The sequence below is a fragment of the Oncorhynchus kisutch genome, linkage group LG5 (assembly GCF_002021735.2).
Source record: "Oncorhynchus kisutch isolate 150728-3 linkage group LG5, Okis_V2, whole genome shotgun sequence".
NCBI lineage: Eukaryota > Metazoa > Chordata > Actinopteri > Salmoniformes > Salmonidae > Oncorhynchus > Oncorhynchus kisutch.
The window spans coordinates 39,777,832-39,918,500 of NC_034178.2; the positions used below are offsets into that span (position 1 = coordinate 39,777,832).

Consider the following 140,669-nt stretch of genomic DNA (forward strand, 5'->3'; position numbering starts at 1 on the left):
AAGACGAGACCACAGTTTCTAAACCCAACATATCGAGAATTCCGGAAACATTTGCGAAACAGACCAAGCAGACCTGGCTGGGTTTAAAAAAAAAGTTTGGGGGTTGTTAATTTTCTTAATCTAAAAGCACAACCTAGATTCGAGCCAATGTCTTAAGTAGTTGAACATGTTATTACTCCAACCTCGTGAAAGTGACAAACTGACACATTTTCATTTTCGTCAAAAACAACTTTATGTCGAAGTAGTGCCTTTGATCTGATGGCCTACACATTTGCATGCAGTTTGGCACGAGACGACCGTTAGACATGATGACGTGTTTCTGCGCATGCACTCAGCTAGCCAACGTCGCCATGACAAGTGTGATCTGGGATTTCTATTGGAGAACAGTTTCTGCCTATCTTCATACTGTACTGTTATTGATGAGACTCTCATGAACTCAATGGTGTTCTCTGTTTTGCGCTACAACCCCCAAGTGTCACAGGACTCGTCTGGAGGTAACCCGGTACCTAAAATGTATGGAAGTGAATGGGGCATTTCCACATCAAGGGTATATGGATAATTCCACGTTTTTTCTATCCACTGCTTCGCAAATGTCCTGCAAAATGATTCTCTTGTCCACATTTGGACTTTTAAGATGTGGTCACCCTAATTCCACCAGTGGCAACATTGGTACTGCAACATCTTAACACCATATTTTCACGTGCGGAAAATAACATTATTTCAACCCCACTTTGACATACTCTTGCAATTACACATGTGAAAGCCATATTTTCACATGTGGAGATTTCTTGCATGTGATCCTGCAAATTTGATTTTAACATGTGAAACTGCAATTCTCCTCACATGTGAAATGGTGGTGTTAACATGTTTCACTTGTGAAATGTAAGCTCAGCATGTAAAACAGCAAATTTAACATGTGTTTTTTGTAAGGGCACACTTCCTTGGAATCTAAGGGTGACGTTCAGAATGTGGCTATATATAGTTTATTTTCCCCAACTACTGTTGGGACATGGCTGCTTGAGGGGGAACATGATCAGCCTATTTCAGGATGATATAATTCATACAGGGCTTCAAACACATCTGTGGGGAGGTGAGAGGAAGAAGGGTTCACATGCTGATCTCTGTTTCTCAGCCCAGTGTCAGCCAACTGTCATTCATCCTGGCCAGGCTGGTGAGGTAATGGCAATCAGATCTCCCTGTCTGCTGGACTGTGGACTGTGGACCCGGAAGCCAGAGCAGCTTCATCCAAAGAGTCAGAGAGGAGACATGGGACTCCTGACCATGTGCTCATTCCCAACCCTCCCTCACCCCCATTCCTCCTACTCTCTCCCTTCCTCCCTCCCTCTCTCCCAAACCAGGTCAGCAGGTTCAGATACATAGAGAGAAAGAGACAGAAAGAGACAGAAAAGAGAAAGCGAGAGAGCAACACAGCAAGCAAGGGAAAGAAGAGAAAGGGAGAGAAACATTGACAGAAAGAGAGAGTGTATGATGGATGGCAGGAAGAGATGGCCAGCACATTTGACACACTGCTCTCTGACCAGACCTTTGGGAGGAACAGACATTACCAGAACTTTGAATCCTTGTAACTGTCTCCTTGTAACAGACATGGAGAGAAAGCAATCCTTAAAAAGGTGTTGTTGTCTGCCATGAAGCATCAATGTGTACAGACCAAACGTGTTATCCCGCTGTTGCTACTAGGATAAGCATGAGTCATTCTGGATGGGACCCTGGAAAAGGATTCTGGGCGGAGCATGCTCGAGCTTGTATGTTGACATCAGCATCAGCACCTGATCTTGTAAAATGTGGTCATGTCCAGTGTGAACTATAGTTACCTCTTCTGTCCTGTTCAGGGACATTATGCCATATGAATTATTTCCCATTTGTATTGGTCCATCACTGAAATCTATTCATCTACAATGCCTATTCAACTTTATCTTCAGACTGTTACAGATTTGTAATTTGTGATAAATACCCGGCCAACTGGCACATTGAAACACAGGAAGCATGGTAGAATGATTAAAACAACCACTTCAACACGGATCTATTTAGATCACAGAATTTAGAAAAGTCCTAGAGAAACACTGAGAAACCTTCTGCGTATTCTAAACACACACACACACACACATACACTATTTGCTCGTTCATGCACCTCCTCCTCTGTAGCTCTCCCAAAATGTCTGTGTATTTATGAGACCTGAACGCCACATAAATTCTCCTTCACAGGATGGTTGGCAGCAGCACCACTTTTCCCATCCCAGGCCTTAAACCCAGAGCACCTCACACACACACTCACTCACTCACTCACGCACGTGCTCTCACACACACAATGCACGCTCTCACAAACAGTGGGTCGTCTGTCTGGCCTGCCTTTGTGAGCGCTGATCGGTTCGGTTCTGGGAAACTCTCCCTTTCCTCTCTCTACATCACCAGTAAAAGCTCCCCATGAAAAAAGGTCTGAATGGCCTGTAGACACAGAACAATGTGAAGACAAGGTAATGGAAGGATTCTGTGTGGGCTAGGGTTATTTAAACACAGATATCGTAAATTAAGATGGATGTGACTGTAAACGACAGATAATGTTTTTTACTGTCTAACGTGTTTGTCACAGAGGAAACATCATGTCAAGATTAAAGTATTATAACTAATTACATTTGGCATTTGCTGTTGATTTACACTATACTAAATGTGCACATTTTAAAAGGTATTTGCATGACAGCTAAATGTGTGTGTGTGCATATTGTATGTATATGTGTGTATAACCCAGCTTGTCCAATCAATGAGAAGGTGTTCCTGTCTGTGTACACATTGCCCCGAGGAACTCAAACGACCCATGGCCCTGAAATTCCATTCTCTCTCTGGTCCTTTCATCCATTGTTCCAATGCAAGCATTCTGAGAAGAATCGCATTCTAAAGACTACGGGTACGGAAAAAAACACTCATTCATAATTCTCTTTCTAACCCTCTCTTTCCATGCTCTCTTCATAACCTCAATTTTTCCCCTCTATTTCTGACACTCACTTGGGAGCTCTGGGCTGTCTGTTTGCCTGTGTATGTGAGAGTTTTGTAATAATTCCAGTTTTCATAAAGAGTAGGGTTTCAAACCTGTCAGTAATACAAATAGCATGTGTCAAGTGTCTGGCAGGGTTTGATCCACTCTGATGGGACATAGACCCCTGAAAGTGGAAAAATAACCCATTCTCCTGCGCTCACTCTCTCTCTCATCCATCTGTTTTGACTGCAACAAGTAGTTTGATAGATGGTTTCTGTTAGATTTACCAGCAAACATCAGCCTGCAGACAGATAGACTAGAATGTAAGCAGGTTGAAAGATAAATGTGTAGACTGACAGACATACTCATCATAACAGACAGGCAGGCAGATAGGCAGACAGAGAGACAGTTCACACATTTTCCCAACTCCCTATTCTCCTTTCAGAAACCTACTTGTAAAGGTTCTGGATTTATTTTGGATCCAACATCGGACAGCTGACAGTATCTAGGCCAATTTAATATTTTATTTCTATAGAAAAATGAAGAGGCGCATTTATTAATGAGAAATGTTTTCCGTTCACAAGCCAGCCTTTTTCACTGTTGCTCTGGCACCTTGCGGAGCATAACGTTCCAGGTTTCGGACCAGGAACCCATCTCATCTGTATATACTGTTTTCTATACTATTCTACTGTATCTTAGTCCGTTCTGCTCTGACATTGCTCGTCCATATGTATATAGTCTTAATTCATTCCTACTTAGATTTGTGTGTATTGGGTATACAGTATGTTGTGATATTTGTTAGATATTACTTGTTAGATATTAATGCACTGTAGGAGCTAGAAGCACAAGCATTTCACTAGACACACAATAACATCTGCTAAGCACGTGTATGTGACCAATACAATTTGATTGGACTTGATTTGAAAACATGACCTTGTCCTGTTCGACGGCCCTGTGAACACACACTGGACACACCCCGTGGTGACTTCATAGTACCCTCTGGGGAACTGAGGAGGCGTGACTGCGCTCTAACCAACCTCTATAAAATAAGCATAAGATATTTGATTGATGGGTCAGTGAAGTAACTACACATTTGCATATTTAGTGTCATTTAGGATTACAGTTATGGTGGTAGAGATAGAACCAGTGCCCAGGCACTTTCAGTCCCCAAGTGTAGATTGACACAGGGGGCATATGTAACTCCCGGCACCGCTGGCAGACACGGACCCAATGTGGTGCTGACGACAGGCGTATGGGCAGTTAGAAGGACAGGCCTTTGACATACTCTGAGCAAGATTGTCACATTCTGACCATAGTTCTGTTATTTTATTCTTTGTTTTAGTATGGTCAGGGCGTGAGTTGGGGTGGGCAGTCTATGATTGTTTTTCTATGTTTAGTTTCTGTGTTCGGTATGGTTCTCAATCAGAGGCAGGTGTCGTTAGTTGTCTCTGATTGAGAATCATACTTAGGTAGCCTGGGTTTCACTTTTGGTTTGTGGGTGTTTGTTTTCCGAGTCAGTGTTTGTCGCCACACGGAACTGGTTCGTTGATGCACGTTATTTTGTTTTGTTCTAGTGTTGTTTTTCGTATTAAACATAATGGACACTGCGTTTTGGTCCGATCCTTACTCCTTCTCAGACGAAGAGGACGATACCCGTTGCAAAGATAACCTTGGATATTGAATAGTAACAGTTAAATATAGAAGCAATAAAGGCCTAGTGAGCAAATTCTGTGAGAGAAAAATAACATTATTTATCAGCAACACTACTTCCCATGGCTATGAATGAGTGGTCATTGGTCAGAGTTTATATGAGGTCCAAGGTCAAATTCTCAGGTCAAATCTTCAGTCCATCAGGTCAGCAGGTGAAACCAAACACATTTCCCATGGGCTTACACTATGGTGATAAAGTATTCCCTGTTAGAAAAGGTTTTAGGACTCTACTAATGAAAGAACAAGGGAGGGAGCTGAGGGCTTTCAAATAGATTGTGTCACTCCAAACCCCATCCGTGAGATCCTGTCTGAACAGTAGAAGATTCAAGAGGAAGTCTTAACTGGATATATCCACATGTTAAATGGGGAACTGGGAGGTGGGGCAGCCCTATTGTGGGGGTTAGGGTTAGGATGTGGACATGAAGCTAGGGTAAGAGTTAGGTTTATGGCCAGGTGCTTCTACACCTGCATTGCTTGCTGTTTGGGGTTTTAGGCTGGGTTTCTGTACAGCACTTTGAGATATCAGCTGATGTACGAAGGGCTATATAAATAAATTTGATTTGGTTAATGCTGAGGGTACAATGTATTAAAGACCAATGGAGGGATCGGAGAGAGTCCTAGCAAGGGCTTAGGAGCTTTACTTTTATTGTCCCTATTGGTCAGGTTGGAACTAGAGCAGGTGAGGTGGCCTCTGTTTCTCTCTTCCTCTCAGTCTCTCTTGTTGTCAATCTCTCTCTCTCTCTCTCTCACTCTCTCTCTCTCTCTCTCTCTCTCACTCTCACTCTCACTCTCACTCTCAGGAGGAATGCTGGGTAAATGAGGCTGTAGTGAGATGAGGCAGGGGAAGACTACTGCAGATAGACAGAAGGAGTCTGGCAGTCTCAGAAGATAACTCACAGGGAAGGAATTATGGTGCTATTGCCAGGAAAATTTGACTGATTGAAAATAGAGAGTGGGACGATGTGGATTTGTATTAATTTTTTAACCTTTTATTTAACTAGGCAAGTGAGTTAAGAACAAATTCTTATTTTCAATGACTGCCTAGGAACAGTGGGTTAACTGCCTTGTTCAGGGGCAGAACGATGATGAAGGTGAGAGAGTGAAAAGATGCAGAGAGGTAATGATTGTTACGCAGAGATGTAGGGTTAGGGTGAGACCAAGGTTCTACCCAAGGTTCTCCCTTCCCTAGGGGGCCATTGAGCAGTTTGCATTATCTGAAATTAAATTGATTTGTTGAATTATCACTTGATTTTGCTGAGTCAACCCACTCCCCCTAACTCTCCTTCCTTCTTCTCTCCTTACTCTCATCATCCCTCTGTACTTCGGGTTCAGCTTCCCAGCTGACATTAATCTAGGGTTTTAATCCAAGCCACCAAGTCTCCCCATCCCTTTAAAGGGGAAGAGAGATGTGTTTCAGAAGGCTGAGGTTAGTGGGGTATAAACCACTAACATCTGAGGGAAAGTTACATGGCTGGTAGTTATGCAGGAAACCTGAACATCCAAACAGCAAAGAAAAAATATATAATAACCGAGTGCGTGCTGGCAGAGAAGTCAGGCGCAGGAGAGCGAAAACTGATTTACAACGGTGTCGTTCCATAAACATAAAAACCACCATAAACAGAATAATCAATGAATGGGTCAAACAAAACCCAGTATCCACCAGCATAACGTACACAAGCACTACAATAAACAATTCCGGACAAGGACATGGGGGAAACAGAGGGTTAAATACACAACATGTAACTGATGGAATTGAAACCAGGTGTGAGGGAAGACGAGACGAAACCAATGGAAAATGAAAGGTGGATCAGCGATGGCTAGAAGGCCGGTGACGTCAACCGCCGAACGCCGCCCGAACCAGGAGAGGGACCGATTTCGGCGGAAGTCGTGACAGTGAGTGAAACTTGAATGAATTCACTATCCTGGTGCACTTTGTCTGCAACGACAGGATCATATCAGACTTTTAGGACACAGCCTGAGTATCAAGTTGGACTTCAAGGACCAATAAGCTGTAAAGCAGGACACAGTTAGACAGACAATGCGTAGACAGAGTAGTTTTAATATACCATCAGTTTACAAATCAGTTCAAAGTACAGTACAAATAATTCGCTTTGATACTTAACAATACTCCGCAGTTAATATTCAATAGCTCACGATGCATTGCATCCATGCATTAGTATAGTAGCTTTTACAAAAAAATACTATATTATATACTTCACTATGCATACACATTTTCATTTATATAATTTACTTTACTTCCAATAAAAAACAGAAAGAACAGAAAATATAACTAAATACACTTTTCTTATCAAAGGACTTGTTCAGATTGTTAATTTGGAGTAAGCAAATGTCAATGTGTAAACTCATCAAATAAACATCAGCTATCAAATAACCATCACCTATTTAGATACAGTGAAGCCCTTCATATACATTTTGAAATCAGAACGTTTACCACTTAAGGTAAGGCTAGAATGCCTTCTTGTGATGTGCAAATGTGACAATAGCGTCCTCTCTAAAATACCTCTAGTCTTCATCTACTATTCGGCTACAAGAAACTACTAAACTATGCCTAACTCTATCCTCTAGAACTGTCTGTTTCTTTTCCTTCATCTCTCTCTACCCCTCCTTCTCCTCTCTCAGTCTCCCTCTCTCTTTATTTATCTCTAATCAGAATGAATGGGTTAAAGCCCTGGGCAGTGAACATAGAGGGTTTACCTGCCTCCTCCAATCTGCCCACCCTTGTTCGGACACTCTACCCTCACACACTCTAGGGACATTTTCACTCTACCACAAACAACTTCACTATCCAAACAAATTAGTGGAGCTCAAATAGAAGATAAAGCCAATAATAATTTAAAAGAATTACTCACAATTCTTACTGTTAGTCACACTTGAAGGTATGACAACTTGCACTGCCCTTGTCTGTGTCCACATGTCAAGCATACAATTTAACATATCTAAAATAAAACATCTGTTGGTATGAAGATTCCTAATTTCACTATACTGTATACAGAAAAAAAAGAAGTATTTTAATGTGTGTAGCTTGTGCAGTGTTTGCACAATACAAGTTTTATTCTCTCTCACACATTTTGATCACATCACGCAGCAATTGAACAGGCTACAGTTAAAATTGTTAAACGTCTTTGACAAATGGCACTCACTATTACCGTAGTTTAACAAAGGAAACAATCATAGAATCAAACGATACATTCCGGGGGAAAGCTAGGGTTGGAGAAGTTAGCCTCTCTTTTAATGTTCCGAACATCACTGAGCAGAAAGAGATCAGTCCCTGTCCTCCACTGTATCTGGAAGACCTCAACATGTAGTCAGTCTCATTGGTTTCCAACATGTCAATCTCAGCTCATGAAACCAAATGTTGGCACCTTTTTAGTGATTAGCAATTAACACTGTACTAATTTGACTTGAAAGTCATTCCTTAATGAAAATGGCACTACTCTTAGTTTAACGAATGTCTCTTTAAAAGAATAACTGACGGGGCATTGTGCAGAGTAGACCATTGGGTACACAACATTGAGAGCAAGACTCAATCAAAACGTCTATGTTGTGACAGCTCAATATCAACAAGCGGAACAGCACAGCCATTGATCAGAATTTAGAACCAACACACTACACAAAAGCCACTGAAACAGTAAACGTCAAGGCAAATTTGTGTCAGTCATTTAGCTTTGAATGCAATGCAGGCTATGGCAAGTAGGTCTGTAGAGTCAATGCCTGTGTGTTGGACTAGATAGAGTGAGGACAGAGAGGATGTCCCTCTACCCTCTAGTCTCATGTCGCCACACATCCAAGTCTTGTTCACTTGGCTATTGAAATGAATGTGAAAAAGTCTTTAAACACATTGTACCCTTCTCATCAGAGAATTCAATCAAGTCAGTATGTGTTTATTAAAAGTGCGAGCATTATATGGCAGCTAATTTGAGTACAGTAAATGTATGAAGATGATGGATTGAATGTAAACTGAACTGTTGAAAAAACAAAGGAACTATAACAAATGAGTAAAGTGAAATTCTTTGATATAAAATCCTGCATTCTCTTTTAGGTAACCAAAAGTATGTTCTAAATGACCTTATAAACTGGGTGGTTCAAGCCCTGAATGCTGATTGGCTGACAGCTATGGTATATCAGACAGTATATCATGTGTATGACAAAAAGTTATTTTTTACTACTCTAATTACCTTGGTAAGCAATAAGGCACCTTGGGGGTTTGTGGTATACTGTATGGCCAATATACCACGGCTAAGGGCTGTATCCAGGCACTCCGCGTTGCGTCGTGCACAAGAACAGCCCATAGCCGCGGTATATTGGCCATATACCACACCCCCTTGTGCCTTATTGCTTATTTATGATGAGTGAGAGAGAAGAAATGATGAGGTGAGACAATGAGATGTATATTTACATTCTTTAATTCAAGTTCTCTCTGTACAGATACAAAGGCTTGAAAAAATTAAGTATTAACTAGTACTAAGAGGAATGGCTATGTATGTAAGTCTATCTCCAGGGTATTACACTTCTCAACTGGAAAAGCGATCAGGACAGATCTGGACCGAGGTGAAAGTCTGTATTTAACGATAGAATTGCCACATTGAAATATATACAAACATACAACGATAGAAATTAAATAGCCCCTAATGCTCCTTCAACTGTGCAGAGATATAGAGACGTATCTTCAGATTTCTAAAAGCCACCAGAAAATAAACATTTGATACTGTTCTAAAGGCAAGAAGAAGAAGTCCCTGTGCTGAATTTGTTAAAATCAGAAAGCCTTATTCTGTTACAAGCCTGTGGTGGGAGCACAACCACAAACTTACAGTTGTGAAACACAACCATGCTGAGAAAAAAAAAGAAGAAAGAACAGATCTAGCTAAATGCTGGGTCAACTGTATACTAGCCCAATGGATGGAGTATTCTCACATTGATTATCCAGATGTGGTATTAGGTGAATGCTTCTAGGGCTACATTTATATATAAAAAGAATATTAAGATACAACAAAGCCATACAAATGTAATGCTGAAGGGCTAAATTCATTAAGGTCATAAAGATGTGTATCTGCAGTACAGGAACTATAACATAATGATTACCACCATACTTGATTTTGCAATAGACTCTTCACGCTATAAAACACCTGCCGCCAACATGCAAGGGGACCTGTCACCTCATCATGCAGAAATCATCCATGGATTCTGTCAAAGTGGAAAGACAATGAAGATAGAAAACACCATGCACATAAATGCAGAGATATAAAAAGCAGACGCACATTTTAAAAGGATGAGTAAAACCCTGTCCAAGCTCTGTCCCGCTTCCAAAATATATGAGCCAGGATTATTCTGGGCACCATACCTTTCTTTCTCAATGTTCTCCTCCTTTCCTTTCCTCTACCCTCTCATCTCATCCCCCGCTCTCACCCAATCCGTTCAAATGACCTCCTCTGTTGACATCGAGTCCCTCCTCCCCACCCTGGATTCATAACCTGCCTGCCCCTCCTGGTGGCAGGTTGCTGGAACAACTCTGTATTTCTGGCCAGACAAGGGAGTTCTCTGGTCTCCAGAGGTAAATGGGAAAGTCATTGGTTGGCCTCGCTTGGCCTCGGTGTGCAGGGATCAGACCCGGCTGGTTGGATGGCAGCGGTAGGTGCAGTTGGAGAGGTGGTCGCGCTCTGCCCCCCCATCAGCACTCTGGGAGCAGCCCCCCTCACACGGAGACTCTGGAACACAGAGAGAGAGAGAGAGAGAGAGAGAGAGAGAGAGAGAGAGAGAGAGAGAGAGAGAGAGAGAGAGAGAGAGAGAGAGAGAGAGAGGGTCACCACACATAGATCTGAAAACTCTTCTCCACTATAAATCTGCCTCTTATTAGCCTTTTTCAGCCTGGACACTAGGCAAGGATTACATATCAAAGTGTTACTGAGTGAGACAGTGTTTTGAGACGTGCGTAATCCTGAGCCTAATACACTGTGAAAGGGACTGGTTATTTTCTGGAAACATACTGTACCTAGCAACAAGACCCACTGGGGATGAATGAACAAAACAGAACAGCAAAATTAAGTATTTTTCACAATATCAAGTCGTGTCTCCACAGATTTGAATAAGTTTTGCTACACTTGAATAGTCCTAACTTGTGTGGTGTGGCGGTGCTTTGACCCACTGACCAGTGGTGTCCTCTGTTTCTGTGGCCTCAGACAGCAGCAGGTGGGCTCTGAGAGGGCTGGGCAGGGTGGTCTGACTGGTGGCCTCCTGACTGGTGCCCAGCTGCAGACGCCTCATATGACGCACCACCGCCGTGGCATTAAACGCTTGCTGCGGGGCAGAACATTTAAATTAAGATCAGAATTTTGAAAAGTGATACATGATAAACGCCATAACAACTTTATTTGACTTAATAATAGTCTGCTGAATACTGCAGGATCTTTAGTATTCTACTAATATACTAAACACAGCACACCAGCAAAAATGTATTTGCATTTTGACGAGGACCAAAAAAAGTAACTCACCCTCCACTTGCTCTTGGCAAAGTTCTTCCTGATCTGAGCACTGACAGACTCATGGATGTTCTTATCTAGAGCAGTGTCACCAGCGATCCTGAGGGACAGAGAAAGACATGAGGGGACAACTTCTGCTGGTTGTCACAAGAACAGGTGAACACTTGGCAAAAGTACACATTTAGTCGATTATTCTCGACATGATAAAGTCGCGTTGTGTGTGTTTGTATTGTGACGGAGAAGATGGTGTTCACTACCAGGGGTGCTGCAGAGCCTGGTCACATGTGTAGCGTATCCTGGGGTCCTTCTCCATCAAATGGACTATGAAGTCTTTGGCTGAAAACACGGAATGAAAAGTCATATATTTAACTCAAAGGCAATGTCTTTTTTAAAACATACATTAGATATATCTAATGATGCTACTTACACAGAATCAAAAGGTAGCTGATGCAGAAAAAGACTCCTAGGCTACTACAGTAAAAGGAGCTTCACTGCAGCAGAAACACTGTCCAGACTGACTTGACAGTAAAATACATAAACTGGCCATGTGCCTTTGGCCTGACTTCAGAAACTCCCCACAGGACTATGTACTGTACCATGACCCCCAGAGCTCTATGTAATGGTGATCTCACAGGGCCTCAGTGATTGTTCTATGGCCAGTGAGTGTATTATGGTTAATCCCATCACACACACACTGACAGCTTGGCAGGAACACTCAAATCATAACAAACCCCAGACCAAGGTAAGTCATTTACAATAATATGAAACTGCTGACAAAGAGAACGAATAATGACAACATAGGTCTACTGGACCTGAGTCAGAGATATCGTCCCAGTAAGGAGAGTCAAACTCATATTCAGCCTTCAGAATCTGCTCAAAAAGCTTGGCGTCGTTCTCGTCATAGAACGGAGGGTATCCACACAAACTGCGTCAGAATAAGAGCACAAAGGCATCATGTGAAAGTTAGGGAATGAGTTGATTGTTGAAAATAATGAAGTGGAAACTAGGGTAACACAGTAAGACTGGTAGGAGAAAGACTAAAGTGAAAGAGCCAGTCCAACCCCATAACTCACAGGATGTAGGCGATGACACCGATTGACCAACAGTCCACCGCCTTGCTGTAGGGTTTCTGGGCCAACACTTCAGGGGCTGCCAACGATAAGAGAGCAGTGTTTTCATCAGCATCATTACACATCTAGCCTGACATGATCACTGGGTGTGCGCTTGCTCTCAAAACAGAGGGCTCTTTTCAATCTGTATTGCTGAAGCGATTGTAGCGCTATAAATGTAAAGGTCATTTCCTATTGAACTGTTTACAGTGAGTGCAGTCTCCGCTAACGCGGGAACAATGCCTTTTCATTTAAACCATGCTAAAATGCTGGATTTCCGCAATACGGATAGAAAAGAGTCCTAAATCATAGAAATCATGCTCTTGAAACGTAGACAGACACACAAAGGCATGTACTGATCAGTACCAGTCCTCCTTACCCACGTATCCTGGTGTTCCGCAGGCTGTGGACATGACACTTCCAGATCCCTCTATCTTCGACAGGCCAAAGTCACTGATCATGATCTTAGAGTCCTCTTCCATACTATAGTACAGAAGGTTCTCCGGCTGGAAAAGAAGACTGAGCATTCAATCAACTTTATTGTTCACTAACATTTTATAAACAGACACACACAAACTGGGGAAATAATTTGTTATTCAAACTAATGATCAATCAGTTTACACGCTGCTGAACTGCCTGTAAACAAATGATCTCATTAGAGGAGTAAAGATAATTAATCTAATTTAAAAGGCACTAAAGAATGATTGGGACAAAGGCATCATGTGCATAGGCAACAAACATGTTCCATACTATAAGGTCACCCTTAAACCTCTAGTAATTTGTAATACACTAATCGCAAAATAGTAAAATGGTTGAAATTCAAAGTTGCAATTTTCATAGCACACCTGGTGTCCTCATCTTATAGAGTGGCTATCATACATCCAGTATTGTGACTATTCAGTCATTGGACAGAAATAAGTAGGTAAATGACTCCAGTGTTAAACACTGAAATCTCCTCTTTCACTGTCATACACACCACCTGAACCTTGACCCCTAATCCAGGCTCACCTTCAGGTCGCGGTGTACGATGCCCATGTCATGGAGGTATTTGACAGCGTCCAGAATCTGCTGGATGAGCTTGCTGGCATCTTTCTCTGTGTAAAAGCCCTTCTCCACTATCCTGTCAAACAGCTCCCCACCAGACACCCTGGAAAGAGAGGAGGAAGGCGTCTGACGTACACCTGCTAAGTATGTCCATTTAACTTCCTGCTATATGCCTACATCACCACTAGGTGGAGGCATTGCTTCTTCCTAGATGAACCCACCACTGCTCTCTGTGTAAGCCATGTCATGCTGCCTCACAGAGAGAGAGAGAGAGAGAGAGAGAGAGAGAAGGACAGAGAAAAAGAGTGAGAGAAAGAGGAGGGAAGGAAGGGGGGGAAGAAAGAGAGGGATAAAGGGGATTTTTATTTGTGCGAACCCCCAACTGTTCTTTGGTTAAATCTGAATGCCCTTACAGCAGTGTTGCTAAAGTGAACACAACCCCCCCCCCCTTCATCTCACTACCCACTGTTTTCAACAGTAAAAGCAATCTCTATCTCTCTCACATACCACTCCTTCTCTTCTCTGTGTGTGTGTGTGTGTGTGTGTGTGTGTGTGTGTGTGTCAAATCAAATCAAATCAAATTTTATTTGTCACATACACATGGTTAGCAGATGTTAATGCGAGTGTAGCGAAATGCTTGTGCTTCTAGTTCCGACAATGCAGTAATAACCAACAAGTAATCTAACTAACAATTCCAAAACTACTGTCTTATACACAGTGTAAGGGGATAAAGAATATGTACATAAGGATATATGAATGAGTGATGGTACAGAGCAGCATAGGCAAGATACAGTAGATGGTATCGAGTACAGTATATACATATGAGATGAGTATGTAAACAAAGTGGCATAGTTAAAGTGGCTAGTAATACATGTATTACATAAGGATGCAGTCGATGATATAGAGTACAGTATATATGTATGCATATGAGATGAATAATGTAGAGTAAGTAACATTATATAAGGTAGCATTGTTTAAAGTGGCTAGTGATATATTTACATCATTTCCCATCAATTCCCATTATTAAAGTGGCTGGAGTTGAGTCAGTGTCAGTGTGTTGGCAGCATCCACTCAATGTTAGTGGTGGCTGTTTAACAGTCTGATGGCCTTGAGATAGAAGCTGTTTTTCAGTCTCTCGGTCCCAGCTTTGATGCACCTGTACTGACCTCGCCTTCTGGATGATAGCGGGGTGAACAGGCAGTGGCTCGGGTGGTTGATATCCTTGATGATCTTTATGGCCTTCCTGTAACATCGGGTGGTGTAGGTGTCCTGGAGGGCAGGTAGTTTGCCCCCGGTGATGCGTTGTGCAGACCTCACTACCCTCTGGAGAGCCTTACGGTTGTGGGCGGAGCAGTTGCCGTACCAGGCGGTGATACAGCCCGCCAGGATGCTCTCGATTGTGCATCTGTAGAAGTTTGTGAGTGCTTTTGGTGACAAGCCGAATTTCTTCAGCCTCCTGAGGTTGAAGAGGCGCTGCTGCGCCTTCTTCACGATGCTGTCTGTGTGAGTGGACCAATTCAGTTTGTCTGTGATGTGTATGCCGAGGAACTTAAAACTTGCTACCCTCTCCACTACTGTTCCATCGATGTGGATAGGGGGGTGTTCCCTCTGCTGTTTCCTGAAGTCCAAGTGTATGTGTGTGTGTGTGTGTGTGGGGGGGGGGGGCAGTCTGTGACTTGTGGTAACATGGGTAGAAGGAGAACAGAGAGAGAGAAAAAGATAGAGGCATAAAGCCAGCAGGATGATCACTCACAGCTGCATAACCAGGTAGAGGTGAGATTTACTCTCAAAGATGTCCTCCAGGGAGACAATGTTGGCATGTTTTAACCTAGAGAGAGATAGAGAGAGAAAGAGAGAAAAAGAGAGTCAAAGTCACAAACATTGTACATTACCATTAGAAATACAGAACTGTCTGACAACGTATGATCGTTAAACATAGCATTCTGTGATTTTCTCTGAAATCATTCTCATTAATTCTGTATCTAAATAAACATCATAGGGAGCACTTCATATGAACAAGTATTATTTTATATTAAAAAGGTACTTTATATATAATCTTGGTTATATATAATCTTGGTTAACCCAGAGCTAAAGTCCCATGTAATTGGTCAGATGGTTGATTAAGTTCTGGGTCCATGTTATGACAAATCTGTAGGCCAAATGTCCCCTCACCTTCGGAAATTCGAAAGATGCTAACACCTGCGAAATCATGATTTGTCCAAAGCACCGGAACTAATGCTGCCCGTTATCTCACATCTTCCATTGTATCATGACAGCTCTACGGTACCATTTCTGGTTACACAGTCTGTCGACGAGAGATTACAATATGTATGATACTAATTATCACTAATATTAGTTTAAGCTGGAGCTAGAGTTGTGTTGCCAGTGTTGACTGTGTGGTGGCAGGCGTCTCTCTAATTGGTTGAGCAGTGTATTCTGACGCCCCCCTGAGAGTCATTGGCGTGGAGACAGAACAGAACACTGAGCAGGTGAGTCACGGCTCTGGAGGTGGCTTTCTTCCATCATCCCCATGCTGCCCACCTACAACACTTCACCTTACACTCAAAGACTGAGAAAGACTGTTTACATACACGCACACCCCAGACACGCACACACACATACACACTCACTCACTCACTCACTCACTCACTCTCTCTCACTCAGACACTCCTCACAATCTTCTTTACTGTCATTTTACAATCTTTGGTTTGAGCTCAGCTTGAGTGTAGGAGCCATGAATTGGGGTAGAAAGCTAACAATGCTCCAACACAAGGCCAAATCCTCCTATGACTACAACAGAGTAGCTCCTCTATCAATAGGTGTCTCTCTCTCTACACCAAAGTATCATGGCACAGCGCAGGTAGAATACATTACTTTCCCCTTAAGCTACTGATAGTCCATCCATCTGTGTCACTACATTTTGAGATGGCAGGCACCCCAGTGATGACAGACACTTGTCACACTGGCACGGCTCGGAGAGAGGCCAAAACAAAAATGGAACCGCACCGCAGTATCAATTTTGTATCACGTGTGTTCCTATGCCCTGTCTGAAACATTGCTGCCTGGGGAAAATCACAACACATTATCATTGGCAGGAATCCAACTGAGACAAGAGGGAGATTATAAAAGCCTTTCAATTTCATTATGGTCTCTGTAAAGTGTTTCATTGAGTTGAGAGAGTGATCAGAGGTAATGAATTGCTCCATGCAGGGGCTGACTAATGGTTTTGTGCAGGACTCTGGGGGGGATACATGCAGTACAGTACAGTAGGCTAAACTATAGGAGTAAGGGAAGTTAGCGGCACAGCCCCTTCAACAGCTATAAAGGGTTATCCGTATCTCTCTCTCTCTCTCTCAGTAAGAAGTAAGAAACTGTCCCTCTTATTTGTATAAACTTGATTAACACTTTGCCATGTGATGTTACAGATCTATGCGGGACCATGAAGAGGTTTGTAGGGGCTTGGGGTTGATTACAGACTGTTAACAGATGACTATCCACAACCCTTCCCACTGATACCAACTACCCACTATATTCTACACTGTTTTTTACTTCGTGCTGTCTGATGCAACTCTGGGTGACTCAGCAGCTTTGTCTTGTTTCATTGCCTTACTACCCAAAATCCTCACTCCAGCCAAACGCTATGCCACGCCCACAGACTTTAGTTTCTTCTCCGCTATGAGTCTGGATCTGAGTACCTCCCCAACGATTTCTAGAACGCAAACACATTCTAACCATTCTGATTGGTCCCAGAAACTGATGGATGGGCCAGAGCCAGAACACAAAGCGGCATTTTGAAAATTGGTCAATGGCTTTGATACTCTGATTGGTTAGAGATGATCCGATCGCTGAAGACTTTGTTTTGTATAACACTCCTAATTTTGACGTCACCACAAACGACTTCAACGATGGCAGCCTCGGACTGAAGTATGTAGCGAACATAGAGCAGAGGAAGAATTCATTTTGAGTTGTCAGACAAGTTGTTTCATGGGTGCAGTAGTGATGTCCTCGAACAGATGTTTTACACCGTCATTAAGAGGCAGCCATCTTGCCTTGAGTAATTGGGTAAACAGACAGACAGAGTTCAGAATCTCACTTCAGGTTTCTCTGACAGTTCATGACCTCATGGGAATACACTAATGGGAAGAGTAGGAGGCTGTGTCACTACTAGAAGAATGAGGTGATCTGCAATGAAAATGTTACAATTCTGGCTTAATTTGGCTTTTAGGAGTTTAAGGTCTCTCTGTATCTCTCTCTCTCTTTCTGTCTATCTCTTTCTTTCTTTCTCTTTCTGTCTCTCCCTCGCAATCTCTCTCTCATTCCCACATTCTCAGCTCTAGAAATATACCTCTATATTCACTAGGCCTCTGTGTCTCATGTAACCCAGGTAACAAGAGCACTATAAATAGCTTAAGCCCCTCTAGTTTCATAGTTTCCGGCTTAGTCCGTAATTCCGCAGTTTTAAAGGGAGGTATTTTAACCAGACTGTCATTACTGCAACTGTAGTCACTATCTGTCTCAGAGTTAAATCACTTGCTCCCCTAACATCAATAAGCAACCTTGGTGTGTAAATGTGTGTGTGTTCATCACTCACTTGTGCAGGACAGCGATCTCATTTTCTATGCTGTTCTCTTTGCCTTCCAGGGCTTTCTTAGGGATGCATTTGATGGCCACCAGTTTCTGTGTCCTCTTCTCTTCCGCTAGGACCACCTCAGAGAAAGCCCCCCTGAAACACAAAGACAGGTCAGCCAAAGACATCACAAACCGCCAATCACATCTTATTCACATCATTTTTCTCAGCAACCATTTTAATGAGTAATCCAGGCCATCCCTCCAAGAGAAAACAGAGGAAAACGTCATTGTAAAAGGTTATGAACCAGAAAGAACCCAGCTCTACAGTTGGAGTCCATTGTCCAATTTCTCCTCTAAATGAATACTGAGGAAACTAGACATTTGCCTGGGAGGATATTGGTTGGCATTGCTATGTACAGGTATATTATCAGTGCTCCAGTACCCATTCTGAAGTCAGTGGAGCAAGATCTGGAAAACCTCGCAATCTTGTCTCAACAAGCAGGGGTTACAAAATCGTTTTTTGCAATTTTACCCAAATAAAACAATTTTCTAGTCTCACTAGATAAAATATACTTTATTTCTGGCCAGATTCTAAAGCCACAGTTGGCTGTGACCCAGGAGGCTTTTGCCATGATGCTGATGCATCATCTGGGAAACACCATAGGTCAACTCATGAGAGATAGACACAATGAAGAATGACAGGGAGAGTGGCAGAGTGAAAGAGAAAGAGAGAAAGTGAGAGAGAGAAAGTGAGAGAGAGAGAAAGTGAGAAAGAGAGAGTGAGGATGTTCCCCAATGATGGAAAAAGTTTGGGAACCACTGATCTAACTACTGTGGAAACGGAACCCAGCTGCAACCCAAGGGGACTGGCCACAGCCCACCACTTAGGAAGCACTGTTCTAAACGGATCATTATGATTCTGGGCCCAAATCTAGCCCTGCATCAGGGGGTGGGAGGTTACCAGTTCAAATTCCTCTCTAGAATCTGGGGCAGTTGCCATTCTGAACTATGAAGCCACCAGGAGGGACCAGACTAGAAATGGCAGAGGGCAAAAAAAAGACCAGTGATAATGACGATAATGATAATGATGATCTCATAAGCTTGCCAGACTGTTTCAGGATTAGCCAGCTCTATTGACAGTACCACACCCTCTCATGTGTCAATGTGTTCTGTTTACTCAGAAGATACGTAATTACAGACAGTAAACATGATCTAGTCTAAACAGTACATTTAGATGTATGACTGATAACGATGCCTTAGAAAAAAACATCTAGAAAGATTTAATCATCTATAAGTATTTCATAACCAAACAACATTGATCGCTCTGATTAAAGCAGAAAATCCTGAGGGATGTTAAGAAAACAAGCCTATGCAGTATGATGACTAATTCATAAGAACAGAGCAAGTGGTTTTGGTTCAGTGACGTGCTGTGGGCCTTGGCTGAGATGGAGCAGAGCAGAGTTGTGGGTGTGTTTACTGAGCTGATCCTAACAGGATGTTCTTATCATCACCAAGAGACACAAGTCCGGGAAGACGCCTGGCCCTGATGCTATTCAACACTAAACTGTCTCAGCATACTACTAATACCAGCAGACAGAGCCTCCTCTGAGATACACTCACATATACACTATCCAAACACACACCTATCACAACAGTTCACAGCTGTGCTCTTCTATACAGACTACGGTACTAGTCAAACAGTCAACTAAACTAACATTTAGTCAACAGTATTTCAGTCAGTCAACAGTTAAAACAGCCAAATGTTCACATAGTCAAGCATCCTAGAAGAAATGTATTTTAACAGCCAACTGTCCCTTCACAGTCAGTCTCTAAAATCAACATTTTGCTTCTGAGCTTCTAAAGACAGTCTGTCACTATGCTGACAGTCTAGTGTCCCAACGGAGCCTTAAGATCATCACTGTTTGAAACAAACACTTTTACATAAGAATAGCCAGGCAGGGTCCCTAGGGGAGGGAGTAAAAAGTACACTCAAAGCCAATTTTATTGAAGCTTTAGTCCCAGTGAAAAAGTATTGTCCTCTAACACTGTCACGCCCTGATCTGTTTCACATGTTCCTGTGATTATCTCCACCCCCTCCAGGTGTCACTTATTTTCCCCAGTGTATTTATCCCTGTGTATCCTGTCTCTCTGTGCCAGTTCGTCTTGTATGTTAGTCAAGTCAACCAGCATATTTTTCCCGTACTCCTTTTGCTATTCTCTTTTTGTTAGTCTTCCAAGTCTTGACTCCAGCCTGACTCTGGACTACTTTCCCGCCTGCCTGCACTGACCTTGATTCTGCCTGCCATTTGGTACCTTCCAGACTCTTAATTGGTTTTGTCCCTTTTGCTTGTCCACAACCATTCTCTTGCCTTTCCATATTGGATTAATAAATATTAATATATTGTAAGACTCCAACCATCTGCCTCCTGTGTCTGCGTCTGGGTCTAGCCTTGTGTCGTGATAGTACGAACTGGCCATGACAGACTGAGCAGACTTGGACCATCACCACCACGCTGTCTCCCTGAAGGGAGCCACCATTGGGAGACATCAGGAGTTGCTACAGGGCCTTTTGGAAGGGCTCAGTTCCTTGACGGAATGCCACGACCATGGGTTAAAGGCTATTATGGAGAAAATCAGGGAGTTAGCTCAGAGACTGTCAGCCACCTCTGGAAAAACCCAGTAATTTTTCCCTATTTGTGGTGAGTTGGTACAGCCTATCCCGTCTCCCCGTGAACCCCGCTTACCTCCTCCAGAGCGATATTCATGGAATTCTGGTACCTGCCAGGGTTTTATTTCTAAGTGCTCGCTTATTTTTGAGCCACAGCCATCTTAGTTTTCTTCAGACCGATCAAAGATAGCGTATATAATTACGCTAATGTCAGGAAGGGCGCTCTCCTGGGCTACGGCAGTTTGGGAACACCAATCTGCCATTTGCCATCATTTGGAGGAATTTATGGCAGAAGTGAGAGATGTTTTTGAGTCTCCGGTATCTGGGAGAAAGGCGGCCAGCAAACTGCTTGTATATTACGTCAAAACTCCCGTAGTGTGTCAGACGACGCGGCGGACTTTCGCACGTTGGCCCCCTGAGATATGCCTGGAATCCGGTGTCTCTTTTCGATACTTTTCTGCACAGATTATCTGAGGAGGTTAAGGATGAGCTAGCTGCTCGGGAACTGCCGGTGGACCTCGACTCCCTTATCGCCTTAACCATTATAATTGATGGACGCCTAAGGGAACGCAAGAGTGAGAGGAGTTCTGGTCTCGGGCACACTCGTGCTCCCGATATGGCGCATTCACCTCCAATGGAATCCGGAAGTTTCCAAAGGCAGCTCTTCCGAGAGGAGTTGAAGCCACCTGAGCTCTCTCTCGTCAATCTACGATGGGTGAGTTGGATACTCCTGAGTCTAATCAGTTGGGAAGGACTAGGCTATCAGTTTGGGAGCACTCACAGAGGATGAATAATAACTGTTGTCTGTACTGTGGAGGGGCAGGACATTTTATAGCTACCTGCCCTATTAGGAAATCCTTGTCTCTAGTGGGTACCAGTTCTACAGTGAGTCAGACTGGGAGTTCTCTAATTCGCACACCCTTTTTTTGTGCTTGTGCTGTGGGGAGACCAATCTAAGTCTCTCCGAGTGCTCATTGATTCTGGGGCTGATGAAAGTTTGATGGATGCCACTATTGCTTCGGAGCTTGGTATTCCCTCTCAGCCTCTCTCTGTCCCCATGGATGCTAGGGCACTGGATGGCTGCTCTATAGGGGCATTCACCCGTAGTACTCTTCCCATTCAATTACGGGTTTCTTGTAACCACAGTGAGACCATACATCTCCCCATGTTCCGGTTGTTTTGGGATTTTCCTGTCTCCAAAAGCACAATCCTGTGATTGACTGGACCACAAGCTCCATCCTGGGTTGGAGCCCATTTTGCCATTCCCGCTGCCTTCCCCTAGTCGTCTTCATCAGGAGGTTAGCAAGACTGTGGATGTCTCTGTTATCCCCACGGAATACCATGACCTCCTGGAAGTGTTTAGCAAGGCACGTGCTACTTCCCTTCCCCCGCACCATCCTTATGATTGTGCCATTGATCTTCTCCCAGGTACTACACCACCTCGGGGTCGGTTGTATTCTCTGTCCAGACCAGAGACCATTACTATGGAGAAGTACATAGAGGAGACTCTGGCCACTGGGGCCGTCCGTCCGTCTGCATCTCCTGCCGGCGCAGGGTTTTTCTTTGTGGAGAAGAAGGACAAGACCCTGCGCTAGTGTATTGACTACCGGAGACTTAACGATATCACTGTCAAAAAAACCCTACCTTTTCTCTGCTCTGCGTTTGAACCTCTCCAGGGGGCTACCATGTTTTCCAAGTTGGACCTTTGGAATGCATACCACCTGGTTTGGATACGCGAGGTGGACATTATGAGTACCAGGTCATGCCATTTGAACTCACCAACGTCCCTACTGCCTTCCAGGCTTTGGTCAGTGATGTGCTTCGAGACATGCTAAACCGGTTTGTGTTTGTCTACCTGGACGGCATCCTGTTTCTTTCCCCGATCTGCCCAAGAACATGTACTCCATGTCAGACAGGTCCTTCAGGGTCTCCTGGAGAACCAATTGTTTGTGAATGCCGAGAAGTGAGTTCCACTGCTCTTCTACCACCTTTCTGGGATATGTCATTGCTGAGGGCAATATTCAGATGGATCCTGGAAAGGTAGATGGATCCTGGAAAGGTGAAAGCAGTGGTGGATTGGCCTCAACGAACGTCCAGGGTGCAGCTGCAACAGTTTCTTGGTTTTGCAAACATCTACCGCCATTTCATTTGGGATTACAGCAGTTAGCCGGTGGTAACTTGTGGAATAGACACCGGCTGGAATGCGGTTTTAACCAATCAGCATTCGGGACTAGACCCACCCAGTGTATAATGAGTCATAATTCATTTAAATGTTTATTTTTTTCTTGTTTTGTCTTACCATGTTAAATTATGTAACATCATTGGCAGATAATTAGATAATTTTGCATATTGTAAACTAAAAAAGCCTTTATACATGCAATTTATCTTATTTCAAGATAGTTTTCAGGATATTGTATATTAATAAGATGATTAAGGTAAAATATCTTAAAATAAGAAATTACTTAAGCCTATGCTAGGTTATGCCAATGACATTAGAAAATGTAGCTTCGTAAGAAAAACTGGAAAAACACACATTTTAAGGAAATTATCACTTAATATAAGATATTCAGGCATGCTTAGATTTCACTTTTTGCAGTGTAGAGCTAGCACCCCTTCACTACTGTAGGTATGCAGAACATACACATCAGCTCTAATGCACACAGTATACTATATACAGCCATGGTACAGTGCGTGTATAAGTAAACGCTTCACAGCCATTATGCAAACAACTGTATCTGTATTCATGTCCATACCTATACGCTACATGCAAGCTATAGCCTACTATTTGTAAAGGCTATAATCTATATGCAAACTACAGGTTCAGAACTAAGAGAGTTGCATAGTATCTTTCCAAGTCATCACACAGTCATCATGTCATACAATACCTTATTACCAACCAATAGAAAGGTTATTATGTACCAATAAAACAGTCACTGAATCAAGCAAACAATACAAAGAAGCAAAATACACTAAAACAGGACGTACTAGACAGAATGTGCACAGAGCATTGTCTTTATCAAAACGGGGGAAGTTGAAACACTTCTCCTATCTGTTCTTATGACACAGTAACACTGACAAGCAAAGGGTATTTGATTTACATGGAACAAAACTAACATTATAATAATTAAGCCATTTAATCTCTACGTGGCTGGCAGCAGAGTAGTGTTAGAGAACCTTTTCTCTGTCTGCTAATAGAGCTTAAAATAAAGACTTGGTGTTGCTTAGCTTCCGTCGCTAACAGCAACCCCCCTGTGAGTGTGGTTTGGTCTCTCTCCCTTCTCTCCCTCTATGATTTTAATGACTTTGCTGTGCATCAAAGGAATTCAAAGCTTAACACACTCTCTTACACACACGCACATAGAAAAAGTGTACACGGATATAAAACAAACACACACAGGCAAACACCCATCCACACACACACTAACGAGTGTGGTCTTGGGGCAGAAATAAAGGTCAAATGAAGTAGTACCAGGCTAAGATAAGAGCAGTCTCTGCTCGTGTTTAAGATTCTGGGAAGCAGACACAGAGCTCCCCATTAGTAAGGGGAACTGTGATAGGAATTCACTATCTTGGGCATTTGCTCTTATTTCCTTTCTGCTGAACATGGGCCTGGTGTTGTCTGCACCATTCACCAACTGAGCCATCTGTACAACTAAGACTCTTGGCCACGCAGGTTGGAAACAAGAATATATGAGCCAAATGAAGCAAGGCAAAGGAAAGGTCAGCCAGGCCGACAGAGAGCCATCTGGTTCAGAGGTATCACACAGGGAGAGGACTACTCAGGACCTCCATGTCCAAGACAACACCACCTGGCTGACCACACCCTCTCCACCATGCCATTCGTAGCAATCGTTTCTTACAACAACAAAAAATCACCACGTTATGTTTCATAATTCAGCAGCCGGGAGCTTGTGTCCTCAGCTCTACTTTGAGAAAATGAGATATGAAGAAATGACAGCCGTGACTACAAAAGATAGGATAAGAGAGCCTCGATAGAGCTGTGTTTATCAGTATGAGTGACAGCCTGTTACATATAGCGAGCATGACAGTTCTCTGTGTGCTACTAATCCCCCTCAGGGTTAGCTCTCAGCTAGCCTGGGGCGCCAGTCTGTTCCTGCATAAGCCAGTGACGACAGACCAGAAACCCACTGTCTGGCACCAATGCTATAGCCCTACTGAGGTGGACATGCCAAACCTCCCTCAGCACCTCAGCACCTCAGCACCTCAGATAACATGTACACCTGCCTGACAGAAACAATGGTCCTGATTAGCTCATTAAAGAGACCACACTCATTCCCCTGCTTTCTCTCCTTCCTCCGCTCTTCTCCTCATCCCTCGATCCTATCCTCCACCCCTCCGCCAGACTGATCAAAGTGGCTTCTTCTCTTCCCCTTCTCTTCCCCTGGGATACTGACCGGGAGGTCCTCGGGGAGACGCACAATTGGGCTAGCATCGTCCGAGTTAGGGAGGGCTTGGCCGGTAGGGATGTCCTTGTCTATCCTGTGGTGGGCCGGGCGCAGTGCGCGCTAACCAAGGTTGCCAGGAGCACGATGTTTCCTCCGACACATTGGTGCGGCTGGCTTCCGGGTTGGATGCGCGCTGTGTTAAGAAGCAGTGTGGCTTGGTTGGGTTGTGTATCGGAGGACGCATGACTTTCAACCTTCGTCTCTCCCGAGCCCGTACGGGAGTTGTAGCGATGAGACAAGATAGTAGCTACTAAAAACAAAATTGGATACCATGAAATTGGGGACAAAAAATTGGTAAAATTCTAAAAAGAAAAAATAGAAAAAAGATAGGCACAGCTAGGAAGACTTGCTAGCTTAAGAATAGACCTCTCAAAGATATAAGATACTCAGAGACATGGACCACGCACGACAACAGGTAAGATTTCCAAACTCACAGTTCAATCTCTGTACTTATTGATTACAGTTGTAGGCGCACTCTAGCTCAGACAGAGCAGGAATATCTTGACCAGCCTGACAAGCCAACTTGAATGTACACCATACAAAACTATAACAAAGTGGATATTAAGCAATACATCCTTACATCGTTTTGGCTAACAGGAAACAGTTACCAGTAATTACAGTAACACAAACTGTAGTAACCCTCGTTACAATATGTTTTAGTTTCCGTTATGTATCACTTCTTACATTGTTATCCCAGGAAATCTTACGTTTTATTACATACAGCCAGGAGGAACTATTGGATATAAGAGCAATGTCAACTCACCAACATTACGACCAGGAATACGACTTTCCCGAAGCGTTTCCTCTGTTTGGTCCACCACCCAGGACAATGGATCAGATCCAAGCCGGCGACCCAAAACAACGGTGCCACAGAAGGGGCAAACGGAGGGGTCTTCTGGTCAGGCTCCGTAGACGGGCACATCGCGCACCGCTCCAGAGTACACTACTCGCCAATGTCCAGTCTCTTGACAACAAGGTAGACAAATCCGAGCAAGAATTTCCTTCCAGAGAGACATCAGAGATTGTAACGTTCTTTGTTTCACGGAAACATGGCTCACTTGGGATACGTTATCAGAGTCGGTAGAGCAACCTGGTTTCTTCACGAATTGCGCCGACAGAAACAAACATGTCTCTGGTAAGAAGAAGGGCAGGGGTGTATGCCTTATGACATGGTGTGATCATAACAACATACAGGAACTCAAATCCTTTTGTTCCTTACAATCCTTACAATCAAATGCTGACCGCATTATCTACCAAGAGAATTCTCTTCGATTATAATCACAGTCGTGTATATCCCCCCAAGGAGACACATCAATGGTCCAGAAAGAACTTCATTGGACTCTATGTAAACTAGAAACCACATATCCTGAGGCTGCATTTATTGTAACTGGGGATTTTAACAAGGCTCCCTAAATTTGATCAGTATATCGAATGCGCGACCCGGGCTGGCAAAACCCTGGATAGCTGTTATTCTAACTTCCGCGAATCATACAAAGCCCTCCCCCGCCCTCCTTTCGGAAAATCTGACCACGCCTCCATTTTGTTGCTCCCAGCCTATAGACAGAAACTAAAACAGGAAACGCCTGTGCTCAGGTCTGTTCAATGCTGGTCCGACCAATCGGATTCCACGCTTCAAGATTGCTTCGATCACGTGGACTAGGATATGTTCCGCATAGCGTCGGACAATAACATTGATGAATACGCTGATTCGGTGAGCGAGTTTATTAGCAAGTGCATCGGTGATGTTGTACCCACAGCGACTATTAAAACCTTCCCCAACCAGAAAAAGATTGATGGCTGGATTCGCGCAAACTTCAAAAGCGTGAACCACAGCTTTTAATCAGGGCAAGGCAACCGGAAACATGACCTAATTCAAACAGTGTAGCTATTCTCTCCGCAAGGCAATCGAACAAGCTAAGCGTCAGTATAGAGACAAAGTAGAGTCGCAATTCAATGGCTCAGACACGAGAGGTATGTGGCAGGGTCTACAGTCAATCACGGACTACAAAAAGAAAACCAGCCCCGTCGTGGACCACGATGTCTTGCTCCCAGACAAACTAAACAACTTCTTTGCTCGCTTTGAGGAAAATACAGTGCCACCCACACAGCCCGCTACCAAAACCTGTGGGCTCTCCTTCACTCCAGCCAATGTGAGTAAAACATTTAAACGTGTTAACCTCACAAGGCTACCGGCCCAGACGGCATCCCCAGCCGCATCCTCCGAGCATGCGCAGACCAGCTGGTTGGTGTGTTTACAGACATATTCAATCAATACTTATCCCAGTCTGCTGTTCCCACATGCTTCAAGAGGGCCACCATTTCTCCTGTTCCCAAGAAAGCTAAGGAAACTGAGCTAAACGACTATTGCTCATTGTCTCTCCCTCATCCAACTCTCTCCTACCTTTCAGCACATCCCTCTCTCACCTTCACAAGTGACTATTTATATCACCCTTTTTAGTCTATTTTCTACCCGTCTGTCAAACTCCCTTTTTCTCTATATACAGTATATTGCATATTAGCCACAGTATATAACTTTAAGCATCAGCTGGCAGAGCAGCTTACCAATCGCTGCAGCTGTACACAGGCCATCTGTAAATAGCCCATCCTACCAACTACCTACCTCATCCCCATATTTGTTTTTGTTTTTCTGCTCTTTTGCACACCAGTATTTCTACTTGCACATCCTCATCTGCACATACATCGCTCCAGTGTAAATTTCTAAATTGTAATTACTTCACCACTATTGGCCTATTTATTGCCTTACCTACTTCATCTGCACACACTGTATACAGATTTTTCTATTGTGTTATTGACTGTACGTTTGTTTATTCCATGTGTAACTCTGTGTGGTTTTTGTCACAGTGCTTTGCTTTATCTTGGCCAGGTCGCAGTTGTAAATGAGAACTTGTTCTAAACTGGCCTACCTGGTTAAATAAAGGTGAAATAAATTTTAAAAAATTTAAAAAATCAAATGTTAATCATCTGTAAATCAAATGTGACGCAGTCAACAACAATGAGAAAAAGTCGAAGCTGAAATGTTTAGCAATAAACTCATGGACAATGTTCCCTCTAAACTATGCCCGTGCTGCTGCGCAGAAGAAATACTGTATAAGCCCACAGAGAGAAGCAGGAGATTGAATTTAACTGGGAAAACTCCACAAAGTTGAGTGAACACTATCAACGTTTCCCTTTACTGTGGCAATTGTGATGGAATCAATGCAATATTAGCCACTTTTAATGAAACTTACCGAAACAAAACCAACTATGCAAGAGATTTTGTTGTAGGCAGAAGGCATCGGAGTAGGATTCTATTGCATTGAAACACACAACTCAGCCCATACTCTACACAGGCCAGTGCAGCATAACCAATCAGAGCTGCAGTAGGCCTATATGCAAATAGAACATCGCCATATATGGATCTGTGCCATTTACTTTGATCTGGACTGTGATTACAGCTGTGGTCATGAGTAGATGTGCTTGTTTTGAGATCAAAGCGAGAGCTGCATGTGGCCACATGTAAACATTTTGTTCATATACTTTGCTAGTTAGTGAGTTATTAGCCCAGTTATACTGTAGATAATTTGTAGTCAGCAATATGGGAGGGACTGCATCCTATAAGAGCACAAAATGTGTACATTTCTAGACATCTTTGAAAAGCCAGTCAGGTAAAAGTCTTAAAGGGGTAGTGTTGTATTTTGAGACAGGCTTGACTAAGCTACGTAGCCAATAGGCAAAGGGTAGCATAATTTCTCGGATTCTCTATAACAATGGTATGGGAATAATGGTGCTTGTTATTTCATAAAGTGGTTTCTTGCATCAAACAAAACGATTTTCACTCACCTCCCTGTGGATAGACAGGTGAGTGACATTCCAAATCATATCCAATCAACTGAATTTACCACAGGTGGACTCCAATCAAGTTCGAGAAACATCTCAAGGATGATCAATGGAAACAGGATGCACCTGATCTCAATCTCGTGTCTCATAGCAAAGGGTCTGAATACTTATGTAAATAGTTTTTTATTTTTAATATATTTGCAGATGTTTCTAAAAACCTGTTTTCGCTTTGTCATTATGGGGTATTGTGTGTAGCTTGATGAGGGAAAACATTGATTTAATCCATTTTAGAATAAGCCTGTAACGTAACAAAATGTGGAAAAAGTGAAGGGGTCTGAGCATTTTCTGAATTATACTGTATATAGAGGGAGGCTAACAGAGTATGGACTAGTCTATGTGGAGTTGCAAGAAAACGCTAACATCCATTTTTCAGGGATACAGTAGCTTCCCCTGAAAAACGGAAGTGAAAACTCCGCTCAGGTGTCTTTCTACACCTGCTACATTAGGTTAGTATGGAGGGGTAGAGGGGAGCGAGGGGGAGGCTGAATAATTGATTGAGTGGGACATCTCCCTGTGTTTTCCATGCTGGGAGTGACATCTTCTCCCTTGCATCTCCAGACTCACCTAGACTACCTCCATGGAGATAGAGTACAACTACATATGAAACGTCTATAGTAAATAGAATAGTTTTACGGTAAAAGATAATCTATACAGTACAGCTATAGGAGCCTCTGTCTCCATTCATAAGAGCTTATCAATGAAACAGGAACCTTGTAGTCCATATACAATAACCCTTTTCATTCTCTCTCTCTCTCTCTCTCTCTCTCTCTCTCTCTCTCTCTCTCTCTCTCTCTCTCTCTCTCTGTCTCTCTCTCTCACTCTCAAAGCAGTCCACTCCAGTGAGCAGGCCTCTCATTATGGAGTACTGTTGAAGCAGGTAAAGCACAAGATGCTTAGAGGTTAACTATACTGCATATCATAGGACAACACCAAGTGGGCTCTTCACTCCCCCAAACTGGAGCCCCATTGAATAAGATTAACATGTCTTTTGGAGAGTAAACATCATTGATATCCTCCGGAGAAAATGAGACAGACATATCCAATCATGCGCCCTACATGGAAGAGTCTGACGTTCTAGACAGAACCAGAGGGACACTATGCATTGAAACATCCTCCAAACATCAAAGTTTACGAGAACCTTCAGTACAGCCATCACAAATCAACTGGAGTTGAGGCTAGGATACTTTACAAAGCTTCAACACACCTCATGTTCCAAAGATGAAGAGATAAGAACAATGTAGGACATCTTAGAAAGACAGGTGGTGAGGAACACAGAGTTTCCCTGTTTCAAAGAGGTGGGTGATCCATCATTCTGAAGCCTCCCAGCACTGAAGCGGCCTGCTGAAGTGGTCCAGAGGGCCAGCTGCTCTGGCTCTGACTAAGACCAGATGGATTCTGTCGAGGCAGCATTTTTCTCATTTTTAAATCAAAAATAGGTATGGACATAAACCTCAACCAACTGCAACAAAGCAAAAAAAAACCATTGTATTTTTTAAGGTGCAGACTGCATTGTAAAGGTATTGCGGAGACAATGTCCCCATGTCTCTTCGTATCCATAACAGGCCCACTGCATGTGCTGACCTGGTGTTTTCAGGCTTTTCTCAGAGCCTATCTCACTCTCACACACACACACACACACAAAGCTTACTCTCAAACAATCCCAGCTTTATTGATTTTAAACTATTCCAGTGCTTTCCCTACCTCCCCATCTCTTCTTCGCTTCCCCCTCTCCTCCTCCCACGCTCCGTTTCCTGCTCTCCTTCTCTCCATTTTGCCAGGCATTCTGGTATTGTACAGAATAGCTGTATTGAAGTGCTGTGAAATATTTTCCCTTCATAAGCCTGTAAGCCTGGGTTTACTGCCAGGGCCCGGACTGTCCTTTCTATGTTTTACTAGGCCATTTAGAAGTAAAAATGGCACTGGCAAAGGCAGTTGTACAGTATACAGTTTGTTGAGAAACCCCAGAGTCTACCCAGAGAGGTCACTGAGAGTGTGGGAACAGACACCCAGGATCCGCCTGTTCCCTGAACACAGCTGGGAACGTTTAAAAGAGAACCACTACTACACAATACATTATGGGCGGAGAATGATGCTGGTTAGGGAGTGCTATGTAATTTGTGGGCCATGTCCTGTGTGAACAATATACTGATAAACAGTAAAGCAGCTGACAGGCTATAGGTCACTGTGTCATCAGAAAGTAATAACAATGAAAGATACACAGCTATTAAAATACCATATAATCAACCAAGACATTCTGCCAAAAAATGGCGATCAATTAATCATATTTGCTCATGGATCATTCAAATATTCCTCTTTAGAAATTGCCTGAGGGGTCTAAACATTTTCAGTTATTTTTAGTGTGCATGTCTATTTCAGGATAACACTCACCCAACATAAAGTCAGTCTGTCAGGGCAACATAGCGAATTAATTAGAATTTTTGTTTTTGCACGATATTCCAAATGCCTGTATCACAAGTATCGAGGTTTGGTTATTTTTAATTTTTATGAGCGTCTTTTTCCCGCTTGTTCTCCTTTGCTCCTTCTGTGCTATGTGCAACTTCCCATTTACACCAGATATCAGTATATAATGAAGAGATGCACGTCTCAGCCCTAACAATGGGAGGCGTTGTCCTAAAGGCAAGTAGGCAAGCGACAAGGTCCAAAATAAGCCCATAGAAACGCATGGGGCTTATTTTAGACAGATTTTAACGCTTTGCCTCTTCCTCTATGGTTTAAACACACTAAGCCTCTCTCCCTGCCTCTCACGCCAACATAGTTGAGAGATCGCATCTTGCTCTCTGACAAGCGGTTTCAACTGGCTATTTGCATTTGAGGTTAAGTCCAACATAATCGGTCGATATGGAACACCAAAACACATTGGGACCTTATTTTACTGTAATAGAGGAGAAGTTACTTTTTCAAACGATACACTTTTTATGTCTCAGCTACTCAAATTGCGTGCAGAGCAGACACTACCAAAACGAGAGTATCAATGAACATTGGATCTGGAATATGAATGCTCAGTTTGCCGCTCGTGTCATTGGGGTACCACTAGCAGCATTTTAGCCAAAGACTGTTATGCTAGCGGTCCAGTCTGTGTTTTATAAATGTGCAATAAGCATAAAACACAATTTATATAAGGAATTGGCAACTAAAAGTCTCATTCTGAGAAATAAGGTAAGCCACTTGATTTCCACATCTCAACAAAGTGGACAGGCTAACAAGCTTTTCAAACAATTGGAGACAGACAGAAGGATGTGTTCATAACAATTCAACTGTTCAACCTAGTTAGTTGGCAAAAAGATCCAAGTTGGCTAAACTTCAGATATAAAGATTAGCTGGCTAATTACTAGGACGTGGGCTTGAGAGATTGTTGATGAGACCTGTGTTCATTTTCTATAGCCTAATGCCTGCTACAAGAAGTTAGTCATTAGATGTCCAACAATGCAGAATTTAAGGTAAGAAAATATTTGCAAAACAAATGTATCTAAAATAAATTAAACTACATTAAGAAATAAAGTAACGCCATAAAATAACAATAATGTGTCTATATTAGAGGTCGAACGATTATGATTTTTCACAGCCGATACCGATGCCGATACCGATTAATCGGCCGATTTATTTATTTTATTTTATTTGTAATAATGACAATTACAACACTACTGAATTAACACTTATTTTTACTTAATATAAAACATCAATAAAATCAATTTAGCCTCAAATAAATAATGAAACCTGTTCAATTTGGTTGATATAATGCAAAAACAAAGTATTGGAGAAGAAAGTAATATGTGCCATGTAAAAATGTGTGCCATGTAAAAAAGCTAACGTTTAAGTTCCTTGCTCAGGACATGAGAACATATGAAAGTTGGTGGTTCCTTTTAACATGAGACTTCAATATTTCAAGGTAAGAGGTATTTAGGTTGTAGTTAATATAGTATTTATAGGACTATTTCTCTCTATACCATTTGTATTTTATATACCTTTGACTATTGGATGTTCTTATAGGCACTATAGTATTGCCAGTGTAACAGTGTAGCTTCCGTCCCCCTCCTCGCCCCTACCTGGGCTCGAACCAGGAACACATCGACAACAGCCACACTTGAAGCATCGTTACCCATCGCTCCACAAAAGCCGTGGCCCTTGCAGCGCAAGGGGAATAACTACTTCAAATCTAAAAGCGAGTGACGTTTGAAACAGTATTAGCGTGCACCCAGCTAACTAGCTAGCCATTTCACATTGGTTACACCAGCAATTAGGCTGATAGGCTTGAAGTCATAAACAGCGCTGTGCTTGCGAAGAGCTGCTGGCAAAACGCACTAAAGTGCTGTTTGAATTAATGATTACGGGCCTGCTGCTGCTCAGTCAGACTGCTCTATCAAATCAGACTTAATTATAACATAATAACACACAGAAATACGAGCCTTTGGTCATTAATATGATCGAATCCGGAAACTATCTTTTCGAAAAACAAAATGTTTATTATTTCAGTGAAATACGGAACCGTTCTGTATTTTATCTAACAAGTGGCATCCCTCCGTCTAAATATTCTTGTTACATTGCACAATCTTCAATGTATGTCATAATTACGTCAAATACTGGCAAATTAGTTCGCAATGAGCCAGGCAGCCCAAACTGTTGCATATACCCTGACTCTGCGTGCAATGAACGCAAGAGAAATGACACAATTTCACCTGGTTAATATTGCCTGCTAAACTGGATTAGTAGTTATAACTAGTGATTATGATTGATTGTTTTTTATAAGATAAGTTTAATGCTAGCTAGCAATTTACCTTGGCTTCTACTACATTCGCAGGCTACTCGTGGAGTGCAATGTTTAGAGCGTTGGACTAGTTAACTGTGCGGTTGCAAGATTGGAACCCCTGAGCTGACAAGGTGAAAATCTGTCGTTCTGCCCCTGAACAAGGCAGTTAACCCACAGTTCCTAGGCAGTCATTGAAAATAAGAATGTGTTCTTAACTGATTTGCCTAGTTAAATAAAAGGTATTAAAAATAATAATAATATGTATATATCTTTTTTTATAATTGGAAATCGGCGCCCAATTTTTTTAATGAAAACTTGAAATCGGCCCTAATTAATCGGCCATTCCGATTAATCGGCCGACCTCAAGTCTATATACAGGGGGTACCAGTAACGAGTCAATGTGCGGGGGTACAGGTCAGTCGAGGTGAGGTAATATGTACAGTCATTCCTCCTTTTAAAGTTGTGTCATACTGCGGCACACCTTGCGTGCTGCAGCAGCATTCTGTGGCACATCATTTAATAGTCTGCCATTTTTTCTGTTATTGCTAGTTTGACAACCAGAGGGCATCTTTGAGAAGCATTTGATAGCATTCCAAATGGGCATTACCAGAAAATGTAAAACAGTTTTTGTAATAACATAGTATATGGGATTGATTTTAAGAAATTTGGCTTAATTAATTTGGTTAATATTATGGTGTTTCTATTCAGAGGAAAACGAAACCCTCAGGGTTTCCGTTAGGATGGAATGGAAAATATGGTGCTGTACAACGTGACGGTCGGTAGTAGGCTACATTATTGGAGGATTCTAAATTGTTTGCCTTCATTAGACATCTTTGTTCCAATATTTCTGTAAATCAGTGATATTTATTCCCATAGTAATTCATTATGGATCCATAACTAAATCAACATCTGCATTTTGAAAGAGTATTTTTTTATAATTTATTTTATTAACCTCTTGAGTGTAGGGGGCAGTATTTTGATGTTTGGATGAAAAACATACCCAAATGAAACTGCCTATTTCTCAGGCCCAGAATCTAGAATATGCATATAATTGTCAGATTATGATAGAAAACACTCTAAAGTTTCCAAAACTGTCAAAATATTGTCTGTGAGTATAACAGAACTGATATTGCTGGTGAAAACCTGAGGAAAATCCACCCGGAAGTGTTGTTTTTCCTGAAAGTGCTCTGTTCCATAGCCTGCCTTCGCTCCATTTAAAGGGATATTAACCAGATTCATTTTCCTATGGCTTCCCCATGGTGTGAACAGTCTTTAGACATAGTTTCTGGCTTTTATTTTGAAAAATTAGCGAGAAAGATCACGTTGCGTCATTGTATGGCTGGGTGCCAGCAGCGTTTTGCATGAGATACAGTTTGGAGCGGACATCTCTCTCCTATTGAAGAAGGTACAGTCCCGGTTGAAATATTATTGATTATACAGTGCCTTGCGAAAGTATTCGGCCCCCTTGAACTTTGCGACCTTTTGCCACATTTCAGGCTTCAAACATAAAGATATAAAACTGTATTTTTTTGTGAAGAATCAACAACAAGTGGGACACAATCATGAAGTGGAACGACATTTATTGGATATTTCAAACTTTTTTAACAAATCAAAAACTGAAAAATTGGCCGTGCAAAATTATTCAGCCCCCTTAAGTTAATACTTTGTAGCGCCACCTTTTGCTGCGATTACAGCTGTAAGTCGCTTGGGGTATGTCTCTATCAGTTTTGCACATCGAGAGACTGACATTTTTTCCCATTCCTCCTTGCAAAACAGCTCGAGCTCAGTGAGGTGGGCGTTCTCACTGGGCGTTCTTCCGTCCAACTTTTACATTGCTAGTGGTTAGCTCCTACGATTCAGTGTTGGTTAATAACATTCTACTACATTACATACATACATACCGTGGAATGATAAATCATGCAATTATTATTCTCAAGCTAACCAAAAGCATTCAGCTACGAACGCCTGTTCTCACCATTTTAAGTTAAATTAATCTGACTATCTTGCAGGCCACGTCATATGGGTTGAAAATGTAGATATTGCAGATGTTGATGTTCACTGTCCGAGGAACAGGCCATGGACACTTTATTGCTGGCAAAAGTGTCCATAACCAGAGGTAATTAAACTGTTCTGTGTTTTTCTCTCTTCCTCTCTGCCTGTTTTGTTGTACATGGAACCTGTCTCACATGTATTAATTAAAAAAAACTTAAGATGTCAGCTGCTAATTTTCAGATTTACACCACATGAACACAGCCATTTTCACTGGGCTATCTGTTGCTGCCAAGTCATGATTTCCCTGGGGGTTAGCCTTGCAAAAACCAAGTGGTGAGACACATAGCCCTCTATATTTAAATGTTTCACGTACACTCTGATAGGTGTCTGCGTCACATACAGTATCTTCTATTGACATTATCTTCTATTGTTTGTCCTCGTGTCTGTTTTTCAGCATAAAGTACTCTGTAGCCACTTAGTGTGGACACCAGGTGAGACCACTCACGCACACAATAACCGTTTCTCTCCTTCACTTCATCCCTCTCCCCCTTCTCCCTAAATCCTCTAGGTTATATCAGCTGTGTTGGTGAACCCCTCTCGCATCTGAACTGGCAGATACAGAGGGCACAACATGATCTTAGGTGAAAGGTCACTTGGTCGGGTCAACAGGAAGTATTATTTAAGAGATGCTTTACATTGAAATACAGATAGAGATGTAGTAGTCACAGAGTTAAGGATCCAAGATCAGTTTTGCATTTCACCTCCTGATGATTATGATGACTGACCGTGTTAGAATAAAAAAACAAGGCTTAATCATGCTCTCTCTCTATCCATCTGTCTCTCATCTGCAGGTATGTTTTGATGTGAGAGAAGAAGCCAGTCTCATTTTCATTTTTGGCTAAAAAACATACCCATTTGAAACTGCCTATTTCTCAGGCCCAGAAACTAGAATATGCATATATCTGACATATTGTACAGATTAGGATAGAAAACACTCTAAAGTTTCCAAAACTGTCAAAATATTGTCTGTGAGTATAACAGAACTGATATTGCAGGCGAAAACCTGAGGAAAATCAAACCAGGAAGTGCTGTTTTTCCTGAAAGTGCTCTGTTCCATTGGATGCCTTGCCTCCATTTAAAGGGATATCAACCAGATTCCTTTTCCTATGGCTTCCTCAAGGTGTCAACAGTCTTTAGACATAGTTTCAGGCTTTTATTTTGAAAAATTAGCGAGAAAGATAACATCGCGTCAGTGGATAGCTGGGTGTTCGCAGAGTTTTGCTTGAGCAACAGAGTGGGGCAGCCATAGTCTCTCCCTCTCCTATTGAAAAAGCGACGTAATCAATATATTATTGATTATATATTTTTAAAACAACCTGAGGATTGATTATAAAAAACGTTTGACATGTTTCTGTGGACATTACGGATACTATTTGGAATTTTCCTCTGCGATGTCGTGACCGCTCGAGCCTGTGGATTTCTGAACATAACGCGCCAAACAAATGGAGGTATTTTGGATATAAAAATAATCTTTATGGAACAAAAGGAACATTTATTGTGTAACTGGGAGTCTCATGAGTGCAAACAGCAGAAGATCATCAAAGGTAAACGATTTAATCTATTGCTTTTCTGACTTTCGTGACTAATCTACTTGGCTGCTAGTGTTTGTAATATATTGTCTACTGAGAGAGATGTTTTTACATAAACGCTTGTTATGCTTTTGCCGAAAAGCGAAATCACAAGTGCTATATTGCACTTGTGATTTCATGAAAATGTAATATTTTTTGTCATTTAATTTGAATTTGGAGCACTGCAATTCAGCGGGTGTTGATGAAAATGATCCCGCGAAAGGGATGGGTGCATCAAGAAGTTAAGATAATCTTCAGGCCAACTGGGGGCCCAAGGCTGGTTAGGAGACACTGTAATTGTGATGAACTGAGAGAATATAAGGGTACCACTGTAATTCATTAATCATATGCTGTCTGCCTCTGTTCTTACCTCTTTCTCTTTCTGTCTTCTACACCTTTCTCCCCACCTCGTTTTTCTTCCTCGTTTTGTAATGAACACCATATGTGCATTGACGTACAGATTGAACTTGTATTTATAATATTACAATTATCATAATTATAATGCATGTAATTATAACACCTGGATAATGAACTTCTTTCAATAAAGCGTTTCACATTCTCCACTGGTTGAAATTAAGTATCTCATTGAAATACTATCCTGTGTCCTCAGATTAAAGCAGATGAAGGGAGTTAGATATTTCTCTATATATTAATTACAAATCAGCCTTTACTTAAATCATGTTTCTAGTCTATTGCATAGTTACAATGTGTAATCATTGATGTCCCAGGAGCAGGAGTGGTAAACACTGTTGAAGTGTATAATTGTAATACATACATGCAGACACAGCATCCTTCAAAGAATGTTTGAGTTTGATATGACTGAAAAACAACGTCTCAGAGATTCATACCTGAACCCCACCTTTATTTGCCAAGGAAGAGTACATGATCAGTGAATATATTCAATGTACAGGATACAATGTGGGGGGATCTCATGCGTGGTAATAACTACAGTACATGTATATAGGACTTGCATACATGGCAAAATAAAGTTATTATATTCTACTCTACCCATAGCCTTAATTAATTCCATTCAGACTTGAAGCTGATACAACAACTATGATAGCTGAGGTTCATAGATAGGTTCTGAACTAATATTCATACCAAACGTTTAAGGGTCCATACACAGATCGGCTACATACTGTAGCTAGCCACACATCCATAGGCATACAGTTATTTTATCATCCACTACACTAAGCAAGTAAATAGTTAGCTAGTTATGTTACTTCAGCTGCATTGCAAGGCAAGCTTACACAATTGTACATTCAATTTGCAGTAAATGCATTAGCTAGCTAGATTCTTCGCATTCACTGTTTCACAAGACGACAGCCTGGTATGCTGGTTTTCTAAGGAGTCCCTAAAACATTAAACAACACGAATTACAAATTCCTTCTCATGTCATAATACTAGCTAGCTAGCTGGCTAATGTTAGCTTGTCAGATAACTTGCTAAATAGATCAATAAATAGCGATTTTCGTAAATTAACTTTATGACCAAAATATGCACAAGCGTTTGTCTCTACATTAACTAACATATTCCTCTCAATTGCAAATGTTTTGCTTAACTCAGTATAACTACTTACATTTAGTTTCGCCGTAATGTTTTGTCAGCCATCTTCACCCAGGGATCATTGACTCGCGTCAAATTCGCCATTAGAACAACTCGATATGATTGGTCATATAAAAACCTTGGGACCCAAATGAATAATTAGTGCTCTAACTCCCCTTGTGGTGGTCTGGAGCAATGAAGCCATGACGCTGGGTACCTCTAAGTCCCGCGGTGTAAGCACGCAATTTTTAAAGGAGAAACCACTGTAGGTAGAGATAAAGTTATTTGGGTAGCCATTTGATTAACTATTTAGCAGTCTTATGGCTTGGGGGTAGAAGCTGGTAAGGAGCCTTATGGACCTAGACTTGGTGTTCTGGTACCGCTTGCCATGCTGTAGCAGAGAGAACAGTCTATGACTAGAGTGGCTGTCTTTGACATTTTTAGGGCCTTCCTATGACACTGCCTGGTATAGAGGTCCTGGATGGCAGGAAGCTTGGCCCCAGTGATGTACTGGGCCGTACGCACTACAGATCAGTGATTATTGCAACAAAAACAGTAGGTTAAACTATTTCGATATAAAAATGACATTATTAGTGGGTCTTATACTTTTATTTAGTCTAGGTATAACTTCACAAATCCTGAATTCATTAGATTATTGCTGACCTTTTGAAATGCAGTGTATTTGACCTTTAATTGTATAACAACAACACAGATTAACACACACACACACACACACACACACACACACACACACACAAACACAGTTTATCATTGAAAAGGCATTTTTCAAAGTCACCTTTACGAACTCTCCACATTAAGTCACATTCATTACCTGTACTGACAAATATTCACTTAATGGGACTCAATACATCCTAATAGAGGCACATCAGTACCTGTTTCAATGTGGACCAAGACAGTGAGTAGCAAGGAAGCTGTTCTCCCCAATAAGCCTCATCAGCCTCCCTCTGTGTGACAGAATACATCAGTGGGTAGGTGGTAGACAATGGCCTGAATTAGAATTTCAATTATTTAAATGTTTTGTCATTAGAGTGCTTCATTACTATGAATGAGAAAAATAACAGATACATCCATTCATTGAACTTGTTAAGGGCAGATTGATCAGTCAGCTATTGTGTTGTGGAGTGGGGCTGAATGAGATCAAAACACAGCCGAGGACACAAACTGAGGCCATGATCAGAGAATATCTGCTACAAAGGGATGGCATGAGGGGGTGGAGGGTGGGAGGGGAGTCACGCACACACACATATCCCTTATAAGGCCTATTTGTGAAAGAACGTCAAAGAGGGAGTCTCCAGGAATTCAGCTTTGCTCCTAGCAGAGACATTCAACAGTGTATACAATGAGGGGACTTCACCGCCCCTCACAATGCTCACACAATCACACACCAGGATTATTAATAGCAAATATAAACTTTGTTTCCATAGTGATTCTTAGAGTCCATATGGAAAGTGTCTCCTCCTGTTGCTAAGACAACCAGCCAACAGGGAACTCTTAGCTGACATCCTGGTGAGCTGGTGATCTTTCCATAAACAGGCGGACAACCCCATCGGCAGACCAGGGGATATGGAGGAAAGGAAACCTGAACATACTCGTCACATACACAACTTTATCAAAAAAATGTGTAACAACTGAAGTAAAGAGAAAAGGGGGTTTACCCAAAATGTTTGACCAACATCATGATGATAGGAATGAGACAAGCACTGTGGTAGAAATATCCCAATCAAATACTTATACCGGCACCAACATAGGAGCATCGGGAACACAAGGTATCATTGGGCTACATTAGGTAAACTGTGTTATGGATGATGTTTAAATCCTCACTAACAGGGATCCAAGTGTGTACTTAATGGAAACTTCAAATAATGTATGTCTAATGTCAGTGTGTAAACATTCTGTTTCATTGGAACAGTTCATCGCTCAGTGCTAATGTATCAATAAGGCTTTACCATTCCAGTATGTTTGCACTGTCACCAGACATTTTTTTTTTTTTTTTTCTTCTTTCTTGGGCCTCTATAACTATATCAATTTTTTTTGCGAATTGGATTGATCCCCTCTACCACACGGAACCCCACTAATCCTACCGATGGAAACACACGAGGTGGCTAAAAACAGACCTCTATCCTATGCTAGCTTGCTACCGATGGCCCGGCTAGCTGTCTGAATCGCCATGACCCCAACCAACCTCACTACTCACTGGACCCTTTGATCACTCGACTAAGCATGCCTCTCCTTAATCTCAATATGCCGTGTCCATTGCTGTTCTGGTTAGTGTTTATTGGCTTATTTCACTGTAGAGCCTCTAGTCCTGCTCACTATACCTTATCCAACCTATTAGTTCCACCACCCACACATGCGATGACATCTCCTGGTTTCAATTATTTTTCTAGAGACAATATCTCTCTCATCATCACTCAATACCTAGATTTAGCTCCACTGTATTCACATCCTACCATACCTTTGTCTGTACATTATACCTTGAAGCTATTTTATCGCCCCCAGAAACCTCCTTTTACTCTCTGTTCCAGATGTTCTAGACGACCAATTCTCATTGCTTTTAGCCGTACCCTTATCTTACTCCTCCTATTTTCCTCTGGTGATGTAGAGGTGAATCCAGGCCCTGCAGTGCCTAGCTTCACTCCTATTCCCCAGGCGCTCTCTTTTGATGAATTCTGTAACCGTAATAGCCTTGGTTTCATGCATGTTAACATTAGGTCTCCTTAGGCCTCCAGCCTAAGTTTGTTTTATTCACTGCTTTAGCACACTGTGCCAACCCGGATGTTCTAGCTGTGTCTGAATCCTGGCTAAGGAAGACCACCAAATATTCTGACATTTTCATCCCAAACTATAACATTTTCAGATAAGATAGAACTGCCAAAGGGGGCGGTGTTGCAATCTACTGCAAAGATAGCCTGCAGAGTTCTGTCCTACTATCCAGGTCTGTACCCAAACAATTTGAACTTCTACTTTTAAAAATCCACCTCTCTAAAAACAAGTATCTCACCGTTGCCACCTGCTATAGACCACCCTCTGACCTCAGCTTTGCTCTGGACACCATATGTGAACTGATTGCCCCCCATCTATCTTCAGAGCTCGTGCTGCTAGGCGACCTAAACTGGAACATGCTTAACACCTCAGCCATCCTACAATCTAAGCTTGATGCCCTCAATCTCACACAGATGATCAATGAACCTACCAGGTACCTCCCCAAAGCCGTAAACACGGGCACCCTCATAGATATCATCCTAACCAACTTGCCCTCTAAATACACCTCTGCTGTCTTCAACCAAGACCTCAGCGATCACTGCCTCATTGCCTGCATCCGTAATGGGTCAGCGGTCAAACGACCTCCACTCATCACTGTCAAACGCTCCTTGAAACACTTCAGCGAGCAGGCCTTTCTAATCGACCTGGCAGGGGTATCCTGGAAGGATATTGATCTCATCCCATCAGTAAAGGATGCCTGGTTATTTAAAAAAATGCCTTCCTAACCATCTTAAATTAGCATGCCCCATTCAAGAAATTTAGAACCAGGAACAGATATAGCACTTGGTTCTCCCCAGACCTGACTGCCCTTAACCAACACAAAAACATCCTATGGCGTTCTGCATTAGCATCGAACAGCCCCCGTGATATGCAGCTTTTCAGGGAAGCTAGAAACCATTATACACAGGCAGTTAGAAAAGCCAAGGCTAGCTTTTTCAAGCAGAAATTTGCTTCCTGCAACACTAACTCAAAAAAGTTCTGGGACACTGTAAAGTCCATGGAGAATAAGAACACCTCCTCCCAGCTGCCCACTGCACTGAAGAGGGGAAAAACTGTCACCACTGATAAATCCATTATAATTGAGAATTTCAATAAGCATTTTTCTACGGCTGGCCATGCTTTCAACCTGGCTACCCCTACCCCGGTCAACAGCACTGCACCCCCCACAGCAACTCGCCCAAGCCTTCCCCATTTCCCCTTCTCCCAAATCCAGTCAAATTATGTTCTGAAAGAGCTGCAAAATCTGGACCCCTACAAATCAGCCGGGCTAGACAATCTGGACCCTTTCTTTCTAAAATTATCTGCAGAAATTGTTGCCACCCCTATTACTAGCCTGTTCAAACTCTCTTTCGTGTCGTCTGAGATTCCCAAAGATTGGAAAGCAGCTGCGGTCATCCCCCTCTTCAAAGGCGGGGGGACACTCTTGACCCAAACTGCTACAGACCTATATCTATCCTACGCTGCCTTTCTAAGGTCTTCGAAAGCCAAGTCAACAAACAGATTACCGACCATTTCGAATCTCACCATACCTTCTCTGCTATGCAATCTGGTTTCAGAGCTGGTCATGGGTGCACCTCAGCCACGCTCAAGGTCCTAAACGATATCTTAACCGCCATCGATAAGAAACATTACTGTGCAGCCGTATTCATTGATCTGGCCAAGCCTTTCGACTCTGTCAATCACCACATCCTCATCGGCAGACTCGACAGCCTTGGTTTCTCAAATGATTGCCTCGCCTGGTTCACCAACTACTTCTCTGATAGAGTTCAGTGTGTCAAATCGGAGGGTCTGCTGTCCGGACCTCTGGCAGTCTCTATGGGGGTGCCACAGGGTTCAATTCTTGGACCGACTCTCTTCTCTGTATACATCAATGATGTTGCTCTTGCTGCTGGTGAGTCTCTGATCCACCTCTATGCAGACGACACCATTCTGTATCCTTCTGGCCCTTCTTTGGACACTGTGTTAACAACCCTCCAGGCAAGCTTCAATGCCATACAACTCTCCTTTCGTGGCCTCCAATTGCTCTTAAATACAAGTAAAACTAAATGCATGCTCTTCAACGGATCGCTGCCTGCACCTGCCCGCCTGTCCAACATCACTACTCTGGACGGCTCTGACTTAGAATACATGGACAACTACAAATACCTAGGTGTCTGGTTAGACTGTAAACTGTCCTTCCAGGCCCACATCAAACATCTCCAATCCAAAGTTAAATCTAGAATTGGCTTCCTATTTAGCAACAAAGCATCCTTCACTCATGCTGTCAAACATACCCTTGTAAAACTGACCATCCTACCAATCCTCGACTTCGGCGATGTCATTTACAAAATAGCCTCCAATACCCTACTCAACAAATTGGATGCAGTCTATCACAGTGCCATCCGTTTTGTCACCAAAGCCCCATATACTACCCACCATTGCGACCTGTACGCTCTCGTTGGCTGGCCCTCGCTTCATACTTGTCGCCAAACCCACTGGCTCCATGTCATCTACAAGACCCTGCTAGGTAAAGTCCCCCCTTATCTCAGCTCGCTGGTCACCATAGCATCACCCACCTGTAGCACGCGCTCCAGCAGGTATATCTCTCTGGTCACCCCCAAAACCAATTATTTCTTTGGCCGCCTCTCCTTCTAGTTCTCTGCTGCCAATGACTGGAACGAACTACAAAAATCTCTGAAACTGGAAACAATTATCTCCCTCACTAGGATTAAGCACCAGTTGTCAGAGCAGCTCACAGATTACTGCACCTGTACATAGCCCACCTATAATTCAGCCCAAACAACTACCTCTTTCCCTACTGTATTTATTTTAATTTTATTTATTTATTTTTTGCTCCTTTGCACCCCATTATTTTTATTTCTACTTTGCACATTCTTCCACTGCAAGTCTACCATTCCAGTGTTTTACTTGCTATATTGTATTTACTTTGCCACCATGGCCTTTTTTTTGCCTTTACCTCCCTTATCTCACCTCATTTGCTCACATCGTTTATAGACTTGTTTCTACTCTATTATTGACTGTATGTTTGTTTTACTCCATGTGTAACTCTGTGTCTTGTATGTGTCGAACTGCTTTGCTTTATCTTGGCCAGGTCGCAATTGTAAATGAGAACTTGTACTCAACTTAACTACTTGGTTAAATAAAGGTGAAATAAATAAAATAAAAAAACATACGAGGAAATACTCATATTGTTATCCTTTTATTTGGCAAATATTTACCTGATATTTAGAATAGAAACTGCATGGCAAAGGACATTCTTTAATAATAAAATATAGATAATAACCTCCTGGTTTCTTTGTGATTCACAAAAAACATGACACTTCACATAAAATAGAGTAGGCTCAAGCTAGAACTGACAGAAGCTATGAATGTAAAGGATGCAAATAGTGTCAAATAAGAGACAAGCAGTGTAGAGATAACACAAGGAATTGTTCTGCCATTGTAAACAGAGGAGAGTAAAAAAAAATATACAGCACCAGTCAAAAGTTTGGACACACCTACTCATTCAAGGGTTTTTCTTCATTTTTACTATTTTCTACATTGTGTAATAATAGTGAAGATATCAGAACTATGAAATAACACATATGGAATCATGTAGTAACCAAAAAAGTAATAAACAAATAAAATAATATTTCAGATGTTCAATTCTTCAAAGTAGGTACCCTTTACCTTGATGACAGCTTTGCACACTCTTGGCATTCTCTCAACCAGCTTCACCTGGAATGAAGGAGTTCCCACATATTCTGAGCACTTGTCGGCTGCTTTTCCTTCACTCTGCCGTCCAACTCATCCCAAACCATCTCAATTGGGTTGAGGTCAGGTGATTGTGGAGGCCAGGTTATCTGATGCAGCACTCCATCACTCTCCTTCTTGGTCAAATAGCCCTTACACAGCCTGGAGGTGTGTTGGGTCATTGTCCTGTTGAAAAACAAATTTTAGTCCCACTAAGCGCAAACCAGATGGGATGGTGTATCGCTGCAGAATGCTGTGGTAGCCATGCTTGTTAAGTCTGCCTTGAATTGTAAATAAATCCCAGACAGTGTCACCAGCAAAGCATTCCAACACCATCACACCTCCTCCTCCATGCTTCATGGTGGGAACCACACATGTGGAGATCATCAGACCAAAGGACAGATTCCCACAGGTCTAATGTCTTTTGCTCGTGATTCTTGGCCCAACCAAGTCTCTTATTATTATTGGTGTCCTTTAGTAGTGGTTTCTTTGCAGCAATTTGACCATGAGGGCCTGATTCACACAGTCTCCTCTGAACAGTTAATGATGAGATGTGTCTGTTACTTGAACTCAGTGAAGCATTTATTTGGGTTGCAATTTCTGAGGCTGGTAACTCTAATGAACTTATCCTCTGCAGCAGAGGTAACTCATGAGAGCCAGTTTCATCATAAAGCTTGACTGTACGTGAAGAAACTTTCAAAGTTCTTGACATTTTCAGGATTGACTGGCCTTCATGTCTTATAGTAATGACTGTAATTTCTCTTTGCTTACTGGAGATTTTCTTGCCATAATATGGACTTGGTCTTTTACCAAATAGGGCTATCTTCTGTATACTACCCCTAACTTGTCACAGTACAACTGCTTGGCTCAAACACATTAAGAAGGAAATCAATTCCACAAATGAACTTTTAACAAGGCACACCTGTTAATTGAAATGCATTCCAGGTGACTTCCTCAAGAAGCTGGTTTAGAGAATGCCAAGAGTGTGCAAAGCTGTCACAAGGCAAAGGTTGGCTACATTGAATTTCCAATATCAAATATATTTTGATTTGGTTAACAATTTTTTGGTTACTACATGATTCCATATGTGTTATTTCATAGTTTTGATAAGTAAAAATGAAGAAAAACCCTTGAATGAGTAGGTGTGTCCAAACTATTGATTGTTACTGTAAAGATTATATACACACTACCGTTAAAACATTTTGGGTCACTTAGAAATGTCCTGGTTTTTTAAAGAAAATTGAAATGCATTCCAGGTGACTTCCTCATGAAGCTGGTTTAGAGAATGCCAAGAGTGTGCAAAGCTGTCACAAGGCAAAGGGTGGCTACTTTGAATTTCCAATATCAAAAATATTTTGGCTACTACATAATTCTATATGTGCTATTTCATAGTTTTGATTATTCTACAATGTAGAAAATAGTAAAAATGAAGAAAAACCCTTGAATGAGTAGGTGTGTCCAAACTTTTGATTGGAACTGTAAAGATTATATATACAGTGCCTTGCGAAAGTATTCGGCCCCCTTGAACTTTGCGACCATTTGCCACATTTCAGGCTTCAAACATAAAGATATAAAACTATATTTCTTTGTGAAGAATCAACAACAAGTTGGACACAATCATGAAGTGGAACGACATTTATTGGATATTTCAAACTTTTTAACAAATCAAAAACTGAAAAATGTTGGGCTGAATAATTTTGCATGCCCAATTTTTCAGTTTTTGATTTGTTAAAAAAGTTTGAAATATCCAATAAATGTCGTTCCACTTCATGATTGTGTCCCACTTGTTGTTGATTCTTCACAAAAAAATACAGTTTTATATCTTTATGTTTGAAGCCTGAAATGTGGCAAAAGGTCGCAAAGTTCAAGGGGGCCGAATACTTTCGCAAGGCACTGTACATATGAAATGGGGGATGCAATATGTAAACACAATTTAAAAGCGACTAAAATATCATAGAATAGTGTGGAGTACAGTTTATACATATGAGATGAGTAATGCTAGATACTTAAAGATTATTAAAGTGGCTAGTGATCAATTTCTAAAAGTGGCCAGTGATTTCTAATCTATGTCTATAGGCAGCTGCCTCTGATGTGCTAGTGATGGCTGTTTAGCGGTCTGATGGCCTTGAGATAGAAGCTGTTTTCAGTCTCTCGGTCCAGCTTTGATGCACCTGTACTGACCTCACCTTCTGGATGATAGCGGGGTGAACAGGCAGTGGCTCGGGTGGTTGATGTCTTTGATGATCTGTTTGGCCTTCCTATGGCATCGGGTGCTGTAGGCTTGAAGTTTGACCCCGGTGATGCGTTGGGCAGACCGCACCACCCTCTGGAGAGTTTTGCGGTGCAGTTGCCATACCAGGCGGTGATACAGCCCGACAGGATGCTCTCAAATGTGCATCTGTAAAAGTTTCTGAGGGTTTTAGGTGTTAAGCCAAATTTCTTTATCCTCCTGAGGTTGAAGAGGCGCTGTAGCGCCTTTCTTACCACACTATCTATGTGGGTGGACCATTTCAGTTTGTCAGTGATGTGTACGCCGAGGAACTTGAAGCTTTCTCCTTTTCCACTGCGGTCCCATCAATGTGGATAGGGAGGTGCTTCCTCTGCTGTTTCCTGAAGTCCACGATCATCTCCTTAGTTTTGTTGACGTTGAGTGAGAGGTTATTTTCCTGGCACCACACTCCCAGAGCCCTCACCTCTTCCCTGTATGCTGTCTCATCGTTGTAGGTAATCAAGCCAACTACTGTTGTGTCATCTGCAAAGTTGATGATTGATTTGGAGGCATGCTTGGCCACGCAGCCATGGGTGAACAGGGAGTAGAGGAGGGGGATGAGCACTCACACTTTATTAAACAGCATCGCAATACAGTTCCTCACAAGCGTCTTACTGCCTTTGAATATGTATTTATTAGGAATCCCCATTAGCTGCTACTCTTCCTGGGGTCCAGCAAAATTACAACAGTTTATACAGTTTTAAAAACATTACAATACATTCACAGACCGTGTGCCCTCAGATCCCTAATTCACCACTACCACAGATATAGTTGAAGTCGGAGGTTTACATACACTTAGGTTGGAGTCATTAAAACTCATTTTTCAACCACTCCACGAATTCCTTGTTTACATACTATAGTTTTGGCAAGTCGGTTAGGACATCTACTTTGTGCATGACACAAGCAATTTTTTCAACAATTGTTTACAGACAGATTATTTAACTTAGAATTCACTGTATCACAATTCCAGTGGGTTAAAAGTTTACATTAATTGGAGGTGTACCTGTGGATCTATTTCAAGGCCTACCTTCAAACTCAGTGCCTCTTTGCTTGACATCATGGGAAAATCAAAAGAAATCAGCCAAGACTTCAGAAAAAGAAACTGCAGACCTCTACAAGGCTGGTTCATCCTTGGGAGCAATTTCCAAATGCCTGAAAGTACCACATTCATCTGTACAAACAATAGTATGCAAGTATAAACACCATGGGACCACACAGCCGTCATACCGCTCAGGAAGGATACACGCTCTGTCTCCTAGAGATGAACGTACTTTGGTGTGAAAAGTGCAAATCAATCCCAGAACAACAGCAAAGGATCCTGTGAAGATGCTGGAGGAAACAGGTACAAAATAATCTAGATCCACAGTAAAATGAGTCCTATATCGACATAACCTGAAGGGCAGCTCAGCAGGGAAGAAGCCACGGCTCCAAAACCGCCATAAAAAAGACAGACTATGGTTTGCAACTGCACATGGGGACAAAGATCATACTTTTTGGAGAAGTGTCCTCTGGCCTGATGAGACAAAAATATAACTGTTTGGCCATAATGACCATCGTTATGTTTGGAGGTGTCACGACTTCTACCAAAGTCGTTGCCTCTCCTTGTTCGGGGGGTGCTCGGCAGTCGACGTCACCAGCCTTCTAGCCATCATTGATCCATTTTTCATTTTCCATTGTTTTTGTCTTGTCTTCCCGCATTACCTGTTGTGTATTTAACCCTCTGTTTCCCCTCATGTCTTTGTCAGAGATTGTTTTATGTCAAGTGTTGTTTTATGTTGTATAGGTGCGCAACAGGTCCTCATACCCATGTTCGTTTATGTATGTACGTATTTAGTGTTTGGAGCATGTTAAGTGGACTTATATGAAAAGACTCCATTTACACTCCGTTTGACTCTCCTGCACCTGACTTCCCTGCCACCTATACACACGACTCTGACTGAATCTCTGACCGAAAATATGAAGTCAGCAGGAGAGGACACTTCGCTCATGGAGATGGAGGAACGCGTCTGGAACAAGCGGAGGAGATTGACTGTCTGAGCACACCCATGGATCGCATTGTCCATAATATGGAACGCTGGGAGAGACAGGGAGTTTGTCCAGCGCCTCCACCACCACAACCGGGATCTCCCTTGAACGCTTTCCAACCCTCCTGAACCTAATAAGATCCATTTATCCCTACCGGCTGCCAGGGTTTTCTTCTTAAACTGAACTTGTATCTGGCCATGGTCTCCCCAGTACCATCGGACCGTGAGAAGAGTTGCGTCCTCGTCTCATGCCTCACCGGGAAAGCCCTGGAGTGGGCGAGCGCTGTGTGTAGAGAGGAGGATGCGGCGTTGGACCATTTTGAGGAGTTCACCCGCCATTTTAGGACAGTATTCGACCATCCACCCGAAGACAGAGCGGCGGGTGAGCGCCTCTATCATCTGAGGCAGGAGACGAGGAGTGCACAGGAGTTTGCACTGGAGTTTAGGACCCTGGCTGCCGGCGCTGGATGGAGCGACAGGGCCCTGATCGACCATTACCGTTGTAGTCTACGCGAGGACGTCCGTCGGGAGCTGGCCTGTAGAGACACCACCCTCACCTTTGACCAGCTGGTGTACATGTCCATCAGGCTGGACAACATGCTGGCTACTCGTGGACGTCTAGATCGGGGTCTGGTTGTTCCATCCTCCCGCACCCTCTCTCCCGAACCTATGGAATTGAGCACCATCTATTGTCGCAGAGAGCACATTGCTGGTCGGTGCTGGGTTGGTTCCTCTGGGAATAGAGAAGGCAGGCAGGGCACTCTGTCATCACCCCAGGTGAGTAGGCTCCATTCTCATCCAGAGCTCTCTGTTGCGCTAATGTTTGTCTCTGTCACTTTTCCGGATTTTTCCTTGCATTCCCAGTATAAGGCGCTAGTAGATTCAGGCGCGGCTGGGAATTTCATTAATAAAAATGTAGCTCATAGTTTAGGGATCCCTATTGTTTCTGTGGATATGCCTTTCCCTATTCATGCCTTAGATAGTCGACCATTAGCGTCAGGGTTTATCAGGGAGGTCACCGCACCTTTGTGTATGATAACACAGGAGGGTCACAAGGAGAAGATTAGTCTTTTCCTTATTGATTCTCCTACATATTCTGTGGTGCTAGGCCTACCCTGGTTAGCTTGTCATAGCCCCACTGTTTCTTGGCCACAGAGGGCTCTCACGGGGTGTGTGCGAGAGTGCTCAGGTAGGTGTTTAGGGGTTTCCGTTGGTGCTACTATGGTGGAAAGTCCAGACCAGGTCTCCACGGGTGGGCATTCCCCCCGAATATGCCGATTTGGCTCTCGCCTTCTGTAAAAAGAAGGCGACTCAATTACCACCCCATCGATGGGGGGGATTGTGCGATAGATCTCCTGGTAGACGCTGCATATCCCAGGAGTCACATGTATCCCCTGTCGCAAGTGGAGATGGTGGCTATGGAGACATATGTCTCTGAATCCCTGCGTCAGGGAGGATTTCACATCGAGTTTCTTTTTTGTGAAAAAAAAGATATCGGTTTATCTGGGGTTATCTGGGGTTTTGGTCAGGTTGCTGCTCCCATTACCTCACTGCTAAATGGGGGCCCGGTGCACTTGCAGTGGTCGGCTGAGGCGAACAGGGCTTTTGGACACCTGAAGACTCTGTTTACCTCGGTGCCTGTGTTGGCTCATCCGGATCCCTCTTTGCCATTCATAGTTCCTATGACGGCCGTGGTCGCATCTATCAGTGATTTGTCGGTGGATTTTTTTGACTGATCTTCCACCTTCACAGGGTTACACCACGATCCTGGTCGTTGTGGATCGGTTTTCGAAGTCCTGTCGTCTCCTCCCTTTGCCCGGTCTCCCTACGGCCTTACAAACTACAGAGGCCCTGTCTACACACGTTTTCCGGCACTATGGGGTGCCTGAGGATATAGTATCTGAAAGGGGTTCCCAGTTCACATCAAGGGTCAAGGGCATTCATGGAACGTCTGGGGATCTCGGTTAGTCTTACCTCAGGTTTTTACCCAGAGGATGTGGGTAGGTTTCTGCGGTCTTATTGCCAGGACCGGCCGGGGGAGTGTGTGAAGTTCGTGCCCTGGGCAGAGATGGCCCAGAACTCGCTACGTCACTCCTCCACTAACCTTACTCCTTTTCAATGTGTATTAGGGTATCAGCCCGTTCTGGCTCCTTGGCATCGGAGTTAGACCGAGGCTCCTGCGGTGGACAATTGGTTTTGGCGCGCTGAGGAAACCTGGGACGTAGGCCACGCCCACCTTCAACCCAGAAAATTGGCGCAGACCGTCGCCGAGGTGAGGCCCCGGTGTTTGCACCAGGGGACAGGGTCTGCCTCCCGACCCGAAACCTGCCCCTCCGCCTGCTCTGCCCGGAAGCTGGGTCCGCGGTTTGTGGGGCAGTTTAAAGTCCTGAGGAGAGTGAACAAGGTATGTTATAGATTACAACTGCCCACTAATTACCGTATTAACCCCTCGTTCCATGTGTCTCTCCTCAGGCCGGTGGTGGCTGGCCCGCTACAGGAGGCTGAAGTACGTGATGTTCCTCCGCCTCCTCTAGACATCGAGGGGTCCCGGCGTACTCTGTTCGATCCATTTTTTGATTCGAGATGTCGGGCCTTCAGTACCTCATGGACTGGGAGGGGTACGGGCCGGAGGAGAGATGCTGGGTTCCGGTGGAGGACGTGTTAGATCCTTCCATGTTAAAATAATTCCACCGTCTCCATATGGATCGCCCTGCACCTCGCCCTCCGGGTCGTCCCCGAGGCCAGTGTCGACGCGCTGCTGGAGCCGCGCGTCAGGGGGGAGTACTGTCACGACTTCTACCGAAGTCGTTGCCTCTCCTTGTTCGGGCGGTGCTCGGCGGTCGACGTGCTCGGCGGTCGACGTCACCTGCCTTCTAGTCTTCATTGATCCATTTTTCATTTTCCATTGGTTTTGTCTCGTCTTCCCACACACCTGTTTTCAATCCCATTCATTACCTGTTGTGTATTTAACCCTCTGTTTCCCCTCATGTCTTTGTCAAAGATTGTTTTATGTCAAGTGTTGTTTTATGTTGTATAGGTGCCCGACGGGTCCTCGTACCCATGTTCGTTTATGTATGTACGTATTTAGTGTTTGGAGCATGTTAAGTGGACTTTTATTAAAAGACTCCATTTACACTCCGTTTGACTCTCCTGTGCCTGACATCCCTGCCACCTATACACACGACTCTGACAGGAGAAAAAAGGGGGAGGCTTGCAAGCCGAAGAACACCATCCCAACTGTGAAGCACGGGGGTGGCAGCATCATGTTGTGGGGGTTCTTTGCTGCAGGAGGGACAGCTGCACTTCACAAAATAGATGGCCTCATGTGGGAGGAAAATTTGGTGGATATATTGAAGCAACATCTCAAGACATCAGTCAGGAAGTTAAAGCTTGGTCGCAAATGGGTCTTCCACATGGACAATGACCCCAAGCATACTTCCAAAGTTGTGGCAAAATGGCTTAAGGACAACAAAGTCAAGGTATTGGAGTGGCCATCACAAAGCCCTGACCTCAATCCTATAGAAAATGTGTGGGCAGAACTGAAAAAGTGTGTGCAAGCAAGGGGGCCTACAAACATGACTCAGTTACACCAGCTCTGTCAGGACGAATGGGCCAAAATTCACCCAACTTATTGTGCGAAGCTTGTTGAAGGCTGCCCGAAATGTTTGACCCAAGTTAAACAATTTAAAAGCAATGCTACCAAATACTAATTGAGTGTATGTAAACTCCTGACCCACTGGGAATGCGATGAAAGAAATAAAATATAAAATAAATCATTCTCTCTACTATTATTCTGACATTTCACATTTTTTTTATAAATTGGTGATTGCTGACCTAAAACAGGGAATTTATACTAGGATTAGTCAGGAATTGTGATAAACTGAGTTTAAATGTATTTGGCTAAGGTGTATGTAAACTTCCGACTTCAATTGTATACCGTACAAAATCCATGTGTTCGTGTGTGTATAGTGCATATATTATCGTGTGTGTGTATGCATATGTCTGTGCCTATGTTGCTTCACAGTCCCGCTGTTCCATAAGGTATTTTTTGTATCTGTTTTTTAAATCAAATTTTACTGCTTGCATGAGTTACTTGATGTGGAATAGAGTTCCATGTAGTACTGTGCGCCTTACATAGTCTGTTTTGGACTTGATGAAGTCAATCTCTCCTCCACTTTGAGCCAGGAGAGATTGACATGCATATTATTAATATTAGCTCTCTGTGTACATCCCAAGCGCTTGTTAACCACTCTTTTACATCAATTAGATTTAGAATCAGGAAAAAACATTGCAGGTATTAAACCCTCTTTAGATCAGATACACGCAGACAGACCCACAAACACTCAGGGAACAATATTCTCCATCACTGTTGATGGGAGAAACAGAGCCACCCATCCACCATTCGGGGCTAAATGAAAGGCCCTGTCCACTGGATTAGTCAACACTTTAGTGTAGAAGGCCGACCCCCTCGAACCTAAACACAGAGCTGTTGAAAGGACAGACTTCACGCTACAACTGGCACTGACCAAGCATGGGATGTCTCTCTGAACACCGGATTGTATGGAGCTACAGCTGGTCCCCTGATTGCATGTTTCCTGTCTTTTCTCTGTCTGCTCCTCGTATATGTTAGGCATTCAGTCTCGCTCAACCTCTCATTCCTCTTTAGCAATGGCCTGAGCTAAGCAAGATATTGCTAAAATATTTATTTCCCTTGTAAGGCCTTTTTATGTATTAATGTATGGTTCCTCACGATAAGTGGTCCCAGCATGAATATAGTTTGTCTCTCCTGTAGTTTTTGGTTCCTCTCTCTCTCCAAGTCAGGGAAAGGGCACCAAAGTCTCTCTGCTAACTGCTTCCTGGGTCAAGGGTCAGCTTACACGTCGCCACACACACACACACTGAGCAGGGAAACAACATCACTGAAGAATGTTCTCACCCATCAGGGAACATGTCAAAATAGCACAGCTGATGTCAGCTCTATAAAAATGTAACATCTCTGACAATGTACAGTATTTTAGCTTGCACTTTCATACTTGATGTGGCCCAGAATACCTAGAACGCCAGTGATGTCCTTTCCACTCAAATCACATACAGACATAAAACACAACACACTCTGGAAAATACAACAACAACAAAAAGCTAAATATGAAAAGCAAAAGTGCAAAATCCCCCCGGGCCATTTATAATTCAGTGAAAATACATGGAACACATAACAGTACTGCTCAGAGCAAGGCAGGTTCTGATGTTAGAATACATTATCAACTGGACCAGACCGACTCGTACTCAGGACACGAGAACCTAGACACACACACAAACACCTCAACAGTGTAATCTAAAACCATGGGGGAATTTTCTTCAATAGCCTAGTAGACCTCAGCATTAATAATAACCAATCATGAGCATGTCGTCAAGGTAGAGTCCTGATCTGAGCTCACTGCTCACTGAAGAGAATATCCCCCAATCACTCAAACTTTAATAGACTCTATTAGCAACTTTCTACCCACACGCCTCGTCAGTCAGTGTTAAACATGCAAAAAGGTAGAGGTACAGAAAACACATGCAAATGTCCCTCTGTATTAATAATGTTGTAGCCTGAATCTGAATAACACTGCTAAGCGTTCCGTGTGAACTCTTTATGGTGTTTTAATGAGCAGAGAGATAGCAAAAGGCTCAGACCCATGCATGCTAGTTACACTGTATATTAACTATTAAACTATATCCTCAACAACAGAATGGTCCTTTAGTGAGATATGATTTCAACACTTACGTCCCCAGGATCTCCTTGAAGTCGAAATTCTCCTTAACATCTGACGTTTTCTTCTTCCAAGAATGTCCATCGTCACCCAAAGGCATCTTTCTTTTCTGGTGGTTGGATACAATACTGGAGAAGAGGAGAGAAACCTAAATCACTCTCTGTTCAACATGGGGGAAAAACTGGTCAGACAAACACTCTTTCTGGATAGTTGTGTACCCCAATATTTGTCTAGGTATTAATTGTAATTGAAAGAATAAGGGTTCTTGTTTTTGATGATAACAGAATAGCTTTGTCATTCCACACAACAAAAAAAAATGTAAAAGTCAAAGAGATAATGGATGACTAAAAATGTAACTGGACTGTACATATTTTGGCACCTTTTGATTGACACACAAATGGTTTAGACTTACCTGGAAACTAAGTCTGATAAAGTGAGCTGTCAGACACTTAAAACCATTAGAATGTCACCAAGAATGTAAAAACTTCTCCAAATTGCTTCAGGTGACGAGGGTTTGCGGTCAGTCCTGCTCTTCCTTTACCTCATAATCCTGAATGAACACAATTTAAGCTTCCCTTCAACATCTCTTATTGCTATTCTTACCAGTCTGTGCACCAAAAATGTGTAACTTTTGTAACTATAGTTGACATACTCACTCGCACTCTGTTGCAAGTGGCTTTTTTTAACTAGGAGTGTTAAAGTGTTATGGTGTAACACTTATTATCCGACAGAATAGTTTTGCAGGTCCATAACAGCAGACTTTTAAATGGCAGTAGATGTGGTTATGAATCAACCAATAAAACAACCAGGTCAAACATTATACAATGTGTTTTACTTATAATTAGATCTCACAGACAGAATCCCTCCCCTAGCTGCAAGTGGGCTATTGTTATCACATTCCAAATCCCACCAGACCATTTTGACAAAAATGTTATATCAGAGCTTACTCCACTATTCTCAGATTAACTTCTCTGCTATCACCAAAACACAGACTGCCTGAAGCCTGTTCTGTTGGCACTGTCTAAGAACATTTTCACAATGTATTTTCGAGAGGTATCGATTCTCGAGACAGTACTGTTGGGCAAACTTGCAAAACGATCACGTACCGAGCGCTACCTCTGGGGATCGCGCACAATACTCGCCCGACAGTTGCCCCCCTCCGAGCAGGGCAGTGTAAACAGAATTGTGTCATTGAGCTCAACACTCATACAGTATTAACAGTAAATGCACAGCAAAGTTTTTGAAACAGCTAAAATGTATAGAGATTTTCCTTATACAGTGCCTTCAGAAAGTATTCACAACCCTTGACTGAGATTTTGTATCACTGTCCTACACACAATACCCCATAATGTGAACAAATAAATTACAAATGAAAATCTGAAATGTTTTGAGTCAATAATTATTCAACCCCTTTGTAATGGCAAGCCTAAATAAGTTCAAGAGTAAAAATGTGCTTAAGTCACATAACAAGTTGCATGGAGTAACTCTGTGTACAATAATAGTGTTTAACATTATTTGTTTAAGACCAGCTCATCTCTGTACCCCACACATACAACTTTCTCTAAGGTCCCTCAGTCGAGCATTGACTTTCAAACACAGATTCAACCAAAAAGACCAGGGAGGTTTTCCAAAGCCTCGCAAAAAAGTGCACCTATTGGTAGATGGATTTTTAAAAAATGCAGACATTGAAAATCCCTTTGAGCATGGTGAAGTTATTTATTACACTTTGGATGGTGTATTAATACACCCAGTTACTATAAAGATACAGGCATCCTTCCTACCTCAGTTGCAGGAGAGGAAGGAAGGAAACCGCTCAAGGATTTCACCATTAGGCCAATGGTGACTTTCAAAAAACAGTTAGAGTTTAATGGCTGTGAAAGGAGAAACTGATGATTGATCAACAACATTGTAGTTACTCCACAATACTAACCTTAACAACAGAGTGAAAACAAGGAAGCCTGTACATAATACAAATATTACAAAACATGTATCCTGTTTGCAATAACGCACTTAAGTAAAACTGCAAAAAAATGTGGCAAAGAAATTCACTTTACGTCCTGAATACAAAGTTATGTTTGGGACAAATCCAACACAACACATCACTGAGTAACACTCTTCATATTTTCAAGCATGGTGATGGCTGCATGATGTTATGGGTATGCTTGTCACCGGCAAGGACTAGGGAGTTTTTTAAGATAAAAAGAAACTGAGCACAGACAAAATCCTAGAGGAAAACCTAGTTCAGTCTGCTTTCCAACAGACACTGGGAGACAAATTTAAGCGGGACAATAACCTAAAACACAAGGCCAAATATACACTGGAGTTGCTTACCAAGACTGTAGCTGCCGGCTTCACTGAGCCACGTAAAACAATGGAAGGCCATTTCCGATACTATCTCAAAATGTAGAGATATGTAATTCAACATTTTAGATACGCAAGTCAGACTAGATAATACATAGAATATGTTTTTTAATTTGTAACATTGTGTGGTGATTTCAGACATAGCACCAATGACTATATATGAATGAACAAATCCATTGATCACGCAACACCATTCATTCCAATGTGAAGACTCAATAGTGCATTGGCCAAATGAAGTCGGTTAAGACAGTGTCTCATGGAAACATAACATGCACAGTTTTTGCTACTCCAGGAAGTGAAGTTGTAGGCTAGCCCAGTGCTGCCCCATCTCATTGAGTAACTCAAATTTAAGGTTGACCGGGGTACTGCAGGCTGCCATTTGTATTTGTATTTATTATGGATCCCCATACTCTTCCTGGGGTCCAGCTAAATTAAGGCAGTTATACAATTTTAAAAACATTACAATATATTCACAACAGATTGCACAACACAGATTTCACAACAAATTAAGTGTGTGCCCTCAGGGCCCTACTCTACTACCACATATCTACAACACAAAATCCATGTGTATGTGTGTGTGTATAGTGCGTATTGTGTGTTTGTATGCATGTGCCTGTTGCTGGCATGTCATGCCTACATTTGCTAGTCTTGCCAATGAAAAAATCATTAAAGCAGTTGGCAATATTTCTCGTGAGTAAGGAGCCATCTGATTCAATGAATGATGGAGCGGAGTTTGCCTTCTTGCCCAAAATGTCATTTAATGTGCTCCAAAGTTTTTACTATCATTCTTTATTTTATTTATCTTTGTTTCATAGTGTAGTTTCTTCTTCTTTTTATTCAGTTTAGTCACATGATTTTTCAATTTGCGGTACATTTGCCAATCGGTTGTGCAGTCAGACTTATTTGCCATTTATTTTGCCTCATCCCTCTCAAACATACCATTTTCAATTCCTCATCAATCCAGGGGATTAAACCATTTTTACAGTCAATTTCTTAATGGGTACATGGTTATCAGTAACTGGGATGAGAAATTTCATAAATATGTCAAGTGCAGCATCTGGTTGCTTCTCATTACACACCACAGACCAACAAATATTACTTACATCAATAACATAGGAATCACTACAAAACGTATTGTATGACCTCTTTTACAGTATATTAGGCCCAGCCTTTGGAACTTCGGTTTTCCTAGATATGGCAACTATATTGTGATCACTATATCTGATGGATTTGGATACTGCTTTCAAGCTCATTTCTGCAGCATTAGTAAAGATTTGATCAATACATGTTGATGATTTCATTCATGTGCCTCACCTAAAGCCAGAATGGATTTTAGGTGAGGCAGATGAACCTGTAGCCATATTGATTCAACAATATTTAACATGAGATTCTTGTCACGTTCAATATAAGGATCGGACCAAGGCGCAGCATGGTATGCGTATATTCTTATTTATTTAAAGAATGAAACACTGAACAAACTAACAAAATAACAAAACATGACACTATACAAACGATTGCTGACATGCAACTACACATAGACAAGATCCCACAAACACCAAAGGGAAATGGCTACCTAAATATGATCCCCAATCAGAGACAACGATAAACAGCTGCCTCTGATTGGGAACCATATCAGGCCACCATAAACATACAAATCACCTAGACCTACAAAACCCTAGACAATACAAAAGCCCTAGTCTATACAAAAACTAGCGTACCCTCCCTAGTCACACCCTGACCTAAACAAAATATAAAGAAAACAGAGATATCTCCCGTCAGGGCGTGACAATCCTCTCTAAGCTTTACAGAAATGTGGTTCTGAATATAGAAGGCCACACCTCCACCGTTGGCATTTCTGTATTTTCTGTAGATCTTATAACCATGTATTGCTACCACTGTATTCTCTGGGCTCCTGAGTGGCGCAGCGGTCTAAGACACTGCATCTCAGTAATAGAGGCGTCACTACAGACACCCTGGTTTGAATAAGGCTATATCACAACCGGCCGTGATTGGGAGTCCCATAGGACAGTGCACAATTGGCCCAGCGTCGTCTGGCTATTTTAGCACTTTTCTGGGATGCTTGATTGTTTTTATTGCTTTACTGGGAAACTTAGCAGAGGTAGACATGCTCAGGTTATTTACAGTGAATATATATTTACAGTCTACACACAATACCCAATAATGACAAAGCAACATTTTATTTTTTTATTTCAGCAAATCTATTTAAAAGAAAATACAAATATTGCATTTACATAAATATTCAGACAGTTTACTCAGTACTTTGTAGAAGCACCTTTGTCACCGATTACAGCCTGGAGTCTTCTTGCGTATGATGCTACAAGCTTGGCACACCTGTATTTGGGGAGTTTCTCCCATTCTTCTCTGCAGATCCTCTCAAGCTCCGTCAGGTTGGATGGGGAGCTTCGCTGCACAGCTATTTTCAGGTCTCTACAGAGATGTTCAATAGGGTTAAAGTCCAGGATCTGGCTGGGCCACTCAAGGACATTCAGAGACTTGTCCCGAAGCCACTCCTGCATTGTCTTGGCTGTGTGCTTAGGGTTGTTGTCCTGTTGAAAGGTGAACCTTCGCCCCAGTCTGAGGTCCTTAGAGCTCTGGAGCAGGTTTTCATCAAGAATATCTCTGTACTTTGTTCCGTTCATCTTTCCCTCGATTCTGATTAGTCTCCCAATCCCTGCCGCTGAAAAACATCCCAACAGCATGATGCTGCCACCACCATGCTTCACCATAGGGATGGTGCCAGGTTTCCTCCAGACGTGATGCGTTGTCATTCAAGCAAAAGAGTTCAATCTTGGTATCATCAGACCAGAGAATCTTGTTTCTCATGGTCTGAGAGTCTTTAGGTGCCTTTTGGCAAACTCTAAGTGGGCATTCATGTGCCCTTTACTAAGGAGTGTGGAAAAAGTCAAGGGCTCTCAACACTGTCCGAATGCACTGTATGTTAGTGCAGGGTGAGCTGCAAACAGTGGACTTCCTGCTAGGGCACACCTGCTCAGTGCTAACAGTATAACTCTGGTTCATAGGCACATGATTACTGCATACAATAGCTGTAAGATCAGCAGAGGAATTCAGGGCAGTAAAAGGGATATCAATTAGGTTACGTGCATTGTCTTTTCCAGCGCCCCTGGGATAATGTACATTTGCTGAAGCATTATGACATCTCAGCAACACAATGGTTGGGATTAAATATATTGGGCTTGAGTCATTGATAGGTCATTGTCTCAATGCAGCCTTATAAAGAATGCTGTGAAAGAATCCAGGAACCCAAATGACTTGGGTGGATCCCATCCTCCTTATAATAGCTTTGTTTCCAGAAGGTATCAAAACTGTCAATAAATGTTACACCCACAGAGCTGCAATAGTGTCATAGCCAGTTATGGAGGGCTAAAAGTCTGCTGAACTTCTCAATGCCACAATTTTGGGAGGGCAGAGGGCCAGATATTGTTATTGTTGGTGTCAAGTAGAGACCCAATCAGTTCTTTAAAATCCGTCTTCAGCTGTTCTGAGCTGCCCTTCATAATGTCATTGAATCAAATCAAATGTTATTTGTCACATGCGCCGAATACAACAGTAAAAATGCATCCTTACAAGCCGTTAACCAACAATGCAGTTTTAAGAAGAAAAAAAGGTGTTAAGAAAGTATTTACTAAAATAAACTGAAGTAAAAAAATAAATAATAATAATAATAATTAAGGAGCAACAATAAAATAACAATAGCGAGGCTATGTACAGAGGGTACCGGAACAGAGTCAATGAGCAGTAGGTAGAGATAAAGTGACTATGCCTGGATAATTAAACAGAGTAGCAGTAGCATAAAAATGAGGGTAGGGGGAATATGCAAATAGTCCGGGAAGCCATTTGATTAGCTGTTCAGGAGTCTTATGGCTTGGGGGTAGAAGCTGTTAAGAAGCCTTTTGGATCTAGACTTGGCGCTCCGGTACCGCTTGTCATGTGGCTGGAGTCTTTGACAACTTTTAGGGCATTCCTCTGACCCCGCCTGGTATAGAGTTCCTGGATGGCAGGAAGCTTGGCCCCAGTGATGTACTGGGCATACGCACTACCCTCTGTAGGCCAAGCAATTTTTTGAGGATCTGAGGACCCATGGCAAATCTTTTCATGAACTATGATTTTTATTTTATTGTTTTATATATTTTATATTTTATATATATAACAAGGCAAGTCAGATACACTCAATTTCCTGATGTTGGTTTAAAATGTTTGGGAGCAGCTTATTGATGTCATGTACTCGTGCTCCTGGATAGCACAGTGTTTTTGCTCCAGGTACTGAGACATTTCTCACCATTAAACTGCCCAATACAATGTCCGGAGAAGCAAATTGAGAAATCTGCCAATTCCCACCCCTTACACAATTTGTTGAGCGTTTCACGGGCCCACAAGAAGCAGGATAGCATACGCCCGCTGCTCCCGGCGATAGGCCACCACTGCCACCACAGGCAGTGCCCTGTCAGATCTAGAGAAAGCGAAAGTAGCCAAAGACCAAGCTGCTGCTGGATAACTTAATTATCCTTATAACTTATTTTGTGTATTTTCTTTTAAATAATCAGTTAAAGGAAATATATCTGGTGTATAGGAAACAATGTCATTTCTTCAACAAAAAAATGTTTTATTTACTCGAAGATTGGCCAGGAAGATCGCCATTTTTCCATTCACTATAATGGGGATCCTGCTTTCTGCTAACAATGCCTGCAGTACCACGGTCTGCCTGGATTCTCCCCAGGGTGGCACTTCAGGACCCAGAGTGGTGGGTTTCCTGGGGCCAAGTTTTTCCTGATCTGGTAGGCTAACCTAACCAGGTTAAACTCAGGGTATGACATAGTAAAGAATCTGCTGTAATTATTTTTTGATATGGGCTATCATGGGACCATAAAAAAATATTCTGAAGAAACTCCTGGGCCTAGGTAGGATGAAAACAACAATAAAGTCCTGTCAAGAAAATTATGAATCAAATCATTCTAAACAACAGTACTAATCCCTCTTGAACATTTTTCTGTCAATATTTTTTCGAAGCGGTGGTACAAATGTCAGCTCGCCACATGTTTCCCGGCGGCCCTGCTGTGCTGATCGCTGCAATGTGGATAGACGGAAATCGCCACACAATGCTATAAATGAAGAAACATAACCTATATGTATGATCTACTGTCTATGTATTTTATTTTTGGAATTGGCTTCCATATAGAACAGCTCAACATATCAACTCCTCGTGAATTTAATCCATTTTGAACTCAGGCTGTAGAAACAAAAAGTGGACTAAATCAAGGGGTATGAATACTCTGAAGGCACTATTTAACCGATTATGTAAAATGTCATCCTAATAACTTTATTCAGTGAGAATAAGCCCTGTCAGTCTGATCATGCCATGCAGGATGATATAATACATTGTTTGGTTTTTATCTGCCAATTCAGTAGCCTGGTATGATTACATATCAGGCTCCTGAATATGGTGGTTAAATATTTGTCTAGTGAGTTTTTCCCCTCATCATAGTGGTCTCTGACTTGTGGTCAGACTCGCTGACGTGGAAAAAAACAAACTTAAACTTGTGCCTTTTTTCAATGCTGAATTCAATGTAATTGAGAAAATGTATTTTTTCTGCTAAAATAATTTCAGAATTTAACAGTAACTCAAGTACTAACTGTAATCATCATCATTTTTCAAAAGTATCTATAATCTGATTACAATATTGTTGCTGGTAACGTAACCAATTACAGTTAGTTTCTTGTAATCCGATTACATGTAACTGATTATATGTAATTAGTTACTCCCCAACCCTGTTGCTCGTATAAACAGGGAATCTCACGACATGTGCTAAACCCACGTAGATGTGATGGGGTACAGAAGGTGACTGCTGCATGGCGTTATCAGTGCCACCCCATGAAACCCTTAGGAAACGTAATGTCTGCCTCTTTCTTATCATGACCAGCCCCCACCAGCAGCTAATGACAATGCTGCTAGGTGCACACACGCACGCATGCACACACGCACGCGCACACACGCACGCGCACACACAGACAGACACAGATAGACAGACAGACAGACAGACAGAGGTTCGTTCTGAGGTGCCTTTCCTTCCTCGTCTGAAGTTGGCTTCTTGCATGTCTCCATGGAAACCCCAGAGAGGTATGCTGGTATCTGCAGAACCAAATTGCACCAGGTCTAATGGCTAATGTCAGCTGAAGTAGTGTTTATTTTAGTCACATTGGTGTCGGTGCATGGTGTCAATGCGTGGTGAACGCACACACAGAGGTGGGCACATCAACAGACACCTTAGGGCCGTGCCTTGGCCTTTAGTCACAACTCTGGCCCACGTCACAGCCAGGAAAGTCCCAGTAAAAAAATGGGTGGTTACCAGAGTTATCTGTTCTAAATTCCAACTCATGTTGGTAATGTAATTGGTCCCAACTCTATTGGTTACTTGTGAGACCATGACCAGTGATGGAATTACAGAGGAGCTGTGTGTAATCCTGCAAGTGAGGATGTGAGAGTGGGGAAGGCATCACATCCTCACTGAAAATAGTTTAATATTCCCTTTAACATGACAGGATGAGATTTATAAAAGAGGAACATTGAAGAGGTTTGAATAAGGTTTATCACCCTTTAAATGGTTAATCAACAGATATTTTTGGACGGTTGGACACACCTACTCATCCAGGGTTTTCCCCTATTTTTACTATTTCCCTAAATTGTTCATTAATAGTGAAGACATACAAACTATGAAATGACACATATGGCATCATGTAGTAACCAAAAAAGTGGTAAACAAATCCAAATATATTTTATATTTGAGATTCTTCAAAGTAGCCACCCTTTGCCTTGATGACAGCTTTGCACACTCTTGGCATTCTCTCAACCAGCTTCATGAGGTAGTCACCTGGAATCCATTTCAATGAACAGATGTGACTTCCAATCAATTGTGTTGTAACAAGGTAGGGGTGGTATACAGAAGATAGCCCTATTTGGTCAAATATCAAGTCCATGTTATGGCAAGAACAACTCAAACAAACAAAGAGAAACGACAGTCCAACCGCTGTGTCTTTGTGAGATGCAGATTATCTCCGCATGTGTGGTTCCCACCGTGAAGCATAGAGGAGGAGGTGTGATTGTATGGGGGTGCTTTGCTGGTGACACTGTCAGTGATTTGTTTATAATTCAAGGCACACTTAACCAGCATGGCTACCACAGAATTCTGCAACAATAAGCCATCCCATCTGGTTTGCGCTTAGTGGGACTATTATTTGTTTTTCAACAGGACAATGACCCAACACAATTCCAGGCTGTGTAAGGGCTATTTGACCAAGAAGGAGAGTGATGGAGTGCTGCATCGGATAACCTGCCTCAACAATCAACCGACCTCAACCCAATTGAGATGGTTTAGGATGAGTTGGAAAAGCAGTGAAGGAAAAGCAGCTAACAAGTGCTCAGCATATGTGGGAACTCCTTCAAGAATGTTGGAAACCAGGTGAAGCTGGTTGAGAGAATGCCAAGAGTGTGCAGAGCTGTCATCAAGGCAAAGGGTGGTTACTTTGAAGAATCTAAAATATAACACATATTTTGATTTGTTTAATAACATTTGTGTTATTTCATAGTTTATCTTCACTATAATTCTACAATGTAAAAAACCTTTAAATGTGTAGGTGTGTCCAAACTTTTCACTGGCACTGTATTTGCTTTAAATAATTTTGCCCGCCAGTGAAGGCTATATAAATGAAAGGAACAGAAATAAGAAGTAGGCATCATAGACCAGCATGCAAAGCAATCTGCTTGGGGAAGCAGTAAGAGGAAGTCTAGTCAAATGTGTGACAGAGAGAGAGCCCTGTCAGTTATTCATGTTAGTAACACAGGAAGTCTTCTGGGCCTTTCTGGTCTGGTAGCATGTCCTGCATCTTAATAGTCTAGTACAGGGATGGGCAACTAATTTCCCCACCAAAACATTTTTAGACACATTTTAGGAACTCAGTCAATGTCTCAACTTACTGTTGCGAGTTAGAATAGCAGAATACACACGGTGCAATTTCGAAATGTTGTTGTGCATCAGCAGTCTTTATGTCAGTCCAAATGTGTAGAATTGCAGGAAATTAGCTGTAAGAGAACTCATTTTTCCGCTCCGCCCCATGGTAAAATGAGTAGAATTGCATGAAATGAGTTATAAAATTGCTAAATCTTCTCTCTGCCCCCTGGCAAAATGTGTAGAATTGTAGCAAACTTGCTCTAAAACAGCAACATTTTCTCTACCACCCATGGCAAAATGTGTAGAATTGCACAAAATGAACTATAAAACTGACATTTCTATCCGCTGTCAATAGGGACAACTAAATTGTTTTGCTCATGATGATGACTTCCATTTTTTTGTGGCCCCTATCCCATTTAAAGTTGCCCATCATCCTCTTCTCATGTTCAGTTATTATAGATCAGAGCAGATGAAGGAAAGTAGCTGTTACGGTTTTCTAGTGGTGAAGGAGAGTCGGACCAAACTGCAGCGTGTCGATTGCGATCCATGTTTATTTAAACAAACGTAAACACGATTAAACACGAACACTACAAAAACAATAAACGAAACGAAAACCGAAAACAGCCTATACTTGTGTCAACTAACATCAAACAAGGACATCAAGACACTCAGGACAAATAGGACACTAAGGACAATCACCCACGACAAACTCAAAGAATATGGCTGCCTAAATATGGTTCCCAATCAGAGACAACGATAAACACCTGCCTCTGATTGAAAACCACTCCAGACAGCCATAGACTTAGCTAGATACCCCACTAAGCTACAATCCCAATACCAACACCAAAACCCCAAGACAAAACACACCCCAATACAAAAACCCCATGCCACACCCTGGCCTGACCAAATACATACAGATAAACACAAAATACTTTGACCAGGGCGTGACAGTAGCCATATACAGTATGATCTCTGAGTGCCGGTGTTATGTGCCCTTAATTGACACAGGTGCAGAGGTAGGGCTAGACGATGTGGCCTAAAAATCATATCTACATTTTTTAAAATGTTTTCTCTAAATAAGCTTTTCTGTACAATTCAAGGTAAAATAGACTGCATTTCAAACAGTCAGCAATAATCAAATTAATTCAGGGCTCGTGTGTCACGGCCTTCGAATGAAGTAGACCAAAGCGCAGCGTGGTGAGTGTACATATTCCTTTTATTAGGATGATGCCGACAAAAACAATAAACAATACAAACACAACCGCGAAGTTTAAAGGCTATGTGTCACAGACAAAGTTAACTACCCACAAAGACAGGTGGGAAAAAGGGCTGCCTAGGTATGGTTCTCAATCAGAGAAAACGGTAGACAGCTGTCCCTGATTAAGAACCAAACCCGGCCAAAACAAAGAAATACAAAACATAGAAAATAGAACATAGAATGCCCACCCCACATCACACCCTGACCTAACCAAATAGAGAAATAAAATGGCTCTCTAAGGTCAGGGTGTGACATCGTGAACATCAGAAAAATATAAGTAGGTTTGCACATTTTGGGGAATATTCAGAGGTGGAAATATATACAAATTAATATTAATACCATTTAAATGTAGATGTTTTTTGCATTGGAAATATTTACCATATCATATGGAGACGGAAACAAACATTTTACCTCGTCATAAGTAGACATAATTGCAAATTATTAAATTCTTCCAATATACATTTTTTAAAACTATTTAGTTACGAATTGGACTTTAATTAAATGAGTTGACATGGGATGATTTCACTGAACATCAAAAGAAAGGGAATATTGAATGATCCCCAATGATCCATCGCATCTCTCAAAAACGTTTGCAACAAATGATTGTCAAGAAACTAAAGCTTTGGGTGTCTTCCCCTCGGGCTTCCATGTCTTCTCCCTGGACTTCCTCAATGTCCACGTCTTCAACATCAGAATCTGAGGCCTCATCTTCACTGTAACTTTCCAACCTTGTTAAGGATGGCTCGTTGTCAGGCTCAAAAAGCCTCAAATTTGCCCGGATGGCCACCAATTTTTCAACACTTTTATTGGCCAGCCTGTTGCGTGCTTTGGTGTGTGTGTTCCCGAACAAGGACCAGTTGCGCTCTGAGGTGGCTGATGTTGGTGGGATTTGGAGGATGATGGAGGCAACAGGGGAAAGAGCCTCAAATCCAAAAAGTCCCTTCCACCAGGTGGCTGATGAGATATGTTGGCACAACTGCCATACTTGCTTGAAAGTGTACTTCGCCAGACTGCCAAAAACCTTGCCCTCATCCAGGCCAAGGTGGCGAGACACGATAGTAGTGACACCACATGCCATGTTGATCTTTGCACCAAACAGGATGTTCTTGCCAGCATACTTAGGGTCCAACAACATGTACGCTGTGGCGTGTATGGGCTTCAGGCAGAAGTCTTCACGCTTTTTGATGTATTTCAGAACTGCAGTTTCCTCTGCTTGGAGCAACAGTGAAGTGGGCAGGACAGTACGGATTTCTTCTCTTACATATGCAAGCAGAGTCTGAACATAAGACAGGATGGCATTGTCTCCCTCAATCCGTGTAATGGCTACTGCTATAGGGTTCAGGAGTTTTAGGCTGCTTACCACTCTCTCCCAAAATACATCATCCAGGAGGATCCTCTTGATGGGGCTGTCCATATCGGCAGACTGTGATATGGCCATTTCTTGGAGAGACTCCTTCTCCTCCAGGAGACTGTCAAACATGATGACAACAAAACCCCCACTGGTGTTGCTGGGCAGCTTCAATGTGGTGCTCTTATTCTTCTCACTTTGCTTGGTGCGGTAGATTGCTGATATAACTTGATGACACTTCACATACCTAACCATTTCCTTGGCTATCTTGTAGAGTGTATCCATTGTTTTCAGTGCCATGATGTCCTTGAGGATCAGATTCAATGCATGAGCAGCATAGCCAATGGATGTGATTTGAGGGTAAGACTCCTCCACTTTAGACCAAGCAGCCTTCATGTTCGCAGCATTGTCTGTCACCAGTGCAAATACCTTCTGTGGTCCAAGGTCATTGATGACTGCCTTCAGCTCATCTGCAATGTAGAGACCAGTGTGTATTTTGTCCCTTGTGTCTGTGCTCTTGTAGAATACTGGTTATGGGGTGGAGATTATATAATTCATTATTCCTTGCCCATAAACATTTGACCACTCATCAGAGATGATTGCAATACAGTCTGCTTTCTCTATGATTTGCTTGACCTTCACTTGAACTCTGTTGAAATCTGCATCCAGCAAATTAGGAGATAAAGCATGTCTGGTTGGAAGAGCGTATGCTGGGCGAAGAACATTGAAAAATCTCTTCCAATACACATTGCCTGTGAGCATCAGAGGTGAACCAGTTGCATCCACACCTCAAGCAAGACATTCATCAGCATTTTTCTGACTACGTTCTTCCATTGAGTCAAAAAAACTTCTGATTGCAGGAGGACCATGAGCTGTTGCTATCGATAAGGTGTCTGATTCATAATTTTCACCTCAAATAGAAGATGATTCTGCATCTTTCTTGCATTCTTCGCATATGATTTGGCACAGTATTTGCACATATACACAGCTTTTCCTTCTACATTAGCTGCAGTGAAATGTCTCCACACATCAGATAGTGACGGTGGCATTTTCCTGTCAAGATCAGAAAAGAAATCATTAAGAAAAACAAATACAATTCCATGTACAGATAAATAGTTATGCAGTTAGATTAAACAACTCCTTTGTAAGATATTTATTTTTTTATGAAACATGTATGGAAACAGGTGAAGTAACACTCCTCAGTTAGTAGGCTCAAGCAAGCTAAACCACACATGGTAGCAAAAGCTAACTAGCAGAACTTGTTAACAAGTTAGAAATGATTTAAACACACCTTGCTGTAGGCTACAATTTAAGAGTTAACAAAAAATGCCATATAAAATATATTCACCCCACCTAGTATTGTAATCAAAACTTACCAGAAAGCATGTAGTCCTTGGCTCAGACAGTGTAGTAGTGGGGGCTCAATAGCTCGCAAGATCTTGAGAATCAGATATACATGTGATTGAAGACTGCACTGCACATGTGATGGAAGAATGCACTGTGCATGCAGAGGGCTGCAATTCCATTGAATTGGGGATAGTTTAACCATAATATGCCACAAGACCTAGAATTGCCTTATGTGTATCCCACAAAAAAAGGTTCACTGTTATAAACTACATTTTCGATGAATTTAAGCAAAATTCCTGGGATTAACTTCCCAAGGACAATTTCCAGAAAAATTCCGGAAATTTACCGGAAAGTTTCCGACCCTTTGCAACCCTAAATATCAGCCTTCCACAACCATAGGACCAGTTGAGATTTTAGCATGTTAATCTTGTAAACTAAAAAACTATTTTTTAGATGAATTCCAGCAAAGCCACTACACAACACAACACTAAACAATACATACATTGCACTATAATGGTGACAAACGGTGCCCACAAACTGTTACGGCCTACAGAAAACTGTCCCAACAGCAGAGCTTTCTTTTCAGCACCATGGAGTGGATCCTTACCACCTCTAAACCTGGCTATCAGCGGAGCCTTGTCTGGCAGCGAAACAGTTAATTCATTCTCATTTACTGCATAAAAAAAACATAACTGATTAGGCTGACTTGCTTAAACAAATGTGTTTTTTAACGACAATTAATTAGACAAGCGGCCCTGAATGACGGCTCGCCACTGCATTGGACCCACTAATAATTTAATTATTTTATGAAAATAGTTTAAGCTGCTTCTTTGCAATAATCACCGATCAAGTCAGTCTATGAAAAGGCCCTTTTTGTTACAAAATTTAACCAGAACCATGCATAATGCACATTCACTAATAATGACTAACTTCTTGTTGCATACGTTATAGAAAATGAACACCGGTCTCATGAAACAATCTCTCAAGCGCAAGTCTACGTGCTAGTGAGTAACCAGCTAATCTTTATACTTCAAGTTTAGCCAACTTGGATCTATTTGCTAGCTAACATGGCAGAACAGTTGAATTTGTCATGAACACACCCTTCTGTCCATCTCCAACTGTTTGAACAGCATGCTAGCCTGTCCTCTTTGTCCAGATGTTGAAATCAAGTGGTCTACCTTATTTTTCAGAATGAGAACAAGTTGCCAATTCCTTATACAAATGCATATTTTTATGCTTTTTGCACATTTATAAAACACAGACTAGACAGCTAGTATAACAGTCTTTGGCTAAAACACTGCTAGCAGTACATGGTACTGCAATGACGCACACCACAAACTGAGTATTCATTTTCCAGAACCAATGATCATTGACACTCCAGTTTTAGTAGTTAAGGGTTAACTTCTCCTGTTACAGTAATGTCTCAATGTGTTTCGGTGTCCATATGACCAGTTATGTTGAAACAAACCTCAAATGCAAATAGTGAGTTGAAACCGCTTGTCAGAGAGGAAGAAGGGATCTCTCATCTTTGTTGTTGTGAGTGGCAGAAGGAGGGGATTGGTGTGTGTGGAAGGAAAGAGGAAGAGGCGAAGCAAAAGGTTTCACTCTCACCAAAATCAGGCCAGAAATGATCCAAATGCGTTTCTATGGGCATATTTTGGAACTAAACTTGTCGCCTGTCTTCCCGCCTTTGGGACAATGACTCCCATTGTTAGGGCAGAGACATGAGCATCTCGTCATTATATGCAGATCTCTGGTGTGGAATATCATAGTTGCACACAACACAGAAGGAGTGAAAGAGATAATATCCAAAATACAACATGAGAAAATATAAAAATAACAAAACCTTGAATCTTGTGATAAGACATTTGGAATATCGTGCAAAAACATGAATTTGAATTCATCAAATTAATTCAATATATCGCCCAGCCCAAGAAAGAGGTATGAGCCATGAGCAATGTGGGTCAGAAAGATCAAAGCTACTATAGCTGGCAATGACAACTAGCTGGTTTAGAAAGTACGGTAGGGGATTATACTTTCATGACTTCAATTACGGTATACTTGCCTGACCGAAATTGAGGTTGATGCATTTTGCATGTTTCTATGTCAATATCATGTAATAAGCCCATTATAAAAATGCTCTGTGTAGAAGGATGTCCCTTGGGGTATCCGTAATAGAGGTCGACCGATTAATCGGAATGGGCGATTAATTAGGGCCGATTTGAAGTTTTCATAACAATCGGAAATCTGTATTTTTTGGGCGCCGATTTGCCGATTTTTTTATACCTTTATTTAACTAGGCAAGTCAGTTAAGAACACATTCTTATTTTCAATGATGGCCTAGGAACGGTGGGTTAACTGCTTTGTTCAGGGGCAGAACGACAGAGTTTCACCTTGTCAGCTCGGGGGATCCAATCTTGCAACCGTACAGTTAACTAGTCCAACGCAATAACAACCTGCCTCTTTCTCGTTGCAACTCCACAAGGAGACTGCCTGTTACGCGAATGCAGTAAGCCAAGGTAAGTTGCTAGCTAGCATTAAACTTATCTTATAAAAAACAATCAATCATAATCACTAGTTAACTACACATGGTTGATGATATTACTAGATATTATCTAGTGTGTCCTGCGTTGCATATAATCTGACTGAGAATACAAGTATCTAAGTATCTGACTGAGTGGTGGTAGGCAGAAGCAGGAGCGTAAACATTTATACACACAAGTGTAAAGGGACAAAGAATATGTACATAAAGAAATATGAATGAGTGATGGTACAGAACGGCATAGGCAAGATGCAGTAGATGGTATCGAGTACAGCATATACATATGAGATGAGTAATGTAGGGTATGTATACAAAGTGGCATAGTTTAAAGTGGCTAGTGATACATGTATTACATAAAGATGCAGTAGATGATAAAGAGTATAGTATATACATATGAGATGAGTAATGTAGGGTATGTAAATATAAAAATTAAGTAGCATTGTTTAAAGTGGCTAGTGATATATTTTACATCAATTTCCATCAATTCCCAACATTAAAGTGGCTGGAGTTGAGTCAGTGTGTTGGCAGCAGCCACTCAATGTTAGTGGAGGCTGTTTAACAGTCTGATGGCCTTGAGATAGAAGCTGTTTTTCAGTCTCTCGGTCCCTGCTTTGATGCACCTGTACTGACCTCACCTTCTGGATGATAGCGGGGTGAACAGGCAGTGGCTTGTGTGGTTGTTGTCCTTGATGATCTTTATGGCCTTCCTGTGACATCGGGTGGTGTAGGTGTCCTGGAGGACAGGTAGTTTGCCCCCGGTGATGCGTTGTGCAGACCTCACTACCCTCTGGAGAGCCTTACTGTTGTGGGCGGAGCAGTTGCCGTACCAGGCAGTGATACAGCCCGACAGGATGCTCTCGATTGTGCATCTGTAGAAGTTTGTGAGTGCTTTTGGTGACTAGCCACATTTCTTCAGCCTCCTGAGGTTGAAGAGGCGCTGCTGCGCCTTCTTCACGACGCTGTCTGTGTGGGTGGACCAATTCAGTTTGTCCGTGATGTGTACGCCGAGGAACTTAAAACTTACTACCCTCTCCACTACTGTTCCATCGATGTGGATAGGGGGGTGCTCCCTCTGCTGTTTCCTGAAGTCCACAATCATCTCCTTTGTTTTGTTGAGTGTGAGGTTATTTTCCTGACACCACATTCCGAGGGCCCTCACCTCCTCCCTGTAGGCCGTCTCGTCGTTGTTGGTAATCAAGCCTACCACTGTAGTGTCGTCCACAAACTTGATGATTGAGTTGGAGGCGTGCATGGCCACGCAGTCGTGGGTGAACAGGGAGTACAGGAGAGGGCTCAGAACGCACCCTTGTGGGGCCCCAGTGTTGAGGATCAGCAGGGAGGAGATGTTGTTACCTACCCTCACCACCTGGGGGCGGCCCTTCAGGAAGTCCAGTACTCAGTTGCACAGATCATACTACACTCGGAATAAAAGCATCGACTAAATGACCAAAATGTAAATGTAAAATGAATACTTGCATGCTGGGTGTTATTGTAATGACCTCATCCCCCAAACAAGAAAAACTCTTTGACCAAACAAAATATAGTCAGTTAATTTCTATATGAATGAATCTAGTGCACATCAAGTTCTGCCGAGTTAAGTAAATTCTACAACAGACAATTACATTCCGCCATATAACATGAATGGTTTGTGTAACGTTAACAAATTATGATAAAGCAAAATTTAAGGGAAGCCGAAATAATTTTTTATCAGTGTTAGCAGTTGATGTTATTCTTTAATAACACAGACCTCAAAGCAAATCAGGGGGAGAAAAATATATTTATTCAAAGAAAACAAATCATAGTTGTTATGATGGGAAGTAGATGGTTGAGATTTTCTCTCCCCTGTCCTTAGTGTTTTCTCCACTGAACGAAGAGACAGGATGTAGTTTATACCCGAGCCTAGCCTGTGGTTGACCATTTGTCCTTGCAGTAAAATTGGGCCAATGACCAAATACCAAGTATCCTGTTTCAGGCTCAATGTATAGACCATTTGGACCAATGAGAACTTGCCACATGTAGCTATGAGTCCCCGACTGAAATTCCTACACAAATCCAAAACAGATGTTGAACTGAAAAACACTAGTTCCATTGCTCTTTAGCACTCTTGACCTCAAGTCTTCTGCATTGTGTTTTTATCTTAGAATATTCTTACATCAGTGTACCTCTCCCTTAAACACTGTCAGAGGTGTGACGACCCTCCCATTCTGTCTGCCGTATTCTCTCTTTGTTCTTGTTTCCTTATTAGGATGCCGGTGGGCGGAGTTGGGAGGGTCGTCAGCTACATGGGAAACACCTGGGCCCGGTGTGTCCCAGGATAAATAGACCTCTTCCACATTCATGGAAGAGACTCTCTCCATGCAGACACCTTTCTAGATTTTGTTGTGTTTCTTGGTGGCCTTTTGGTTGTTTGCTTTGGCACCTTTCAACACCCTGCATTATCACATTCATGCATGCAAAACACTCACTTACACTACTGATTACTGATTACACACACCATTTTATATTGTACTTAGTTATTTATTTAATAAATATATATTTTGTTACTCCTTATCTCCACGTTGTCTCCCTTTTGTCACGGGCTTTGAGCCGGTTCGTGACAGAGCCTAAGCGTGTTTGATGTAATGTTCTATTCCACTATACTGGCAAAATATATTTATTTTTATACGGTGCATTCAAAAAGTATTCAGACCCCTTGACCTTCTGGGGTAGGGTATCAAAAAGAGTCTGCAGCATTGAAGTTCCCCAAAAACCAAGTGGCCGCCATCATTCTTAAATGGATGAAGTTTAGAACCACCAAGACTCTTCCTAGAACTGCCTGCCCGACCAAACTGAGCAATTTGGGGAGAAGGGCCTTTGTCAGGGAGGTGACCAAGAATCTAATGGTCACTCTAAGAGAGCTCCAGAGTTCCTTCCAGAAGGACAACCATCTCTGCAGCACACCACCAATCATGCATTTATGGTAGAGTGGCCAGACGGAAGCCATTCCTCAGTAAAAAGGCACATGACAGCTCGCTTGGAGTTTGCCAAAAGGAGCCTAAAGAGTCACAGAACATGAGACACAAGATTCTCTGATCTGATGAAACAGAGATTGAACTCTTTGGCCTGAATGCCAAGAGTTACGAGTAAAAGGTCTGAATACTTATGTAAATGTGATACCAGTTTTTGGATTGCAAACATTTCTAAACACCTGTTTTTGCTTTGTCATTATGGGGTATTGTGTGTAGAATGATGAGGGTAAAAAATTATTTAATCAATTTTAGAATAAAGCTGTAACGTAACAAAATGTGGGAAAAGTCAAGGGTCTGAATACTTTCCGAATGCACTGTATATAATACAGTATACAAGTATACAATACTTATTTTCCACCATAATTTGCAAATAAATTCATTAAAAATCCTACAATGTGATTTTCTGGATTTTGTTTCTCTCATTTTGTCTGTCATAGTTGAAGTGTACCTATGATGAAAATTACAGGCCTCTGTCATCTTTTTAAGTGGGAGAACTTGCACAATTGGTGGCTGACTAAATACTTTTTTGCCCCACTGTACATATGCAGTATATGCAGTATATATGCATTGCTCCAAATTGCTCAAGCAAATTAACACAGACAATTGTAGATTTTACCAAGACCCAGAATATGTACATTTCAACCCATTGAATCTCAGACTCACAAAGCTGACGTTGAGCTCTCAAAAAAGGGACAAATGGCCAAAGGTTCCAAACAAGTAAGTACACTACATGACCAAACGTATGCGGACACCAGCTCGTCGAACATCTCATTCCAAAATCATGGGCATAAATATGATCCCCACTTTTCTGCTTGAACAGCCACCACTCTTCTGGGAAGTCTTTCCACTAGATGTTGGAACATTGCTGCGGGACTTGCTTCCATTCATCCACAGGTCGGGCACTGGCTTTGCAGTCAACGTTCCAATTCATCCCAAAGGTGTTCGATGGGGTTGAGGTCAGGGCTCAGTCAACTTCTTCCACAACGATCTCAACAAACGATTTCTGTATGGACCTCGGTTTGTGCACAGCAGCGTTTTCATGCTGAAACAGTTTTTTTTTTTTACCTTTATTTAACTAGGCAAGTCAGTTAAGAACAAATTCTTATTTACAATGACGGCCTAGGAACAGTGGGTTAACTGCCTTGTTCAGGGGCAGAACGACAGATTTTTACCTTGTCAGCTCTGGGATTCGATCTAGCAACCTTTCGGTTACTGGCCCAACGCTAGGCTACCTGCCGCCCCAAAGGGCCATCCCCAAACTGTTGGAAGCACAGAATCGTCTAGAATGGCATTATATGCTGTAGCGTTAAGATTTCCCTTCACTGGAACTAAGGGGCCTAGCACAAACCATAAAAACAGCCCCAGGTCATTAGTCCTCCTCCACCAAACTTTACAGTTGGCACTATGCATTCGTGCAGGTAGCTTTCTCCTGGAATCTGCCAAACCCAGATTTGTCCGTCGGACTGCCAGATGGTGAAGCATGATTCAGAATGCGTTTCCACTGGCTATGAGCTTTACACCAATCCAGCCGACGCTTGCCATTGTGCATGGTGATCTTAGACTTGTGTGCAGCTGCTCGGCTATGGAACCCCATTTCATGAAGCTCTCGACGAACAGTTATTGTGCTGACATTGCTTCCAGAGGCAGTTTGAAACTTGGTAGTGAATGTAGCAACCGAGGACAGACGATTTTTATGCGCTACGCGCTTAAGCACTCGGTGGTCCCATTCTGTGAGCTTGTGTTGCCTAACACTTCGCGTCTGAGCCGTCGTTGCTCTGGGGCAGCTCAAGCAGGGCAGAAATTTGACAAACTGACTTTTTGGAAAGGCGGCATCCTATGACAGCCACGTTGAAAGTTACTGAGCTCTTCAGTAAGGCTATTATACTGACAATATTTGTCTATGGAGATTACAAGGCTGGGTGCTCAATTTTATAGACTTATCAGCAACGGGTGTGGCTGAAATAGCTGAATCCACTAATTTGAAGGGGTGTCAACATACTTTTGTATATATAGTGTATCTTAAAACAAGCAAGAATTCTTTTCTATCAAAAAAGTAGGGCTTGAGACTTGCATAGGAGGCGACAGGAGCAGATAGGAGCCCAGTAATAGAGGGAAGTTGAAGGAGAGCACATGCAGGTAGAGAGAGGAACAAGCTTTTCTGTTTGATTAGATCGTTTGCGTTTATCAGGAAATTTCAAGAGTCCCAGCGACATATCCGGGAGGTCACAGGATCGAGCAGGCTTTATGGATATAAATATATAACCATAACCTCATTCCTAAGAGCTAGTTGACATGCAGCATTCACCGTTGTTAAGCTTATTGAGAGAAACGCTGTACTCACTGGTTTCCCATTGCCGCGCAGTGGACAGAAGAAACACACACATACAGAGAAGTGCTGTAATGTATGAGGGGGATTGACAAACTGGGACTATCTGAAACCTGTGACCTCACAGGCTTGTAGCAAAAGAGATAAGGAGTGCCATTTTAGATGTACTCAAACTACACACACACACACACACACACAAACACACACACTAGAGGTTGACCGATTAATCGGAATGGCCGATTAATTAGGGCAGATTTCAAGTTTTCATAACAATCGGAAATCGGTCATTTAGGATTTATTTCTTTTTTACACCTTTATTTAATCTTAATTTAACTAGGCAAGTCAGTTAAGAACACATTCTTATTTTCAATGACGGCCTAGGTACGGTGGGTTAACTGCCTTGTTCAGGGGCAGAACGACAGATTTGTACCTTGTCAGCTCAGGGATTCAATCTTGCAACCTTACGGTTAACTAGTCCAATGCTCTAACCACCTGCCTCACGAAGAGCCTGCCTGTTACACGAATGCAGTAAGAAGCCAAGGTAAGTTGCTAGCTAGCATTAAACTTAATCAATCATAATCACTAGTTATAACTACACATGGTTGATGATATTACTAGTTTATCTAGCGTGTCCTGCGTTGCATATAATCGATGCAGTGCGCATTCGCAAAAAAGGACGGTTGTTGCTCCAACGTGTACCTAACCATTAACACCAATGCCTTTCTTAAAATCAATACACAGAAGTATATATTTTTAGACCTGCATATTTAGCTAAAAGAAATCCAGGTTAGCAGGCAATATTAACCAAGTGAAATTGTGTCCCTTCTCTTGCGTTCATTGCACGCAGAGTCAGAGTATATGCAACAGTTTGGGCCGCCTGGCTCATTGCAAACTAATTTGCCAGAATTTTACGTAATTATGACATAACATTGAAGGTTGTGCAATGTAACAGGAATATTTAGACTAATGGATGCCACCCATTAGATAAAATACGGAACGGTTCCGTATTTCACTGAAAGAATAAACATCTTGTTTTCGAGATGATAGTCTCCGGATTCTACCATATTGACTCGCATTTCTGTGTGTTAGGTATAACGATGTGATGTGAAATGGCCAGCTAGTTAGCGGGGTGCGGGCTAATAGTGTTTCAAACGTCACTCGCTCTGAGACTTTGAGTAGTGGGTAACGCTGCTTCGATGGTGGCTGTTGTCGTTGTGTTCCTGGTTCGAGCCCAGGTAGGGGCGAGGAGAGGGACGGAAGCTATACTGTTACACTGGCAATACTAAAGTGCCTATAAGAACATCCAATAGTCAAAGGTATATGAAATACAAATGGTATAGAGAGAAATAGTCCTATAATTCCTATAATAACGACAACCTAACACTTCTTACCTGGGAATATTGAAGACTCATGTTAAAAGGAACCACCAGCTTTCATATGTTCTCATGTTCTGAGCAAGGAACTTAAACATTAGCTTTCTTACATGGCACATATTGCACTTTTACTTTCTTCTCCAATACTTTGTTTTTGCATTATTTAAACCAAATTGAACATGTTTCATTATTTATTTAAGGCTAAATTGATTTTATTGGTGTATTATATTAAGTTAAAGTAAGTGTTCATTCAGTTATGTTGTAATTGTCATTATTATAAAAAAATAAAATAAAAATAATCGCCGATTAATCGGCATCGGCTTTTTTTTTGGTCCTCCAATAATCGGTATCGGTATCGGCGTTGAAAAATCATTATCGGTCGACCTCACACACACACACACACACACACAAAGTAGAAAGGCCCATTGGCTCATCACCCATTGGCTCATCTTCAGCGCACTCATAAGCTCTCTTGCTTAATAAGCCTTCAGTAACATGCAATGCAAACTAATTTATCTGAACCTCATCACTGAGTACAATCTGTGTTTAAAGATTTTCCAGCTTATTGCTCTTTATTGTATAAAGTCATCACTCCACTACTGATCCTTTCCTGATTACACACTTTCCATAAATGATGTGTGTTTAGTTGTCATATCAATAAAGGCTCACTAGTGGATCAGAATGCCAAAGGACATTAGGCACAGACCAGCTCCACCACCCAGCTGTGTGTGTGTGTGTGTGTGTGTGTGTGTGTGTGTGTGTGTGTGTGTGTGTGTGTGTGTGTGTGTGTGTGTGTGTGTGTGTGTGTGTGTGTGTGTGTGTGTGTGAATCCGTGGACCAATCAGAGCAGAGGTCACATGATATTGGCACCCAACAGAGAATAGGGACAGAGGTGCGCAGAGGAACATTGGCAATTGAGGTTACACAAAGTAACAAAAATAAAGCAAATCTGGTGAAAAACATGGTAAATTATAAAAATCCTTCAATTTTTTTACGGCAATAAACATGCTATACGTTTTCACAATCAATCTAGCCTAACATAGCAACACCAGACAAGCCTTGAGAAAATCCATGGTGTATCCCCAGTCGCTTTTATCCACTTTAGTGAAAACACCTTCATATGTTTGGTCTATTGATATAACTTTACACCCAGTGGGGGCTCCTCAGAGGAGGAAGGGGGGGGACCATCCTCCTCAGTGAATTTCATAAAAAATCAAAAATAGTTTATCCTGTTTAGATAAAACTATACTAAATATATTAATGTCACCAAATAATGGATTAAAACACACTGTTTTGCAATGAAGGTCAATAGTAGCCTCAACAGCACACTCTGGGGTCGCACCATGGTGTAGCCAGAGGAAGACAGAAACTCGCTGTCCTACGGCTAAACAATGGTGCTACCCCAGAGTGTGCTGTTGAGGCTACAAAACCTAGGAGGCTAATGGTTCTCACCCCCTTCCATAGACTGACAAAGTATTTTTGACGGCTTCCGGAGGATGTCCTCCAATCTTTCAGAGCTCTTGCGGCATAAACTGACATATTGTCCACCCAATCAAATGATCAGAGAATCACTGAAAGAATAACCTACAGCTAGCTAGCATTGCATAAAATGTGGAGAGTAGTTGACTCAAAGAGAGAGAAAGACAATAGTTGAACAGTTTTTAACAAATGATTTATTAAAAAATTTACGAGAAGCAAGAGAGAGATAGAGACTTCATTATATTTAGTTTTTGTTTTTTTCACTTTCACTTTCACTTACTTAGCTTGTGAATGCAGCTAGCTAGTTAATCCTACTCAAACACCCGGCTCAAACAGAAAGGGATTGTTAGCTAGCTGGAACTCTTCCAAGTCAAGGTAAGATTTAGTTGTATTAATTTATTGCCACCAGGGAATTCCAGTGTAACTACTAAACTGCTTGCTGTACACTGTACTGCATAATTGTAGCAGGTTTACTAATGCATTTAGATCTAGTAGCTATGTTGATATTAGCTAATATGGTGACAATGGTGTAGGCTGTGAGTACCGGTTAGAAGTTATGGTATGAAGGTTTTGCTTAGAATGTTTTTTAGCCTGGTCACAGACAGCTGTTCTTTTTTAAATTTAACTTATATTTAACTAGGCAAGTCGGTTAACAACAAATGTGTATTTACAATGACGGCCTACCCCGGGCCAAACCCTAACCCAGACAACAATGGGCCTAGTTGTATGCTGCCCTATGGGACTCCCAATCACGTCCGCTTGCAGCACTGAAGTCCACAAGCGAAGGGAAAATGTGAGAGGAGGAGAGCACGTAGATGTGAGAAGGAATTATACAACAAACAAAGTAATCATGATGTTTGTATGTGGCTGCTATGAAAGTGAACTGTGTGTGTGGGTGATCAGGGGTGTATTCATTCCGACCTATTCTGTTGAAAAACTTTTCTTACATGGAAGCAAACGAAACGGGGATAAGCATACCTTAATTTGTCCAAAAGAAACTCTCGTTTGCAACTGTTTGGACGACTGATTACACCCTAAATCAGATAGATGGCGGTATTGAATGTGTCACTGGCTTTTTCCTTGATTAATAAAATGCTTATTTTATTTTAGGCTAGGTTGTAGCAACCTCATGATGGGTATAGGTAAAATGTTAGTATCATGTAGTAGCCTAAACCTATTCATTTCACATTGAGCTGGGTGAATGGAATATGAATGACAGTCATCCAATATTCTGTAATAGAAAAAATACCATGCCCCCCCCCCCAAAAAAAAAAAAACGGTTTACACCCTATGACAAAAGGTCAAGAGCATGTAGGCTAGCCTAACTGATACCTCCACATTGAGAGCTGCAACATCACAGTGTCTCTGTGTTACAGTAACATCTCACGGTCCACTCACAAATATAACATTCTCCTTGTCATGATAACATCTTGATCTGAACCACAAGCTCATCAGGGACACCAGAGTCTATGACACTAAGCAAATCCCTTTCTAAATGAGCTTTTTAATTGATAAGCCGCGTTCTCCTTCCGAGCTGGCTCATGGAACGTGAGAGAGGATGTATGTGTGTGTCGTGTGTGTGTGTGTGTAATAGACTGTATAAAAAATTATGAGCGCTCGAAGGAGAGAAAGAGAATGCAAGCAGAAGACAAAAATACCTCAAGCATTCTAGATTAGTAAGACACTAAAATGGGAAAATGGTTACAATAAGTTATAACACCTTTATGAGGACCTACACTCTAAAATGTCAATGATAACTTTGTTGGAAAATTAAACACTACTATCAGTTTATACTCTTTCTATTGGTTTGCACACATTCCATCAGTGGCCTCTGATCTCTACTGAAAAATATGCTTAGTACCATAAACCAATATGCCCGCAACTCTTTAGTATCTGGGCTATGTAAATACTAATGTTAAACACTAGCATGAATATTAATATGAATGAACGTTCCACATGATGGGGCACTGTCTGTCTCGTAGCTTGTTTCAGTCTGAGAGGTCAACCAGCTGCGAAACAATTACTTTCAATACATGATTCATTTAAACTAGTACGAAACTATAGTTATAAAAGCAATAAACTATTTAGGCTATGGTTTAACATTTCAACTAGGTGTTTTATTGTCAATCAGGCAGACCAGAAACGTAAACTATTCTCGCATTCAGGGCATTTTTCCATATAGCGACTACATCTGAATTATACATTTGAATTATGCCAGTCATTATAATAATGTCCACACAATGTTCTAATCAACATAACAGAGATTCTTACCTGTGATTTGTACGATTTCAAAGGTTGTTCCTTTCTTACTGTTTCACCAATGTTGGACTCGCGTCGCTCGCGGAAAAACTGGATTCGACACCTCCAACAGCACTCTCATGACGTCAGGGCAATGGGCGGAGGGAGTGGCAAACACAAGGGGCTCCAACATCAATGAATAACCTGTTTTTGGCACAAAGGTAAGCATGCTGCTTCATTATTGTTTTGTTTTTTAACATTCTGCTTAAGGTAGGTGTCTTCTCTATCCAAGGCCTACGGACAGGGTAAATTGTCCCAGCCTAATCGTTTGGTCAAAGTGTTAGTAATAGGCTATCGAGATAAACAATAAAAACATCAAAGTAAAGCCTACTAAAAACATCCAACAAATAATTGTGTTACAATGATGACAAGTCATACACAAGTAGGCTACTTCATTCCCTCTGGAATTGTATTCAATATGCTCTCTCATTATTGCCACTATAGACTTACACACTGTCAAGGACAGTGTGAGAGGAATAAGCAACATGAATTAGAATTCAATCAAACAAACTCCTTGCACTACCAACTTTGTTAGTATCATCTGCCCTCTAGTGGAGTTACCTTAGCTATCAATTACTCAATATTTTCCATCCCTCTGTCAAATCCCCATTCATTCATGCATGCATCCGTCAATTACATTATAGGGACTAAATGTAGGCTATTGAATACAGGTTGGGATGATTATAAACAACACTATTTGAAATTAAACATTTTCTGGAAATCGATGATAATCGATAATAATCGATAATCCGTGATGTGTGAAAGGCAGACAGACAATAAAAAATGCAATGTCCGGGGAACACCATACAACAACTGCAACAACATTTATAACAAACAGCTCATGCTCTTTTTCTACCCTAGATGGGGCTATGGGATAAATGGGGGCGTTACGGGTTCGTACACCCCTCTAACCAACGTCAACTTTCATGTGCCTGTTGCCTAGTGACGAAAAAGCCAGTGATGATTTCCTGTGTTTTAAAAAGCGTCTTGTAGGTATATTACCCTGCGCTAAATAAGTTCGAAATCTGAATTTATAGTGTGCAGAAAATGGGAGATATTCACAGCCGTGTCTTCAATTAGTTAACTAGATTATACCCTTTGAATTTGGGGTAACAGTTAGACTGTACGATTTGAAGTCATGAATAATTACATGTTTATCAGAGTTGTTGGAAAGGGGAGTTATGGAGAGGTGAATCTGGTGAAACACAAAACCGACCGTAAGCAGGTAAGAATACAACAATCCACTTCAAAACATGGTTTGAAAAACGTTATAATAGGTTTGTTTGACTCGGACACATGTAAGTTATTCCCTTCCCTGAATCCTCGATATCACAACAAGTTAGCAACTAGCAAGCTAACCAACGTTCATATTACTGCCGATGGGATCTACAAATAAGGTAGATACGTTTACCATTTAGAAATAAAGAACTGCGGCAAATGTTGTGAACATTCTGTCTAGACGCATTTGTGACAACGGTCTAGACAGAACGTTGGCCACATGCTTCTAGACAGAACGTTTGCAGAGTGAAATATGTTACGCGAAGTCGAACTCGTTTCTCCTGTTTTCCTTAGTATGTCATAAAGAAGTTGAACTTGACCACGTCCTCGAAACGTGAGCGGCGAGCCGCGGAACAAGAGGCTCAGCTTCTCTCGCAACTACGACACCCAAACATCGTGACATACAGGGAGTCGTGGGAAGGAGAAGACTGCCAGCTCTACATCGTCATGGGCTTCTGCGAGGGAGGCGACCTCTACCATAGACTCAAGCAACAGAAGGGGGAACTCCTACCTGAAAGGCAGGTGGTGGAGTGGTTCGTCCAGATAGCTATGGCCCTTCAGGTACATTGAAGTGCATCAAATCATAGCTGAGATTGTATAACAATTGATTGATATGCTTCAACATCTACTCTGCCTCTTTCCATTCGTTTTGGCAGAGGCTGAGGCTTATGTACAGGAGAGTTAGTGACAACATCTGACTTTTTTCTCTGTTGATTTGTAGTATCTACATGAGAAGTGTATCTTGCACCGGGACCTGAAGACCCAGAATATCTTTCTGACCAAGACTAACATCATCAAAGTGGGGGACCTTGGCATCGCTCGTGTTCTGGAGAATCAGAATGACATGGCCAGCACCCTCATAGGAACACCATACTATATGAGCCCGGAGCTGTTCTCCAACAAACCCTACAACCACAAGGTACGGTATACTTAGTAGATCAATACTTGAGATCATCACTGTTTAGAGCAGCAGTTCTATTGAGCCAGACACAATCTGAGGAGATTGCTGTTGTGTGCACTAGGCCCTTTTATTTGCCAACTTCAAGCCTCCTTTTCTCCCCAGTCTGACGTGTGGGCACTGGGCTGCTGTGTGTATGAGATGTCCACCCTGAAACATGCCTTCAATGCCAAGGACATGAACTCACTGGTGTACTGCATTGTAGAGGGAAAGGTCAGTCCCTTACGTCTTTTCCCAAATGAGTAGTCATGATCAGCGTTCCCTCTAAGTTGTGCGCTCCCCGGGAATGCCATGCTAAAGAAATATCAGCCTGCGCAGGGAAACACAAGATTGAACTTTCTAGTTCCCCCCTTTGGTTAACACTATCAACGCTTCCCTCTACTGTGGGAATTGTGATCTAATCAACGCAATATTAGCCACTTTCAATGCAACATACCGAAACAAAATTATTTATGCAAGAGACTTTCTTGTTGGTAGAATGCATTGGAGTAGGATTCTATTGCATTGACAGGCAGGACTCAGGCCCATACTCTACACAGACCAATTCAGCATAACCAGTCAGAGCTGCAGTAGACCTATATGCAAATAGATCATTGCCATATATGGATCTGTGCCATTCACCTTGAACTGGATTGTGTTTACAGCATGAGTGGTCACGAGTAGTTGCGCTTGTTTTGAGATCAGTGAGAGCTGCATGTGCTCTGCATGTGCTTATGCTTTGCTAGTAAGTGAGTTATTATCCCAGATATAGCACATTTCTAGTCCTCAATGGGGGAGTGGTTGCTTTCTACAAGAGCACAAAATGTGTACACTTCTAGCCATCTTTGAAAAGTGACTCAAGTAAATAGCCTTTTTTGTGTTAAAGGGGTAGTGTTGTATTTTGAGACAGTCTTGAATAAGCTAAGTAGCCAATAGGCAGAGGGTAGCATAATTTGTCTGATTCTCTGTAATAAAGGTATGGGAATAATATATATTTTTTTTTTTGTTGTAAAGTGGTTTCTTGCATCAAACAACACATTTTCAGTCGCCTCCTTGTCTGGAGGACAAGTGGATAAACCAGTTCATATCTTGTTCAATGTAGGCCTACATTCCACACCACACATTGGCTGCTACTGTAGGCTGAATGGTAGAACAGCTATGTTAAAATGTTATGTAATGCATTTTCTCCAGTTTTTTTATGGTGGGCCACTCTGATAGTCCTACATTATGATCAAATAGCCACAGTATCTTACGTGGCCACTGTTATAACTGTAACTTAAAGCTGATACAGACTCAGTGTTCACAGTAAAAGCGCAACAGAAGTTGCACACAATTTTCAAAATGTTAAAAGTTTGCGTTCAGCAGACCTGAAATTTGCTCAGTGCTGAAAATAATTAGAGGGAACATTGGTCATGATGAGATTATTTGTTTGCTACTAGATTCATACTATTTTCCTGTCATCCAGTTGCCTCAGATGCCGAGTAAGTACGACCCTCAGCTGGGAGAGCTGATAAAGAGCATGCTGTGTAAGAGCCCAGAGGACAGACCTGATGTCAAACATATCCTACGTCAGCCCTACATCAAACGACAAATCGCAATGTTTTTAGAGGCCACCAAAGAGTAGGTGGCTTCATTTGTTTTAGTACCTGGCTAACGCTTTCTTTCTCTCTCACTTCTTTGTATGTTGAACAAATATTTAGTAAATGTGTAGGATTGATGTCATCTTGGATATCTTGTTTGTTCAAATCACTCTAGGAAAACTGCCAAGTCCATAAAGAAAGCTGTTGGTGGTAGTAGCAGCAGACCCAGTGCAGCGTCTATGGTTTCGTCTAAGCCCAGGCCTGAGCCCCCCCCTCAATGTCCCCAGCCAGACCTAAACACCAAAGGGAAAAGGGTGAGAGTGAACAGCTAACAGAACACCACTAAAATACTCTGGGAAAACAAATATATATATATATATATATATATATATATATGCACAGTGTGGCATATCAAGAAGTTGATTAGACAGTTATCATTACACAGGTGCACCTTGTGCTGTGGACAAAAAGCCACTCTAAAATGTGCAGTTTTGTCACACAACACAATGCCACAGATGTCTCAAGTTTTGAGGGAGCGTGCAATTGTCATGCTGACTGCAGGAATGTCCACCAGAGCTGTTGCCAGAGAATTTAATGTTAATTTCTCTACCATAAGCCGCCTCCAATGTTGTTTTAGAGAATTTTGTAGTATGTCCAACCGGCCTCACAACCGCAGACCACGGCAGCCCAGGACCTCCACATCCAGCTTCTTCACCTGCAGGATTGACTGAGACTAGCAACACAGACAGCTGATGAAACTGAGGAATATTTCTGTCTGTAATAAAGCCATTTTGTGGGGAAATACTCTTTCTGATTGGCTGGGCCTGGCTCCCCAGTGGATGGGCCTATGCCCTCTTAGGCCCACCCATGGATGCACCCCTGCCCAGTCATGTGAAATCCATCGATTAGGGCCTAATGAATTTATTTCAATTTACTGATTTCCTTATATGAACTGTAACTCATTAAAATTGTTGTATGTTGTGGTTATATTTTTGTTTGAGAGAGAGAGACGGTGAGAGATATACAGGCCATAAAGTAAAAAATATGCTCATCAAGTTGCACAAGTGTCTTAATTGTTTTCATTGTGGTGTGTTTGTTCTATTTCTGTTCTCATTCATAGGAGATGAACTCACAAAGGCGTAATGGATACAATGGAATCATAAAAGACGCCCCACCCAAGACATATCTAACACCCAAATTCCCTGCATCAGAAATTCTCAACACCACTGGTGCATCCTTAGCAACCATCAGTAACATTGACATTGATATCCAGCCACAGGAAGAGGAGAGAAGGGCCCAGAGAGGGGATCCCTCCCACCCTCGCCCCCCCCCTTGCAGGGTGCTATCAGGTGTCAGTAGCAGGGTAGAGGAGAGGAGGACCTCCAATGGACCTCTAATGCAGTGTGCTTTGAATCACAGAGACGGAGTCAGAACCTCTGTAGAGAAAACTGAGAACATGGACGATAAGGATGACACAACGGAGCTACTCAAAGATGTGGTCATTGAGAGCCCTGCGCCTGAACAGACCGTAAGTCTGAATGTTTCCACCAGCTTGCCTGAATCAAGGTCTGCAGGGGAATTCAAAGTGGAATCCACTGGACAGACTTTTGAAGTAAATATTGATAACAAAGATGACACCATGAATCTTCTGAAGGAGGATCCCACACAAAAACATCCTGCAGATGTCAGAGTAAGTATCTGGCTTGTGGATAGGGAATGATACTCATGTACTACACACAGTGCACATACATTAGTAAATTCTGTGAATGAGAGTTGTAGTAGTTGTAAGCCTCTGTGTTATTGTCTTGTCTTTAAAGGAGAGCTTGGAATCCACAGAAAAGCTCTTAGAGACCCTTCCTCCTGTTATAACACTGGTAAGAACCAGTTTGTTCTCATATTGTGGGAATTTGTTTATTCTGTAGGCTACCACACTCCATATAGCACATCCTTTAGAGGTCACTGATGCTAGTTATGTTTTATCTGTGTATGTAGGAACCCTGTCACATGGAGCACCTCTCTCCAGACCCAGAGCAGGACACGCTCCCTCTGTGTACGCCTTCCTCCTCTGAGCCATTTGTCTCCCGGCAACGCAGGCAGAAGGACAGGAGGTGGATACAGAGTGATCCGGACAAGGTGAGGACAGTGACTGGGGGACTTTATCATGGCTTTGAGCTGTCAAAGTGCTTTGGAACCTAAAGGCTCTTCAACCTTTGCTTGTTCTTTCCCAGTGTAAAGTGACAGGTCCTAGACCTCTACCGCCTCCTCCTGTTGATGCAATGGTAGTGGAGGAGAAGAAGAGGAGCAGGGCAAACACAGAGAAGAAGAGGGCTACCACAACAAACTCTTCCACGACCATTAACTCCTCCAAGGACAGCAACATTCCACTGACACAAGTGAGGTCAATGCACTAAACAGCTACTGCTCAAACATAGTGTTGAGGTCTTGGAATATACACTGAGTGTACAGAACATTAAGGACACCTCTTTCCATCACATAAACTGACCCGGTGAAAGCTATGATCCTGTTAAACCCACTTCAATCAGCGTAGGTGAAGGGGAGGAGACAGGTTAAATAAATAAAAATTTAAAGCCTTGAGACCGTTGAGGCATGGATTGTGCATGTGTGCCATTGAGGGTGAATGGGCAAGACAAAATATTTAAGTGCCTTTGAATGGGGTATGGTAGTAGGTTCCAGGCGCACCTGTTTGTTTCAAGAACTGCAAAAATAAAAACGTTTTCACCGTGTATCAAGAATGGTCCACCACCCAGAAGATATCCAGCCAACTTGATACAACTGCCAGCATCATTATGGAACGCTTTTAACACCTTGTAGAGTCCATGCTCCCGACTAATTGAGGCTGTTCTGAGGGTAAAAGGGAGTGGTGCAACTCAATATTATGAAGGTGTTCCTAATGTTTGGTATACTCAGTGTATACTGCTAATTGTATATTGTCAATTATATTTCCTTTTTGTTGAAATAAAGTTGTTTCAACTTTATAATAAGTTTAATGCCCATGTATTTAGATGGTAATTACATAGGCAGGTAAAGTTTAATATCTCTACTGCTTCCAGGAGCGTCCTCTTTCAGCCAGGGAGAGGAGAAGACTGAGGCAGTCCCAGGAGAACCCAAGCCAACCAGGTTATCTCCTCTGCTCTGTGTTGTCAATATATCATATGACCATAGGACCAGACAGAATTGGCAAGGGCCATTTTGTCATATTAAACAATAAAGCGGTAGCTATGCTTTGTATTGCTCACTGTAGTATTCTTCTTTCCTGCGGTTGTCAATACAGTAAGAAGGGCGTCGAATGAGGTTGCCTCGTTACATAATAAGCAGCCAGAGTTCCAGAACCCCACTGTCACTCTCTCTGTATCTGACATGGGCAAGGAAACAAACAAGGTAACTATAGGTTGATCTCCATTGTCTTACTGTTCCAGTAAGTTTAATCGGTGTATAATTGGCTTCAGTCTATGACAGTGGTGTATTCTTCTCTAGCAGGACAGGTTGCTGGTGCGACCGTCTGACGACGATGAATACAGCTCCTCCACCAGCTCAACTGATCACTCTGAGAGGGACTGCAAAGAGGGGTAAAAACAACTTGTTCTGGCTCTTTGAGAGCAGTGCCACCCCCCCCCCCACCCATAGAAGCACAAAGCCCTTTAAGTGTTGCTGGTGACCATTTAAATCTGACGCATTTTTTTTTTTTATTGCAGAAAGAGTGAATTCAGTGATTTGCAGGACCTGGTTCAGAGGATGGCCCATACATTGCGAATGGATGGCAGAGATGTGGTTAGTGAGCTGGATGGTGGTGGTAGATCTGGCTCTACTCCACTGGCTGAGTTTAAGTTGAACAGGAAGTACAGGGACACACTGGTGCTGCATGGGAAAGCTAGAGAGGAGCAGGAGTTCCACTTCAGTGAATTACCCAACGGTCAGTCTTAGCCAAAACAGTCTCCCTGAGCATCCTTAGCAGATTCAATGCATGTTTCAATGCAATATTGCCCTGGTGACTGGTTTATCACTGAGAAATCAATTTATTTCTACATAAGAAATAAGTGGATTCAAAACAAAAATTGTATTGAACTCTCCTCTTAAAAGGCACCACATCTGGACCGGCGAAGGTCCGCAGAGCCATTGAGCACCTGAGAACAGATGTGGTGAAGGGACTGGGGGTGAAGCTGTTGGACAGAGTCCTGGACATAATGGAGGACGATGACGAGGACAAACGAGAGGTTAAGATTCAAAATTACATCCATGATCGTGCTTCCAGCTAGACATGGCTGTAATCTCAGTTTTATTCTTTCTCCACACAGCGGTGTCTTCGGGAGCAGATGGGAGAGGACAAGTACCAGTCATATGCTCTGATGGTGCGGCAGCTAAAGTTCTTTGAGGATGTTTCGTTCAAGGGTTAAGTTCAGCTAATGAACAATGCAATACTTTTGTATAGACAATCGCATCTCCATATCCTATGTATAAGTTCATGTAGACTATTTTTAAACCTCACTTTAAATATAAATACATAATCTAATTTTCCATAAAGGTTACAATATGCAATGAGTCTTCTGTTACCGTTTTTCTACCTGTCAGGTAGATTGATTGTAATGAAATATTTATAATGCAAACTAGTGCAATAATAAATGTACCTATAAACACATAGTAAATTCTTAATTTCCTGATTGTATATAAGTTGCAGGATGTAGAAGTACTGTATTGTAGATATTTCCATCCCCTTTGTTTGACTTTAAATGATTTATAAAGTTCTTTATTTATCCTTACATAGATTCTTATATCCACATTATTAAACAGTTGGGATGATAACATGCGTGCAGTCTACAAAGTATCCACGGTAGCAAATCTGTTTATTGTACATTGACATTCCACCACTGTTTGGCATAATACCCTGTAACAAAGGGTTCCTTTAAACAAGAATTTATTGTACAGACATACGGTTATTTTCAGTCACAAAACATGTCTTGGGCAAACTGGTACAAACATTCATGATCTACTTGTGCTTCTTCTTCTTCAGATTCTCCTGAGGCTTTTGCAGGGTTTCTCCTGTAGTCTCTGGTAGGGCTGGCTGCCAGGAGAGGGGGTTCTGTCTGTACATGGGCCAGGGGGGCAGGGTCAGCTGAGGAGGGGAGAGGCGAGGAGACATGGGATAAGGGCGAGATGTTGAGGAGAAGAGGGTTAGTCCCGTAAAATGTTTTACATTGCAGATGAGAATGTAATGACTACAGAGTATACATTTTGAATAAACCTGAGTCAAGGTTGGTCTGTGGGTGCACTCTTTGCACAGGTGCAACATTTTCTGCTTGGCACAACATCAAATACACATATTCAGGGACAATGGAATGAAACTTAACTCACCAAACAAGACACAGCAAAACCTCCTAACACTATGTACACAGTCCACCCAAACTGTTCAATGATGAGGCCATAAGCAAATCCGATCACCTGGAGGGTAATGCAAGGGGTTAGCCTAATAATAATGGACTAAAGGAGCCTAATGTTACACCTTCCATTCCAAGATATTACATGTTCTGTTTAAAGACTAACTGGCTTTGGAAGCCAAAACAGCCAAATACATATAAACGTGAATCGATTGTCAATTAGGTTCTAGAAACATAAATCCCTCTACTATCAAATCATTTAAAAAAATGGAGGATACACACTTACTCTACACTGTTTTAACACAGCTGCAGCCGACAGTATTTTTTTTGTGACGTTCATCTTCCATTACAAACAGGTGTTCAGAGACAGATGGCTAATTAGTACAGGTAGTTCACTCTGTCTTAGATAAACTAGAATGGAAATGCAACCTGGTCTCAGAGCATTTCGTATTATTCTGTATGTATATCTGAGAACCAATTTAGAATTATGTTACATTTCATATGGTGTGTATTAATTTGTGGATCTCCATCACCCATATGATATGTTATGAATTACAATTCATATTATGTTAAGAATTTGCAAAAAGTACCATGTTACAAATTTGTAAAAACTTGTTACAAATTCTAGCTAGGTGGCTAACGTTTGCTAGGTGTTGGTTTTAAGGTTAAGTTTATGAGTTAGGTTAAAGGGACAGTGTTAGCTAACATGCTAAGTAGTTGGAAATTAGCTAAAAAGTAGTAAGAAAACCAAACAAAAATATTAACGTAACATGTAAAGTGCCGGTGTCATGAGCTGAAATTAAAGATCCCAGAAATGTTCCATACGCACAAAAAGCATCTCTCAAATGTTTTTGTTTACATCCCTGTTAGTGAGCATTTAATCCTTTGCCAAGATAATCCATCCACTTTACAGGTGTAGCATATTGAGAAGCTGATTAAACAGCATGATCATTACACAGGTGCACCTTGTACTGGGGACAATAAAAGGCCATCCTAAAATGTGCAGTTTTGTCACACAACGCCACAGATGCCTCAAGTTGAGGAAGCATGCACTTGGTATTCTGACGGCAGGAATGTCCACCCGACCTGTTGCCATAGAATTTTATGTTAATTTCTTTACCATTATGTTTTAGAGACGTCCAATCGACCTCACAACCACAGACCTTGTGTAACCATGCCAGGCTAGGACCTCCACATCCGGCTTCTTTACCTACGGGATCGTCTTGAGACCAGCTACCCGGACAGCTGATGAAAATGACAACTATTTCTGTCTGCAATAAAGCCCTTTCGTGGGGAAAAACTCATTCTGATTGGCTGGGCCTGGTTCCTAAGTGGGTGGGCCTACATGTCATGTGAAATCTATAGATTAGCGCCTTATTAATTTATTTAAATTGACTGATTTCCTTAAGAAATGTAACTCTGTAAAATCGTTAACTGTTGTGTTTATTTTTCTTCAGTATAGTTGAAAAGTAGCTAATTAGCTAAAATACTAAAGTTGTCTGATGAGATTCAACCTTTTGGTTGCTAGATGTTCATGTTATTTTTCCATAAGTAACCATCTGTCTTGTGTAACCATACCAAATGTAACATATCATACTAATGAGTGTCTCGGATTTACGTTTACTATGTTACGTCTAGTCTATGAGACCAGGCTGGGAAATATGGCCATGTGGGAACCCTAACCAAATGGAACTGGGAGTCATGATCAACTGCTAGGGTTAAACAACACACTGAAAAGTACATTTTAATAGGCATGTTTGTCAGGCCACTCACCGCTGAGGCAAGTATGATTCCTTGGAAGATCTGCTCCGCCAGCTTTTGTCCTTTATAATCCTAAAACATCACCAAGCCATTTGCAAAGTTTATCATTTTTGAGGAAAGACTGGTAGATTGTTACATCACAACTGGAAAACTAATATCTGACGTGTCAATCAATAATCAAGACAGATCAAGAAGGTTCATCAAAAGTGGTGCCTTGAAGAGTAGTATTACTAGGCTTTGTGATTGGGGATGAATTTATACATTTGGTTCGAACTCTAGGGCATGCACAATGGGATCTTTGTGATTGGGGATGAATTTATACATTTGGTTCGAACTCTAGGGCATAACACATGGGATCTATCTTGCGGTTCAATGATGTGCCATATGGGCATCTAGCTGGCTAGCATCCAAACATTGATCAATGTTTGATTCCAACAATATGACATGGATTTATGGTTGGATGAATAGTTAGCTAATTATTATACTCTTAACAATGTTCAATATTATTTTTGCATCGAATTTCGGTTCGAACTAGTTTATACGTTATTGCTCTCTAGCTAGCTTACTGCAACTGCTTGAAATTGTAGCAAACGTTAGCTAGCGTTTGATTAATCGACTCATTATTTTTTTAATTTGCAGCTATTTGCAACAGTCTTTGAATTCAGTAATAGTTCAAATTCTTACCATGTGTGTTGGAATGGAGTTAAATATTGACAACATCTTTCTACGTCAGATAGCTAATCAGCTTAAAGTAAAACTGCATACAATTTGTCTGGTTAGACTTCCGGTTTCAAAAAGCATACGTAGTATTTCGAAGGACCTAAGACTGTTGATGCATTCAAGCCAATGGCCGTATTAGAGAGCATCAACATGACCGCAGGCGACTGCCGATTGACTGATCTAAAAATCAACTTGCATGATAAATAATTACTAATTGTTGTTTGTAGATCAGTCAGTCAGTCACAATTTAACCATGATCCATTGCTGTTTTGAGCCATAGACTGTAAAAGGAAAGGGGAAAGTATTCGATCAAGTGACACCATTCAAATCTAAATCCAATTGTATTTGTCACAGGCGCTGAGTACAACTGGTGAATACTTTACATTAACATGCTTGCTTACTACCCCTTCCCAACAATGCAGAGTTTTAAAATAAAATACTAAGATAAGGAATAAAATAAAATACACAAGAATAGAGCTACAGTGCATTCAGAAAGTATTCAGACCCCTTGACTTTTTCCACATTTTGTTACTTTACAGCCTTATTGTAAAATTGATTAAATTGTTTTTTTTTCTCATCAATCTACACACACAATACCCCATAATGACGAACCAAAAACAGGATTTTAGAAATGTTTGCATATTTATTAAAAATACAAAACCAGAAATATCACATTTACATAAGTATTCAGACCCTTTACTCAGTACTTTGTTAAAACATATTTGGCAGCGATTACAGACTCGAGTCTTCTTGGGTATGATGCTACAAGCTTGGATCACCTGTATTTGGGGAGTTTCTTCCATTCTTCGCTGCAGATCATCTCAAGCTCTGTCAGGTTGGATGGGGAGTGTTGCTGCACAGCTATTGTCAGGTCTTGTCTTGTTTTGCACGCTTTGTACAATTGAATACATGCTCTCAGGGTAAGTAACCATTTATACTGTACCAACTGAATCAACATAAGACTCTGAAACAAGGATTCAGCATACTGTTACTTTTAGAACAAAGGTTTCTCAGAAACTCAACTTTCACTTTAGCAATGACATCTTAACATTTCAAACAAATACAAAACCAAAGCACTTCAAGTCAACTTTTCAATAACAAGTTTACATTCTGGAACTCTTTTAGGGCAGTGATCTGCCTACACCCTTTGACATTTCACAGGTCTAGGACAGCTCTGGGCTTGACCTCTCTTCCTGACCTTGTGTGATATGATGCTGAGCATGCTTCTGTGTCAGTCAACAGTTCTTGTGGTGTTGCAGGTAAGTATGGGGTATGTTGTGCTGTGTGTGTGTTAAAGGCCACATTCTCTTTCAGGGGAACAGTTCATCTCATCAGTGTGTTGTTCTTTTGTGTTCAGTAGGTGATGACGATTGCGGCTGTACACTGCTCCTTCTGCAGTGCGGACGCGATATGAACATTCAGTGTCAGCTGGCTGTATGACGACTGCTAGCTTTCAGTGGCAATGCTTCTGGATTGTAACTGACTCTCCGTCGTTCAGTGGTGGCAGTGGTCTCGCTGACCTGTCGTAGTATCGCTTTTGTTGTTGATGTCTCTGTGCACGTTTTTCATGCATTTCCTTGTAGCTGACGATCTCAGGTTGCAGCTGCTGGTTGGTGCTGGGAAGGATTGAGCGAAGACTGCGGCTCATCAACAGCTGGGCTGGTGATTTTAAGTTGTCAACTGGAGTGTTGTGGTATTCAAGGAGACTGAGGTAGAGGTCTCTCTTGTCTGCTTTTGCTTTGTCCATGAGTGATTTGGCAATCTGCACAGATTTTTCAGCAAAGCCATTACATTCAGGGTAATGTGGGCTTGTGGTGACATGTGAACTCCTATGCTTTTGTGAAGGATTCAAACACATTTGATTTGTAAGAGGGGCCATTGTCAGATATCAAAGTCTCTACAATGCCATTCCTGGCAAAGATTGCTTTCAGCTTGTGTATCACAGCTTCAGATGTGTTGCTGTGAAGCTTGTCGAGTTTGAATTATCTGCTGTAGTAGTCCACTGTTACGTTGTAGTCCTCATTGTTCTGGGTGAACAGATCGGTTGCCATGACCTGCCAGGGATCTGTCTGGGTTACAGTAAGGTAACATTAGCTCTTTGGTGTTTGAGGGGCGTCGTTCAAGACAGGCGAGATTTTACCAGCAATGTCCTCTATTTGTTTGCACATTCTAGGCCAAAATAAAACGTCCAGTGCTCTCTGTTTGCACTTTTCCATGCCCATGTGTCCAGCATGGATCTTTGTCAAAATCACTTCTCTGAAACTGGCAAAAATTATGATTTTCTCTCCTTTGAAAATTATTCAGTTGATATGTGATAGTTCATCACGATGGTTCCAGAACTCTGAGACACTCGAAGGGGATTTTCTCCTCTCCTCAGGCCATCCATCCTGTATGACTTTCCTCAGCTGTGTGAGTTAGGAGTCCTTTTCTGTTTCTGCTCGGCTCTCCTTAACTTTTGTGTCACTAACTGATAAGTTGTTGTACACAGTGTGCACTTGAATGTCTGAGGCTGCTGTCCTTGTAGGTAAGAAACTTCCTGGAGAGTGTGTCTGCGACAGGGATGTCTTTGCCTGGACGGTGAGTGATTGTGAAGTCGTATTTTTGTAGTTGAAGGATCTGTAGCCTTGGAGAGGCTGCGGCTAGTGGTTTCCTCATGATTGACTCGCAGGGCTTGTGGTCGGATTCCACAATGACTTGTCGTCTATATGTAAAGATGGAAACGCTTACATCCAAACAGAATGGCGTACAGCTCCTTTTCGATTTGAGCGTTGTTGATTTCACAGTCTGTGAAAGATTTGGAAGCGTAGCCGATGGGCTTTCCTTCTTGCAGTAGCACTGCACCTAGTCCATACTTCGACGCATCCACTTGGAGTCTGAGCTCTTTGTTGGGGTCATAGTAGGCAAGGATTGGTCCTGATTCTCGCGTGATCAAGTCTTTCAGTCTCTGGAAAGCAATGTTGTGTTGCTTGTCCCAGAGGAACTCACTGGACTGCTTTAGCAGCTGACGCAGAGGTGCATTAGCATTGGAGAGGTTGCGAACTTGGTTAAGTAGTTGACCATGCCAAGCAGTTTCCAGCTCTGCAGGGTTCTTTGGTGGATCCATTTCTTTTATGGCTGAGATCTTCTGTGGATCTGGCTTGATTCCATTCGCTGTGAGAAGATGTCCGAAGTAGCTGACCTCTGTAGTGCCGACTGTGCTCTTCTCGGGGTTGAGCCGAATTCCTCTCTCGCGGGACCTTTGCAGCATCGCACAGAGGTTTCTGACGTGTTCCTCCTTGGTTCGACCATACACAAGGATGTCATCCACAATTGACACAACTCTGTCGAGGCCTTCGTACACTTCGTCGATCTTTCACTGAAACTCGTCTTGGACTGTGGCAATCCCAAAAGGCAGGCAACAAGACCTGTAGCGTCAAAACGGTGTGTTGAACATTGTAAGCTTAGATAACTCTTCTGTGAGCTTGATAGCCCAGTAGCCTGCCCTGGCTTTCATGACACTGAAGTAGCTTGCTCCTGCTAGCTTGTGTGTGATGCCATTTAGCTTTGTTAAAAGGTAAAAGGGGGGTTTGATAGCCTTGTTCAAGTCTCTTGGGTCAAGACATACTCTAAGCTTGCCTGTGCGTGGTTTCTCCACCACCACTAACACGTTTACCCAATCTGTCGGTTCTGTAACCTTGGTGACTATGTCAGATTGCTCCATGGAATCCAACTCTTTCTTCAGACGGGCACGGAGAGCAAGGGGAATCATTCTCGGTGGGTAGACCACAGGGGTTGCGTCTGGGACAAGGTGAATGGTACATTCTCCTGGGAACAATCCTATTCCTGTAAAAACATCAGCAAACTCCTCCATTATATATTCTGTCTCTACTGGTGCTGTCACTGATAAAACTAGCTTGATGAGGTCCATGTCTAAACATGCTTTAAGACCTAGCACTGCAAGTGCTCGAGTGTCAACGATGTAAAAGTCCAACATCATGTCACTTCCCTTATATTTGCATTTGAAAGTGCATGTGTCTTTTACTGCGAGCTGTTTACCATCATAACCAGTCAGTCTGCACGTGGTGGGCTGTAGCTCGCACTCAGATGTCAAGCTGCAGTACTTATTCAGAGGAATAATGTTTACTTGCACACCAGTGTCTAGTTTGAACTTTAGCTCTGTGCCTTGTTTTCCTTTAGCTCTGTGCCTTGTTTTCCTATCTCAATGTCAGCAAAGGGTCTGTCTCTGATATTTGATTTTTCTGTCACTGAATCAATAAACAGTTCATCAGCATTTGATTCTTTGATTGACATTTCATCTTCACTCACGGAGTGTACTGTTTTTTCACTGAGTTCTGTCTCTCGTTCTGAAGCACGCTCTCTGGGCACTAGAGGTTTGCTTTGATGTCTACCTGACTGTGTGGACTGCTTGTTCACGTGATGTGCTCGTGCTTTCGCCCAAAATGGTTTTCATCTAAACCTGTGCTAGCTCGTGAGATATGGCTATGTCGATAGCTTTGCCCAGCGTTAGCTCAGACCCAACATTCAAACGTTTCTCTCTCACTCGCAGTGAGTGTATTCCAAATACAATACGGTCCCTGACCATCTCATCCTTGTTTGCATAATCACAGTCTTTCACAAGCAGATGGAGCTCAGTCACAAACTGTTCAAACGATTCGCTAGCTCCCTGTATTTTCTCATGGAATTTGTACCTAGTGAAATTGCTATTGGTCTTCGGCACAACATATGCTTCAAAACGATCGTAGTATGTTTTCAGTACCTTTGATTCAGCCTCGGTAAGTGTCGATGTGTTGTAAATATCTCTCCCTTTTTCACCGATCCAGAGGAGCAGGTAGTTGCACTTTTCCTCTTCTCCTGTTTCCTTCAGAGGACCCGTGAACATTAGCTCCACATGCTGTTTGAACCTTCACCATGCATCGGGTAGGTTTGTAGACTCTCAGTCCATTCGAGGTGAAGGAACTCCAGCAAAATCCATCTTTTAGTCCTTTTACTCTGACACCATGTCTTGATTTGCACGCTTTGTACAAAATAATAAAATGCAGTACAACAGATTATTTATAAATGTAACTCTTTATTAGCTAGCTATAACTGGCATGTTCACGTGTCTCATACCATGATCAACTGAAGATAACCTCACCACCTGGGTGCTATTAACCAATCATAGCACAATATGATACGAAGGTAAAATGCATCCAATTACAATTCAGTAGGTTTACACATATGAATATTACAGGTCTCTCCAGAGATATTCGATCGGGTTCAAGTCCAGGCTCTGGCTGGGCCATGCAAGGACATTCAGAGACTTGTCCCGAAGCCATTGCTGCGTTTTCTTGGCTGTGTGCTTAGGGTCGTTGTCCTGTTGGAAGGTGAACCTTCACCCCAGTCTGAGGTCCTGAGCACTCTGGAGCAGGTTTTCATCAAGGATCTCTCTGTACTTTGCTCCTTTCATCTTTCCCTTGATCTTGACTAGTCTCGCAGTCCCTGCCACTGAAAAACATCCCCACAGCATGATGCTGCCACCACCATGCTTCCCGTAGGGATGGTGCCAAGTTTCCTGCAGGCGTGACGCTTGTCATTCAGGGAAAGGAGTTCAATCTTGGTTTCATCAGACCAGAAAATCTTGTCTATCGGTGCCTTTTGGCAAACTCCAAGCAGGATGTCATGTGTCTTTTACTGAGGAGTGGCTTCCATCTGGCCACTCTAGCATAAAGGCCTGATTAGTGGAGTGCTGCAGAGATGGTTGTCCTTCTGGAAGGTTCTCCCATCTCTACAGAGGAACTCTGGAACTGTGTGAGAGTGACCATTGGGTTCTTGGTCACCTCCCTGACCAAGGCACTTCTCCCCCGATTGTTCAGTTTGGCCGCGGCCAGCTCTAGGAAGAGTCTTGGTGGTTCCAAACATCTTCTATTTAAGAATGACGCCATGAGGCCACTGTGTTCTTGGGGACCTTCAATGCTGCAGAAATGTTTTGGTACCCTTTTGGTACCCTTCCCCAGATCTGTGCCTCGACCCAATCCTGTATCAAAACTCTACGGACAATTCCTTCGGCCTCATGGCTTGTTTTTTCCCCTGACATGTACTGTCAACTGTCAGACCTTATATAAACAGGTGTGTGCCTTTCCAAATCATGTCCAATCAATTGATTTTACCACAGGTGGACTCTCAAGGATGATCAATGGAAACATGATGCACCTGAGCTCAATTTTGAGTCTCATAGCGAAGGGTCTGAATACTTATTTAAATAAGGTATTTCTGTTTACCGTGAGGTGGCAGAGAGAACAGTCTATGACTTGGGTGTTTGGAGTCTTTGACCATTTTTAGGGACTTCCTCTGACACCGCCTGAATGGCAGGGAGCTCAGCCCCAGTGATATTCTGGGCCGTAAGCACTAACCTCTGAAGCGCCTTGCGGTCGAATGTAAAGCAGGTGCCATACCAAGGGTTGATGCAGCCATTCAAGAGGCTCTCAATGGTGCACCTGTCAACATTTTTTAAGGTATGTGGGCCCATGCCAAATCTTTTCAGCATCCTGGGGGGGAAGAGAATTGAGGTGTGCTCGGCCCTTTGTTGATTGTAGTCCACGATCAGCTCCTTGTCTTGCTGACATTGAGGGAGAGGTTGTTGTCCTTCCACCATACTGTTTAGTCAACAGACTTAATGATGGTATTGGAGTCGTCCGTGGCCACGCTGTCAAAATCAAATCAAATCAAATTTATTTATATAGCCCTTCGTACATCAGCTGATATCTCAAAGTGCTGTACAGAAACCCAGCCTAAAACCCCAAACAGCAAGCAATGCAGGTGGAGAAGCACGAGAACTGTCATGAGTGAACAGGGAGTACAGGAGAGGACTAATCACACACCCCTGAGGCAGCCCATGTTGAGGGTCAGCGTGGTGGATTGGGTCAGTGTGGTGGATACAGACTGGGTCAGGGAGAGGTTGAAAATGTCAGTGAAGACACTTGGCAGCTGGTCAGCGCATGCTCTGAGTACGCGTTCTGGTAATCCATCTGGCCCTGTGAATTTTAACCTGGGTTAGGTTTAGGGTTAGGGTTGCCCACCCCATCATTGATCGTTCTCAGTCGTTCTCCCCTGATTGAAGCCCGATGCTTGTGAAGCTTCACACTGTGCTTCTCGACCGTTTATCAAGCAATCCCACTTCATATACGACATACAAATATCTAGATACTGATCAAATTCAACGTTAAACTGATGTTGTGACAGTGAACTCCTTTGGAATGTATCATTATTCTACGTTAGACTTCGTGATTTAAATACAGGCAAATACGTAGGCAACTATCTTTACCGGCCATTCAATGGAACGGGGTTTTCCACTAGATAGCACATATACAAAGTCAAAATTGCCTATAAAAATTCATAAAACTAAAATGAGCTTTTTGGTGTTAATTTGTGGTTATGGTTAGGCATAAGGTTAGCAGTGTGGTTAAGGTTTGGGTTAGGTTTAAAATATTTTAAGAAGAGAAATTGTAGAAATGGGCGGGGTTTATGACTTTGTGGCTGTGTTAACTAGCGACAACCATTCATGGGCGACAGACTTGTTGATGTTGAGTTGGCACTTTGGCTTTTGATGTGATTTTTTTTTTTTATGTCTGTGAGTAGGAGGCATGTGTTTATATATTATTTTAAAACGAATTTGACTTTAGTCATAGCAGATCCATCCCATTTGTGCATGTGCTTATTTGTGAGACGGTGGTAAATTCTCCGTTATAAATCAAAGTACTTCGTTTTCTGTATGGCTCATTATTACATATTTTGCTTCATTACTTCGTTTACTTTCTGTGCAGGCTAACAAGGAGAGCAGCAGATGACGACGCGATGTCATTACGGAGAGGTCAGTGTTTGTTACATTACATACATTTGCAACAATGTGGGGTACCTAGCCCCCCCACAGTCCATTTACTGAAGAAGAAAAAAAGCCATGTTTGGTCAAATTTGGTGTGTATGTTGGTCATGCTTAGGCAAACAAACTATGAGGGGAAATAAGTGGCTGCAGTTTACACTATTTTAGTTATTTAATTAAATGTCACTTTTAGAAAAGTAAATAAATCAAATGTTGAAACAAAATGGCATTGCACATCTCACTATTAATATCCTCACAGTAACAAGGTTTCCTTCCAATTGGTGACACATTTTCATGTGAATATAAAAAAAAACGCAAAAAGAGAATATGCACGTTTTACCACCATGGTGTTTCCACTGAATTGACTTGTTGCAGATTAAATCAGTGTGGGATGATGCAGTGCACATGTATTTTTTTGCTTACGTTTTCATGTACCGAGGGCCTCTCGAGTAGCACAGCAGTTTAAGGCAGTGCTGGCTGTGTTACTACAGATCCTGGTTTGATACCGGGCTGTGTCGCGACTGGGAGACCCGTGAGGAGATGCAAAATTGGCCCAGCGTCTTCTGGGTTAGGGGAGGGTTTTGCCGGCAGGAATGTTCTTATCCCATCGTGCTCTAGCGACTCTTGTGTTGCGGGCCGGGCGCATGCACGCTGACATGGTCGCCAGGTGTATGGTGTTTCTTCCGACACATTGGTGCGGCTGGCTTCCGGGTTAAGTGTTCATTGTACGGCTTGGCAGGTTTTTTTTGGAGGACTCACAGCTCTGGACTTTCGCCTCTCCCGAGTCCATAAAGGAGTTGCAGTGATGAGACAAGACTGCAACTACCAATTTGGATATGGCAAAATTGGGTAGAAAAAGGGGAGTAAAAAAATAAATAAAATACTTGTCATCCCATTTTCAACTTGTCACAAACTGTTGAATTAAATAGTAATTGTGCCTACTTTGGTCTTGGTACATGCGCTCTAGCCATCAGCTCTCAGATACAGTGCAGGTATGCTGTGCGGGTAAACTAGTATACATGATGAGATTATTATGGATAAGAGCGAGAATATTTTTATTTGTCAAACGGCAGTCAGCATCTAATTTTTTTAATTTATTTCACCTTTATTTAACCAGGAAGGCTAGTTGAGAACAAGTTCTCATTTACAACTGCGACCTGGCAAAGATCAAGCAAAGCAGTTCGACACATACAACAACACAGAGTTACACATGGAATAAACAAACATACAGTCAATAATACAGTAAAAAAAAGTATATATACAGTGTGCAAATGAGGTAGGATAAGGGAGGTAAGGCAATAAATAGATATATTTGCTGGAGCGAGTGCTACGGGTGGGTGCGGCTATGGTGACCAGTGAGCAGAGATAAGGCAGGGCTTTACCTAGAAGAGACTTGTAGATGACTTGGAGCCATTGGGTTTGGTGACGAGTATGACGCGAGGGCCTGCCAATGAGAGCATACAGGTCAAAGTGGTGGGTAGTATATGGGGCTTTGGTGACAAAAACAGATGGCACTGTGATAGACTGCATCCAATTTGTTGAGTAGAGTATTGGAGGCTATTTTGTAAATGACATCACCGAAGTCGAGGATCGGTAGGAGGGTCAGTTTTACGAGGGTATGTTTGGCAGCATGAGTGAAGGATGCTTTGTTGCAAAATATGAAGTCAATTCTAGATTTAATTTTGGACTGGAGATGCTTAATGTGAGTCTGGAAGGAGAGTTCACAGTCTAAGCAGACACCTAGGTATTTGTAGTTGTCCACATATTCTTAGTCTGAACCGTCCAGAGTAGTGATGTTGGACGGGCGGGCAGGTGCATGCAGCGATCGGTTGAGGAGCATGCATTTAGTTTTACTTGCATTTAAGAGCAGTTGGAGGACATGGAAGGAGAGTTGTATGGCATTGAAGCTCGTCTGGAGGTTAGTTAACACAGTCTCCAAAGAAGGGCCAGAGGTATACAGAAGGGTGTCGTCTGCGTAGAGGTGGATCAGAGAATCACCAGCAGCAAGCGCGACGTCATTGATGTATACAGAGAAGAGAGTCGGACCGAGAATTGAACCCTGTGGTACCCCCATAGAGACCCCCCGCAGAGGTCCGGACAACAGGTCCTCCGATTTAACACACCGAACTCTATCAGAGAAGTAGTTGGTGAACCAGGCGAGGCAATCATTTGAGAAACCAAGGCTGTTGAGTCTGCCAATAAGAATGTGGTGATTGACAGAGTCGAAGGCCTTGGTCAGGTCGATGAATACGGCTGCACACTAATGTCTCTTATCAATGGTGGTTATGATATCGTTCAGGACCTTGGAGCGTGGCTGAGGTGCACCCATGACCAGCTCTGAAACCAGATTGTATAGTAGAGAAGGTACGGTGGGATTCGAGATGGTCAGTGATCTGTTTATCTTGGCTTTCGAAGACCTTGGAATGACAGGGTAGGATAGATATAGGTCTGTAGCAGTTTGGGTCTAGAGTGTCTCCCCCTTTGAAGAGCGGGTTGACCGCGGCAGCTTTCCAATCTTTGGGGATTGCAGACGATACGAAAGAGGTTGAACAGGCTAGTAATAGGGGTTGCAACAATTTCGGAAGATAATTTTAGAAAGAGAGGGTCCAGATTGTCTGGCCCGTCTGATTTGTGGGGGTCCAGATTTTGCATTTCTTTCAGAACATCAGTTATCTGGATTTGGGTGAAGAAGAAATGGGGAGGCTTGGATGAGTTTCTGTGGAGGGTGCAGGGCTGTTGACCGGGGTAGGGGTAGCCAGGTGGAAAGCATGGCCAGCCGTAGAAAAATGGTTATTGAAATTCTCAATTATAGTGGATTTATCAGTGGTGACAGTGTTTCCTAGCCTCAGAGCAGTGGGCAGCTGGGAGGACGTGCTCTTATTCTCCATGGACTTTACAGTGTCCTAGAACATTTTGAGTTTGTGCTACAGGATGCAAATTTCTACTTGAAAAAGCTAGCCTTAGCTTTCCTAACTGCCTGTGTGTATTGGTTTCTATCTTCCCTGAAAGTTGCATATCACGGGGGCTTTTCGATGCTAATGCAGAACGCCACAGTTTGGTTTTGTGCTGGTCAAAGGCAGTCAGTTCTGGAGAGAACCCAGGGCTATATCTGTTCCTGGGTCAAAAATTTTTTGAATGGGGCATGCTTATTTAAGACGGTGAGGAAGGCACTTTTTAAAGAATAGCCAGGCATCCTCTACTGACGGGATGAGGTCAATATCCTTCCAGGATACCCGGGCCAGGTCGATTAGAAAGGCCTGCTCGCTGAAGTGTTTTAGGGAGCGTTTGACAGTGATAAGAGTTGGTCGTTTGACCGCAGACCCATTACGGATGCAGGAAATGAGACAGTGATCGTTGAGATCTTGGTTGAAAACAGCAGAGGTGTATTTTGAAGGGCAAGTTGGTTCGGAATATCTATGAAGGTGCCTGTATTTATGAATTTGGGGTTGTACCTGGTGGGTTCATTGATATTTTGTGAGATTGAGGGCATTAAGCTTAGATTGTAGGATGGCCGGGGTGTTAAGCATGTCCCAGTTTAGGACACCTAGCAGCACGAGCTCTGAAGATAGATGAGGGGCATTCAATTCACATTTGGTGTCCAAGGCACAGCTGGGGGCAGAGGGTGGTCTATAGCAAGCAGCAACGGTGAGAGACTTGTTTCTGGAAAGGTGGATTTTTAAAAAAGTAGAAGCTCAAATTGTTTGGGTACAGACCTGGATAGTAAGACAAAACTCTGCAGGCTATCTTTGCAGTAGATTGCAACACCAGCTCATTTGGCAGTTCTATCTTGTTGGAAAATCAGGGTTTCTGGTGGTCTTCCTAAGCCAGGATTCAGACACGGCTAGGACATCCGGGTTGGCAGAGTGTGCTAAAGCAGTGGATAAAACAAACTTAGGGAGTAAGCTTCTAATGCTAACTTGCATGAAACCAAGGCTTTTACGGTTACAGAAGTCAACAAATGAGATCACCTGGGGAGTAGGAGTGGCGCTAGGCACTGCAGGGCCTGGATTAACCTCTACATCACCAGAAGAACAGAGGAGGAGTAGGATAAGGGTACTGCTAAAGGCTATCAGAACTGGTGATCTAGTATGTTCGGAACAGAGAGTAAAAGAAGCAGGTTTCTGGCCACGATAGACTCGATTCAAGGCTAAATGTACAGTTGTGGCCAAAAGTTTTGAGAATGACACAAATATTTATTTTCACAGTCTGAAGAGTGATCAGATGAATTGCAATTAATTGCAAAGTCCGTCTTTGCCATGCAAATGAACTGAATTTCCCAAAAACATTCCCACTGCATATCAGCCCTGCCACAAAAGGACTAGTGGTTCTCTTGTTAACACAGGTGTGAGTTTTGACGAGGACAAGGCTGGAGCTCACTCTGTCATGCTTATTGAGCTCGAATAACAGACTGGAAGCTTCAAAAAGAGGGTGATGCTTGGAATCATTGTTCTCCTCTGTCAACCATGGCTACCTGCAAGGAAACACGTTCCGTCATCATTACTTTGCACAAAAAGGGCTTCACAGGCAAGGATATTGCTGCCAGTAAGATTGCACCTAAATCAACCATTTATCGGATCATCAAGAACTTCAAGGAGAGGGGTTCAATTGTTGTGAAGAAGGCTTCAGGGCGCCCATGAAAGTCCAGCAAGCGCCAGGACCATCTCCTAAAGTTGATTCAGCTGCAGGATCGGGGCACCACCAGTACAGAGCTTGCTCTGGAATGGCAGCAGGCAGGTGTGAGTGCATCTGCGCGCACAATGAGGCAAAGACTTTTGGGGGGTGGCCTGGTGTCAAGAAGGGCAGGAAAGAAGCCACTTCTCTCCAGGAAAAACATCAGGGACAGACTGATATTCTGCAAAAGGTACAGGGATTGGACAGCTGAGGACTGGGGTAAAGTCATTTTCTCTGATGAATCCTCTTTCCGATTGTTTGGGGCATCCGGAAAAAAGCTTGTCCGGAGAAGACAAGGTGAGCGCTACCATCAGTCCTGTGTCATGCCAACAGTAAAGCATCCTGAGACCATGTGTGGGGTTGCTTCTCAGCCAAGGGAGTGGGCTCACGCACAGTTTTGCCTAAGAACACAGCCACGAATAAAGAATGGTACGAACACATCCTCCAAGAGTAACTTCTCCCAACCATCCAGGAACAGTTTGGTGATGAACAATGCCTTTGTTCCAGCATGATGGAGCACCTTGCCATAAGGGGAACAAAACATTGATATTTTGGGTCCATGGTCAGGAAACTCCCCAGACCTTAATCACCTTGAGAACTTGTGGTCAATCCTCAAGAGGCGGGTGGACAAACAAAAACCCACAAATTCTGACAAACTCCAAGAATTGATTATGCAATAATGGGCTGCCATCAGTCAGGATGTGGCCCAGAAGTTAATTGACAGCATGCCAGGGCGGATTGCAGACGTCTTGAAAAAGAAGGGGCAACACTGCAAATATTGACTCTTTGCTTCAACTTCATGTAATTGTCAATAAAAGCCTTTAACACTTATGAAACGATTGTAATTATACTTCAGTATTCCATAGTTACATCTGACAAAAATATCTAAAGACACTAAAGCAGCAAACTTTGGAAATTAATATTTGTGTCATTCTCAACTGTTGGCCATGACTGTACAGACAGGTATGGTAGAATGTGAGTACATTGGAAGTAAACCTAGGCGTTGAGTAATGATGAGCAAGATATTGTCTCTAGAGACGTTTAAACCAGGTGATGTCACCGCATATGTGGGAGGTGGAACTAAATGGTAGGTTAAGGCATATTGAGCAGGGCTAGAGGCTCTACAGTGAAATAAGACTATCACTAACCAGGACAGTAATGGACAAGGCATATTGATATTAGGGAGAGGCATGTGTAGCCGAGTGCTCATAGGGGTCCAGTGAGTGGTTGGGCTGGCTGGAGACATGGCGACTTAGACAGCTAGCAGGCTGGGGCTAGCAGAAGGGCCTTAGAGGGATGTCGCGATGGGGGAAAGTCTCTTTTAGCCTCCGCGTGCGGTGATGTCGATAGACCAGTCGTGGTGGACTAGTAGGGTTCCGAGTAGCAGAGGGGTCCAAGTCCAATTGGGAGACTAGGTATAATGGCCCAAGAAATTGACCGATGGATCTATTCAGCTAACAGCCCAATATGCTCTGGACAGCTAGCAGATGACATTCAGGGAACATCGTGATGGAGGGGCCTGTTGGGGGGGGGGGGGGGGGGGGGGGACTCTGGCAGATTACATCTGTAGTCCAGTTGTGATGGATAAGCAGGGCTTCGTTGAGTAAAAGGGGCCTAGGCCAATTGGAAAAAAAGGTATAGTGGCCCGAGAAATTGGCCAATGGGCCTGTTAGCTAACAGCCCGATATGCTCTAGACAGCTAGCAGGCTAGCATTCAGGGCATATTATGTTGGTTGTCCAGTCGTGAAGGATCGGCGGTGTTTGGTGCCCCGTACCGGTAGAAGAAGGGGTCTGGGTATTGTAGCCCAGGAGTGGCTGATGGGCCTCTTCAGCTAGCCGGGAGATGGGCCTAGCATGGGCTAGCTCCAGGCTAATTGGTGCTCGCTTCGGGACACATGTTAGCCAGGAGTAGTCACTTGGATTGCAGCTAGCTGCGATGATCCAAGTGAAAAGGTTCAGAGCTTGCGGTAGGAATCCAGGGATATGGAGAGAAAATGGGTCCGGTATGAATCGCATTGTACAAACTGACGAGAGGTTTCTGAGCTAAAGGTTAGCTGATGACTGCTAGCGGTGGTTAGCTGACTACTAGCTAGTAGCTAGTGAGCTGGCTAGCTTCTGTTGGGGAATTCCGGTTCCAAGGTAAATAAAAATACTTTAGAAAAAACAGATCCACACCACATTGGGTGAGGCGGGTTGCAGGACAGTATTTTGAAGTTGAGGTTTAGAAAATATATGCAAAGAAAAATATATAAAATTATATATACATGGGACAAGACGAAGGACAGACGTTTGACTGCTACGCCATCTTGGATTCAAGATAATCACGTCACCCAGTGGTTTAAAACTACTTTAAAGTACTACTTAAGTAGTTTTTGGGGGGATTATCTGTACTTTACTATTTATATTTTTGTCAACTTTGACTTTTACCTCACTACATTCCTAAAGAAATTAATGTATTTCTTTACTCCATACTTTTTTCCTGACACACAAAGGTGTGTTATATTTTGAAAGGAAAATTATCCACTGCCATTTCTCGCATAATTAATTTTACAGACACAAAAAGATCCCACTGTCAAACGAACAAATGATCTGTTGGCATTTTTTAAATTGTAAAGAAAATTACTGTTTCCATCACAGCTGTTGTGATTTTTTTTATTATGGTATGATTTTACTCTCTTAACCTGTGGATACAAATGTGATTTGTGAGGACCCTCTTTTCATTTTCATGCCAAATCATGTCCAAGTCATCCTACAGCAGTCAAGGAAAGTGTTGGGATAATTTTTTTGTGACATAAAGTAGCTTCTGTGAGAATTACATGAGGGGACAAACAATTCAAGGAGCTTAAAATATATTTTTGTTTTCATTTCTATGGTGCTATAATTAGTGTTTAGTGTTGTCAGGAAGGGGATCCGTGACTGAACTGTATGGAACACTTTTCTTCAGTAAGGTGAGAACATCTAAAGAGTAAGTCCAAAGGCCAGCAGATGGTGATATTGAGTCGTTTCATCTTACTGTCCAAAAGCAATGCAAGGTGAAACGACTCAATATCACCATCCTCTGGCCTTAGGGCTGTCTCTTAAGATGTTCTCATCCTTTCTTCTCCCTGCTCTGTATTTTTCAGTAAATGTGGCCATCCTTGTGCTGCTGGCAGTAGCATTTCTGATCATCGTGCAACGGAATCTCCTGAATCTCAATGACTTCCTTAGAAGTGAGAATCCAGGTAAATGTTTCCATATCTGGTAGTGGGTGCAATTTTTAAACACTCTGTTTTCTCATACAACATTTAGGGTGCTGATGGATATGTGTAGTGTTCTGCATTATGTGGTCTTTATACCACTGACTGCATTACAGATCACCCTGATCTAAACTGAAGTGAATTGAACTGAATGTTCTTCTTACAGATGCAGTGCCAGGTATGATTCTGCCATTTGAGTCTGAGTTTTCTCCTGAGCTCAGACCAGACCTTGTGAGAACTGGGGAGAAGATCCCAGTGGTCATTACTGCTGCAGAGGAGAGACTGGGAGCTGTGGTGGCTGCCATGAACAGTGTCTACCAGAACAGCAAAGCCAACATTGTGTTCAACATTGTGACCATGAATGACACTGTGGATCACCTCAAGTGAGTGATTAACACGTTACCTCTGCCATGCTGTTAATAAAAAGCACAACAGAGACTTGTTTGAGGCTGAATGATGTTAGTGTTTTTAATGCCCATTTCAATCCCCAGAGTGTGGATGACTAAGACTCAGCTTAACAATGTCAGGCACAAGATCATCATATTTGAGCCCCAACTTCTCAATGGGAAGATTACCAAAAATCCTCAGAAGCTTGACTCTGTGAAACCGGTGAGGCAGACCACATCTATTATAGAGGTTGATATTCATAGATAATACAGTGAGCTCCTAAAGTATTGGGACAGTGACAATTTATTTTGGCTCTGTAGTCTAGCATTTTGAATTTGAAATGATACAATGACTATGAGGTTAAGTGCAGACTCATCTTTAGTTTATTTGGTAAATATTTTCTTAACTCTTTCTTGAACCTTATTGTTGGTTAAGGGCTTGTAAGTAAGCATTTCATGGTATGTGACAAACAGTTTTATTTAAATTTGAGGGTATTTTCATCCATATCGGGAGAACTGTTTATTCTATTCTTATTTACAATAAAAGTTACTCCAAAATGACACAATATACATACTGCTGTTAATATTAATACTACTTGTTTGCTTTATTTGTTTTGTTTTAGTTGACCTTTGCCAGATTTTACATGCCGGTATTCATACCAGATGCAGAAAAGGCCATTTATTTGGATGACGACATCATTGTACAAGGTAGCTCTTAACTGAACATGATAATGTTTTGCACAGTAAGATTATTTCTTAACTGAAAGAGAATAAAGAATGAGAAGTAAACATGTTTGCAGGGGACATCCAAGAGCTTTTTGACACAAGCCTAAAGTCTGGTCACGCAGCTGCGTTCTCAGACGACTGTGATTCTGCATCCGCAAAGGGCATCGTTCGAGGGGCCGGGAACCAGGTACACAACACCAGCTGTAGACAAAAACAAAAAGAGTGATTAAAGCCTCTGTATAAAAACTAATGATGTGTGAAAGCATATTTTTTTGTACTTTGTGTCATATCAAATATTGGCAATGATTTAATCTTCTCAAGTATGTATTCCTTTAGAACAATTACATTGGCTTCCTGGACTTTAAAAAAGAGGCCATCAAGAAGCTTGGCATGAGAGCTAACACGTGTTCCTTTAATCCCGGAGTGATTGTGGCCAACCTGACGGAGTGGAAGCGTCAGAACATCACCAACCAACTGGAACACTGGATGGAGCTCAACGCACAGTAAGTCACCTGGAGGGCCACACAACCATAGTGTCAGAATTCCCACAGCCCTCCAGAGATGAAAAAAAACCTCCCAGATTGTAGGCTATTGTAAAGCACTCAGTTTGAGTTTATTTGCTTTAATTTTATTCCATTGTCAGAGAGGACCTCTACAGTAAGACCCTGGCAGAGAGTATTACCACACCTCCCCTGCTCATTGTCTTCTACAAACACCACTCCAGCATCGACCCCATGTGGCACGTCAGACACCTAGGTAAGAACTGTTATACATTTCTCGACAGACCATAGTATTTGATTAGATAGCCTTCATATAATGTAGCGAGTTTCCCCACTGAGCCAACAGCTGTTTTCCCACCAATATTTTTGCACTTGCAGTGGAGAGAGCACATGTGGGGGTAAGAGAAGTTGAGGAGGAACTGTTCAGGGTTTGCTGTCTGTCTCCATGTTTCCCCAACAATGAGCTGCAGACAGCCCTGGCACACTTAGTGATGCAATGTTATAATAAAGTACAAACCAAGGTTGTTACAGTATCATCATTGCCCTTTGACTGGCAGCCTAATTTATTGGCTTGTAGTTTATAGTCCTATAAACTAGCGAGCTACTGGCCTGTTTGCATAGAAACTCAGTATTGCTCTATTTTCAGGGGCTACTGGTGCTGGAAACCGCTACTCTCCCCAGTTTGTGAAAGCTGCCAAACTCCTTCATTGGAACGGACATTACAAACCATGGTCCAGGACCTCTTCATTCACCGAAGTCTGGGACAAGTGGTATATTCAGGACCCCATGCGTAAATTCCATCCAGTTCGGAAACATGCAGGGGACAAGTAGACTAAAGCAGGGATGTGACCAGACGACAGCTAGCCTGCCTCTACCTGTCCTCCCAGTGACTTCTCAGGAACCCTAACGTGATGCAAGCCCATTCCAGTGATGATGTAGATCTCAGGCGGAGACAGCGGCATGTTACAGATAGAAATGTGTCATACGATACATCTCAATAGTTTAGTGGTCTGTCTTTTTTCACATCAATGCAGATGCAGCTACATAACTGTTGAGATGCGCCAATGGTTCTATGCTTAGCTTCATGAGACAAGATAATCATGTGCCTGTGTTCAGGAACGAGCCCTCTAACAATTTGCCAAGATTGCCTCTTTCCTTAGACTTTTACTTTGATCCTTGTTACTGCTGGTTCTCGCACTTTAACTCTTTTGTATATCACTACCACAACACTAAACTTTACACAAATAGTTATAAACAAGCTTGAAGCCTACTATCCTTTCTCTTGATTGCATTTAGCAAAGGATGGATATAATGGTATACACAAACCACTATGGTATCAATACATGTGCAATAGCATATTTACATCATTGACACTTAGAGTGCATACATTCTCGTACTGGTTGCCCGTGGGAATCAAAACCACACTATGCTCTACCAATGGAGTCACATGGGACTCCTATGGTTTTTATTTTAAAGTATTCTCAACCGCTACACGCCTCCTGATAATGTGGTGATTGCTTACAGCTGTTACAAGTCAGTCAGGGCTTATTTTTCTACTCTACTTTGTACAAAGGATTATTCTAGCAGATAAATATTCAAAATGTGTCATCCTTTTGTAAAAGAAGCTTAATAAAACCAAGTCAACTACCTGGAGTCTTGGTTAACACCATTTTAACAATTACTGGAATGAAATGATGGATCAATTTATTTGTTTTGAGGCTATATACAATAATTCACATGGACCTGTACTCAAAAGGCAAAACATTTACCAACTCATTATACAGGTTACATCCACACAGAGGCCTTAAACAGTCACTTGATTCTAATAGCCTGTCATGGAAATTCTACACAGGGACAAATAAGTCAATCTTCACTGTTAATAAATAATTAAACTGGAGAGGTTTTAACAAACTTGATGCATCATTGTACACGTCTGTCAGGAACTCATACTGGTTACCGACATGTTGCATAGTTCATTGGGTTGGTTCCGGCAACATCTTAACCTATAGAACATATTCTGGGTGTTCTGCCAGATGGTCCTTAGGAGAGGGTCATGTCACCTCCCCCAGATATCTTTACCAAGAACAAAGGATTATTTAAGCCACTAAAATAAGATTTTCCGTCACACAGGTTTACAGAACAAATGGTGCCAGTACAGTTTAGATGTGACAAGGAGAAGACTTAAGAAACAAAAAGGACAGATGTTCATTTAAAATCTGTGTTGAAGTCATAGGTGTCATCTGTGTGGACTGAGGAGAGGTCAATGTTGACTGGGACAGGAACCTGTAACCTCACCTTGGCTTGTTTGTCTGCAAAAGATAAATCATTTCTTCAGTGACATTGACAACACTTGTTTGGGAATGTAACAAGAATTAAGTGTTGCCCTGAAATACAAAAAAAAATCTAATTTCATAATAGATTCCAGGCAAGGTACTCCGTCTGGCTCAGCAGTGGATCAGAGTTGGATTAGAAGTCTTCACTTGAAATTCAGACTTGCGTTATTGTCCTCATTTCCACACAGACTAACTCTACATTAACTAGGCATGTAACAGGAATGAAGCTGGTTCTCTTTTTTATTGATTTACTTGTGACTGGTGTCTTTATTTGTGGTTCATCTGTTTCCGCAGTCACTTCCTCGGACACCTCTTTAACCCCACCAGCCTGAAATTAAGAGGAAGATATTGCAGTAGTAACTCAGCTTTGCCCTGAAAAGATATTTGGTTTAGGTGTTTACCAAAAAATGCATTTGATTATTGATTACAGGCGAGGTACTCCCTCAGCAGGGGATCAGAGTTGGATTAGAAGTCTTCACTTTAAAATCAGACTTGCGTTTTTGTCCTCATTTCCATGATAGCACAGACTACTTTTATCTGATTCATCAGGCTAAAAATGTTCAGCTACCTCTTTGTTTTCACAGCTACCCTCCATATCTTCCTCAGTGGGCTCTGGAGCAGGTTTGTCCTCAACAACGTCACTCAGCACTCCGGCGGTGGGGCCTTTAGACAGGAGGACAATGCTGCTGGCCTGGTTTGGGAACTTTACACCTGGGAGGAGAGTGGGTCAGTTATAATCACACAACACACTCATTACTGTAAAATGAAACTATTTAGTATTTTCTCTAATAGAATTAACATACTTCTTAGAGTCTCCTCGTTGCCTTTCTGCAACTTGTCCAAGTCCCACCCCTTCTGCATCTCTCTTACAATGTCTTCAGAGAGGTATGGGGCAAGGCTTGGCTTCTCAGGGGCTTTGCAGTGGTAACTCAGCTTTGCACTGAAAATATATAATTTATTGGTATATAAAATAAATATTCTAGTTTCCAGGCAAGGTACTCCGCCTGGCTCAGCAGTGGGATCAGAGTTGGATTAGAAGTCTTCACTTAAATTCAAGAATTGCGTTAATTATCCTCATTTCCCATGCTAGCCTGAATATAAATGGGTAACAAATTGTTACGATGACAACACTAACCCTGTCCAATCATTGAGGAAGGTAGAGGCAGCCAGTTCTGTGTTGGGGACTCCACCCTTCTGTAAAAATCCACACTTCTTGGCAAAAAAGGATAAAAACTCCAGGGAGTTTCTAAAGTCTGGAACATTGTACTGAAGCATTACCTGAAAGACAAAGTCCATGATTACCTATCAGTATACTCAGAAGAGCTAGGCCTTGATCTTAAACTTGGCAGTAAAATGTCCTTACACCAGTTTTATTTAACTAGGCAAGTCCGTTAAGAACAAATTCTTATTTACAATGACGGTCTACACCAGGCCAAACCCTAACAATGCTGGGCCAATTGTGCACCGCCCTATGGGACTCCCATATCACAGCCGGTTGGGATACAGCCTGGGATTGAACCAGGGTCAGTAGTGACACCTCTAGCACTGAGATGCAGTCCCTTAGACTGCTGCGCCACTCGGGAGCCCAAGTGAGTAGCAGGGATCTCCGCAGTCTCACCTGTTGCTTGTTGCACTGTTTGAGCAGGGTCCTAACGGCCTCTAGAACAGTCTCCTGCTTATCCTCCACCTGGAGACTCCTCAGCGCCATGGCAGCTTTTGGGTTAGACTGGGCTGCCACTATCCCAGGGCTGTCAATCATTTTGACATTTTTAGATATGTGGACGTCTTGGAAGCACCTGCAAGGGTCAGACATCAGGTGTGTTAGGTGGGAAGCTTCAAATGACAATCATGCATTGAGCAAATAGAGGAAAACAGACATAGCCAAGTGTTTGACTGTTCTGCCCTAATTGGCAAGACCCAGATGAAGTGTATGAAGCTCAGTGTTGGATTGAATATAGACTCCACGGTTTTGTGAGATCTTCAACTTCATCACGCTTCATACAACTCCTCACCATCTGCGAATAAAATGGACCCCATCACTATCATGAATTATTAAAATGGTTCTGCTTCACACACCTGGTGATCCCTCTCTGGACTCCTGCATTACAGGCCCTCATCCCCTTCAGGCTGTTGATCAGACTGCTCTTCCCCACATTTGGGAACCCTGAGCGGACAGAGGAGGGCATCAGAGGTGGAAGTCATAGACAACGGGTATTATACTGTGCAGGATAAACCCTTAAAGATTAATCATATTGTCAAGGGGTCCTGATATAGCAGACAATGTGCTAATTTGCGCTTGCAGTGATGATATAATTGATCAAATAAACTGAAAGAACACAAATAAGAGATCAGACATAGGGTACCTAACAGGGCACTGTGATTGCTATGTATGAGATCAGAGTTGGATTATTAGTCTTCACAGACATCAGTAGTTCACATAAATCCTCATCATTTCTCATCCACCACCCTTTAATAACACCACTTGAGAGCCATACTAATCAAGGGAAAAGATGCTGTTCATGATTTAGTAATGGTTAGGGGAGTAATTTACTTACCGACTAAGCCCACTTTTAGTGAGCCCTCTCTCCCTGTTGCATTTGCATAGTCCCCCAGGAGCTGGAGAAGACTGCTGCTGCCATAACAGGCCACTCCTTTGGTCTGGTCTACTACTCCGTTAAGAGTTGCAAACCTGGCCTTCTTCTCTTGCTGTTTAAAAATAAACATCTAAATGCATGAATTATAAATATTCGAATAGTCTACACAGTAATGACCCATATTCTACATTCTGCGCAGGTGACTGAAGCTGGTCATCAATATGGAACCCCCCCCAAGTAGTCAGTGAAATTAATCCCATTCAAATATTTGGTACTGCATTTACATACCACTGTTTTGTCCTTTTGTTGTGTGGATGCCTTGAACGCCACAGCAGGGAACTCAAGCTGAAGACACTGTAGCCACTTCTCCACATTCTCTTTAGGGACAAGATCTGAAGGATGGAAAATGTAATTTACAGTATTAAAGTTTACCTACTTTTTGAAGTTAAACTTAAAATATAATTGACATGAAAGAATGTTCTCCCATAAGGTTATTACCTATTTTATTCAACAGGAACAGTAGCTTCTTGTTTCCTTCCCCCTTCAGCACAGCTTCCTCTAGCTGTGGGCATCTGCAGCCAAGGGGATCTCTTGCATCTAGGATTTCAACGATGATGTCAGAGGCATCAATCACCTGGAGTAAATATGAGAGTAGCCTAATGAATATTGATTCACTGGGACACTCAGGTAGGGCATGTTTTCATGATAGCTTCTGTCTTGCAGAGCAACTCAGCCAGACAAGGGCTATCCTTTCCTTAACTGGGACTTAATGCCAACAGACATGTGGATGTAATAATCTCACCTTGTTTAATTCTGAACAAAGGTGCTTCTTCGAATTCCTTGGGTCACATTGTTTCACCATCTGTTTCACAAGGACCTCCTGTGACGGTAACTCCTGTGGAGTTAAAAAGTGGAGTTAAAATAGTGTTAAGTTACACGGAGGGCATGATCTTTGACGCACCCATTTTCTTTACCTTTCTAGCTTTCTTCGCTTTAGGGTCTGCATCCCTGCTGGTAGAGTTTTCCTTCTTCCTCTTCTGAGCCCGTTCTTGTTGCTTGGCAAGCTTCTTTTTCTCCTTTTCTTCTTCAAGCTGGGTTGGAGAGAAGGTAAGAACAAATTAATCATAGACCTAATTATTTTGCCCCCTAAAATATGAAATTGATGAGCCCACACATGTACCTGGATGTTATCCCAAAAACAGTTAATGGCCTCACCTTTGACCTCCTCTGTTCTGCTTCCCTCAGAATATCCTCTTTGAATGGTGCTTTGTTGGGAACTCCAATATCCTTTTTCACTTTTTTGCCAACTCCTTTCTTTTTTGCATCTTTTCTTAGTTTTTTGTTGTGTTCCCGGACCTAAAAACAAACAAATTAGATTAGAAATCATGGCAAGACAAAATCGCTTTCATATATACGCACATATGTCATACAACAAGATGGCGCCGACAGAGGCAAAGCTGCCATGTATCTCCTAAGCAATTTACAAGCTTTTGCTACACCCGCAATAACATCTAAATATTTGTATGCGACCAATACAATCTGATTTTGACACTATTTCCAACTGAGTTAACGTTGGCTACCTATCGTTAACTATTTTTTTTACGTTAGCAATGTATGACATCAGCTAGGAGTCGCCTTAAAGAGAGTGGTGACAGTAATGAGTGCAATTCACAATGTTTACCTTTTTCTGTATTTTGTAACGTTTGGAACAAGACACGCGTTTACTTGCTTTCTTTAACCCTGAAAAACATTAACGAAATTCTAGCCAGGGTTGGCTTCCTAACAACCTAATGCTAGCTAGAGAGCTAACGTTATGACTGTATAGCAAGCATTGGCAGTCTAACTGGCAATGAAAATGTATTCAACTGAACCACAACAAATACTACATTAATTGTAATTAATACAGAAAAAAAACAATGTTCAAGCCAAATGTAAAGACTTTAGCTACACTTACCTGGACGCTTCATTGCAGTGCTATAGGTCTGACAATGCGATTACAAAATTCTGCTGCACGTGGAACCAGGAGCTAGCTGTCGGAGTCTCGTCAACAGCACACAAAAAAAGTAGTTCCGGGTCACGGCATTTCCTAAATAAAAGTACCCCACGTAATACACTAATACAATATAGGCTTATAAACTATTCTAGGTGCCAAAATAAAAGTGGGGTTGGTATTATTCACTATCCCACTGGGTACACACTGGCTGAATCAACGTTGTTTACACGTCCTTTCAATGAAATTACATTGAACCAATGTGAAAGAGACATAAAATTGATGTCTGTGCCCAGTGGGTAGGGTCTGTACAATCTCTATGTATGGTGTTATTTCATGAGGGACTGAGGTCTATATACCCAATTCTATATACCAACACTTCCTACTCCATAACAGTAAACGTGCAATGCTATAATGTGATATTTGTGCAATTTGGTATCACTTTGATTGTGTTGTAAAAAGGATGTAGACTCCACTACCATTCTATGCAACTCAGAATCATGTAGAGATCAATTACATCCATTGCAAAATGGACTATGTCTTAAAGGGGACTGTGACACATGTATACATAATATTGGTAGTGACAACAAAGTGAAATGAAACAAAAGGGTACAAACAGAGAATGTAAATGAGGCTCAGGTACAAACAGTGTTCCCAACTAATTTTCAGAGTAAGTGGCTAGTGGCAGGTTGATATGTTGCTAAAAGTTGCTAAATTACGTTGTGATGTCATTGCGTGATAACGTAAAACTGCGTCATTACGTAGAATATACAACAACGTTACTCGAATTGACTGGCCATCTCTGCAAAAAATATTATTTGACATTTGTTCAGGTACAGACTCCCACTCTTTTCTGTACTTCTGGCTCTACAATTTTGATTGAAACTTGTTGATTGATGTTTAAGCTCTGTTCAAGATCAAACATTCGTTACCAACTATATTCATTGGGTTTCGCTCGTCGAACCCGTGCTACTGCTGCTGCAGTCAGCAATGATTTGCAATTTGCTGCTGCCTGTGCACGAGCTGAACGCCTGCTGCTGACGTCACTCACAATGCACTTTTGCAGCCGGGCACGTGTGTTGTGACTGAAAAAAATATACGTTTTTGTGTCATTTAGAGGGAAAATGCGTGCATTTTAGCCTTTGAGTTAGCCATTTTAGCCTTTCAAAAGTTGCTAAAGGTTCCAAATACAGTTTTAAAAGTAGCTAAATTTGTTGCTAGGTGCTGTTTGAAAAAAAAGTTGCCAGGGTAGTCTGAAAAGTTGCTAAATCTAGCAACAAAATTGCTAAATTGGCATCACTGGGTACAAAACCTATTGATTGAGGAGAGTTTAACCTTCAATCGAGAGTTACCTTCAGACGAGTCCCGTGACACTTGTTGGGGTTGTAGAGCAAAACAGAGATTATCTCCCATTTCCACAGTGGCAAATCCCAAACGGTTCCGACGCTATTAACAGAAATTGGCACTTCAGCGTTATTGACTTCAGACGAGTCCAGTGACACTTGTGGGTGTCGTAGAGCAAATAGACGTTTTTGAGAGAAGACCGATTTTCGGGGTGTCTCATGGTGTGACAAACACCGCTGTAGCTCAGCCACCTTCCACCGCAGATGCGGTAGACCACCATAGGTGGAAGCGGTGGATGCGACCTGATATATCTAGTTTAAATTGACGGATTTTTATGGGAATTTTTGTGTTATGTTACTTAGAGTGACACACCGGTGTGTCAATTGACCCACTTTTACATCGGCACATGGAGTACTTTTTTATATATAAGCCAATATGAAATGTGTAGGTCTACAGTGTATTGCATTGGGACCAATATTATGTGTTGCTGGGTATTTATATCTCAGTCCTCCATGAAATAACACCATATATAGATTCTGCACACCCTACTGAGTAATCCCAACCCCACTTTTACTTCGGCACCTATAATAGTTTGTTCTCTATAAACCAGTATGTAATTTATAGGCCTATAGTGTATTGCATTGAATGGAGTGGGTGGAGTAGAAAGTGCTGCTGTGTATTTAGACTATAGTGCTAGATCAGTACGGTCTGTAGAATATTATGATCTTTACATTCATTTACTTAAGCTTATCAATGTGCTCCACCTTATAATATTATTTATTTATTAGATGTATTTATTTATTTATTTCACCTTTATTTAACCAGGTAGGCCAGTTGGGAACAAGTTCTCATTTACAACTGTGACCTGTCCAAGCAAGATAAAGCATAGCAGTGTGACAAAAACAATACAGAGTTACACAAACAAACATAGTCCATAACACCAAAGAAAATAAACATTGAAAGATCTATGTACAGTGTGTGCAAATGTAGATGAGTAGGGAGGTAGGCAATAAATAGGCCATAGAGGCGAAAATAATTACAATTTAGCATTAATATTGAGTGATATATGTGCAGATGATGATGTATAAGTAGAGATACAGGGGTGAAAAAGAGCAAGAGGGTAAGTAATAATATGGGGATGAGGTAGTCGGGTGTGCTATTTACAGATTGGCTGTGTACAGGTACAGTGATGGTAAACTGCTCTGACAACTGATGCTTTAAGTTAGAGAAGGAGATATAAGACTCCTGCTTCAGATATTTTTTCAATTCGTTCCAATCATTTGACTTAGACATTTTCCTATGTGGGAAAAAAGCATTCTTTCAATGACAGACATATCAGGGTTACCAATTAAGGTGGTGCTCTTCAGAATATAATGTCTTACTTGTAGGAAGCGGAAAAAGTCCTGCTTTGGGAGTCGATATTTCTCGACCATCTGCTCAAATGACAATAAAATCTTTATCAGCAAATACTGTAAGTCATTTACTCTGCGTATGCCCCTATTAAGCCAAAAGTTAAAGCCAGCATCCAGCAATCCTGGACTAAAATCTGAGTTGTTAAGAATTGGGGTCAGCACAGAGGTTAGTTTGGACCTTCCCAGGAACTGTTGAACTGACCTCCATACTTTGAGTGTGTTAAGTGTAATAGGATTATTGCAGTGATCTTCTACAGACTTGAAACTTCTGAAAAATAAAAGATCCTGTAAGGGGTATTTTGAAAGAGAAGTCTCAATGTCTAACCAAATAGAGTCATCATCGTTTGGGATCCAGTCAGAAATATAACATAGGTGGGCACACCACTGACATAACCTGATATTGGACAGATCCAAGCCACCCATTGAACTTGGCAGCTGCAATATTGCCATCTTAAGTCTTGGCTTGCGTTTACTCCATATAAAGGAACTTAGCCATCCATTTACATCCTTTATTACCTTATTGGAGAGTAATACTGGGATCATTTGGATTGGGTAAAGTAGTCTAGGTTAAATGTTCATTTTCAAGAGGGATATTCTACCCAACCAAGAAATTGGGAGAGAGTTCCAGCGCTCCAGATCCTGTCTTATTGTATCAAACATGGGAGCAAAATTGGCTTTGTACATTTGCTGGAATTTAGGAGTTACAAATATACCCAGATACATAAAACCTGAGGGAGACCATTTAAAAGGGAAGGGGGGAGAATAATTAGGTACAGAGCGAAGGGTACCAAGTGGCATAGCCTCTGATTTAGTTAACTTAATCTTGTAGCCTGAGAATTCACTGAATAATTCAATAATATTAATAAGAGATGTAATTGAATTCTTGGGACTAGAGATGAATATCAGGACATCATCAACATACAAGCTTATTTTATGGTGAACCTCACCAATGAGCAGCCCCCTGTATAGCAGGCGTTACCCTGATGGCCTCGGCCAGTGGTTCCATAACGAGTGCAAATAGGAGAGGGGACAAAAGACAGCCCTGTCTGGTACCTCTGTATATAGATAAGCTATTTGACCGTAGCCCACTAGTAAGGACCAGCAGCCTGAGGAACATCATATAAAACTTTCACCGATTTTATAAAGTTGTCCCCTAGACCAAATTTATTTAGAGCAAAGAATAGGTAAGACCACTCCACACGATCAAATGCTTTCTCAGCATCTAGTGAGAGCACAAGACCATCCATAGCACTTTGTTGGTAGGCTTGAATTACATGAAGAAGCCGCCTGACATTGTTGCATGACTTACGGGCCTTAATGAAGCCAGTTTGGTCTCCTTTCACAATTAGTGGCAGTGAGTCCTCTAATCTTGTGGCAAGAATTTTAGAAAACAATTTTCTATCCACATTCAGAAGGGAAATTGGTCTGTACGAGGAACAAGACTCTGGACATTTTCCCTTTTTGAGAATAAGTGATATGTTGGCTTCTCTCAGCGTTTGAGGGAGCTGGTCATTTGTAAATGAGTGGTTAAACATATCACGCAATGGCCCAAGGATCAGGCCATGGAACTCTTTATAGAACTCACTACAAAACCCGTCTGGTCCTGGGGCCTTACCATTTTGCAGATTCTTAATTGCGAACATTATCTCTTCCTCGGGAATTGGGGCATTAAGGAGAGACCTCTGTTCTTCGGAAATAGTAGGGAGCTCAATTTTAGAAAAGAAGTTCTCCATTCATTTGGGTGCATCATTTGACAGTTCTGAGGCATAAAGGTTTGCATAAAATTTCTTAAATGACTCATTTATCAATTTATTTTTATATAAATGATTCCCGTCAGAATCAGTAATAGTAGCAATTGACTGAGAGTCAGCTCTCTTTTTAGCTAGGTATGCCAAGTACTTTCCTGGCTTATGTTCATATAGCTTTTGCCTGACAAATCTCATTTTCTTTTCAGCGTCCTGTGTTAGGAGAGAGTCCAACGTTGATCCAAGGACTGATATTTCCTTTAATAGGGCAGGAGTGGGAGTTTTAATGTAGTTCTTCTCTTTAGTTCCTAATTCACCCTCTAACGTTTTTTGCTTTTCACGCTTTTTCCGTCTCTTAGTGGCTGTGTATGACATAATCATAATCTGTTGATTGAGAGTTAATAGAGAAAAATGCTTTAAACTCTGTAATAAAATATGATGTGAATGTATGGTCTTTAAGAATGGCTGTATTCAACCTCCAATGTCTTGACCGATTGAATGCCCCCTGAGTTTTATGTCCAGGATCACCTCCTCATGATCAGATATGACTATGTTTCCTATACTAGCGGATAAAACAGAGTGCAAAGACATCCTGGGCATAAAAAAGCAATCTATTCTAGTCTGATATCCATGAGGTGCAGAGACAAAAGTGAACTCTCTGTTGGAGGGATGAAAAGTTCTCCAAACATCAGCATACCCCAGATCATCACATATAGCTTTAAGTGACTTAGCTTGAGGGGAGAGTGAAGCTATACCGCTGGGAAACTTATCAATAAGGGGGTTCAACAAACAATTAAAATCTCCTCCAACCACTGCAGTGCAGTGTCTGAGTTTAATTCTGAAACGTCTAGAAATACCTTAGTGAGGAAATCAGGGGGAAGTAAATATTCATTATAGAAATGTTCTGCCCTTGTAAAGTACCATTAATTATAACAAAGCGACCAAATTTATCTTTCACACAATTCAAGACCCTAAGCGGTAAGTTATTTTTCACAAGAATTGCTACACCTCTACTTCTGGATGTAAATTATGAGAAAAAACACTTGACCAAACCCCCCTGTTGTAATTTCAGATGCTCCTTATCATCCAAATGAGTTTCTTGCAACAGGGCAATATCAATATTTTCTTTTTTCAAAAAAGACAGTACCTTCTTCCTTTTAATGGGGTTATGGCTCCCTCTAATGTTCCATGTACATTCACGCAGTCTGTTACCTGTCATTGCACTTTGACCATTCAATATCCAGACTGAATCCTACTGTAAAAGTGGGGTGGTACCTTTTTCCATGTGTTGAACTCTCCTCTATCTCACCGAGCATAAACAAACTAAATGAACCCTGAACTCGAACTATACTAAACCCCAAAATTAAACATGTAAAGATCCAAACGGGGGTTTTCCCACTAGCTAACATGCAGGGGATTTCAACTTTCCAATGTAGACTCTTAAGTCTGCATTGCCACTCAATAGCCTCATCCTTTATATATATGGAAATGAAAATCAATAGAAGAAGATTGAGGCTCTTCCACCTAAAACCAAGCCGGGGCACCGATATAGATTCACACATATCTCAGCCTGAGCTATAGCGGCAGTTACTTTAGCAAGAAGAATAATAAAGATACGAATATTACTGAACCGGAGCACGTGAGAAATCACACCACTGTTTCATGATCAGATTCAAATAAAAAAATAAAAAGTTATCCAATGCTGTGGAGGTGCAGCTTAAAGTTATTTACCCGAGAGAGTCAATAAACGCAGCAGCCTCTTCAGGTGTGTAGAGTTTTTTTAGGCGATTCGTTGACCATAATCTACAACGTGGTCGGGTACAGCAGCGCGTAGTCCATCTTCATTCTCTTGAGTCGAGCCTTCGCCTCATCAAACGCTTTGCGTCTTCGTACAACCGCTGTGGAATAATCATTGAAGAATGAGACCTTTGGACCTTTACATTGACTACCATCAGAGCCGATGTTTCTAGCCGCATCCATGACGCGCTGCTTGTCGGTGAAGTTGTGGAACTTTATAACCACTGGCCGTGGGCGCTGGTTGGGACCGGGTATCGGTGATTGAGAGCGATGGGCTCTGTCCAGCTTCACACGACCAGCCTTAGTGTCCATTAGTAGGTAGCCAGGGATCCATTCCTCAACATTTTTACTGAACGTGTCCCTTCAGAATTTTCCGGGAGTCCCACAACACTAATACTGCATCTGCGTCCTCGATTATCCAAGTCGTCAATGTGCTCCGCCATTTCGCGCACCTGTTTCTCAAGTGCTTTTATCTTAGTGTCCATAGATGTAGTTGAAGTTTCCACTGTAGCAATTCTTCCTTCTGCCTCATCAACACGTTTGACAACCCTCTGTAGTTCAGCTGAATGGCCTGCTATTGCTTACAAGCCGGTTCTTATCTTAACATCGATCACTTTAGTAATGTTATCAGTCATCTTTTGAATCACCAGGTCCATTGTGCCTGGATCCGCAATGGTGTTAGCTTCACTAACATTAGCTAGCTCCTCCTGTACAGCTATAGGGATGGTGGTTTTGGTCGAGTTCTTAGTAGTTCTGTTGGGCATGTTGTCGGAGAGACTCTTGTTTAGCCAATTCTACCACTTTTTCAAGCTAGGAGATTAATGTAAAAATATAAATTTACGAATGCCAAGGGAGCTTGCTGAAACACAGTGTTCTCTCCATGGCGCCATTTTGTCCCCAATTTATTTATTTATTGATACATTAGGAAATTAGTCTAGCCACCTATCTAAACTTGTAGAAATCATGGCCATATTACCAACTGGGCAAGTGCCCAGGGGCCCTAACCTCTAGGGGGCCCCCATTGATTTTGTTAGCCACTCTCACTCAGCTAACATATTAACATGGCATAAGTGATGGCAAAATCTGTAGAATTAACGTGTGTAGTGGCTAACTGTATAGCTAATAGGCTATGTGTTTGTAGATCGGCTGAGGTGAATTTAAGATACAGCAACCAATGTGATAATGGCTGGGGTTATTTTAGCTTGTTTTTCTTGTTCTACTAATATCATTTTAGAGTTTTTAAAATGTATAGAAATGCAGTAAATGAGCTTCCATTTCTTAACATTTCTTGGATGACTGATCTGTCTACAAAATTGGCTTAGACTACCGATTGTGGAAAATATATATTTTATGGATTTAGCATGGCAGTATTGCCCTAAAAATGTATACTATTTTCTTGCATCAAAGGAAGTAAGAAAACCACGTCACTTTTCCTTATAGTTCTCATGGAGTGAGTACTTGACTGTCAATCTAAGGACCCATGATGCACTCTCTTCCTCAAAGGGATTTGAACCTCACACACTGAAATGGACAGCATTTTAATGTACATTTACATACAGTGGGGATCCAGAATTATTGGATACCTTGATAAAAACGAGCAAAAAAGCCTGTATAAAATCAATACAAATACTGAGCTATATTGTATGCAAAAAAAAAATGTTGGAAAAGTATATTTTATACTCATACAATTGCTCAGAGAAATAGATTTTGTTTAACAAGTAATACATAGAAAATCTCAAAAAGGCTCCCGAGTGGTGCAGCGGTCTAAGGCTGTGCATCACAGTGCTTGAAGCATCACTACAGGGTTCGATCCCAGGCTGTGTCCCAGGCTGCGTCGTTAGGAGAGGATTTGGACGGCTGGGATGTCCTTGTCCCATTGCACTCTAGCGACTACTTGTGGCGGCCTGGGCACATGCAGTCTGACTTCGGTTGCCAGTTGTACAGTGTTTCCTCTTACAAATTGGTGCGTCTCGCTTCCGGGTTAAGCAAGCAGTGTGTCAAGAAACACTGCGGCTTAGCAGGGTTATGTTTCGGAGGATGCATGGCTCTCGACCTTCACCTCTCCTGAGTCCGTACAGGAGTTGCAGCGATCGGACAAGATTTAACTACCAATTGGGGAGAAAAGGGGGTAAAAAGTAACAAACAAATTTCTCAAAATGATTGGATCCCCTCCCCTGTTTTCAATACTCCAGCACACTCCATTTGCAAGAATAATGACACTGACCATTGTTCAAAAATGTTTTGGAGAACACATTGGGAGGGATCTTAATCATAATCTTTCTTTTTTTTGTGGTCAATTAACCATTTCTTTGTGGATATTGATATGTGCTTGGGGTTATTGTCTTGCTGGGAGATCCACTTGCAGCCAAGTTTCAGCCAACTGGCAGAGGCAACCAGGTTTTTGGCTGAAATGTCCTGGTACTTGGTAAAAGTTCATGATAGGGCCCCAGCACCATTGGAAGAAAAATTGCCCCATTACATGAAAGATCCAACATCATATTTTACAGTAGAGATGAGGTCATTTCTGCATACAGTAAGCATTGTTCTTTTGAAGGCCAAACCCACCGTTGGTGTGCATGGCCAACGAGCTCTATTTGTTCCCAATGTGCATGGGAAACCATCCATAAAAGATTTAAGGGGCCAAACCATAAGGCTATGGGCCCAAAAGTATGACAGAGCTACCCTTGAGCACTCTTTGATATTCCTGTCATGGCATTGGACACATTAATATGCAGAATATTAAATCTTAGAACATGCAGGGAAAGTATTCTGTTAGATATCCTCTCTAGACTCAGACCCTTCTCCCTCTCTTCTCTTCAAGCCATGAACAAAAAGGGTGTGAATGAGACAAAGGGGTGAAGACCCTGGAGTACTCCATGCACAGATCACTGCTCATACAAGAAGACTAGTGACTGTAGGCTAGTTAATGACTTCTCCCACCCAGCTTTACCCACTAACGTTGGCACAGTGTTAGTCAAGTCTCCCCTAATGTGTCTGTGATGTATCTTCTCCCTCCAATATGTAGTCGATACTTTCATCACACTTTCACACTCAGTCTCAATCAAATGTTATAGAGACTGAGCGTGTTCAAGGGACTTTTTTCATGCAGGAGAAAGTTGGAGGGAACGATTGATTATAGTATTGATTACAGGGAGAAGAGGGAGTGAGCTGTCTACCATTGCCAGACATGGGCAGCCAAAGCCTTGGCAGAGACCCCTCCAATCCCCCCACAACCCCCTTCCTCCCCACCTCTCTCCCCCTCCCTCCCTCCTTCTCCATCCCTCCCTCTTCATCCTTGCTACTACCAGCACTACTTTAATCCATTTTGTCATGGCTCGGGATCAATATCTATTTTCCTGGGCCTTGGGGAGGGCCTCTTGATTTGCTGTTCTTTCACAGTGGCAGGATTAGCAGCCAATGAGCCTGCAGCATCCGTCTCCCCTGGGCCACCAGGGCTACACAGAGCATGAGAGGAGAACACGTAGCTTACATTTGACGCTCACACACACTGCGTTGTGTGACCTCTCGTGTGTGTTACTGGATTACACAAACATGGATGTGAAGTTGTCTGAACTCTGAAGCCGGTTTATAATGTGTATATAATCATATTTGAATGCCACATACTGGTATTCTTCATATAATCATGTAATTCCGTGAGTTGGTATTTGTATTCACTATGGATTCCCATTAGCTGCTGCCAAGGCCACTCTACTCTACTCAAAGCTACTCTTTCTGGGGACCAGAAAAATTAAGGCAGTTATACCATTTTAAAAACATTACAAAACATTAATTACAGTATTGACCTCAGGACCATACTCCGCTACCACATATCTACAATGCAATATCATGTGTACGTGTGTGTATAGCGCGTATGGTATCGTGTTTGTATGCATGTGTCTGTGCCTATGTTTGTGTTATTTCACAGTCCCAGCTGTTCTATAATGTGTATTTTTCCTTGCAAACAGTAGAATCAGATTTAAAAAGCAACAGTTACCTGTAGTCATGGCTCTGTGTAGTACTGTGCGCCTCACATAGTCTGTTCTGGGCTTGGGGACTGTGAAGAGACCTCTGGTGGAATGTCTTGTGGGTATGCATGCGTGTCTGAGCTGTGTGCTAGTATTTTAAAACAGACAGCTCGGAACCTACAGCCTGTCAGCACCTCTTACAAAAACAAGTAACGAGGAAGTCAATTTCTTCCACTTAGAGCCATGAGAGATTGACATGCGTGTCATTAAGGTTAGCTCTCCGTGTACTTTTAAGGGCCAGCCATGCTGCCCTGTTCCGAGCCAACTGTAATTTTCCCAAGTCCCTCTTTGTGGCACCTGACCACACGAATGAACAGTAGTCCAGGTGCGACAAAACCAGGACCTGTAGGACCTGCCTTGTTGATTGTGTTGTTAAGAAGGAAGAGCAGCGCTTTATTATGGACAGACTTCGCCCCATGTTAGCTACTGTTGTATCAATATGTTTTGACCATAACAGTTTACAATCCAGGGTAACTCAAGCAGTTTAGTCACCTCAACTTGCTCAATTTCCACATTATTCATTACGAGATGTAGTTAAGGTTTAGGGTTAAGTGAATGATTTGTCCCAAACACAATGGTTTTAGTTTTGGAAATATTTAGGACTAACTTATTCCTTGCTACCCTTTCCGAAACTAACTGCAGCTCTTCAGTATTTGTCATTTCAGTTGCAGTAATAGCTGTGTAACATCTGCTTCCAAATCACACTCTCAAACACATCGATCCCCTGAACGCAGTTCACTTTCCAGCCCACACTTTCAAACACATAGATCCCCTCACTCTCCAGATCCCAATCACCTGAATTCTGATCACCTGTATGTCATTTACACACACTATTTAGTTCACTTCTTTTCACCCCATCATTGTGAGGTATTGTTTGTTTTGATACACTTTCTATTCGGAGCGCTGTTTATTTGCATATTAGTCCTCCCGTGTATCGTAGTTTTTTGGCCATCCTCAATAACAATGCTTTTTTGGCTATTCCCTGCCTTTACTCAGATTTCCTGTCAACCTCTTGCCCGATGTCCCAGACTACGTTATTAGCCATTTCCCAGCCTGTACTGTTACCCTTTTGGAGTCCCTGTGTATGACCTTCTGCCTGCCCCTGGACCCAGCTACCTGCCTCCTCCTGTGGTCCTTTACTAAGAAACACCTGCTGCACCCTGCGCTTGAAACCAGCACTCTGTCTCCCATCGTACTCATTACAAGCTGACGTGTATAGTGTTGAGTCATCTGCATAAATAGACACACTGGTCTTACTCAAAGCCAGTGGCATGTCGTTAGTAAAGATTGAAAAAAGCAAGGGGCCTAAACAGCTACCCTGAGGAAGTAAACATAGTGTCAAAATTGAATGAAACTGATTTTCTACCTCAGCCCTGTTTTTAGAAAAGTCAAAGGGATAGGTTAACAGTTTGCTTATATAGCACAAATATTTATATATATACACAGTGGGGCAAAAAAGTTTTTAGTCAGCAACCAAATGTGCAAGTTCTCCCACTTAAAAAGATGAGAGGCCTGTAATTTTCATCATAGGTACACTTCAACTATGACAGACGAAATGAGAAAAAAAATCCAGAAAATCACATTGTAGGATTTTTAATGAATTTATTTGCAAATTATGGTGGAAAATAAGTATTTGGACGATAACAAAAGTTTATCTCAATACTTTGTTATGTACCCTTTGTTGGCAATGACAGAGGTCAAACGTTTTCTGTATGTCTTCACAAGGTTTTCACACAGTGTTGCTGGTATTTTGGCCCATTCCTCCATGCAGATCTCCTCTAGAGCAGTGATGTTTTGCGGCTGTTGCTGGGCAACACGGACTTTCAACTCCCTCCAAAGATTTTCTATGGGGTTGAAATCTGGAGACTGGCTAGGCCACTCCAGGACCTTGAAATGCTTCTTACGAAGCCACTCCTTCGTTGCCCGGGCAGTGTGTTTGGGATCATTGTCATGCTGAAAGATGGAAGGAGGTTTTCACTCCAAATCTCACGATACATCGCCCCATTAATTATTTCCTTTACACAGATCAGTCGTCCTGGTCCCTTTGCAGAAAAACAGCCCCAAAGCATGATGTTTCCACCCCCATGCTTCACAGTAGGTATGGTGTTCTTTGGATGCAACTCAGCATTCTTTGTCCTCCAAACATGATGAGTTTAGTTTTAACCAAAAAGTTATATTTTGGTTTCATCTGACCATATGACATTCTCCCAATCTTCTTCTGGATCATCCAAATGCTCTCTAGCAAACTTCAGACGGGCCTGGACATGTACTGGCTTAAGCAGGGGGACACGTATGGCACTGCAGGATTTGAGTCCCTGGCGGCGTAGTGTGTTACTGATGGTAGGCTTTGTTACTTTGGTCCCAGCTCTCTGCAGGTCATTCACTAGGTCCCCCCGTGTGGTTCTGGGATTTTTGCTCACCGTTCTTGTGATCATTTTGACCCCATGGGGTGAGATCTTGTGTGGAGCCCCAGATCGAGGGAGATTATCAGTGGTCTTGTATGTCTTCCATTTCCTAATAATTGCTCCCACAGTTGATTTCTTCAAACCAAGCTGCTTACCTATTGCAGATTCAGTCTTCCCAGCCTGGTGCAGGTCTACCATTTTGTTTCTGGTGTCCTTTGACTGCTCTTTGGTCTTGGCCATAGTGGGGTTTGGAGTGTGACTGTTTGAGGTTGTGGACAGGTGTCTTTTATACTGATAACAAGTTCAAACAGGTGCCATTAATACAGGTAACGAGTGGAGGACAGAGGAGCCTCTTAAAGAAGAAGTTACAGGTCTGTGAGAGCCAGAAATCTTGCTTGTTTGTAGGTACTTATTTTCCACCATAATTTGCAAATAAATTCATTAAAAGTCCTACAATGTGATTTTCTGGAATTTTTTAACATTTTGTCTGTCATAGTTGAAGTGTACCTATGATGAAAATTACAGGCCTCTCTCATCTTTTTAAGTGGGAGAACTTGCACAATTAGTGGCTGACTAAATACTTTTTTGCCCCACTGTATATAGATATTTATTTATTTATTTCACTAAATTTGATCTTTAGAAAGAGAAGAGGCACTGTGAAGAAGAAATATATTGTATCTGTTTTTTAAAGCTAAACTTACTTTTTGCCTGAGTCACCTCTGGTAGCAGAGCATTCCACGATGACATGGCTCTATGGTTTGGGTACAGTGAAGAAACTCATAGTGGTGTGTATGGTGGGGTATGCATGTCTGTTTGAAGTGTACGTAAATAGATTATACAAGTGGTTAGCCTTTTTCCATCTACGTAACATTGCAAAAATCTGAAACTTTCTGTCCAAAAATGATGCAGAAAAATTAATCCATGCTTTTGTCACTTCTAGGTTAGACTACTGCAATGCTCTACTTTCCGGCTACCCGGATAAAGCACTAAATAAACTTCAGTTGGTGCTAAATACGGCTGCTAGAATCCTGACTAGAACCAAAAAATGTGAACATATTACTCCAGTGCTAGCCTCTCTACACTGGCTTCCTGTCAAAGCAAGGGCTGATTTCAAGGTTTTACTGCTAACCTACAAAGCATTACATGGGCTTGCTCCTACCTATCTCTCTGATTTGGTCCTGCCGTACATACCTACACGTACGCTACGGTCACAAGACGCAGGCCTCCTAATTGTCCCTAGAATTTCTAAGCAATCAGCTGGAGGCAGGGCTTTCTCCTATAGAGCTCCATTTTGATGGAACGGTCTGCCTACCCATGTCAGAGATGCAAACTCGGTCTCAACCTTTACTGAAGACTCATCTCTTCAGTGGGTCATATGATTGAGTGTAGTCTGGCCCAGGAGTGGGAAGGTGAACGGAAAGGCTCTGGAGCAACGAACCGCCCTTGCTGTCTCTGCCTGGCCGGTTCCCCTCTTTCCACTGGGATTCTCTGCCTCTAACCCTATTACAGGGGCTGAGTCACTGGCTTACTGGGGCTCTCGCATGCCGTCCCTGGAAGGGGTGCGTCACCTGAGTGGGTTGATTCACTGATGTGGTCATCCTGTCTGGGTTTGGCGCCCCCCCCTTGGGTTGTGCCATGGCGGAGATCTTTGTGGGCCCTGTCTCAGGATGGTAAGTTGGTGGTTGAAGATATCCCTCTAGTGGTGTGGGGGCTGTGCTTTGGCAAAGTGGGTGGGGTTATATCCTTCCTGTTTGGCCCTGTCCGGGGGTGTCCTCGGATGGTTCCACAGTGTCTCCTGACCCCTCCTGTCTCAGCCTCCAGTATTTATGCTGCAGGAAGACAAATCTCCGTCCCAGTCTCAGGTCTTTTGCAGACTCCATCCGGTTTTCTTCCAGAATGGTCCTGTATTTGGCTCCATCCATCTTCCCATCAATTTGAACCATCTTCCCTGTCCCTGCTGAAGAAAAGCAGGCCCAACCATGATGCTGCCACCACCATGTTTGACAGTGGGGATGGTGTGTTCAGGGTGATGGGCTGTGTTGCTTTTACGCCAAACATAACGTTTAGCATTGTTGCCAAAAAGTTCAATTTTGGTTTCATCTGACCAGAGCACCTTCTTCCACATGTTTGGTGTGTCTCCCAGGTGGCTTGTGGCAAACTTTAAACGACACCTTTTTATGGATATCTTTAAGAAATGGCTTTCTTCTTGCCACTCTTCCATAAAGGCCAGATTTGTGCAATATACGACTGATTGTTGTCCTATGGACAGAGTCTCCCACCTCAGCTGTAGATCTCTGCAGTTCATCCAGAGTGATCATGGGCCTCTTGGCTGCATCTCTGATCAGTCTTCTCCTTGTATGAGCGGAAAGTTTAGAGGGACGGCCAGGTCTTGGTAGATTTGCAGTGGTCTGATACTCCTTCCATTTCAATATTATCGCTTGCACAGTGCTCCTTGGGATGTTTAAAGCTTGGGAAATCTTTTTGTATCCAAATCCGGCTTTAAACTTCTTCACAACAGTATCTCTGACCTGCCTGGTGTGTTCCTTGTTCTTCATGATGCTCTCTGCGCTTTTAACGGACCTCTGAGACTATCACAGTGCAGGTGCATTTATATGGAGACTTGATTACACACAGGTGGATTGTATTTATCATCATTAGTCATTTAGGTCAACATTGGATCATTCAGAGATCCTCACTGAACTTCTGGAGAGAGTTTGCTGCACTGAAAGTAAAGGGGCTGAATAATTTTGCACGCCCAATTTTTCAGTTTTTGATTTGTTAAAAAAGTTTGAAATATCCAATAAATGTCGTTCCACTTCATGATTGTGTCCCACTTGTTGTTGATTCTTCACAAAAAAATACAGTTTTATATCTTTATGTTTGAAGCCTGAAATGTGGCAAAAGGTCGCAAAGTTCAAGGGGGCCGAATACTTTCGCAAGGCACTGTAATCGCATGGTTTGCTTTCACCGTAAAGCTTTTTTGAAATCTGACATGCCAGGTGGATTAACAACAAGCTAAGCTGTGTTTTGGTATATTGCCCTTGTAATTTCATGAATTTTAAATATTTTTAGTAATTTAATTTGAATTTGGCACTCTGCAATTCACCGGATGTTGACGAAAATGATCCCGCTAAAGGGATTGGTGCGCCAAGAGGTTTTTATTAATAGACATCGTGCACCAGCTGTTATCGACAAATAGACACACACCCCCGCACCTCGTCTTACCAGACGTAGGTTTTCTGTCCTGCCGGTGCATGGAAAATCCCGCCAGCGCTATATTATCCATGTCGTCGTTCAGCCACAACTCTGAAATATAAGATATTACAGTTGTTAATGTCCCATTGGTAGTATAATCTTAATCGTAGGTCATCCATTTTATTTTCCAATGATTGCACATTGGCCAATAGAACAGATGGCAGTGGGAGTTCTCACTTGCCTACCAATTCTCAGAATTCGCCTACGAATTCTTCACCCAAATGACCAGGATTTGGACACATTCCCGAGGGTAATCGCTGTTCTGATGTCCAGAAGATCTTTTTGGTCATAAGAGAGACGGTAGCAGCAATATTGTGTACAAAATACGTTAAAAAATAAGTTACAAACTACGCAAAAGAACTAACATAGCACAATTGGTTAGGAGCACGTAAAACGTCAGCCATCCCCTTCTGCTCCGTTGTACATATGTGGAATCATGTAGTAACCAAAAAAGTGTTAAACAAATCAAAATATATTTTATATCTGAGTTTCTTCAAAGTAGCCACCCTTTCCCTTTATGACAAATTTGCACACTCTTGGCATTCTCTTAAACCAGCTTCATGAGGTAGTCACCTGGAATGCATTTGAAGAAATCTAAATATATTTTATATTTTTAATTGAAATGCATTCCAGGTGACAACCTCATGAAGCTGGTTGAGAGAATACCAAGAGTGCACAAAGTTTCCCGTATTGGCTGTGTACTTTAGCACCCTTACAAAGACTTTTGGTGGATGTGGCCTTGCATGTGTCTAGGGTAGATGTCTTTGCGGTGTGCCAAAAATACATTAGCCCTTAGTGCACATTTTCTTTAGAGCTCTGCATTGTTTTCTTAAATAATATTGAATGGTACATTGCAGCGCGGGTAATGTGATGAAATTATAATTCTTCCAAGTGGCGCAGCGATCTAAGGTATTGCATCTCAGTGCTGGTTTGACCCTGGTTTTGATACCAGGCTGTATCACAACCGGCTGTGATTGGGAGTCCCATAGGGAGGTGCATAATTGTTCTTAACTGACTTGCCTAGTTAAATAAAGGTTAAATACAAATAAATAAAATAAAATACATCTCTGTAGCCATAATGGCTACTTCTGCCAAGGCTGGGGCCACACATTCTCTCACGTTCTTAGGTCGTTCGTTCCAGTGTGTATTATTATTGTCATGGGGGACCATATTTTTCTCACCTCCATGCCAGGTAGTAGATTATAATTGAGTGCTAGAGGCATCACTACAGACCCTGGTTTGATTCCAGGCTGTATCACAACCGGCCGTGATTGGGAGTCCCAAAGGGAGGTGCATAATTGCTCTTTCCCGTAGATGTTTGCCATTGGAGTCACAGAGAATGACTCCAATCCCAGCTTGTTCTTGGAGCTGAGCTGAGGTTAGGTGGGAGTATTGGTTGAGCTAGCAGAGGTGGTAGGGAGGTTGTTATTTGTTGGAGTGGGATTTTCTGGAGGGTTGGAGAGGGATCTTCTGGAGGAGACTGGTTGGTGTTTGTTGGAGAGGAATTGGGTGGGGCGGGATCTCCTGGAGAGCTAGTGGGGGTGAGTGGGTGGAAAACAGGAAGAAGTGGGCTGGGGTTAGTGACCCTGGGTAGTTGCTCCTTCAGGGCTTGTGTGGTTTCCTCTTCCCTCTCTGTTCTTCAGGGCCTGTATGGTGTCCTCTCTGTTTTCCAGGGCCTGTATGGTGTCCCCTTTTATCTTCTCTGAACATCTATCTATCTATCTATCTATCTATCTATCTATCTATCTATCTATCTATCTATCTATCTATCTATCTATCTATCTATCTATCTATCTATCTATCTATCTATCTATCTATCTATCTATCTATCTATCTATCTATCTATCTATCTATCTATCTATCTATCTATCTATCTATCTATCTATCTATCTATCTATCTATCTATCTATCTATCTATCAATCTATTAATCTAATCTAATCTTATCTATCTCTTTAAAGGCCCAGTGCTGTGGATGTGTTGATATATTATGTTGGTATGAACACAGTAAAGAATAATGATGATGATTTATAATTTTGATACTTCTCATTGAATCTGTAAGCCTAGAATAGTGTGTAATGATCTGTGATTGCTATAAACAGCCAGTGGGCATCCAAAAGGCAAATGTATTGTCGGGTAATTGACTTCTCTTTAGGATGGGCGGTATCCAGATTTTCATACCTTCACACAGTTCCTGTACCATACTGGGGTACTGTATACTGTATTGCCGTCAGTGCACCCAAGGGGCACTATTTATTTAGAAATATAATAAATTAAATTCATGTAGGCAGCAGGGATCTTGATCACTGTAACCAAGAAGCTTGATCTTGACATCTAGCCACTCAGCTAGCAAGTTAGCAAACCAAATGCATAGCTGAAGACCTGAGCTGGAGATAGTTTATTTGCCACATCTTAGATGGTTAGCTGATAGTTATACGCAGTGGTGTAGCAAGCACCCCTTAGCTTTATTGTGCCCCAAACCATAATCTTTTTTTGTTACAAAATTGAAGGTATTGAAAATCATACCGTCGGTATTCGAAAATATCCCGCTATACGGTATGTATGGTATACCTCCCAAGCCTGCTTCTCATACAATTGTAAGTGCTTTGTAAGTGTTTTGCTGTCCTCAATTCAAAAGTTTCACTGTTATTTTGAACAACTTAACTGAATAAAATTTTCATGTGAACTCACATCATATGGAAGAACCTGGATTTTTTAATCAAGGTCCTTATCACATCGTGCCATATGTTTTTTTTGTCCTCTCTGTATACAAGTAGCTATGACGAGTTTCTTCCTGTGAGTGAATTCCTGCCTTGCGAAATGGCCAGCCTGAGCCATCACACAGATACTTCCTATTCACTCTTATCACATTCTTACCAGCAAATCCAGGAAATGGCTGTTTTTAAGTTTTCAACCTGATCCTTCCTCTCCTGTGCTCTCTTCCCCATCTATTCTGAAGCATTCTTTCCTTTTGAACTTGGCCTGTATTTGAAGACTTTTCATGACTTCACATTTGGGTTTTCCTCAGCGGAAATGCATTGAATTGGCCACAATGACAAGCACACAATCCAAATGATTGTGATCATAGTCACGCACACATATACTCCCAGTGCCTGGGACTGTGGGGGTTAGAGTGTGAGTGCAGTGGGATTTGGGCCTCTTCCCTCTGACCCAGTTCACATGCTCTCAATGTCTCCTAGCTCCTCTCTTCATAAGCACTAGAGAGGATCTGGTTAGCCTTACCCTTCTCACTCATGCATGGATCAACAGTACCTTCACCTCATCTCTTGACGGTACAGTCTTCTTTATGATGGTTGTTACTGAAATTCCAAACCCTCTGTCACATTAGCATCGTTAACACCATTTTTGCCTGAGATTTTGCCTGAGTTTCCCTGATAAATGACTGAAACTTATTCTCAGTCAAGCGACATTTATTCTCTGTTCTACAGACCATGTACATTTCTACTTCTCTGTCAATCAATACCCGTTTGGAGTGAAATTGAAAATACAGGCACTTCGCTCATAGAAATGTGTGAAACTACTTTTCTAGAGCTGTGCAAGGGAGAGGATCTCTGCAGCAATATGTAACAGCCACCTTAGTGATAGTGATGCAAGGTGGCCAATATCATTATCACCATTTTAATATCTCCTCCAGGCACTTGATCAATGACATGTTGACAAGGGCGTCTATCACTGTAAAGTGACCTCGCCGTCAACCGTCAGCAATATGTATGGATTAATTACTGTGCTTTATCACTCATACCTTCAAGCGCTTCATTTTGTCTCTTCACTGGTTTTGCTCCATCTCTCTTTACTTCTATCTAGATTTAGATCTGTCCTCTCTATCTCAAATATACCACCAATGAAACTACCACTAAACTAAATTGGGATTGTGCGGTGCAGTTTGTTCAATATAGATTTCAGCAGAATGTGTTGAGGGTGGACCTGGCATTGTTCTGGAAACAAGCTCAGAGGAAGAGCATTTGACAGGACAACAAAGAGAATAGTTAATCCGATTTGTTTCTCTTTTTCTTTTTTGACTGTTTTAGATTTCTTTCATTTTTGTGGTGTTGTTCCTCAAATCCTGCGCCAAATGCAATATAAAAGGGAATGTGTTTAATCCAGGGATCTCCAACCCTGTTCCTGGAAAGCTACCATTCTGTAGGTTTTCGCTCCAACCCCAGTTGTTACTAACCCGATTCAGCAAATTTTTAGAATCAGGTGTGCTAGATTAGGGTTAGAGCAAAAGCCTACAGAATGGTAGCTTTCCAGGAACAGAGTTGGAGAGCCCTGGAATCTGTCACTAGCCATTGTCATCACTGGCTCCTAATGGGAAATCAACAAACAAGAAACTGTGCCTAGTATTGTTTTCATAGGGCACAGAATCAAGCATGAATTTACACTGGAAACTCTTTGTTGGCCCTTTCACACATAAACACAAACACACAGTCACAGTTATACATTCACATAGCATACACTGAGAATACAAAACATTAAGAACACCTGCTCTTTCTATGTCATAGACTAACCAGGTGAATCCAGATCAAAGCTATGATCCCTTATTGATGTCACATGTAAAATCAATTTCACTCAGTGTAGATGAAAGGGAGGAGACAGGTTAAAGAAGGATTTTTAAGCCTTGAGACAATTGAGACATGCATCGTGTATGTGTGCCATTCAGAGGGTGCATGGGAAAGACAAAAGATTTAAGTGCCTTTGAATGGGGTATGGAGTAGGTGCCAGGCGCACCGGTTTGTGTCAAGAACTGCAACGCTGCTGGGTTTTTCACTCTCAACAGATTCTCCCGTGTATCAAGAATGGTCCACAACCCAACAGACATCCAACCAACTTGACACGACTGTATAAAGCATTGGAGTCAACATGGGCCAGCATCCCTGTGGAATACTTTCGACACCTTGTAGAGTTCATGCCCCTCAATATTAGGAAGTTAGGAAGTTCCTTATGTTTACTATACCTAATCAATCAAATGTATTTATAAAGCCCTCTTTACATCAGCCGATGTCACAAAGTGCTATACAGAAACCCAGCCTAAATCCCCAAACAGCAAGCAATGCAGATGTAGAAGTGCGGTGGCTAGGAAAAACTCCCAAGAAAGGCAGGAGCCTAGGAAGAAACCTAGAGAGGAAACCAGGCACTGAGGGGTGGCAAGCCCTCTTCTGGCTGTGCCGGGTCAAGATTATAACAGTGGCCAAGATGTTCAAACATTCATAGATGACCAGCAGGGTCAAATAATAATAATCACAGTGGTTGTAGAGGGTGCAACAGGTCAGCACCTCAGGAGTAAATGTCAGTTGGATTTTCATAGCCAATCATTCAGAGTTAGAGACAATAGGTGCGGGAGAGAGAGTTGAAAATAGCAGGTCCGGGATCAGGTAGCACGTGCAGTGAACATGTCAAGGTTCCATAGCCTCAAGTAGGACAGTTGAAACTGGAGCAGCAGCACGACCAGGTGGACTGCGGACAGCAAGGAGTCATCAGGCCAGGTAGTCCTGAGGCATGGTCCTAGGGCTCAGGTCCTCCGAGAGAAGAGAGAAAGAAAGAGAATTAGAGAAAGAGGAAGCAAACTTAAATTCACACAGGACACTGGATAAGTCAGGAGAAATACTCCAGATATAACAGGCTGACCCTAGCCCCCCGACACATAAACTACTGCAGCATAAATACTGGTGGCTGAGACAGGAGGTGTTGGGATCATTTCCCCGGACAGGGCCAACCAGGCAGGATATAACCCCACCCACGTTGCCAAAACTCAGCCCCCACACCACTAGAAGGATATCTTCAACCACCAACTTACTACCCTGAGACAAGGCAGAGTATAGCCCACGAAGATCTCCCCCTCAGCAGTGTATTTATCCCTCTCATTCCCTTTCTGCATGATGGTATGGTGCCATGCTGTGCTTTGAATTCCATGTTGCTGTAGGAGCTGCATGCTAACTCTACAAACTGGACA

At 42.2% G+C, this 140,669-nt stretch overlaps 5 protein-coding genes and 4 non-coding genes across 18 annotated transcripts; 2 read left to right on the top strand and 7 right to left on the bottom strand.

The window, feature by feature from the left end:
* Positions 1-6,738: 6,738 nt before the first annotated feature.
* Positions 6,739-83,229, bottom strand: camk1b (calcium/calmodulin-dependent protein kinase Ib). Of its 3 annotated transcripts, none has more exons than XM_020483263.2 (12): positions 82,734-83,229; positions 55,453-55,566; positions 17,938-18,069; positions 15,100-15,174; positions 13,311-13,449; positions 12,682-12,808; positions 12,267-12,342; positions 12,006-12,118; positions 11,451-11,529; positions 11,206-11,293; positions 10,864-11,011; positions 6,739-10,422 (listed from the first exon to the last, which is right to left on the bottom strand). In XM_020483263.2, exons 2-12 carry the CDS (start codon positions 55,536-55,538, stop codon positions 10,319-10,321), a joined length of 1,167 nt encoding a protein of 388 aa, XP_020338852.1. In that variant the 5' UTR covers positions 55,539-55,566; positions 82,734-83,229; the 3' UTR covers positions 6,739-10,318. The 3 variants fall into 3 exon arrangements, with proteins under 3 accessions (XP_020338852.1, XP_031680895.1, XP_031680896.1); XM_031825035.1 differs by lacking the exon at positions 82,734-83,229 and adding an exon at positions 77,626-77,715; XM_031825036.1 differs by lacking the exon at positions 82,734-83,229 and adding an exon at positions 55,851-55,989.
* LOC109891020 (serine/threonine-protein kinase Nek4) lies at positions 82,812-91,211 on the top strand. Of its 4 annotated transcripts, none has more exons than XM_020483262.2 (16): positions 82,812-82,921; positions 84,333-84,599; positions 84,760-84,957; positions 85,102-85,209; positions 86,441-86,595; positions 86,731-86,869; positions 87,676-88,245; positions 88,373-88,429; positions 88,548-88,688; positions 88,784-88,948; positions 89,627-89,693; positions 89,848-89,954; positions 90,051-90,142; positions 90,269-90,486; positions 90,654-90,787; positions 90,869-91,207. In XM_020483262.2, the coding sequence occupies exons 2-16, from the start codon at positions 84,486-84,488 to the stop codon at positions 90,965-90,967; spliced, it is 2,364 nt and encodes a 787-aa protein (XP_020338851.1). In that variant the 5' UTR covers positions 82,812-82,921; positions 84,333-84,485; the 3' UTR covers positions 90,968-91,207. The 4 variants fall into 4 exon arrangements, with proteins under 4 accessions (XP_020338851.1, XP_020338850.1, XP_020338849.1 ...); XM_020483260.2 differs by lacking the exon at positions 82,812-82,921 and adding an exon at positions 83,656-83,985 and having other exon boundaries at positions 90,054-90,142; positions 90,869-91,211; XM_020483259.2 differs by lacking the exon at positions 82,812-82,921 and adding an exon at positions 83,658-83,985 and having other exon boundaries at positions 90,869-91,211.
* Positions 91,212-91,397: 186 nt separating this feature from the next.
* Positions 91,398-94,522, bottom strand: spcs1 (signal peptidase complex subunit 1). The gene is made up of 4 exons (XM_020483264.2): positions 94,391-94,522; positions 93,719-93,778; positions 91,923-92,009; positions 91,398-91,683 (listed from the first exon to the last, which is right to left on the bottom strand). The coding sequence occupies exons 1-4, from the start codon at positions 94,424-94,426 to the stop codon at positions 91,558-91,560; spliced, it is 309 nt and encodes a 102-aa protein (XP_020338853.1). The 5' UTR covers positions 94,427-94,522; the 3' UTR covers positions 91,398-91,557.
* A 7,409-nt stretch (positions 94,523-101,931) lies between these two features.
* glt8d1 (glycosyltransferase 8 domain containing 1) lies at positions 101,932-113,453 on the top strand. 5 transcript variants are annotated; one of them, XM_031825038.1, is made up of 10 exons: positions 101,932-102,032; positions 102,226-102,272; positions 110,075-110,173; positions 110,355-110,571; positions 110,680-110,797; positions 111,198-111,282; positions 111,360-111,487; positions 111,637-111,803; positions 111,944-112,056; positions 112,447-113,447. In XM_031825038.1, exons 2-10 carry the CDS (start codon positions 102,257-102,259, stop codon positions 112,629-112,631), a joined length of 1,128 nt encoding a protein of 375 aa, XP_031680898.1. In that variant the 5' UTR covers positions 101,932-102,032; positions 102,226-102,256; the 3' UTR covers positions 112,632-113,447. The 5 variants fall into 5 exon arrangements, with proteins under 5 accessions (XP_031680898.1, XP_020338860.1, XP_020338858.1 ...); XM_020483271.2 differs by having other exon boundaries at positions 101,933-102,032; positions 111,375-111,487; positions 112,447-113,453; XM_020483269.2 differs by having other exon boundaries at positions 101,946-102,043; positions 111,375-111,487; positions 112,447-113,453.
* Positions 113,454-113,482: 29 nt separating this feature from the next.
* gnl3 (G protein nucleolar 3) lies at positions 113,483-118,829 on the bottom strand. The gene is made up of 15 exons (XM_020483265.2): positions 118,682-118,829; positions 118,409-118,467; positions 117,943-118,083; positions 117,702-117,818; positions 117,530-117,622; positions 117,226-117,361; positions 117,016-117,119; positions 116,689-116,839; positions 116,210-116,297; positions 115,752-115,929; positions 115,269-115,411; positions 114,937-115,073; positions 114,702-114,844; positions 114,386-114,461; positions 113,483-114,109 (listed from the first exon to the last, which is right to left on the bottom strand). The coding sequence occupies exons 1-15, from the start codon at positions 118,692-118,694 to the stop codon at positions 114,006-114,008; spliced, it is 1,683 nt and encodes a 560-aa protein (XP_020338854.1). The 5' UTR covers positions 118,695-118,829; the 3' UTR covers positions 113,483-114,005.
* LOC116374272 (small nucleolar RNA SNORD19) lies at positions 114,242-114,317 on the bottom strand. The gene has a single exon (XR_004210141.1). It is a non-coding gene; the product is annotated as a small nucleolar RNA SNORD19 (small nucleolar RNA).
* LOC116374273 (small nucleolar RNA SNORD19) lies at positions 115,142-115,216 on the bottom strand. The gene has a single exon (XR_004210142.1). It is a non-coding gene; the product is annotated as a small nucleolar RNA SNORD19 (small nucleolar RNA).
* LOC116374274 (small nucleolar RNA SNORD69) lies at positions 116,061-116,136 on the bottom strand. The gene has a single exon (XR_004210143.1). It is a non-coding gene; the product is annotated as a small nucleolar RNA SNORD69 (small nucleolar RNA).
* LOC116374271 (small nucleolar RNA SNORD19) lies at positions 116,516-116,590 on the bottom strand. Its single transcript, XR_004210140.1, has one exon. It is a non-coding gene; the product is annotated as a small nucleolar RNA SNORD19 (small nucleolar RNA).
* Positions 118,830-140,669: the final 21,840 nt, after the last annotated feature.

Coding starts and splice junctions, on each gene's coding strand:
- camk1b (XM_031825035.1), bottom strand. Junction 12,119..12,266: donor GGTGTCATCGCCTACATCCT/GTGAGTTATGGG, acceptor ATTCTGACGCAG/TTTGTGTGGATACCCTCCGT. Junction 11,012..11,205: donor TTGCCAAGAGCAAGTGGAGG/GTGAGTTACTTT, acceptor TCTGCCCCGCAG/CAAGCGTTTAATGCCACGGC.
- LOC109891020 (XM_020483259.2), top strand. CDS start 83,899: ATGAATAATTACATGTTTATCAGAGTTGTTGGAAAGGGGAGTTATGGA. Junction 88,689..88,783: donor TACAGAGTGATCCGGACAAG/GTGAGGACAGTG, acceptor GTTCTTTCCCAG/TGTAAAGTGACAGGTCCTAG. Junction 90,143..90,268: donor GAGAGGGACTGCAAAGAGGG/GTAAAAACAACT, acceptor TTTTTATTGCAG/AAAGAGTGAATTCAGTGATT.
- spcs1 (XM_020483264.2), bottom strand. CDS start 94,426: ATGTTGTCAATATTTAACTCCATTCCAACACACATG. Junction 93,779..94,390: donor ACTCCATTCCAACACACATG/GTAAGAATTTGA, acceptor GTGATGTTTTAG/GATTATAAAGGACAAAAGCT. Junction 92,010..93,718: donor GAATCATACTTGCCTCAGCG/GTGAGTGGCCTG, acceptor ATTACCCTCCAG/GTGATCGGATTTGCTTATGG.
- glt8d1 (XM_031825037.1), top strand. Junction 111,804..111,943: donor TGGATGGAGCTCAACGCACA/GTAAGTCACCTG, acceptor TTCCATTGTCAG/AGAGGACCTCTACAGTAAGA. Junction 112,057..112,446: donor GTGGCACGTCAGACACCTAG/GTAAGAACTGTT, acceptor CTCTATTTTCAG/GGGCTACTGGTGCTGGAAAC.
- gnl3 (XM_020483265.2), bottom strand. Junction 117,120..117,225: donor GTTCCTGTTGAATAAAATAG/GTAATAACCTTA, acceptor TCCATCCTTCAG/ATCTTGTCCCTAAAGAGAAT. Junction 116,840..117,015: donor AACAAAAGGACAAAACAGTG/GTATGTAAATGC, acceptor ATTTTTAAACAG/CAAGAGAAGAAGGCCAGGTT.